Source organism: Gadus chalcogrammus, chromosome 19 (assembly GCF_026213295.1).
Source record: "Gadus chalcogrammus isolate NIFS_2021 chromosome 19, NIFS_Gcha_1.0, whole genome shotgun sequence".
Classification (NCBI taxonomy): domain Eukaryota; kingdom Metazoa; phylum Chordata; class Actinopteri; order Gadiformes; family Gadidae; genus Gadus; species Gadus chalcogrammus.
The window spans coordinates 4,168,002-4,292,804 of NC_079430.1; the positions used below are offsets into that span (position 1 = coordinate 4,168,002).

At 47.1% G+C, this 124,803-nt stretch overlaps 7 protein-coding genes and 1 long non-coding RNA gene across 11 annotated transcripts; 2 read left to right on the plus strand and 6 right to left on the minus strand.

The window, feature by feature from the left end:
- Positions 1–26,564: 26,564 nt before the first annotated feature.
- On the minus strand, positions 26,565–32,321 carry LOC130372647 (uncharacterized). Of its 2 annotated transcripts, XM_056578772.1 has the most exons (3): positions 30,814–32,321; positions 27,443–27,634; positions 26,565–27,193 (listed from the first exon to the last, which is right to left on the minus strand). In XM_056578772.1, exons 1-3 carry the CDS (start codon positions 31,067–31,069, stop codon positions 26,751–26,753), a joined length of 891 nt encoding a protein of 296 aa, XP_056434747.1. In that variant the 5' UTR covers positions 31,070–32,321; the 3' UTR covers positions 26,565–26,750. The 2 variants fall into 2 exon arrangements, with proteins under 2 accessions (XP_056434747.1, XP_056434746.1); XM_056578771.1 differs by lacking the exon at positions 30,814–32,321 and having other exon boundaries at positions 27,443–29,737.
- A 12,683-nt stretch (positions 32,322–45,004) lies between these two features.
- Positions 45,005–46,096, plus strand: LOC130372895 (uncharacterized). The gene is made up of 3 exons (XR_008893412.1): positions 45,005–45,164; positions 45,747–45,804; positions 45,939–46,096. It is a non-coding gene; the product is annotated as an uncharacterized LOC130372895 (long non-coding RNA).
- A 2,591-nt stretch (positions 46,097–48,687) lies between these two features.
- apc (APC regulator of WNT signaling pathway) lies at positions 48,688–75,279 on the minus strand. The gene is made up of 19 exons (XM_056578956.1): positions 75,182–75,279; positions 67,371–67,631; positions 64,448–64,532; positions 63,054–63,276; positions 62,814–62,922; positions 62,285–62,398; positions 61,981–62,058; positions 60,818–60,871; positions 60,608–60,694; positions 59,887–60,064; positions 58,886–59,086; positions 58,109–58,204; positions 57,433–57,572; positions 57,261–57,338; positions 56,666–56,782; positions 55,796–56,013; positions 55,156–55,662; positions 54,929–55,028; positions 48,688–54,877 (listed from the first exon to the last, which is right to left on the minus strand). Exons 2-19 carry the CDS (start codon positions 67,590–67,592, stop codon positions 49,877–49,879), a joined length of 7,608 nt encoding a protein of 2,535 aa, XP_056434931.1. The 5' UTR covers positions 67,593–67,631; positions 75,182–75,279; the 3' UTR covers positions 48,688–49,876.
- An 888-nt stretch (positions 75,280–76,167) lies between these two features.
- On the minus strand, positions 76,168–90,584 carry fktn (fukutin). The gene is made up of 11 exons (XM_056578077.1): positions 89,060–90,584; positions 88,800–88,978; positions 88,417–88,455; positions 88,031–88,219; positions 87,379–87,534; positions 86,202–86,332; positions 84,748–84,880; positions 79,438–79,567; positions 78,890–79,023; positions 77,246–77,388; positions 76,168–77,153 (listed from the first exon to the last, which is right to left on the minus strand). Exons 2-11 carry the CDS (start codon positions 88,893–88,895, stop codon positions 76,937–76,939), a joined length of 1,368 nt encoding a protein of 455 aa, XP_056434052.1. The 5' UTR covers positions 88,896–88,978; positions 89,060–90,584; the 3' UTR covers positions 76,168–76,936.
- Positions 89,703–91,101, plus strand: ccdc82 (coiled-coil domain containing 82). The gene is made up of 2 exons (XM_056578082.1): positions 89,703–90,585; positions 90,688–91,101. The coding sequence occupies exons 1-2, from the start codon at positions 90,013–90,015 to the stop codon at positions 90,772–90,774; spliced, it is 660 nt and encodes a 219-aa protein (XP_056434057.1). The 5' UTR covers positions 89,703–90,012; the 3' UTR covers positions 90,775–91,101.
- Positions 90,673–107,565, minus strand: wdr91 (WD repeat domain 91). Its single transcript, XM_056578076.1, has 18 exons — positions 107,496–107,565; positions 106,720–106,929; positions 105,624–105,803; positions 105,073–105,280; positions 104,641–104,723; positions 101,729–101,853; positions 101,076–101,292; positions 99,068–99,238; positions 97,691–97,881; positions 96,599–96,653; positions 96,028–96,123; positions 95,810–95,904; positions 95,473–95,629; positions 94,995–95,097; positions 93,223–93,335; positions 92,970–93,077; positions 92,568–92,657; positions 90,673–92,328 (listed from the first exon to the last, which is right to left on the minus strand). Exons 2-18 carry the CDS (start codon positions 106,840–106,842, stop codon positions 92,146–92,148), a joined length of 2,298 nt encoding a protein of 765 aa, XP_056434051.1. The 5' UTR covers positions 106,843–106,929; positions 107,496–107,565; the 3' UTR covers positions 90,673–92,145.
- Positions 107,566–108,098: 533 nt separating this feature from the next.
- On the minus strand, positions 108,099–111,502 carry LOC130372222 (uncharacterized). 3 transcript variants are annotated; one of them, XM_056578079.1, is made up of 8 exons: positions 111,344–111,502; positions 110,784–110,895; positions 110,014–110,191; positions 109,579–109,749; positions 109,204–109,327; positions 109,029–109,098; positions 108,648–108,936; positions 108,099–108,513 (listed from the first exon to the last, which is right to left on the minus strand). In XM_056578079.1, exons 2-8 carry the CDS (start codon positions 110,892–110,894, stop codon positions 108,137–108,139), a joined length of 1,320 nt encoding a protein of 439 aa, XP_056434054.1. In that variant the 5' UTR covers position 110,895; positions 111,344–111,502; the 3' UTR covers positions 108,099–108,136. The 3 variants fall into 3 exon arrangements, with proteins under 3 accessions (XP_056434054.1, XP_056434055.1, XP_056434056.1); XM_056578080.1 differs by having other exon boundaries at positions 108,105–108,513; positions 111,301–111,359; XM_056578081.1 differs by lacking the exon at positions 111,344–111,502 and having other exon boundaries at positions 108,105–108,513; positions 110,784–110,984.
- A 696-nt stretch (positions 111,503–112,198) lies between these two features.
- Positions 112,199–120,571, minus strand: LOC130372797 (calreticulin-like). Its single transcript, XM_056578957.1, has 6 exons — positions 120,377–120,571; positions 119,411–119,668; positions 118,138–118,352; positions 117,364–117,460; positions 116,440–116,841; positions 112,199–112,255 (listed from the first exon to the last, which is right to left on the minus strand). Exons 2-6 carry the CDS (start codon positions 119,519–119,521, stop codon positions 112,199–112,201), a joined length of 882 nt encoding a protein of 293 aa, XP_056434932.1. The 5' UTR covers positions 119,522–119,668; positions 120,377–120,571.
- Between the last annotated feature and the right edge of the window lie 4,232 nt (positions 120,572–124,803).

Sequence of the window (124,803 nt, forward strand, 5' to 3'; positions counted from 1 at the left end):
CGGGGGAGGAAGCCTCAAACGCTTTTGGGGAGGCCTCCCGCTCCTCTGCTCAGAGCTCTGGGCACAGCACAGAGGGTAACCCCATCGGGGCCGTCATCCGTACGGCCCTGGCTCGCCTGGGGCTCGATGCTCCTCAGGCAGACTTGGCCCAGCCTAGCGCCTTTTTCAGGCGCAGCCCTGCCACAGCCCCTTTCTCTGTCCCTCCTTCGGGGGAGTATTTAAAGGAGCTACACCTCTGCTGGAAGGACGCCAAGGCTCTCCCCCGTCCTTCTTCCAGTGCTCGGGCCTTGGCTGCCATGCGGGATCCAGCGCAGTATGGTTTGGGTTGCATGCCACCCGTTGAGCCCGCCATTGCCTCCCTCATTCTAACCCCTGATCAGGCCTTGCGGCCGGATGCCAGGTGTCCTCGGCCCCAGTGCAGGGTCACAGACGACCTGCTTTCGAAGGCCTATGACGCAGCAGCACGTATGGGGCGGATTGGCAACTCCCTCTCCCACCTAATGCTGGCGCTCTCGACCTCGCTGCAACAAGCTGCAGTTGAGCCGTCTACACAGGACCTGAGTGACGCGTCCCTACAGGCCTTTGCCCTCATGTCCAGGGAATTGGGGCGTGTTATGTCCACCCTGGTCCAGACTCGCCGCCAGGTTTGGTTGGCTCAGTCGCCCCTGACGGAGGCGTGCAGGAAGGCCCTTAGAGCCGTGCCAGTGGTACCGGGGGAGCTGTTTGGGTCAGCTGCCCTGGAGACGCTGGAGCGAGCTGCCCAAGCTAGGCAAACCAACCTGCAGCTGTCGGGTCTTCACAGGAGTGTCCCCGCTCCTGGCAGGCCTAGAGCCCCCCCGGCTGCCCCCCCGGGGCCGCTACCAGCCACCACGCTCTTACCCAGCAAGAGATGAGGGCCTACGCAGGTCTCGGCGGTCCGCCCAGCAGCCCGATGATAGCTTTCGCGCCCCCGCCCGCCCATCGCCCGGGCAGCCTCGGGCCGCGGAGCTTCACCGGTACCCCTCCAGAGCCGACAGAGGCCGGGGGGCCAGGCGCTAGGACCACGGGGCCGGTCGTCGGCTGTTTTTCCCAGCAGCAGATCAGCTATTGGGCTGCCTGTACTATAGACCCCTGGGTGGTTTCCACCTTAACCCGGGGGTACGAATTACAGTTCCGACGCCGGCCCCAGGCCTTCGGCCGGGTCAGGATGACAGTCGTCTGCGACCCGACGAAGGCCGCAGCTCTGGCCCAGGAGCTATCCGCCCTCCTGGCCAAGGGTGCGATCGAGCCAGTGGACCCTCAGTTACAACCCGGGGGGTTCTACTCGGCTTACTTTCTGGTCACCAAGAAAGACGGCGGATTCAGGCCCATTCTAGACCTAAGGGGCCTGAACACGTTTTTAAAATTTTACCATTTCACATGCTCACCTCTGCGGACACCCTGAGGGTAGTTGCCAGGGGGGAGTGGTTCACGACTATAGACCTAAAGGACGCCTATTTTCATGTGCCGGTTGCGGCACACCACAGGCGGTTCCTGAGGTTTGCCTATCGGGGCAGGCATTACCAATTCAGGGTACTTCCCTTCGGGCTTTCCCTCTCCCCGAGGGTTTTCACCAGAGTTGTGGCGGCAGCCCTCGCACCCCTGCAGACGCAGGGCATTAAGATCCTGCCGTATCTGGACGACTGGCTGGTCTGTGCGCCCTCCAGGTCCCAGGTGGCCCAGGACACGGCCCGCCTGCTGTCGCACGTCGCCCGGCTGGGCTTGACGGTGAATCAAACAAAGAGTTGCCTGGACCCTTCCCAACGGGTTACCTATCTGGGGTTGGTCCTGGACTCGGTCGCCATGAAGGCCTACCTTTCACCTCGACGGGTGAACGACATCCTCCGCCTCCTTCCCCTCTTCAGAGCCGGCAGGAGGCTGCTTTTTATTCATTTTCTTCAGCTTCTGGGCAAGCTGGCAGCTGCTTCAGCTGTGGTGCCTCTGGGCTTACTGTCCCTGCGGCCACTCCAAATGTGGCTGAACAGCCTGCACCTAGATGCCAAGTGGCACAGGCAGAGGAGGGTCAAGGTGACCCTGCAGTGTCTTGTCTCTCTGGCCCCATGGAGGAAGAGAGCGTATCTGGAGGCAGGCGTGCCCATGGGCGCTATCCCGGCACGCCGGGATTTGGTGACAACCGACGCCTGCCTCTCGGGATGGGGCGCAGTGTGGCAGGGCAGGACTGCGCAGGGACGGTGGTCTGGCCGGGACGTGGCACAACACATCAATGTGCTGGAACTCCGGGCTGTGCAGCTGGCTTTAGCCAGCTTTCTGCCCCATTTGACAGGCCGGCATGTCCTGGTCCGGTCGGACAACATGGCCACGGTTTCGCAGGTGAACCACCAGGGGGGCACCAGGTCAGCACGGCTACTCCGGGTATCCCAGAGCCTGTGGACTTGGGCTTCTCCCCGTCTGGCCAGCCTACGGGCAGTCTATTTGCCGGGGGCCCAGAATCGGGCGGCAGACTTCCTCTCCCGACGGAAGCCTCCACCGGGGGAATGGCGGCTTCACCCCGAGGTGGTGGAGTCAATGTGGGGCCTCTTCGGCAGGGCAGAGGTGGACCTCTTTGCCTCGGAGGAGTCGGTGCATTGCCCCCTCTGGTTCTCCTGGGCAGAAGCGCACGATTGGCTGGACAGGCCTCTTTATGCCTACCCACCATTGCCTCTGGTTCTGCCGACACTCCAGAGGGTCCTTTTGCAGGGCCACCGGCTCCTCCTGGTGGCCCCCTTTTGGCCGGGGAGGCTCTGGTATCCACTGCTGCTCAGGCTCTGCTGCAGCTCGCCATGGCGCCTCCCCGACAGGAGGGATCTCCTGTCCCAGCTGGGGGGTCAGATCTGGCATCCCGACCCCTCTCGCCTACAGCTCTGGGCTTGGCCACTGCAGGGCCCGACCCACTGCTGAGGGAGTGCACTGCGGCTGTCAGGGGTACGGTCATGGGTGCCAGGGCACCATCGACCAGGTTGCAGTACGGAAACAGGTGGAAGCTGTTCTCCAACTGGTGTGCGGCTAGGGCCGTGGATCCAGTACGGAACTCTGATGGCTCGGGTGTCACTCTATGGCCGAACGTTGCGTTCCTGCCAAAGACCCTGCCACGCAATCACCTTAACCAGCCCATCCAGTTAGCACGCTTTGACCCCCCTTCTGGGGAGGGTGGGTCTGAGCTGCTGTGCCCGGTGCGGGCCCTTAGGGCTTATATTTCTGCTACCGCCGGTATTCGCCAGTCGGAGCAGCTTTTTGTTTGCCTTGGTGGCCCTAACAGGGGTCATCCTTAAACAAAGCAGAGGCTGTCCCACTGGATTGTGGAGACCATAACACACGCCTACGGGGCCAGTGGCCGCCCCCCGCCATCCAGGGTGAGGTGTCACTCAACTAGGAGCGTCTCCACATCATGGGCTGCCCTGAGAGGGGTGCCCCTGGGGACCATCTGTGCCGCGGCGTCATGGGCGTCGCCTAGCACATTCTCCAGGGTCAACGTTGCCACTCCCCATCCAATGGACGTGGCCCTGTTGCCAAGCTCTGCTCTCTCTGATCAGTAGGTGAGCACCTTGACTCTTCGTGACGTTGTTGGTATTGGCCATCCAGTGCTTAATGCACCGCCTCTGGCGGTCAGTAAGGATGAAATAGAACGCAGAGTTACGTATGTAACTCCGGTTCTATGAATCCTGGATGACCGCCAGAGTTACAGGTCACTCAGAAGTCTCGTGGTTCGAGAGAAGATTCTGGGAACAGATCCTCTGTCGACACCGGGCTATATAGCCAATCCGGTGTCACGAGGGTCACATGTGACCTTGTTGGTATAGGTACTCGAACTGCGCATGCGCGAGACGGATAAATCCAGTGCTTAATGCACCGCCTCTGGCGGTCATCCAGGATTCATAGAACCGGAGTTACATACGTAACTCTGCGATTTATGATGATACTAAAACAAAGAAAAATGATAGATTTATGATGATACTAAAACATGATATATGATTCTATGATTTTTAACTGATACATGAATAAAACTGATACATAAGTAAAACTGACATAAGTAAATCCATGCCTCTTTAACATCCTTCAGCCCCTGCTGGTAAAACCCCCACATCTCCCTAGGCCTTGGTAATTCCCCAACAGCCCATGCCTCCCCAGCCCTTATCCGCCCACAGACATCTCTACCTCCGCCCTGTCTCCTGGACTCCAAGAAATGTACCTTACTTGACACTGCCCATACCATGTTAAAGGGTCCTGGAGATGAGGTCTGGCCACATAAGCTCTTCCTCTACGATGTCCAGAGCCTCCCCCTCACTCTGAAACACAACACTACTCAAGACCAGGAACTACAGTCAATACATTAGCTATGTCCTTTTTTACTACTAAAGCAGCATCATGCAATACTCAAAATAATACAACCAGGAGCAGGATACTCTCAACTAGACCAAGGAAGAATAGGCCCTAGTTAACCACTAGGTGGGGGGTGGATTAACCAATACTAGCCACACTTATCCACATGTACTTTGCTACCAAACACTGTGTGGATTTCTGACACCATAAGGTTTTCCCGCTCTATCAGAGTGCTTCCAGTGCAATCATGTTTAATAATCCTGATACCAACAAACTCCTTCATGAACAACATGCATAGATGTCAAGTCTGCTGTTCCAACTCATTAGGCACACTGATTATGATTTATGATTGAGTTGCACCTTGTATCAACCCAATCAGTGCCAGATCAGAATGGGATTAGATGTGAGTCCTTCTATAAAGCCTCAGCAGCGTTCCTCATTTCAGCAGTTGTAGTTGTAGTGGCAGGCTCACCGGCGTACTACAGTTGCTCGCCAGCTCAACCATGGCTTTAATAATGAGGTAAATTCTTAATTTTGGAGTACTTTATTTTGTTATCAGTGGCATGGACACGTTAAAATATGTTTTTATTCATATAACAGGGTACTTCAATTGTCTCTACTCCTTGATGTGGGCTGTCAAGTACATGGTGAGTTCAGGCTGAAGTATTAATTTAAATAGGCAGGTTTCCATGTGCTAACAAGTATGCATAACAGCTTACAGGATCGGATATGCTGAGCCGGAGATGCCTACGTATGGGCTGCAGCAGCCTGCTAGCTACAAGTCAGCGGCCCCAGCGGCCCCGGCGGCTCCGGCGGCCCCAGTAGCCCCGGTTTTTCCAGCGGCCCCGGCGGCTCCGGCGGCCCCAGTAGCCCCGGCGGCTCCAGCGGCTCCAGCAGCCCCGGCGGCTCCGGCGGCCCCAGTAGCCCCGGCGGCTCCGGCGGCCCCAGTAGCCCCGGCGGCTCCGGCGGCCCCGGCGGCCCCGGCGGCCCCGGCGGCCCCGGCGGCTCCGGCGGCCCCGGCGGCTCCGGCGGCCCCGGTTGCCCCTGCAGCCCCTGCAGCCCCAGCAGCCCCAGGAGTCCTTGACTTTTTATGGAAGACTCAATGAGTAGATTGGCGAACACAGAGCTTGCGTGTTGATGACGGATGTCACAATCTCTGTGTTCATCAATCTACCTATCGAGTCTTAAAAACAAATGGCGTCCACAGGTGATCTACTGATGGTATTGTGTGATTAAAATGTCCTTTTTAATAAACAATCTGTTTATTAAACTTACAAAGTTATCAATGCTTCCTTTTATGTTAAGACACTTATTATACTACCAAAGAAGTGTCGGGCTACTTCTAGCCTTTTAATTGGTTTAAAATAGCGATTTAGTTTTAACCGTAACACATGCCCCTATCGTTCCAACTCGTTATCATACCAAACATATCCCAAATCCACATTACACCGGACTTGTCCTTTAAGTTTTAACATCAATCCTGTGGCTAAGCCAAAGTGGTAATATTCTCCACCCTCTATTTTCTTTGTTTTTATTTAACTTTGTCTTGAGAATTGTCCGAGCATCTCTTGGCAATTCTGGGTGAAACACTCGCAAAATGCCAAAGAGTGCAGTCAATGCTGGTAGTGAGACAAAAGGAAGAGGCCCAAAATCTTAGACTCGTCACTAACTCTGATGTTGATGCTTCAGCATCAGAATCATCTGATTCTGAATCAACAGGCCGAGCTGATGGACAGCCAGGAACACTGTCCTGTGACACATGGGTCTCACTGAATGCTGACCTCTGCTCATGTTCCCCTATACCTGGTTGGTCAACTGAGTGGCTGGAGACTGAAACACCTGACTCCAATGATACACTTGGGCATTTAACATGTTCCAGTTCTGCGACAGAGTGGCCTTGCATGTTGGGTTCAGTAAAGGTTTTATCAAACTGCTGCAGGATTTCTGACACTGTGGCCCTAAGCATTGATTTAATTTTCTGCCTCTTTAACCAACATGGTGTCATTGTGCAAGTTGTTTGTAGAAATTAAATAAATATTGTTTCACTTACTTGCGTGTGATGGTGATCTGTAAGAGAACAGCAAAGACAAGTCAGGGTTAACAAACAGCCATTTAAATACAGATAGTGTGATTGTACTTTATGCATATGTACTCAGGTAACCAAAAAGTTTCCCCTAATATTCCCCCAATAGTTGCATCTGCTGTGTCATGTATCATTACTTGGTTAAGAAGTCTGGACACACATTTATATATTTTCTTTATTGTTATTATGTTTAGATTGTGGTACAAACCAATGGTCAAATCTAGGGGATCAACATGTAACCGCCGCGGTCACATCTGCGGGTAGCACAAGGTGCTGTGCTAGCCTTACTGCCTTTCAATTGTAGACTAGCCGGCAGGCTGCACTATGCTAGCGTTGGTGCCTTTGAGCATTTCCTATTATAGGCTACTGTGTAAAACGCTGTTTAGAATTAATGTTAGTATCAAGAAAATAAAGACCCACCGGTGGGGGTAGATCTTATGTTTTATTTAAGGTTTTTTTATAATGCAAACGTGCATGTTGCAGAAAATGTTCAACAGCGCCCCCTGTGGTCAAACTTGTCGGTGGGTCGCAGAATTCGGTGTAACACCGGTGTAATAGCGGTGCTGTAGATTTCACGACATACATCCATGTATCTGCCTACTTAGCAATTGGTATAATGGTACAGATATATATTTCGAGCTAGCTATCACAGAAATAGACGGTTCTCTGAGGTTTTGCTAACTTATTGTAACCTGTTGGAAGCTAACGACGATAGCCATCAGCACGAAGTTACAGATCGGCAGATTTTGAGATTGATTTAACAAAATCTATTTCAATGACATCAATGCTTATTCAATCATAAAGATAACAATAGATCATGTTGTTCCAATGTTGTTGCCATAAACATTAATAACCTCAGATTTCATCGATATTAATGGTGATTAAAAATGTATTTTGCATTGAAATTTCAATATCAACCATTATGATGATTCAGATGGAAAACCAATATTTATTCAATGTTGGCTTGCTGTCTAGGTAGGCATTAGACTAAATAGTTGGCTTAATATTAGCATGTGAAATTGTGTACCAAATTGCGTTTTTATTACAGTGATAAAATTGTACAGCCTAGTCAGGTAAGGTCCGGTTTGCCGATTTGCTTTTATTTAGGCCATTTATTTATTTTTGTCCCTGTGCATCGATCGAAAACAGACTTCACTAATCATATTCTGGAGATACACATGGCCAACAATAGGGCAGAGGCAACTAACAGCCGGTCCGGGTCCGGACCTAGAAGCCTTCCCACAGACGAGGATCCGGACCTACAGTGTTTTATGATATAAAACCAGAGCCCGTCTACAAAGAGCCTGGGCACTTCCTATACGCCCCATTGTACCGATCTTGGTTGTAGTTCCATTAGACATCCACTGGGGGTGATAGCGGGCGAGTCCAGATTGAATGGGAGTCTATGGTGCTAGACGGCTAAATATGTCCCTTTCACCTGCTTGTCGTTGAAATATCGCAAATTTTATTGTAGATTCCGCAAGTTCAATATAGATTATAGTTCAAAAGTTGAATGAATGAGTACTTATGTCCTTTCGATTTCTTACAGTTTGGGCCGTTGTTGGCCGTACACGCTAGCATTCTGCTAATGAATGCTGATTGGTCAGGGAAGGACTTGAGATTGATTACGACCATAGACCCCTCTTGACGGCATCTGAAGCTGGAGCACAATCAGAAACATTATCTTAAGTTGGACTTTCTGTGTACTGTATTTATATTTTCCTGCAGGCCCTTTTATTTTTTATATAGTTATGTATAAAAAATAGACATAACTATATGTATGTGTGTGTGTGTGTGTGTGTGTGTGCGTGTGTGTGTGCGTGCTATGTGTGAGAACCGTCACGATAAGGTGACGGTTCTCCTGGAACCGTCACCTTATCGTGGTGGAGAGGTTTGCGTGTCCCTGTGAACCTGAGAGCTGTGTTGTCTGGAGCCTTGTGCTCCTGGTAGGGTCTCTCATGGCAGAGTGGTCTCAGGTGAGGGGCCAGACTAAGAATGGTTCAAAAAACTCCAATGAAGAACGAAAAAAGAGGAGATGTGACCCGGCCCGGAGGAAGCCCGGGGCCCCCGTCTGGAGCCAGGCCCAGACGGAGGGCTCGATGGCGAGCGCCTGGTGGCCGGGTTTGCCACGGAGCCCGGTCGGGCACAGTCCGAACAAACTACGTGGCACCCCCCCTCTCTTCATCCCATGGGCCCACCACCTGTGGGAAGACCCGTTGGGGTCGGGTGCGCAGCCACATGGGTGGCAGCGAAGGTCAGGGGTCTCGACGGACCAGACCCGGGCGGCAGAAGCTGGCTCTGGGGACGTGGAACGTCACCTCGCTGTGGGGAAAGGAACCGGAGCTTGTGAGGGAGGTGGAGCGCTATCAGTTAGATCTGGTGGGGCTTACCTCCACGCACAGTCTCAGCTCTGGTACCGTACTCCTGGATAAGGGTTGGACTCTATTCTTCTCCGGAGTTGCCGAGGGCGTGAGGCGCCGGGCGGGTGTGGGGATACTCATAAATCCCCGGCTGAGCGCCGCGGTGTTGGAGTTTACCCCGGTAGACGAGAGGGTCGCCTCCCTGCGCCTAAGGGTTGTAGGGGGGAAAACTCTGACTGTTGTTTGTGCGTATGCACCAAACAGCAGCTCAGAGTACTCGGCCTTCTTGGAGACCCTGAATGGAGTCCTGTATGGGGCTCCAGTAGGGGACTCTGTAGTTCTGCTGGGAGACTTCAACGCCCACGTGGGCAACGATGGAGACACCTGGAGAGGCGTGGTGGGGAGGAACGGCCTCCCTGATCTAAACCCGAGCGGTCGTTTGTTATTGGACTTCTGTGCTAGTCATGGATTATCCATAACGAACACCATGTTCGAACATAAGGGTGCTCATAAGTGTACCTGGTACCAGAGTACCCTAGGCCGAAGATCGATGATCGATTTTGTGATCTGAGGCCGCATGTTTTGGACACTTGGGTTAAGAGAGGGGCGAAACTGTCAACCGACCACCATCTGGTGGTGAGTTGGATCAGGGAATGGGGGAAATTTCCGGATAGACCTGGTAAGCCCAAACGAGTAGTGCGGGTGAATTGGGAACGTCTGGAGGAGGCCCCCGTCCTAGGTATCTTCAACTCACACCTCCGGCTGAGTTTTTCTGGCATTCCTGTGGAGGTTGTGGGCATTGCTGAAGCTGCGGTGGCTAGCTGTGGCCTCAGGGTCTTAGGCTCCTCAAGGGGCGGTAACCCTCGGACACCGTGGTGGACACCGTTGGTCAGGGAAGCCGTCCGATTGAAGAAGGAGGCCTTCCGGGATATGATATCCTGGAGGACTCCTGACTCGGTTGCAGGGTACCGACAGGCTCGAAGGGCTGCAGCTGCTGCCGTGTCGGCGGCTAAGCAGCGGGTGTGGGAGAAGTTCGGAGAGGCCATGGAGAAGGACTTTCGGTCGGCACCAAAGTGTTTCTGGAAGACTATCCGGCACCTCAGGAGGGGGAAACGGGGAACCATCCAAGCTGTGTACAGTAAGGATGGGACTCTGTTGACCTCAACTGAGGAGGTTGACGGACGTTGGAAGGAACACTTTGAGGAACTCCTGAATCCGAATAACACGCCCTCTATGTTGGAGGCAGAGCTTGAGGTTGATGGTGTTTCGTCGTCAATTTCCCTGGTGGAGGTCACTGAGGTAGTCAAACATCTCCGCAGTGGCAAAGCCCCAGGGATTGATGAGATCCAGCCAGAAATGCTAAAGGCTCTGGGTGTTGAGGGGCTGTCATGGTTGACACGCCTATTCAACATCGCGTGGGAGTCGGGTACAGTGCCAAAAGGAGTGGCAAACCGGGGTGGTGGTTCCCCTGTTCAAAAAGGGGGACCAGAGAGTGTGTGCCAATTACCGGGGTATCACACTTCTCAGCCTCCCTGGTAAAGTCTACTCCAAGGTGCTGGAAAGGAGGGTTCGGCCGATCGTCGAACCTCAGATTGAAGGGGAACAATGCGGTTTTCGCCCCGGACATGGAACTACGGACCAGCTCTTCTCTTGCAAGGATCCTGGAGGGGGCCTGGGAGTATGCCCATCTGGTCTACATGTGTTTTGTGGATCTGAAGAAGGCGTATGACCGGGTCCCCCGGGAGAAACTGTGGGAGGTGCTGCGGGAGTATGGGGTAAGGGGGTCTCTCCTCAGGGCCATCCGATCTCTGTACTCCCAAAGCGAGAGCTGTGTTCGCGTCCTCGGCAGCCAGTCCGTTTCGTTCTCAGTGGGTGCTGCGCCTTGTCACCAATCCTGTTTGTGATATACATGGACAGGATATCGAGGCGTAGTCGTGGTGGGGAGGGGTTGCAGTTCGGTGGTCTGAGGATCTCGTCACTGCATTTTGCAGATGATGTGGTCCTCATTGGATCATCGGCCTGTGACCTTCAGCACTCACTGGATCGGCTGGCAGCCGAGTGTGAAGCGGCTGGGATAAGGATCAGCACCGCTAAATCTGAGGCCATGACTCTTAGCAGGAAACCGATGGATTGCTTACTCCGGGTAGGAAATGAGTCCTTAGCCCAAGTGAAGGAGTTCAAGTACCTCGGGGTCTTGTTCGCGAGTGAGGGTACTATGGAGCGTGAGATTGGCCGGAGAATCGGAGCAGCGGGGGCGGTATTGCGTTTGCTTTACCGCACCGTTGTTACGAAAAGGGAGCTGAGCCGCAAGGCAAAGCTCTCGATCTACCGGTCGATCTTCGTTCCTATCCTCACCTATGGTCATGAGGGTTGGGTGATGACCGAAAGGACGAGATTGCGGGTACAAGCGGCCGAGATGAGTTTTCTCAGAAGGGTGGCTGGCGTCTCCCTTAGGGATAGGGTGAGAAGCTCAGCCATCCGTGTGGAACTCGGATTAGAGCCGCTGCTTCTTTACTTAGAAAGGAGTCAGCTGAGGTGGTTCGGACATCTGGCAAGGATGCCCACTGGGCGCCTCCCTTGGGAGGTGTTTCAGGCACGTCCAGTGGGGAGGAGACCTCGGGGAAGACCCAGGACTAGGTGGAGAGATTATATCTCAACACTGGCCTGGGAACGCCTCGGGATCCCCCCGTCAGAGCTGGTCAATGTGGCCCGGGAAAGGGAAGTCTGGGGCCCCCTGCTTGAGCTGCTCCCCCCGCGACCCGACCCCGGATAAGCGGATGACGAGGAGGATTGAAATCGTTAGGGGACTTTTGTCCCAAATAGTCAGTTCATTAGAGGTCATTCAGTGTAATGAGATCAAGAAGCCAGGTCCGAAACTGATTTCATGTGACAATCTGTGACATCAACAAAAGGACCCCTGGAGACCAAGCCCCCAGGAACAGTGCATACTTCCGCAATCCACCAGTGCTCAGCGGCCAAGCCTGGTATTGCAGCTGTTTAAGCGGGCTGTGGACGGGTCCCTCGATCAAGGGACCCAGAAGTAGATATCTCCGTTCACTCCAATACAAGTGGGGTACAGGAATGTGTCTCCGCAAAAAATGTCTGGATATCAATCAAAGGCTCATAATTATCTTCATGCCATGTCCTAAAAAAAATTACGTTTTTTCTTTTTAAAACGCCACCTCAAGTGTTTTATTAGCCGTTCTCCAATTATTTTTTGCTGGAGAAGGAAGTGTGCAGCTGAAAGGAGTCGTAGTGAAACAAATGTTTCGACCTGGCATCCGAGAGTGCCTAGTTCAGTGCTCCGTTAACGTGTCAGATATTTGGACTGGTTCAGCTGCTGCTCAATAACTCTCACGGTCCTCTGCTTGCGATCATGTCATGGTCTGTCGGTTTCCATGTCTTGTTTTGGTGTGTAACCCGTTTTACTTTGGTATCGTTCTTGTTTCTCCACATGTCAGGTTTCCCTCCTGTGTGATTACTGCTCCCTCCCCTAATGTGTTTCAGCTGTTACTCGTTGCGTGCCCTGTGTGCGTTTTATATTTAAGCCCTCGTCTTTCCTTTGTTCCTTGTCGGATCATTTTAGTTTGTGGTGAGTTGTGTCCTGTGTGTTACCTGTGTTCCCTGTGTTACCCGCGTCACCCGTGTTCCTTGCCTTTTGAGTTAATAAATTATCCTTTTACCCGAACTGTCCTACCTGCCTGCCTGCCACCCGCTAACCGTGACAGATCATTGTGATTCACCATATATTGATCCATTTATTCAAAATATCCAAAAACAAAGAACAGGTGCATTACGGTATCATTTTATATTATTGTTATTAGTCTAACATTTCAGCGTTGGTATTTAATTTTTCATTAGCTTGTTTAGCTACCTATGTATGACAGTTAACAATGTTGGTGTATTACAATTATTTATGTGTGTAGGCCACTCCAACTTCGTTGCTGGTTGAAAGTTATTGATTGCATTTTTCGTAAATAGTTAGTTGGAAGGAATCTGTTTAAGCAGTGTGGCACTTGGAGCTAGCATGACGGAGCACAAGTTGGCACAAAGCAAACAAAGAAACCCAAACATATCTTATGGTCTCGTATTTATGTAAATGTTTCATGTATTTATACGTTTTTTACATGTTGTGACTGAGTTTGTGATGCGAGTCTTTGTTCCACGTTCCCACTATCGGCCTGCACCTTGACGTGGTGAGTGGGCTTTAAACTTAGACTTGGTTTTATTTTTTTGTTTGTTATTGATTGTCACACTCTTATTAATGATACAAGGCCTTAACTAAACCCCTTCTCTTGTTTAGTAAATAACTTATAAACGTTGAACGTCAAGGTCATTGTTTGATATGATATCTAACGGTAAATGTGGAATGTATATAAAAGAAAATAAAGTTTTTTGTTTCTTTTCCCACATATAATCTGGTGGCATGATAATTCAGCGATAAAAAAAAAAAGGTAATTAACTATCTAATAATATAAGATAATTAGGACAGATGTGAAGTAAGTCTAGCCGCGAGTCGTTGGAGAGTTGAGTCTTTTTGGTTCATCCTGCTCTGCTCCGCTCTGGATAGGCTTGTAGGCAAAGCACAATGTAAAATGCTAATTTATTAAGTTAATGAAAAATATTAACCTTATAGTATCTTTAATTTACATTTTTGTGAACAATGTATTGAAAGTTATTAATGCTAAAATGTTTTATTGATTTTCTAGATGCCTTCCAACAAATCAGTCGCAAAGCACAGAAAATTAACGCAGAACCAATAGCACGTGCACAGCTACTAGCAAGGAGAAGAGAAAGGTATTTAGGATTTCAATATTAACTTCAACTTGTGACTTAAGAATGTTGTTGTGTTCACATCAGTAATTGCATCAAATCTGCATTCCATTTATCAGAGAAGAAAGCAGGCCAACCTCGATGCAAATCCTGATCATCCTCCATTTAGGAGTTTACCAGCTGCTGAAGTGAAGAAGAAGAGAAAACAGTGGCGGGAAACTCAAAAACAGCACAGGGCTGCAGCAAAATGTCTGAGGGCAGTCCTGGATATTACACCGGAGTCCTCTGAGGAGCCTTCTGAAGAAATGCTTGCAAGACCCCATCCAGCAGTACCCATTCCATGGTCTCAGTCTCCACCAGCAGACATTCCACCGACTCAGTCTCCACCAGCAGTCATTCCAGTGCCTGGGTGTGCACGAGCCAGTGAGCCACTGGCCTCCTCCAACCCAAAACAAGAAAGGAACACTCAAAAACCAAAATGTTGCACTGAAGAGAACTTTTCCAACTTAAAAAACAATTGGCTCAAGCACAAAGAAGGAGTGAAAACCTAAGGAAGGGTTTGCAAAGGGAGAAGAAAAAGCTCCAACCAAAAAAGAAGAATGCAAAGAAAGTGAGTCTGAAAAAAAAGGCTGCTCGACGAGAAAAGATCTGCTTTTCCAAGCAGAGGAGAACAGCGGACAGCTCGCAGGTAAGAAGGATACCATCACGAGAAATAAGGTCAAACTTCAGAGACACATTCTCAGCAGAACACTGAAGGAACTCCATGGTGTCTACAACACGGAGGCGGCCAAAGAGGACTCCATATCCTACAGGCAGTTCTTACGCCTCAGACCGTTCCATATAACGGTCTGAGGCTGAAAGCAAGTGATCGGAACACATGCGCTGGCATACACCACGAGAACATGGGCCTCCTGGTGAAAAGACTCAACTTCTAGCAGCTATAGTGTGTGATCCCAAAGAAAAAAATGCATGGACCGCCTGTGCCCCAAGTGCTGCTACGAGGAGCTTGAAGTTCAGCTGCCAGAAGAACCTCAGGAAATTGTATGGGAACAAAGATTTCAACTAAATTTGCCAAAAAGAGGAAATCTGGGACTTGGAGTGATCTTGTCAAAGTCTTTAACAGCATGCTTGACAACCTAGCAAGACCCCAGTATAACTGGATCCATCAAACTGAAAAGTATAGACACCTAAAGGAGACTGTCTGAGGAGGAGGTTGTTGTCCACTTGGACTTTTCAGAAAATTACGCAGGCAAGTTGGCTAGGAAATCCAGGCATTTCATTTTGGGTCCAGCCGGAAGCAAGCCACGATTCACACCATCGTCGTGTATACTTCTGGCAGCCATCAATCGTATGCTACCATATCGGATTCCTTACGCCATGGTGAGCTCTCAGTCTGGGCTCATCTCAAGCCAGTTCTGGATGACCTGAAGAAGGAGAATCCCTTAATCACCACACTGCACTGCATGAGCGATGGTCCAGTGACTCAATACATTCCATTTATGCTCGGGTTCAAGAAAATGAGTGAAAATTAAGTGTAAACAGAATGGGAAATGTAATTTTATATTAACCTTACTGTCGTGTTCGGGTCAAATCTGACCGATTTCATTTTCGATCAATCATAAATATTGTGTTTTACATTTATTTGTCTCGCAGGCTTATAATATCCTCCACACTAGGCATTTGAACATACACAATTAATGATGACTTCTTTCATTGAATTTTGAGTTGTTTAGTCAACTTTGTAACACCTGTGGTGTTCCCGGTCAAAAATGACCGCCATAGGAAATTAATGGGTGACCCTAGATTGTGTACATCCATCACATAGTACACAACCACAAAACCACCACCACACGCCAGGGATTCAAATTAACAAAGTCCCATCGTCCCGGGGACGTAATTAATTGTCATCGGGAGGATTTTTATTCTCTCTCGGGTCGACTTCGGGACGAAGAGAATTTTGCGGGCACTGACTTCATTTTTCTGTTTAAGTTTAACACTTTCTGCGATGTTCGCGATCGGTGGAAAATACTTATTTAATGGAAAGGGCTTCGTTCAATTGGCTGGCGCGCTCACGTTTGTGTTGTTCAGTGAGACAGCAGGGGTAAAATCCCCCGTTCGTCAGGCTTTCTTGGTTCACTGGAGAAGGCGGGGCTGCGCACAGAGTCAAAAAAAGTTGGCCGGCCCACTTCCCGACCCCAGCCTATGCTGCAGAGCGAATTTAAATCGCCGGCAGAACGGCCTGGGGGTCTAATCAGAGTATTCATTATTTATATTTGCAAACGTTGAAAACACATTTTCCTTCCAAAAATAAATATGCGTCTCACAATTTAAATCACGTCGAACCAAGGCCTGTAACGGTTTAAAAAAAAAAAAAACGAAACAAGTAGCCTAACCATTGCAAATAATTTAAAGCTGCAAATAAAACGGCAGCAAATGGACTATGGAAATACTCAAGAGTTGTGATCTTCTCTACAAGCCCGGGATTACAGCTGCGTCTTGCGGCGGTGAAAATAGCCGACACACTTGGTTGTCTGCTTTCCCGAACTCACCGTTGTGTTTCAGGAGCATATGTTGCCGCATAGTACTTTCTGGTAGCTCGATTTCGCTTGGCATATTTTACGGTTGCTTAGTATAATCATGAGTATAATTGACCGCTGTCAAGGAAAACAACAGATTTTTTGCCTCTAATGAAGTCTCACTCCGCAAGTACCGGTAACTTGTCAACCCCAGCGTCTTCGGTTGCTAAGCGACGTCAACGTCTTTGGCGGACTATTTCTCTGCTGATCAACACTACGAATGCTGGTGGTATCAAATAAATTGTAAAAAGACACACCATGTGAAGTTAGGGCTGGGCGATATTGCAAAAAATATTATCACGATTATTTTTTTGATATTGATTGATATCGATATTAATCACGATATATGATTTGATACTGCTGCAGCCTGAAGAAACTAGAGTGTTCATTAGTTAAACCATACTTTTTTGTTTATAACCATATTTGTGATAAGGGAACATTTAAATATAAACATTTAACTTCACAAACGTGTTTTATCTGCTCCCAACAGAACAATATAAGGTAGCTTGCCTTGTAACCTATTGAAAATAATGTAAATAAATGTTTTTTTTTTATCGAGCATTTATGTCTAAAGCTTATCGTCGTAATCAACGGGAGTTTTATCGCGATCAATAATCGTAGTCGAATTATTGCCCAGCCCTATGTGAAGTTATTGTTTCGTTTTGGCAAGTAGCCGTGTAATAAGCGGGCTATGTAGAGAACATCGCCGGTCATGATCGAAAATAAGCCTCTAATAAGCTTATTTTCCCCGATAATTACCGGCGTTCTATACACTATCCCTTTTTACATTCCTGCTGCTTCGGGTTTGCCTTTGTAGGTGCATTGAGAGGATGAGCGGGTGAATCCGCTGTCAGTGTGGGCATGATACGCATGTTTATCCAATAAGTGGTAGTGTACCCGCGCACCATTGGCATTAGGGGTGCAACGGATCAAAAAACTCACGGTTCGGATCGTTCCTCGGATCAGAGTCACGGATCGGATCATTTTTCGGATCAGCAAAAAAAATAAAAAAATAGCGTTTGTGATTGCTTTAGCCCGGTCTGATTGTGGAAGAAGGGGCTGCTTAAATGCCGCGGTGATGAGCGGTTGTTGAGCCGCTTTCGGTTTCACTCCTGTCAGTGAAACACCGGGGTGATGTCGCTGTAAATGCGTGGCCATGCTCGATGTGTTTTTCTTTATGTTAGCAATCGCTATGTCAGCTACGTGTTACGTCTGTGTGGTAAGGTAACCTAGGCGACCGGTTTGTGTGGCAGCGCGAGTATATGGAAACAGACGTAGCACTGGAGGCAGCAGTTATCGTCACAGTAGTCACCGAAGTCTAGCCTACTTTCATTTTCCATGCCCACTGTTCTTCATGTTGTACGCTGAGGACAATAAATCACAACGAGCCATAGGACTGTTTGCTTATTGAAAAGGGAACTGTTGCAGACTTTTACCCTGAGCGTGTTAAGTAGCTCTTTCCCTGGAACTAGCAGGAATGGTTACGGCTGTGTGTGGACTGAACATGCGCAATTTTTTTTTTTTCATAAATCAATCCGCGGATCATGCGTGTGCCGAACCGAAATAGATGATCCGAACGGATCACGGATCAATGATGATCCGTTGCACCCCTAATTGGCATGTATGCGCGCTTGTCTCTGTGTGCGCTTGTCTCTGTGTGCGTCCGTGAACGAGAACGACAGGGAGAAAGATTGCTACGCGGAGATGCACGAACGGAACAATATTTATATTTCAAAATCGCTATAACGTTAAAAAAAAAAAAAAGAAGAATCAATTTGTGGCCCTCGGTGTTGATTCTGTGGCGCTGCGCGACACATTGTTCTATGTATGGGAGACTCTGCTCGCTCCCGAATGTTTTTATGAATGAAGGCACCCGCATGCAAGAATGAGTTCAAGTCTGAGTGTAGGCTACAAGCGCGATTAACTATTTACAAGTGCAAAAACGCAACATATTATTTATTTTGCTGACCACTTGCTTTTTATTCCCGAGAAAAGCCTCGTAAGGACAGTTCTGCCGTGCTAAGGCAAAAGACTGTAACTTCAAGTTTGGTCAAAAATGAGTTTTTGACGTATTTGGAACCACACGCCTTAGTTTTAACATGTACACAAATATCAAGCCCAAATTCGGTTGTTTTCGGGCAAAAAACAAGATGGTGTTTTGCCGTAAGTTCAAAAGTGCAAGGCGAAACTGAGGCAGAAGCCCGTAACTTCAGATACGCCTTTTTGCCTTCCTCTCACCCTTGTCCTGAGCATTCGAATGAAGTTACTGTGCGCCGCCCCGAAGTTACGGCTCTATGCCTTAGTATGACTGACCAACCGTAACGTCAGATACACCTTTCTGCCTTCTTATCACCCACTCCTGAACATTCCAATGGAGCCACAGTGCACTGCCCCGAAGTTACGGCACTCTGCCTTAGTATGACTGCCATCAAAATATTCCCGTGCTGGAGTTACGGTGCACTGTCACTGTTAAATCACCTCATACACACATAAATAATAAAGTTGTTCTGTACATGCAATACGTGGCTTGCTGTGTTTGGCTTTGTGAAGAGTTTTTACTAGTTCTAGGTTGTGAAGAATGGCATTCTCTCGAGGGAAAATGATGCTGGAGATGGCATTGAAACGTAAATACCAAGATGAAGGTAAGAACATTGGTGTATATAAAAAAAAAGTTAATCTTGTTAATCTAATCTTACTTTATGTAGCAGTGATGAACAGGTAGCGTTAGCGAAGAAGCAAATGTTATCATACTCGGCTAACCTAATTTACAAACTAGACATAATGTACACCACACACAATAAGTGTCATCTTCCCCGTTATCAAGCGATGTATTAGGGTATATTACGCGATGTTTCAATTCCTAGCCCATGAAACCAGTTTATGAAATACACTATATTTGTCGGTCAATGACAGTCCACTGACGGCAAGCTAAGGAATTGCTGTTGCAATGACACACACACACACACACACACACACACACACACACACACACACACACACACACACACACACACACACACACACACACACACACACACACACACACACACACACACACACCGGCAGCAGCATTAAATCCACCACAAGCTTTTAAAACTTTCTGCCGGATAGTTATGGGCTATGTGGGAAAGTCGAGGCTAGTCGAAGCCAGCAAAATGTCGATACTGATTTGCAGTGCATGGCGTTAAGGGTGCTTTGATCCACAGCCCGGTAATATGAGGATATAGCCTACCTGAAATGAAATGTGCATGGCCTGACAATGACAGAAGGGCTTATCTGACCGCAAAGCAAACTGCTAGTTGAAGCCATAAAATAACGACACACACATGCACACAACCAGCAGGGAATATAGTAAACCAATGCCTACCTTTGGACGCCGATTTAAATCCATGGTAAACAATCGACAAGAGGGGGAAATCCATTAAATCCACCACGAGTGATTCACTTGCACTGACCAGCAAATTAGTGTGCGGTCTGTACGTGGTATAAATAATGTTGACTGAGCGAATGCAACTTCCTTAACTGGGCCCTGTACCACGAAGCTCGCTTAGAGGGTTAGCGAGGTATGTTGAGCTCCAAGCCTGGGTTAGTTGTACCACGAAAGTCGATCTCTTTTAGCGTCGCTGTATCACCATGGTAACTTATGCTCGCAACCAAACCTGGTCGGGAGCAGTTTTTCGGCTTAGTCTAGCCGGAGATCGGCTACTTAAATCGGCGTGCGCAGCTTCCTAGCCCCTCCTCTGACAATGGCGTCACCATTTGTGGGTGTTCCCGTGGACCCCGGCGCACTTCTCCGGAGACAAGGGTTTTACGGGACAGAACCGATCCCTTGGCATTGTCTGACGATATTCAGATTTCAGACTTTATTGTCATTGTGCAAACAACGAAATTGGGGTTCTTCATGAGAGATACAGATTCTCATCAGAGGGTGTTCGTTATTTGATCGTCCTTTTGGACCTTATGTAGACAATGATTACTGTTGCGCATTGTGTCTCAGTGACAGAGTGCTAGAGTGGAGGTACCGCGTCAGTCTTGAATTTTTGCGCGGGGGGTTCGACTCCCAAATGACGCGAATTTATGTGAAGCTTAAAAAGTCCTAATTCTCATGCATATGGAATACTTATTCACTAAAGCTTATGGAATTATATTTTTGTGCTTATTTCGAACTTCAACCCATATTTTCAAGGCCGTGCTGGCACCACATCTATGGGGGTAAAATGCATGATGATAGACCGGCGAATTTGAACCCCGGTCGCTGGCGTTCAGGTCTTATACTAATCCACTACGCTACAGCCGCTACCCCTCAGCTGCCGAAAACATGCGATACATTTCTTAAATAGGGTGTATTTAAAGTGAATTCCCTAAATGATAGAATAAGGCAGGATGGACGTTGCTTATGCATTTTTAAATCATCATCATTCTATTTGGATTAATGGCGAACAATTCTGCATTTGGCATAGTTATTTTACAGACAATATGCAGAATCTTTTCACTTATACTCATATAGACTGCTTGATCTATCGTAAAGGTGAGAAAAATGACGCAAAAAACGCCCCTTTCACGCGAACGCGCACTGAACCTAAAGCGGAAAACCTGGTTCAACTAATTGAATCTAAAGTGAGCTTCGTGGTACCATTTAACTCTGATTGCGAGTTGCGGCTCTGTCGAGCCAGGTTTTCCCAAGAAAGCCTGGGTATGTTCAGCGAGCTTCGTGGTATAGGGCACTGGATGTCACCCACGTTTGAATTCGCAACAAAAGTAAACAAAATTGGTCATTGGATGGATCTGATCATGTGACTCACAGAAGCTGGGAATCAACTGCGTTTTTTTGCCTGATGCACTGTGATTGGATTAGGCCATTGACATGGGATTTAACCCTTTGCCGTCCCTAAATTATGCTTTCCACAGGCTACTATCTACTCAGTAATATCTACTCAGTTAATATAAGTATGACACACACACACACACACACACGTCTGATGTCAGGTGGTGCAGCGGCACCTAATGCCCATGATTTAATCAGTAATTGGTTGATATGCTACATTGAATATGCCTTGTTCACTAAAAACAAACAAGAAAATCCATAGCCTAGTGGCAATGTCTGCCGTTGCACCGCCCTGAAGCGTGCTACTGTCACACACACACACACACACACACACACACACACACACACACACACACACACACACACACACACACACACACACACACACACACACACACACACACACACACACAAAGTATCATCATTTTTGAATCCTTAGAATATGCTGAATACTTTCTGGGAGCACAGTGGTTCATACTACTTAGATGGAGAAGACTAACACAAAGCCATAATAAGTGCACACTGAATACTTCTTAGGATACCTTGTGGTTCAAGCTAGTCTATGTGCTGTATGGAGAAGACTAGAACAGCAAGCCTGTCTGCCAGTAGGCATAAATAAACACATTTCAGAAAGGATGTTCATGTTTTTTGTCCAGGTTTTTCTGTTTTAATAAGAATAACCTGCACCAGCTCATTCATGTTTATTTCTTCGTGATTTCAGTGTCTGTTCCACGAGCAGCTCCACCAGCTCCTTCGTCTGATTCTCAGCAGCAAGTCTGGACCGTGCTGAACAGTGCTTTAGATATCAGTGATATTTTAAGTGATGACCTGTGCTTCGGAGAAGATGGCAGGCTTGTGACCAGCACACCAAATGGAACCTTGCCAATTTTCGAAGACTCCCTCCAACTAGGGCCTTCTATTGATGCAATCGCCGACCTCATTTCTGTGCCTGAGCTCATGGATATGGACTTACAACCTCCATCTGCGACCGCCTCTGATCCTCAACCATCTGCGACCGCCTCTGATCCTCAACCATCTGCGACCGCCTCTGATCCTCAACCATCTGCGACCGCCTCTGATCCTCAACCATCTGTGACCGCCTCTGATCCTCAACCATCTGTGACCGCCTCTGATCCTCAACCATCAGCGCCCGCCTCTGATCCTCAACCATCTGCGCCTAGAATGAGACCACGGGCCCCCTGTGGAGTGAAGTGTCGGCGTCAGTGCTCTACACACTTTTCAGAGGAACGAAGGATGACCATTTGTAGGGAGTTTTGGGGCCTGAGCTACAAGGACAAGCGAGCCTTTGTTTTTCATTCTGTCAGTCAAATGGGGAGGGAGAAGGTCTGTGCCCGCCCCAGCAGGAGAGGCAGGACCTTTGTTTACCGGCTGAAGGATGCCAAAAAAAATCCCCACCAGGTGTGCAAGCTGTTCTACCTTTCCACTCTCGGCTACCACCCTGGGAATGACAGCATCGTGCTGTCTGTCAAGGGCAAAGAAATGTCTACAGCCCTAGCCCCACCGCGAGATGGAAGAGGTAGACATGCTCCAGCAAACAAGCTGGACATGGAGGAGCTCTATTTACACATAGAGTCCTTCAGGCCGACCATCAGCAACTACAGGAGGGAGTACGCACCCTGCCGCCGGTACCTCCCCAGTGACGTCACCATTAAACTTATGTTTGCTGATTTCCAAGACAAAGGCCACCAGTGTGGGTATGATACGTATCGCAAAGCAGTGAGAGCGAAAAATATCAGCTTCGCTAAGTTGGGAGAGGAGGAGTGTGAGGCCTGTTTGCGTCAGGAGCAGCACACCAAGGAGGCGCAGCACACAGAGGATGTGGACTGTCCACAGTGTCAGCAGTGGAAAAAGCACAAAGAGGAGGCCATTGAGACCCGGCAACACTACCGCAGTGATGCGGAAAGTGACTGGCCTGCCGGCACAAGTGTCAGGAGTGTAGATTTGCAGAAGGTCATCATGCTACCGAGGATGCCTGGTGTAAAATCGGCACTTTTCACCAGGCGTCACTCTGTGTACCACGAGACCTTTGCCACGGTGGGAGGAAAGACAGAGAAGAAGGACAACATCAGTGTGGTGTGGCATGAGGGCGTAGCGGGGCGCAGTGCCAAGGAAGTGACGTCTGCTTATCTGGAGGCGCTTGAGAAGGACCGTGACTGCGAGCATGTGATCTTCTGGGTTGACAACTGTAGCGCTCAAAATAAGAACTGGTGCCTCCTGTCCTCGCTGGTTGTGCTGATGAACTCTGACCTGGTGGCCATGGATGACCCTGAAGTACTTTGAGCCGGGTCACACATTCATGTTAGCAGACAGCGTGCACCATGGTGTGGAGCAGGAAATGAAAAGACGACCGGGAGGATTCATCCACGACTTTGAAGACTTCCTCTCGGTCGTGAAGTCATCCAATTCCAAGAAGATGGAGGTTGTGGAGATGACTAATGACAACATCATGGACTGGGCTAGTGGCCAATCCACAGCAAAGCTGAGGAAGGCTCCAAAACTTGCCGACCTGAAAGTCATCCAGCTGAGGCGTGGGTCAAGGTCCATGTGGGTGAAGACCACACATGGACAGGAGCAGTTTGTGGAGGTGGACTTCCTGAAGAAGAAGTTTGACACGAGCATGCCTTCCACTCTGAGGTTGCGGGATGTTGGTGTGGAGGAGGCGACATCATGCTGAAACTGGTCCCCCTGATGCCAGCCTCCAGAACCGATTTCTGGAGGTCACTGAAAGTGCATGTCCCCGATGGAGATGAAGAGTAGGGAGGGGGAAAATGGGCCTCACTCTCTCGTTCTCTCTCACACACACACACACACACACACACACACACACACACACACACACACACACACACACACACACACACACACACACACACACACACACACACACACACACACACACACACACACACACACCCCCCAAAGGATTGACATGGATGTTTTATGTGTTTAATGTGACAATTGACAAGTTCATTGTTGTACAGTATGTGCTTAATATGATAATTAAGTGGTGTGTGTGTGTTGTGTGATGTGTTTTGGATAATCTGTTTTTATAGGCTGTTTTTATAAGTATTGGACATTTTTTCTTGCTCCGTTACAAAGAAGAGTGTTCATACATTGTGCTCAAAAGCTTGTTTGATGGTGAACACTGTAAATAAACATGATTATTGAAATTGTTGTCAGAAACCTTTACTTTAAGTTACACATACAGACAAGTAATTTCAATTATTTCAGTCAGATACATAAATACAGTATATGACACTGAGGTCGGTCAGAGAGTTTGTGTCAGTAATGTGACTACCCGTGTTGAAATACAAAAAAAATATGATAAATGTGAAGTCACATTATGATAATCATGGTATTGGTAATTGTGATAAATGAAATAGTATTACTATTGATTAATTAATAGGGTCATTATTCCATTGTTATCATACCACTGAGCTTTAACATAGAAGTTACTGCCTTCTGCCTTAGTATGACAAATCAACATTCCGAAGGCAATGCTAAGGCAGAACAAAAAAGGTAAAAGGTCAAATTTGAGTTAATTTTTTTCTCAATTAATAGATTAAGGGCCCTTACATAGTCTACGCTTACGCGTCCAAAAGGCTACGCGACGCTACGCTTCGGCCGCCATTAAGCGTCGAAGCGTAGCAAAACGCGTCCTCCAAATTTTTGATACGCGACGCGCCGATCCATGCAATACCAAGCGTTGTCGGTGGGGGCGATACTGCAAATATTGTACGTTAATTTCAACTATAGGTTATATTAACGGAAGAAAATTCGAATGAAATGGCGGGCGAAGAGGAAAAATTGTGCGAGCAAATAAGATTATAGCAGCATATTTATGACACTTCACCCGTGTTACATTCAAACAAAAATGCTTTGGAGAATGCGTGGAGGGAGGTTGCAACTGCCATGGAAAAATCGGTTGCAAAAGTTAAATCAGACTGGAAAGCCGTCCGGGATAAATACACCAGAGCGCATAAAAAGTGGAAGATCGCCTGCAGAAGTGGGGCTGGCCAAATAACTTTCGGCTATCCTAAGATCCTGACCCAACTTAGCTGGTTGAGTGAGTTCATAAGGCACAGGTCCACCGAATCGAATTTTCCGGTATGTAGGCATAATCAACGTGTGTGTGTGCGTGCGTGTGTGCGTGTGTGTGTAGAGAGAGACTGTTCAATGTAGGTAATGGTAGGCTATTTACTTGGTCAGGATGTTTGAAAACAGGTGTCTTTCTGTAGGCAGGTGAGGAAGACGATGAGGAGGAGGAGGAAAGGCCTAATTTCCAGGCAGATCAGGCACCTCCATCAACCCCAAACCCCGCCTCATCCCTATCCCAATGTCCACTTCCATCTGACCCTCTAACCACTACCTCTTCCACATCTCACCCTCCCACCACTGTGATGGCTTCTACCTCTACCTCTTCCCTTATTCCACCCCACCCTTCCCCCGCGACACGAGTGGCTTCTGCTACTTCTTCCTCACTATCCGACCCTTCCACCACTCAGATGACTTCTGCCTCTACCTCTTCTCTTCTTCATCCCCACCCTCCCACCACCCTCCCAGTTACCCCATCATCTCATACCCCGACGTCATCAGCCTCCCGTGGGGGCAAAAGAAAGAGGAAAAGCGTCAGGCCGAATGCAGATCCATGCGAGGCTGCCCTCCTCGATAGGCTGCAGGAAATTCGTCAGGAAAGAGAGAAGGAGATGGAGAAGGCGAGAGAAAGGGAGAGAGAAAGGGTGGAAGAGAGGGAGAGAGAGAATGAGAGAGAGGGAGAGAGAGAGGATGAGGGAACGAGACATGAATGACATTCACTTCTCCTTCACCAATTACCTTTGCCAATTCTTGCGAACCCTTCCACAGGGGCAAAGTTCTTCTTTGATACGCGACATCAAACAGTCGATGCGGGATTATGAGATTTAATGATTTTCTTGTCACCCGATGTTCCGATGTTCTTTCTATTACTGGCCTTATTTGTTTTAGCCTATTTTAATTAATTACGTTCACGTTCTTCATGTTCTGTGTGTTCAATTCAGTTCAGTTCAGTGATCAGTTCAATTCAATTTTATTTGTATAACCCTTAATCACCATTACAGTCTCAAAGGGCTTAACAGGCCAAATATTTGTGACACCCCCCTTTACTCATGCCCCCACACGGGCAAGAAAAAACTCCCTTGAATCAGCAAGGAAGAAATTTTGAGAAGAAACACAGTGTAGGGGATCCATTCTACCAGGGATGGTCAGGAGTGCAATGGGTGCAATAGCCACCCTTCCTTTTCTGACCACCATTGTACACTGTATTGTATTGTAGTATTGTATTGTAGCACTTAACTGTGTAGCAACTGCAGCAGCTGCTATCATGTCTGTAATACGGGGAATTGATTAACCTAGCGATTGTGGTACTTGCACTTGGTTCTATGAACATCCTTTCTGTACCGACAGCGATATATTGATGCACTTCTTATGACAAATGTACTTATTGTAATTTGGATAAAAGCGTCTGCTAAATGCCCTAAATGTAAATGTGCCACAATTGACATCCAGGTAAATACATGCACATCATATTAAAATGGTGATAATTTCTGTGGACATTATGCGCTATAGCTTTGGCTATAGGCGTACACTTAAATAATTCATTCATCTGTCAAGGCAGTAGCTCGTTGTATAAACATTTTATATGGATATGAATTAATGAGTTTGACGTAAACCAAATTAGTTAACTTGTGTAATGTGATAACTAATAAATTAAAAGTCATGCTTCCAAGTGAACAATACGTTTATTGGTCAGTGCCCAATCGTAGCACATTGTACTGGTGGGGAAACACGCCAGCATCCGACAGAAAATAATCTGCCAGCTGCTCCCTGACAAGGGCCGCTCTTTGAGATGGTCTGGCTCTGCCGACCGAACACCGTGGTCCGTCGACCATATTCCGGTCCCCCTCGACATGCTGCCTCCACTCTCCAGGCTGGACCTCTCCGGTGTCAGCGGTCGTATCCACAAAGGAGGCGGGCATGTATCTGGCTCGTTCGGTGGATGCCAGGAAGTTGTGGAGAGCCACGCACGCCTTCACAATCTTCACCGCCTTTTCAGGTTGGCAGTCAATTGGACGGCCAAAGATTCTGAAGCGCGCAGCCAATATGCCAAAGGCATTCTCCACTACGCGTCTCGCCCTGGCCTGTCGGTAGTTGTAGATGCGCTTCCTATCCTGCAGGTTAGAACCTAATGAGAAGACATAAGTGTCATGCAGGAACACAGAACAGATGAGAGAACAGATGACTTGGCTGACTCCAACTTAACACGGCTTTTGAATAGTAATGGTCAAGTGTGCCATTGCGCGCACTGTGTGCCTGCCTGGGTAGGCTATGCATTTTTTTTCGTTAGACTAATTCATGTATAATTAATTCAATCATGTATAATTAATGAATGTAATTAAAACAATAAATAGATATTCAATATTTTTATTCTCACCTGGATAGGGACGCATCAGGTTCACCTGTAGGGGAAAGGCCTCATCCCCCAGAAAAAAATTAGGACTGGGCGTTGTGGTGCCTGGTAGGACAGCAGGGGCGGGTAGATTGAGGTTGCCCTCTGCCAGTCTGGATCCGAAGGCACTGCGACCCAAGACACCTCCATCGCTCTCACGCCCGTATGCGCCGACATCTACATAAATGAATCTGTAGTTGGCATCAGCAGCAGCCATAAGGGCAATTGAAAAAAAACCTTTGTAGTTGTAGTAGTCACTTCCCGATCGTGCTGGAGCTCTGAGTCTGACATGCTTCCCGTCAATCGCCCCGACACACAGGGGAAACTGCCACTGCCTCCAAAATTCCTCCGCCATGTCCTGCCACTGACCGCGGGAAGGAAAGGCCATGAACTCCCCCTGAAGGGCGTCCCAGATGGCAGAACACATCTCCTCCACGATGCCCGACACAGTGCTGGTGCCCATCTTGTAGCTCGCCGAAAGAGCTTGCAGGCCGATGCAGGTTGCCAGGTACCTCAAGGTAACCGCAAGCCTTTGGGAAGCCCCGATCGGGTTCCGGTGGTTTTGGTGCGAGTCGGGAAGGTAACGGATGACTCGCGAAAGGAGATCATCGAACTTTGGCGCTGACATACGGAAATATTGGAAATGCCTCTCCTCGTCCAGGCTTCGCATTGGAAGCACCAGAGAAACAAATTCCCCATCCCGATCTCGTGTGGTATTCAAAGGGCGCACATACCACCGCCTATCTCTGCGCTTCCTGCGTTGTTGTTGCCGGTGTAAAAGGAGCAATAAAATGCACTCTTCTTCCGTAGACATTTTGATCGGAATGGCACTCGGAATGTCACCCGCAATATAAGCCGCGAAAACACTGGCGATTCTGCTGCCGCCCGTGGCGTAAGTGGTGTATTGCATGTAATGCAATACACCACTACGCCCGCGACGTTCGCGTATGCTGTGAAGACTATGAAAGGAAGCGCGACGCTCGCATCACTCGCGTCGTTTACGCATGTCGCTCGCGTCGACTATGTAAGGGCCCTAAGACAGGCATACACTACAAACTGTGAAAATTACAACATTGTAGCTATAACCACATTGTGTGGACATTAGGATAACTTTAAAGCCATTTTTTTCAGTTTCACACTCTGGTGAGTTACTGCCTTTTGCCTTAGCAGGGCAGAGTTCCTCTGGTCTCTCTCGTAGATCGCACCATCTTTCTTTGTTTAATGCGACTGCATCACATTCTCTTACATGGTCAGCAGCTCGCAGATTCCTTTCTTTTCAGTTAGAACTGCTCATGATGATATGCTGCGTTGTCTCTTTGCAAACAGTGCAACACCACTACCAAAGCCCCCCCCCTTGAACCACGGAGCCGTCGCATTTACATCAGAATGAAACCCAATAAACCGCCAATGTGTGTAGGGTCCAGGAGGGTAAAATGGGGTTCTAGCTCAAGCAGGCAATTTACTTCGGGCAGTGTAAACGTGCGGACCGTTCCGCAAAAAAGGGTGCATAAGATGGCATATTAGGCAGTCTCGCGTTGCTCGAGAGGCAAGCAGTGCGAGAGCCTGCTGCTCTGCGATCACAGGCGCAAAACTGTGGTCACGTAGATTAGACCCCGAAGCCGCCGCCAGGCGCCACCATTTGCGCCATTTCGCATTTCAGCCGCCGCCAGCCAATAATTGTATATGCCAAAATAAGCCGCCATCTGATAAACTTTGGCTGAGCCATCTAGAATTATTTGCATCAAGTAATAATTTCATCACATAGTAGGGCTTTGACTCCGAATGAAGTATTGATTAGACAGTAGGGGCGTGAGATTAAACTCGACGATATTACCCGTTGCGTTAAAAATCTGTCTCGCGAGATTTCTGAGCTATCCAAACTTCTATTTGTGGCCTGTAGGGGCAGTAATGCACCTTTGATACGTCTAGCCTGCCAGAACCTTACGAAGGAGAAGGAAAAGAAGAAGAGGAGGAGAAGGAGGGGAAGCAGGGGAAGCAGCCATAGGCAGCCAGAATGACGTCGGAAAATACCCGTATTACCGTCGAAGATGCCCCCGCCACTTTTAAATGATTTGTTTGGCAGCATATTGGCTACCCGGCGGAAATTATGAATGGCAGTAGAGTGACTGATAAGACACGGACAATACCAAGTTGTCAGTGAGATACTTGGTCAGACTCTGTTTGCACTATTTGAACTCTGTATTGATGGAGTAGAACTTTGATTTGGTTTTGCACATAATATTGTTTGCACTTGAAAAAAAAGAGAATTATTTAATTTAATTTACTTTACTTCAACTTTTATACATTTTAGGTTTAGTTTCAATTTCATGAATGTTAAGATTTATAACAAAACATTTCAAAATGCATGTGCAACTCGGATAAATAAAAGTCTGTCGGTCCAGTCATATATTTTGTCATTGTAGTTTTCTTAAAATCTCGTCTCGATCTCGTGAACCGAATATCGTGTCTCGTCTCGTGAGCTGAGTGTATCGTCACACCCCTATTAGACAGCGATTTATTAGAAACCTAATAAACCGTTGTATCACGTAAGACCGGTAACCATAGCAACGCCGGTAAACAAACCCTGCAAAACCCAATCCAGTTCTTACTGAAGGCATTTAATGGTCAAAATATTATTAACCACTTAGTGTTCGGTTAAATTTTTGCCATTTGCCATTTTTTTGTTTTTGCACTGCGCCTACTCTAGAGAGCACTGCTCCTTCATAGTATGACCTCTAATCACATGCTTGGTCTCTTCGGAATGCTGAGAACCTGTAGAATTGTATGACATTATCAGAATAACTGTATCATGTACTCTCACAGTGCTGGGAAGACTATAATATTGTTTTTCCTCCCGGCCGGTTACACACAACTCCAAAACCAAGCTGATTGTAGTACCCTGGGTAACTCCATATCCCTTGGAAACACTACTGAGCCCTAGCCCTAAGTCTTGTGATGCTTTGTGTAAAAGCAGATCAACAAAGCATAAAAGATGAAGTCTCCAAGGGCCTCATGTACCAAGGTTGCGTACGCACAAAAACGTGGCGTACGTCCTTTTCCACGCTCACGTTCAGATGTACAAAACGTGAAATGACCGTAAAAATGTGCGGTCCCCACACCAGCTCCAGAGCTGTCGTACGCACGTTTCTACAGCTATTGTTCCTTTGAGAGTGATTTGCACATCAGAGACACACTAATGAACGATTAACACACCTTGCAATCATATGGGTGGCTATAAAAGCATGCGCAATGGATGAAGAAAATTGTTTTAAAAATGGCTGCGTTAGCGTTGTTAGAGGACATCGCAAATGGTCAAATCCGAAGGGAACGTATATTTAGGGAACGGGAGGACTTACTCGCAAATGATGATGATTGGCTCATGAGCCGATTTAGTTTCCCCAGGCCAGTATTACTGGAGCTGTGCGCAGAGCTGCGGCCGGCCCTAGAGCGCCACACAGCCAGGAGCCAGGGGTTGTCCGTGCCCACACAGGTGCTGACCACGCTGGGGTTCCTGGCAACAGGGGCCTTCCAGCGGGAGCTGGCCGATCGGTCAGGAGTGTGCCAGTCCACCCTGAGCCGAGCCATGCCAGCTGTGTGGGACGGAATCATCATATGAGATTAATATGAGTCCAGACCGGCCTCATATGCATTAATGCATTAATATGAGATAATTAATGCATTCAAAGCCGAGCCACGCCGCCTTGCCCTGTGAATTCAGTTGCAGCGCAAATATAGCAGCAAATACGTTACATTCTTAACCCAGCAGCGGTGTTGTTCAGATACTGATTAAATGGGTTTGTTAACCATGCGTAATATGGCTCCATGAGTATGCGCACACATTCTGTATGTGTTCTTCATCTCTGGGCACTGCGTCCCTTTATGTTTTGCAGCGGTTGCATTTGTTCTCTGTTAAAATACATGGTTAATGTATTATTTTGGAGTTAATAAATTTGAAAAAAAAAACAGGAACACCACTAGTTTCTGGCTACGCCACTGGTGTCACCGATCAAAGCGGCCACTCTCAAATCGAAGGGGGAGAATTCCCCCCTCCTGTTGCGGTCACGCTTCGGCGGTGGGCAGAAACCCTCCGCTTCACCTCCACCTTGAGGTCTGACCACTTTCTTTTAATTTCAGAGTGTGTGCGCCGCTGAGACCCCACTGCATTGACGGCCTCGCAAACACGCTCCCACTCACTTCTCTTTTGTTTTGCATTTATCCCCGTTGACAGGGTTCCAAATAGCATATGCTTGCGCATTTCTACCTCGTGGAGCAAAATCTCGAGCTCGGACTCCGTGAAGTTTCGTTTTTTGCCTCTGTTCATGGTGCCAGGTGATCGGATTAAGAGGTGAATCTCAGGTCCAGAGGCCTATTTAAATGAAATTGCATATTTAAATGAGGGCGTGGACAGGGAGGAGTTTGGCACCTCGGCATGTGCGCTCAATTCCACGTTGATCGAGATGTACAAAAGAAACGTGCTTGGATCCATGCGTTCGCACACTTTGATACATCTGAATTTATTTGTGCGTAAGACAGTTTCTGGGTTTTGGCGTACGCCAAGTTTCAGTATGAAATCCGCGCAAGTCTTAGTACATGAGGCCCCAGCTCCTTTAATGTAATGATACGTCTATTCGTTCTGGTCAGGGTCCTTTTGGAGACTCCAAAAAAGACCTTTGGCTACCCAAAATGCATACTGTAAACAAAAGTGAACCCAAACATGTAGAAGCATAATCTTGGTCTCAAATGAAAGGTTACCCTCTGGGCTTTCTTGTGAACTATTTAGATAGCATACCAGATGTTCTGATATGTAATGAGACAGGTATAACCACACATTTTTTTTTTCAAATTTTTAGCTATCCGACTCTGGGGAAGAGCCTGCTAGTTTACGCTAGGGGTGTGACCGGGTACACGTGTACACGTGTGCACGTGTACCCGGTTAGTAAATCATAACCGTTTAGGAAAAATCAGTAAACGACAACCGAAAAAAAAAAAAAATAATACTAATTTTATCAAAAATAACACATAGTAGGGCTGGGCGATATATCGATATTTAAAAATTTATATCGATATTTTTTCAAACGCGATATGACACGAGACCATATCGTCAATATCGATATAATTTAATTTGCGTTGAAATTACAGCACATTTGTTCCAAATAACACCAGTTTCGAACCGCGCCTGCCGCCTGCTATTTCGTAACTCTGCTTATGTCTTTCCCGCTCTGCCTCCGGCTCACACACACAGTCTCTGCATGCCCCCCCCCCTCCACTGACTCACGTCACTTTCTGAAACATGAGCCGTGTTCGAAATCGTTCACTATTCATTGGGTATTTTAAGGGCACTATATTGTGCATGAAATTAACCACTGAGAATTCGAACACCACTACAAAATGGCGAGCACAGCTATGGAGTCCGCCTGCGCATGCAGCTCCGAGGAGCTTGTTTGCAAGCGAAAGACCAACGGCTCCATAGTATGGAAATGGTTTGGATACAAGTTGTCTGACGAATTACAAAATCACGTAATTTGTGGAGAGTGCTTAAAAACTGTCGCAACCAAGGGGTTGCAATTCTGTCCATAATATTCCGGAGGTGCACACAGCTTTTGGCCGTGATATTATAGATTATAATGTTCTCAAATACGAGGCGGAGGCAGTGTCTAGTCCACGGTTTATTCAACCATCAAACTGTATTCAATTCTGAACGGTAGGAATAGTAATTGTAAATCGAAACGTAGGTATAGTAATAACGGTAACTCCACAGTAACTTCAAGGTTCCTCACTCCGCGAGCCCCAAACATAAAACATTAAGGGTCCCATGACATGAAAATCTCACTTTATGAGGTTTTCTGACATAAATGAGTTCCCCTAGCCTGCCTATGGTCCCCCAGTGGCTAAAACTTGCGTTCGGTGTAAAACGAGCACTAGCTGTTCTGCTCGCCTTTGAAAAAACGGAGGCTCAAGCGCGCTGATTTGGAATGTCTTGGTCTGTCACAAAGCATCTAAGCCCCTCCCCTTACTCTGCCTGGCCCGCCCAGAGACGTTGGCCCGCCAATGAGACTCGACCGTGCGAGCGCCACGTGTGTGTGTGAATACACACACTGTAACGCAAGTGTTTCTTGTCGGTTCTTTGACGTCTCTTGTATTTCCACAACGAGACTGTATTGGTGGTTATCTGAGCCATGGTTGAGAAGGAATTGGGGGAAAAAAACTTTGGCTTTGACTCGCTGAAGTATATGAACTGCGACATGCGGCTAAAGGCTATGTGTGCCTCGCCATTGCGATACATCCACTGTAAACAGAGCGCATGGTACCGTGGCTGCACGGCAGAATTTCGGGAACGTCTTTGAATACTGTGTTAGTTGCCCACTAATACCTATATTTAAGAATACATAAAATAGCATGTCATGTCCGCCCCCCCCCCACGCAGTCGTTACGGTTCATAATATTTCGGAGGCGCACAAAGCTTTTGGCCGTGATGTTATATATTATAATGTTCTCAAATACGAGGCGGAGGCAGTGTCTAGTCCACGGTATATTCAACCATCAAACTGTATTCAATTCCTAACGGTAGAAATAGTAATATCAAATCTGCGCACGGAGCGCGCCGCCCCCCCCCCCCTTCGACAAATATCGATATTTATCTTATATCGATATTCTGCTTGAAGATATCGAGATATGACTTTTGGTCCATATCGCCCAGCCCTAACACATAGGCTACTATTTATTTAGCGATCAATAAAGCTACAAATGTTCCACTTGGACAACATTAAGGAGCTAATAAATGCATGCGATAAATGTTGGGTAACTGAACACCGGGCATAGGCTACGTCATGTAACGTGGCCACTGAGACACATGTGTAACGTAACAGCCAATCAGCATTCAACCGTCAAACTCGGTGCAGTGCAGTCCGGGGTGAACTGCAGCTTGGAGGAGAAAGTGAATGTTGCCGTTTGCGACTCCCGGAGCTCTATATATAATATAATAGTATATAATATACTATTTGTATATATAATATCACGGCCTTAAGCTCTGTGCGCCTCCGGATGGCCGTAGCGCGGGGGGCTCTCATAGGGATTGGGCTTCTTGGGGTTTGTTTACCGGCGTTGGTATGTTTCCGGTCTTGTGTGTTCCAACGGTTTATTAGGTAGGCCTATCTAATAAATCTCTGTCTATTCAATACTTCATTCACTGCCTCTTCCGTGGTCATTACAATATTATGAATATACTACGTCGGGTCCTCCGACGTCTCTCGGGCCGGGTCGGGCTTGATTTTCTGGGCCCGATCTAAACTCTACCCTCCATTGGTCGTATAGCGCGACTGCGGTCCACTTAAAAAAAAAAAAAAAAAAACGGTTAACCGTGTACACGAAAAAAATGGGTCGTGTAACCGTTTACAATTTTTTGTAACCGTTCACACCCCTAGTTTACGCACACCCCTTGCGCTAACCCTATCTAAGGCCCGTCCCCGACCCTTGTTGTCTGCTGGTGAAGCTGTCAATCAAAGTATACACGCCCCGTTTGGATAGTGATCGCCTCATTGGCTTGTAAGGCTAGTAAACAAGGAAGTATTGGTCTTACAGACATGTGGGAGGGCTCTATGTCACCGTGAGACCCTGGCAAACACAGCGGATTCAATTAATCAGACGACAATAGCAGAATTCAAACCCTGAATCGCAGTTTTCTACAAAAAAAAAAAACATAGTAGCGTTTCGGTTTTCTATTTTTCGGCTGCTTTGTATAAGATGGCTTGTGCATATGAGGAGCTCTTTTCCAAAACACGATAAACGCCAAATTTAAAAAAAATGAGTTTGTCATGCCATTTTGTTGTGTACTGAACCTATTCACTGCTCCATCAACGTTGAATGCAAAATCGCTATATTTCTTGTTTAAAATGTATCACAAGATGCCGTTTTTTTCCAAACCACGACAAGCGCCAAACCTATTTTTTGCCTAAATGCGATATATCCTCTCGACCAATCTGAATTCGGTTAGCGTTCTAGGCAATCGAACACGGATCAGTCTTCAAAATGAGTTCAAACTATAATAACGTGTGTGTGTGTGTGTGTGTGTGTGTGTGTGTGTGTGTGTGTGTGTGTGTGTGTGTGTGTGTGTGTGTGTGTGTGTGTGTGTGTGTGTGTGTCGCTCTTTTCCCGGGAGTTAGATGCGCGTGTTGCTCCTTTCCCGGGAGTTAGATGCGCGTGTTGCTCCTTTCCCGGGGTAGAGTGTGTGTGTGTGTGTATCGTGAATGGACTTCAGTGGCGGTTTCATTCCGTCGAAGTCTTCAAAATGAGTTCAAACTATAATAACACGTTTGATGGCCAGGATGAGCCAGTGAGACCTACACCCGGGGGTAGAAAACGCAGACTGGACAAAGAAAACCACAAAAAACAACCAGAAAAGAAGGTTCGTCACTCAGGTTGCGGGTTAACACCTACTGTTGGATGTCAACACACGGCTACTGCGACCTGTCAGGCCGAGAAGCTGTCACCGGACGACCTGATGATGAACTTTAACAAGTTTTATAATAAACCAAACAAGGTTGACCAGGACCGGGCCATACTTGATCTCCTGGACATAATGAAAGTGAACAGGCGGCGTACGAAAATCAAGGACGTAAACAAGCGAAAAACCGGAAAATATCGGTTAAATACAGTCTCTTGTGCGGCAGTCACCCGGAGAAGGTGCCCATTTGCAAGGCAAGCTTCATTAAAGTGCTTGGTGAGTACAATTTCGTTTTTTAGAAATGTCTAGTTTAATACCGTTTTGTAGGTTTCTCCCTTAGACAAAATTATATTTTGCTGTAAATACGTGACATGGAAAGTAGGCCTACTGATAATAATACCACCCTACTGATGTCATTGCTATAGAGCAGGGTATGCTGTGTGTGTGTGTGTGTGTGTGTGTGTGTCGCTCCTCTCCCAGGCTAGAGTTAGGTGCGCATGTTGCTCCCCTGGGGGGGGGGGGTCATTCCGTCTGCGCACGGCACCTTCTCAACGAGCAGGTGTGCGCCTGCAGCCAGAGGGGGCACCAAAATACCTATTCCCAACACAATGTTATGTAGTACTTCATTGATAACCGCTACGCAGCGCAATTTATTTTTTACTGCTCGTGGCGCCCCCCATGTTACTTGGCGCCCCCCACAAATATGCCGCCCCGTGCGGCTGCCTGGATCGCCCGTACCTAAAACCGCCACTGGCTCCAATCATTGTATTAACAATTTAAATAATTACTTTCACAGGCATCAGCAAAGACCGTGTGTCCCGGGTGGCTCAATATTATGCCGAGACTGCTGAGGCTCGCCCAGAGAGAAGAGGTGGTGCACAGCACAGTGAGGAGCACAGCAGGAGAAGGCAACTCATTGTTGAGCACATCCAGTCTTTCACCTGCAGGGCCAGCCATTATGGGCGGAGAGGAGCACCAGGCCGCAAGTATCTCCCCAGTGACCAGAATGTGCACAAGATGCATAAGCTCTTTGAGGCTCAGAACCATGCTCAGACCAGCTACTCCCTCTATTATTCAGTGTTCTCAAAGGATTTCAATCTTGACTTCGGTCACCCAGCTACAGATGCATGCTCTGATTGTTCCAAGTTTAAGATCAGGATGAAAGATCCAAACCTAACCGAGACAGAGAAGAAGATGGAATCTGCATCATTCATCTTGCATCGTCGCAGAGCTCGTGTGTTTTATGACCTGTTAGGCAGGGTTGCTGAAGATCATGTGACCCTCTGTTTCGATATGATGCAAAACATGGTCCTTCCAAAAACCTCAATAGGACAGGCCTATTACTCACGGCAGATGTACCTGTATCTGTTTGGTGTGGTTGTGCACCACGGAGAGAAGAGTCACCAGACAAAAGATGATGTCCATCTCTACGTGCGGCAGGAAAATGAGGGTAGAAAGGACAGTAACATGATTGCATCCGCGCTGAGTGACTGCCTCAAGGTTCGACTTCGGCACAAAGTCAGCAGGTCAAGGGGACTTCGGCTGTTCAGTGACTCATGTTACGGCCAAAACAAAAACATGAACATGGTGTCCATGCTCATGGAACTTCGCCAGTCTTTTCCCAACCTTGGCATAGAGTACACTTTTCCAGTAAGGGGTCACAGCTATCTCCCAGCAGACCGAGTCTTTGGCAGAATTGAGCAGAAGATCAGGAAAATTGATACAATTCTGCTACCACAGGAATACCATGCCATCCTGCAGCAATTCGGCAACGTTCACGTTTATGGCACAGACTGGAAGGCGTTTGATTACAGGTCAGCCACAAAAGTGTGTGTTAAGTCAAATAGGAGCTTTAAAATCAGCGAAGCACGCATACTTGATTTGAGTACCAACAAGGTTGGTTTAAAGATGGCTTACAATGGGGAGCCTTGTTTCCATAGCGTATTAAAGCGGGGCAAGCGATGGGCTGACCTGAAACCTGCGTTACTTCCAAAGCAGACCTCTGTGAAAGGCGCAAAGAAGTGCGATGTGCTGGCACTATTAGGAGCAATGGGTGTGTCTGATGTGGTGAGGGCTTTTTATGACGATGCACTGTATCAGGTGACTGACAATGCAGGCCAGAGTGATGAAGATGCAGAGTGATTCATGCGCAAGTGATGAATCTCTCTGTCTCTCACTCTCTCTCTCTCTGTGTCCTCTCACACTCAAATTAATTTAATCAATTTATTATCAATACTATCATTACTTTTTACAGGTTCGGCACTGAATGACTATTAGCCTAAATGCGTTACTAAATGATATGACTTTATTTTTTACATTGTTGTATTTTTATTAATTAGTGGTATTTGTATGTGTGTTTTTATTATATGTGGTGGACAATAAACGTGAAATTGTATTTATTTTACTATTTAGTTTGTTACCATTTATTTTATTTGGCGGTTATTTATTTATTTATATTAATTTATAGTGTGAGATGATGATATCGTATGTTGTATTTTCTCTTGTTTTTAAAATAAAAATACATTAACCATCAATTGATTTACAGCTTCTTTTTTCAAATTGATGGATTTATAGCGTTTTGAAAAAATATATATATATTTGAATTTATAATCAACAATGTTGTGGTTTGATTTAAAAATCATTGTACAACATGTACAGACTGAGTCAACAAACCATTTTAACAGGTTAAATTGAATATTAACAAAATATGTGGGTCTAGGTAAAAAATGTAATTATCCTAAAAACTATACAAATGGATTTATAGCGTTTTGGAAAAGAGCTCCTCATATACACAATGTAATTACACTAAAATATTGATATTCGATTTCTGCGGACTCTTATGAACATTTCAAGAGCCAACATGAAGTATCAACTCATTGCTAAGGATATCCACAACGATGATAAAGTTAGAATGCACCAAGGGAGGAGGAGGGTGAGGGGGGCCATTTTGACCTAAGACACTAGGATATATTTGATCTATATTCGCCAAAAATATCTGTTCCACCATATGGTTGACATTGGATGACATTCCTGAGATTCTAAGCTTTCAAACGGTGTATGACATGACTAACACTCAACTGTATGATGCCGAAAATTGACCCAGCATGTTGGGGGGAAGGGCTGGTGTAACGAAAACTTGCCCGCCGGCGGGATTTGACCATTAAGTGGTTAATAAATATTCGAATATATTCAAATATTAATATTAATAAACAAACAAACTTCGAATATGATTTTTGGGCAAAAGCCCTATCACAGAGACACAAACGAAAAAAAGGTTCAGCCATTTGCAGCCATGAAAAATTTGGCGGCTGCAGCAGCCATTTAGGTTTTGGCTGAGCCGGCTAGCCAGCCAATAACTTCATCAGCCAGCCATTATTCTCAAAACAAATGGCTTCGGGGTCTAACGTAGATAGACCACAGTTCTGCGAGGGTGTTGCTTGTCATCTGGAAATAAATATATTATTTCATCAACATAATGTATTGTGTTTACATTATATTATCAGTAGGCCTAAGTAACGACTCAAAATGTAAAAAATATTGATGGGAAAAATTCGGGACGGTTCAAAATGTTTTAACCCCTGCCACACGCACACACAAACTTTCACGCACACACACCTACATGCACACGCACACACATACACGCACGCACACACACACACTCCACCCAACGTGAACCCCTTTCAGACTGAGGTGTCCTCTCTTTCCCGTGCTTTTGTGCCGATTCCCCTACGTGATCCACACCTTCCAGACTAAACGTCTAACCCCTGTTCCACATTTCAAAGTTACCAATTAGGTTTTTGATATGGGAACCCGGCTCTTTCCTGGGCTTATGTTCCCATCCCCCAACGTGAACGACACACTTTCGATACAAAATGTATGATATCTTCTCACAGATCCCCATATATATATATATATATATATATATTAATTTGAACACAATGAGTCAGCGCCCGATCAGACGATTTGAGGCTCTTGACCTTTTTTTTTTAGAACTGACGAAGAGGGGATTGAAGTTGAACCAGAAATAGAGGAGGATGTCTCAGAAATAGAAGACAATGATCCTGATTTTGATCCAGACCATCATGAGACCGAACAGTCAACAGATGTCGAGGAAGAGGCCCCGGAGGAAGAGGCCCCGGAGGAAGAGGCCCCGGAGGAAGAGGCCCCGGAGGAAGAGGCCCCTGTGGAAGAGGCACCTGTGGAAGAGGCACCTGGGGAGGAGGCACTTGGGGAAGACACACCTGAGGTGACATTCCAGTCCAAGGATAGCTACTTCCTCTGGTATTCATCCCCCCAGGACAGAGGAGGCAGAGCAAGAGGGGAAAATACCATTAGGATGACGCCAGGGCCAACACGGTATGCATCATCTCGTGTGGATGACATCAAGTCCAGCTTCCAACTTTTTTTTACCAGAGTACATTGTGGAAATTATACTGGCGATGACAAACCTGGAAGGGGGGCGTGTGTTTGCGGACACATGGAAGGCATTGGACCAGGTAGACCTCCAAGCCTACATGGGTCTGTTGATTCTAGCAGGAGTAAATCTTTCCAACCATAAGGCTACAAAAAGTTTTTGGGATGGAGAGTCAGGGAGGCCTATATTCCTGTCAACTATGTCCCTGCAGCAGTTTCACGTCCTCTAAGGAGTTTTCAGATTTGATGACAGAGCTACACAACCTTTCCGCTGGCAAGACGACAAACTGGTCGCCAACAGGAACGTTTGGGACAGGTGGGTGGAGCGCCTACCACTGATGTACAATCCAGGCTCTGAGGTGACAGTGGACGAGCGCCTGCATGTAATGTATATGTGGTGTGGACAGCGATTGACTCAGCCTGGAATCAGGGGAAATGTTTCAGGAGGAGACTCTTCCTGGCAGAGCTTGGGAAAGCTTTAGTGACACCTCTAATTCAACGGCGCCAGCACCTTCCCCGCACACCAGCCTCTGGCAGTCTGGTGGGGAGTCTGCAAGCCCCCGCCACTGCCCTGGCCGCTCTCCCCCCAAAACAGGGGCAGAAACGATGAGATGCGAGCTCTGTGCCCCTAGAGACATTAACCCATTCAGACCGGATCACGCATGTGTGCGTGTTTACCTTTAAGACCGGATCACGCATCAATGCGTATTTACCATTAATGCCGGCAAACGCGTCTGTGTCATTTGGAGCGGTGTCGTCTTAAAATGCTCTGAAATTGGTCGAAATTAGCATACACGTGGAGAATCTTTTGGTTCGAAATTGTAAACACTGTGCGAGCGATCCGTCATGGCTGACTCAAGTGAAGGAAGCGATATTGACGAAGTCATTAATTCAGATTTTAATGAAATTAGGCAGGATGATTTTAATGAATTAAATGACATCCCAGATGATGTAGATGTACCAGCCGATCGCGTAGTTAGAGAGCAGTGGATCCAAGCGATGTTTCCGAGAGGAAGAGGGGGAAATGCGCGATTTCGTTGGCTTCCAAGAAGAATGGAAAACAAACAACTTTCACTCACGTGAGAAGATCCCGTATAATCGCAAACCAGGTGCCAAGATAGAAATTCCAGATGTTGTTACACCAATACAGGTATTCTCCCATATTTTCACGGAGGAGTTGTGGATGCGACTTGTAACAGAAACAAATCTGTATGCGGATCAAACACGGAGCGCAACTCCATCAAACAGCAAGTGGGTACCCGTCACAGTTAAAGAAATTAAGACCTTCGTAGGACTGTGTCTTGCCATGGGCATCCTAAGACTGCCAGCACGGAGAGATTTCTGGCGTCAGAAAAAGTGGCTTTTTCGAACGACATCCCCCAAGCCATTTCAAGAGAGATTTGACATCATCTGGAGGTAGGCTCATAAATAAATATCAATGACAAAAATAATTTATTATACTGATTGTGGAGATGACTAGCCAACTAGCTTTTTGTAATGATGATGGGAATGTCACATGATATGATTGCAACGATGATTGCAACGGTAATAATGATTTGTTGCTGATACTAATGCCAACAAATAAATGTCTAAAGGTGGTGATTGATAATTGATGATTATGGATAGCAACAATAAAAATGTAAAATTATGCAATATGGTGAAATTCAAGGGGAGACTCGTTTTCCGACAATATCTTCCTCTGAAACCTTCCAAGTGGGGCATCAAGGTGTGGGTGATGGCTGAGAGCTCCACCGGGTACGTTTCAAACTTCCAAGTCTACACCGAACGTGAGGGAGGGAGTAGTGAAAAGGGACACCGCATAGTAATGGATCTGGCTGGACCATACTTCGGGTCCCAACTCTCCATTTTTATGGATAACTTATACTCTGGGGTGCCGCTTTTTGAAGAGTTGAAGGCTCATGGTCTGAATGCGTGTGGCACTGTCCGATCAAACAGAAAGGGAATCCCCCCAAAACCGCCTGCCATGGAGAAGCATCGGTACCAAGTGTATCAGAAGGATGACCTGACCTTCTGTGCTTGGCAGGATACAAAGGTTGTTTTGGTACTGTCAAACTACCATGAGCCCATGGCAGAAGGGTCTGTCAGGAGAAGACGGGGAGAAGACATCCAGAGAGAGGTCAGAGTGCCAGCGTGCGTCTCTGATTATCAGAAGCACATGAAGGGGGTCGATCTACTGGATCAGATGGTAAGCCATTATCAGTTCCAGCACCGGTCCAAGAAATGGTGGCGGAGGCTTTTTTTCTTTTTCCTGTCAGTCAGCTGCTACAATTCTTACATTGCTGCAAGGAGTGCTGGAGCCTACAAGGGTAACTACAAAGAGTGGCAGGAGGACCTTGCACAGGAACTTGTCACCCCTGTGACAGCGAAGAGTGCTCCTCAGTGCGCTGCAGCACCTGTAACAGCCTCAGCCGAGCATGACTATGAAAAGATCTTCGAGAAGAGAAAGATCTGCAGGGAATGTTCACAGTCGAAGAGTGGCACTGAGGCCCGTCCTGGTGCAACAGTGTATGGCTGCAGACAGTGCAATGTGCCACTGCCCATTGAGTGCTTTGGAAAGCATTACCGCAGCACTCTAAAGTAAATTTATGAGTTGTGTTTAGACTTGACTGTACCGTTCTGTTCATCTAGATTCTGTACACTCACGAAGTTCTGATTATATGGTTTCTGAAATGATCAGGTAAAGAAGAAGTAACCCTCTGTTTTGTTTCGTTCCATGTTTTGTGTTTCAGTGTCTATCACTTGTCACTTTGGTTCCTTAAAAGGATGAAATAAAATCAGATCTGTATTGATTTTCAAAATGTTTTTGATGTTTTTGATGTTTATAGATTTTTTAAAAATATGCAGTTGAAGTTTAGGGCCAAGCAAGTCATTCAAGCTGATAGCCAAAGAATTAATCTCTCAATTGCCTTTTACCTCATGTTTTTATCTGCTATAGAGCCTGAGAAATTAAGGTTTTAGTAGGCGTTGACAAATTTTGAATATTGTTCTGAAAACCCTCAGGTTTTGAGAGGGGGTTTACAGAAAAGTTCTTAGGCATAAAAAGGCCTTTTTTAGCAGGCGTTTTAGGCTTAAATGGGTTAAGACACGTCTTACATGTTTCAAAGGCGATACCTACGTTTGCAAGGCACACTGCGACCTGATTGTAAAATGACACACACACACACACACACACACACACACACACACACACACACACACACACACACACACACACACACACACACACACACACACACACACACACACACCATGTTCTGACCTTCTGTGAATTTGGTCTCCATTTTGATTTTTCTGTATTTTTTTTTAATATAAATGTTCATTTTGGAATAGAATTTTGAATTTCTGTGTCTATTCACTGCAGTAATTAATGTAAACCAGTAGTCTGAGACATTGTTTACAGGTTACAAGGGAGTTAAATAAAAGTTGGTGATGATCAACGGTTTTTGTGTTAATGTAAGGGCAGTTAAAACAGGCCGGTCAAATTTGACCGGGAACACCAAAGTAAGGGGGGAGAAACGAACACGACAAAGGTTAAACAATTATTTACATCCGGATTCGCTTTAATGCAAAATATCAAATAATGACCCGTAGTTAGTAAAAGCCCACCATTGGCAAGTATCAAACACAGAAAACAGAATGAGAAAAATATTGTTGTCGATTTTTGGTGAATATTTTCTTTTCTTGCACAGATATCGATAGCAACAACTCATGTCGGTGTGATTTTTTTTGTCAATACGGTGTCCTATAATGTCCTCAACAAACTAAACCCGTAATATAGTGCGATTGTGTTGATGAGCCGATTGCGGGATGGATCCGATTGCAAAACTGAATATCCGGCGAATATCCAACCTGCTGCTAACTTTTACCAGCTAGCAAGTTTCCCTGTTTTAGTATCAGGAAATCTGGTCACCCTTAGCCTATTATAACGACAACAGGACAGAGGTTAAGCAGCCTTTTGCATAAAATGCTGCATACAGGTTACATAGGCAAAAAATATGGTCGTTTTTTTGTGCAATATCGCGTTTTTTGTTGAGGTCTTTGGCTGGAAAAACTTGTCGCCATCTGACAACCCTGCTCAAAGTGCCTCATTGGCTATGTAGCCTAAATATGATCACGTAATAATGCTTAAACGACAAGTTGGCTCACGCAAAACCACACCCAGATCATACGCGTTTTTTTTTTTTCAGTAGCGGCGACATGTCTAGTTTACAAAATGCAGTTATGTTACTCATCTATTGGGGGAAGTGTCGTGGCCTGAGGTCTTCGTTCGGCTGCTGGGGCCTGGAGGCCTTGACGTCTGCCCGGACCGCCTGGAGACGACGCCGCGGGTCCACGGATTCCTCTTGTGTTCGTCGAATGTAGATGTTCGTCACGAATTCACGCCGTTGAAATTGGTGTTGGGTGTCATGAATTCAATTCACTTGGACCTGACAAGGAAAGGAGCTCCACTCGAAAACAGAAACCCGATGACCGTTTCAGAACGCACACTGATCGTTCATGAAAGCACGTGGATGCGTCGCGTGGAGAATAGGCCTCACGGGAAGGCTGGGAGGACGTGACAGGTGTGCCCAATAACCAATTAGGAGATCATTTGGGGGCGTTTTTGACCAATAGAAAAGGCTCAGCTCTGAAAACATTAATAAAATGTAAAGGGATGGCAAATCATTTTGAATTACGTCCCAGAGAGCGAGTAACCCCTGACTGACTCGAATAACCCCTGACAGCAGCTCGCAGATCGAGGAGGGGCTTACATTTTCCCTAAACGTGGGCTGGTCTGAACGTTTAAGCAGAAAGCGGGAGAACGTGTTTCCGTCTGAGTCCATAATAGAGCTCGTAAGTCGCCATTGCTCATGGGACCTATGAGACCGAAAAAAATGAATGGGAGTCAATGGAGAGAAAGTAATTATTATCTGATCCCAGTCTTTATATGCCCCGGATTACACATATGTTGTTTTTGGATTTAAATGATAATTTTTCATGCAAAGCAAACTATAATTGAGCGGGTAGGAGTTTGATACGGTTAGTTTCTGTGTGGGGCGCTTTGTGGACTACAACTCCCGCTGCTCTCGACGCGTATGATATACGTCACCACCACTCGCAAACAGTTTTTTTGGCCTGTCAGTGGTGGATTTTTTTGCCCTCTCAGTGTATCGATGGTACACATGGTGTGTTTGCAGTTGAAAAATCTTTTTGTGGTCCTGCAACACCCATACATGTAATCAAGAATATGTGGGGGCCAGCACAGAAGATCATCTGTGAGGTCGACCAGTGTCGTTTGAATGCTGAATTTGCTCAAAGGAGCGGCATGTTGCCTTTCGATTGCCACCACATCCAATCATTGTATTGCCCACTCACTGTCAACAGACCAACATGAATGTTTTCATAGTGAATGTATGTTGTCATTAAATCACTAAGGTCCGAAGAAGACCGATTGCAGGACAGAAAACGGCGACGAGTGCAAGGAGGGCTACAGGTGAGAGGTCATGTGATTAATTAGTCTTGTAGTCAACTATTGCTAATCGTAATCCCTCCACTTATTTCAATTATCTGTTTTACATCTTGCATTGTTATTGTGCCTATAAGAACCGCAATCTGTTTCCTTTCTAGACGCTGGGAAATTGACAGAACTGGAAACCGGGAACAGGGTTGCTTGTTATGGGCCAGAAAAATACCATGATACTTGCCATTGTTAAACATTTATGGAAGCTTAAGGAATGTATTTGGCTTCGCTAAAAGAGATTTCTTTGCAGATCAAACATTTTTTGCCTGGGGTGAAAATAAAAATCAATGATTCAAAGTCTTCTGTCTTTGGTTTATTCGACTTAGCTAATATAATTGAGTGTACAAAATAATATGCGTCTATACTCTTATGGAAATGCTATGGTTTATATATATAATCTTTTTTTTTTTCATGGTAAAAAAGTAATTTGACAAGTTAAAAGTAGGAATGTCTAAGTCTATCAAATGCATGAACCTTTTTCCATATTAAGTCATTGTGCTGTGCTATATTGACGTTTGAGAATGTGCTGCCGGATCTCTGCCACCAGATGGCGCCCGCGGGGGTGAAACCATGGGTTAAACGTTTAGACCAGCCCACATTTAGGGAAAATTTAAGCTCCTCCTCGATCTGCGAGCTGCAGACAGTCAGGGGCACTTGGAGTGAGCGGCCTAGCCTGGTCCTACCAGACCATCGTACTTAATTTCATCTGAAGTGCAATGAAAATTGAGCGGAAGTAGGTAGGTGGGCGATGCCAGGCTAAGAGCGGCCCATGCCTACCATCACATTAACCAAATAAAACAAATAATCCCTCATTCTCCTCCTCCTCGTGTGCGAATAAAAACGAGAGTTTAGTATTTCTGTAGCTATTAAACTAACAGCGCCTGCATATTATCAAACGAAATCACAAAACAAATGAACAAAAATCCATTACCATCAGGCCTACATAGCAATAATTCATCTTTAATAAATAAAGTAAACGTATTTTTCTTCGCAAGGTTGTAATGTAGGAACTCGCATCTTCTTGCTCAGCGCTGAATGGGAGCAATACTAGCCAATCAACACAAGAGGATGCTAAGGCACTAAGCATATAAAAAGTCTCATCAGCGTCAGGATTTACGTTGCTCAGATCCATCGTGCTGTGTCCATTTTCAAGTTTATTTTTAACGGGAGCTGCAGACATTTGGAATAGGTGGAACCATAGGCCTATATTATTGAGTTGTAGTATAAATGGTCCGATACAACATGAGCATGTTCTGTGTGTCAAAACTCACCAACAGAGGGAACTATGGTCAGTGGCGGTTCTAGGGGCGGGGCCACAGGGGCCCTGGCCCCAGCTGAAATTTGATTGGCCCCTGACGTGCCCCTGTTCCGTCAATGAATTGACGAGCTGAACTACCGGAGAATTCAACGATCACAGATGCAATTGCACACCAAAAACTATTGGCGACATTAATGTGTCAATTTAACTTAGGAGAGGCCTTGAGGGAGGGGCCCAGAAGGGAGGAGGTCCGAAGGGGGGAGAGCCGGAGGGAGGAGGTCCGAAGGGGGGAGGCCTGAAGAGAGGAGGGAGGAGGGAGGAGGCCTGAAGGGAGGAGGCCTGGAGGGAGGAGGCCTGAAGAGAGGAGGGAGGAGGCCTGAAGGGAGGAGGCCTGGAGGGGGGAGGCCTGAAGGGGGGAGGCCTAAAGAGAGGAGGGAGGAGGCCTGAAGGAAGGAGGCCTGAAGGGAGGAGGGAGGAGGGAGGGGGCCTTAAGGGAGGAGGGAGGAGACCTTAAAGGAGGAGGGAGGAGGCCTTAAGGGAGGAGGGAGGAGGCATTAATAATTAATAATTGCATTTTGGGGTACTACTAGCATAGGGTGACATGCCACCTAGAAATATCTTACTATTCTCACACTGGTCATTTCTGTAAAACCGATTTCAGCAGCTTTCAAAAAACTGATTTGTATCATGTTAAATTTGTGTCACGTTGTTGGGTGACGTCACTTCTGTTGGTATTTGAAGCGAGATCCCAAACAAACAGAGCCAGCTCCCCCCTCCCTTCCGTGTTTCGTGCATCCAGTAAAAACTATCATGAAGGCAGCGCAAAACCCCATAACACCCGCCCCTTGTCTGTGATTGGTTGGAATACTATTTATTTTGTTTTCAGTTGTTGGAAGTAGCAATTTATTTTAGTGTACGATCTCAGAGCATAGGCTGCCTACAGACATGCGTTTATTTGACGGCCAGATCATTTGATTCGGCCTACAATCGCTGATACAACCTTTAGGCCTCCCAAATTCATCCCCTCGAAAAGTTGTAATCATTGCAGGTAGCCAGGAGGCGCGAGTTCTGCACTCCAGCACCGCCCACACAGTCTGCACAGCACAGTCTGACGTCACACTGTTACGGAAGTAACGTTTGACTTCAAACAAGCTTTTTTCACACATTAATTGAGGGGCGTTCTCGGGGGCGCGAATACTCCCCGACTCACTTCGATTTTTCTAGATTAGCAGATGTAAAACCTGTATACATACGTCATATAACAATCTAAAGCAAAGGGAGTAGTTGAAAAAGCATGATGTCACCCCTTTAAGTTGGGAGCATCTGGAGGTTTTCGGACAGGCATGGATCACCAGCTAAGAATCTCCATCCCGGGATGGCTGAGCTTGAGCGCCCCTTAGTGGAAGGAAGCAGGGGCGAAGGGGACAGGCTTCGTAGGGTTGGCAGGGTTCTCTTCAACACAACATCTACTACACCTACGGCCACTCACAACGGCCTCCTCGAGTAAGAAGAGGTCAACATCATCCCCCCCCCCCCCCCCCGAGCTCCATCCCTTCCCCACCATGAGCTGTGGCATCATGAAGAAGAGGATGAACAGCTGATAGTTGACTTTATTTTCTATATCTTACACATTTTCCAACACAGGAAAATACAGAATTAATAATTTAAGTGATTAGTGACATCATTTCGCCAGTCAATTGTATTCTTTATTTTTAAGCAAGGGGTTATTAACTGGGTTCTTCTTACACTTGAAACAATCTCAAATAACGTGTGTGGGCTTTACATCTTAAACAGGAACATAAAAATATGAACAGCTCTCTCACGGTTAGAATCACTTCTTGACCTGTTGGGGGAAGCAGTCCATTCCCACGTGTTTATATATTAATACAAGTGCAGGGACCACCCTGCCCACACAGCCAACATTCAGAGCACAAGGCCAGAAAACATAGTAATGTACACTTTAAGGAACGCAAAGATATTAGTTGAATCTTTAATATAATTTCTCAGAAATAAATTAACAAAATATAAAAAAAGGGTCCAAAAGACAGTTTTAGAGGGAAAAGAAATAAAACGTAGGTTTTTGCACGATGGTAAATACAAGTTAAAGTATTACACTAGTATTTTACTGACGTTTTTCAGGGCAGACGAGGGATTATTAAACGTACTTGAATGTGCAACAAAAATAACATACCTCTCGGTTGCTATTTTCATTGTAGAATATTCAAATTCAACAGTGTTGCCACGGCAATGGTAGTGTGTGTGTGTGTGTGTGTGTGTGTTATAGCATGCTGATGCAGTAAGAGTTATTTCTACGCGTCTATCTAACGTATAAATATAAGCTTGATGGGGAGTGATGCCCTTATTCAACTTTCAAGTCATTTTCTTCTTGGAAAAGTTGAACATGTTTAGCGCATAAAAGTGTTGTGTTGTGTTTGGCCAGAACTTCCTGGTTTCAACCAAGAATGCAATCAGCAGCAAGACTCCGTCACCCCTCTAAATACCACCCCCCCCCCCACACACACACACACATTAGCACATAAGAAAAACACTCTCGGCCAATAGGTTCATGCTGTCTGTCTTTGAGTGTTTTCCCCCAGGTTGTCTTTAGTGTTGACATTTCACTTTGAAAGTTTTGTTGTAGAATAGTTTTGTTTTTGTAAATTCAGGTCTCAATTTGAACGGTACTAGAGGAAGGGGCGTGTCTTACAGGGAAAGGGGAGGTCCTATTGGGAGGGGCGTTTCTTACAGGGAAAGGACATAACTTAGACGGGAGGGGCTGTAAAGGGGTCAAACGGAGGTGACTATATAAGAACCTCTCTCGGAGCCGTCTCCCTTGGAGGGGGAGGGGGAGGGAGGGGTCTGCTGCGGTCTCTTCTTCCCCCCCCCGGCGGTGCTGACCGCCACGGGGGAAGGGATGAGTGAGGGTCTGGTGCTGGAGGGGGAGGGCGTGTGGCTGGAGGCGGGGGTGCTCGTGTCAGCGCTGCTCTTGCGGGGGCTGGGTACGTAGTTGAAGGGCGAGACCCGGGCGGCCACCGTCCCTCCCCCCCCGCCGCCGCCTCCCCCCGCCGGGCCGTTCAAGTACCCCTTCCCCGGCCCCGCCCTCTCAAAGGGCCCGGTGCGCCCGGGGGGGGCCGCAGGGGGCGTGGTCTCCAGACTTTCGCGGCTTCGGCTGCGGAGGTTGAGGTTGGCGTTGGGAGAGGGGCGGCCGGGGGTCGTCACGGTGGCGCCCGTCTTGGGTGGCGAGGGGGCGCTGATGACGGGCGGGGCGTTGGAGGAGGACGAGGATGAGGACGAGGGCCGGGGGCTGTTGATGGGACAGTCCTCCATGCGGACCCACACCTCCTCCTGCTGCTCCTTGGCCTTGCGCCAGGTGCCCCCCCCCCGCGGCTCCTCCTGGTCGCCCCGGGAGGAGGAGGAGGAGGCCGAGAGCAGGGAGGAAGAGCTGCCCGCACGCTTCCAGGTGCCGACGCGGGGGAGGGAGGAGCCGTGCTGGCCCCCCTCCCCCTCGCCCCTCCTCCCCCCCCCCTCCCTCTTCCAGGTGCCCGTGCGGCTGAGGCGGGGGGAGGGGGAGGGGCTCTCCGAGTGGGAGCGGTTGGGGTTCTGGTTGTTGTTCAGGGAGGAAGAGGAGGAGGAGGAGGAGACAGTGGAGCGGCTCGAGGGGGCGGGGCGTGTGGAGGAACTGGAGGAGCTCACGGGGTCTGCCGCCGGGGGCGGGGCTTCCTCTGACCTCTTCCTCCCGGGGGCGGAGCTCGGAGCCTCCTTGATGAAGGTGGACTGGCGGACGAGGGCGGGGCGCTCCACGGCCTCGCCGCCTGGCGCCGCGCCCCCGCCCACAGCGGCCCGCCCGCCGCTGTTGGACTTCCTGATGGGCGGGCCGGGGGGAGGGGCCTGCTTGGCCGGTCGCCCTGGTGACGGACAGGAGAGGCGGGACGTGGGGGGCGCGGCTCCGGGGGACTTTGTGGACGAGGTGGAGGACGACGAAGAGGACGTGAGGGGGACGGGACGTCTGGAGGGGGTGGAGTCTCGAGAGCCGGAGCGGGAGGACGACGCCCCCCGGCCCCGCCCCCCCTCCCCGGGCTCCGCCCTCCTGCCGGGAGGGGTCTTAGTGCTGAGGCGCGGCGGGGGGAGGCCGGCGCCGGGGGCTTTGAGGGCGCGCCCCCTCGGGGAGGGCGTGGCCATCGCCGAGGGTGGCGTGTCTGACGTGGGGCGTGGCCGAGCGGCCGCGTCTGTCTGGGGGCGGGGTCGAGGGGCAGGGGGAGGCGTGTCTGACTGGGGGCGAGGGCGGGGGGCCGGCGGGGTGGCGTCCGTCTGGGGGCGCGGCCGGCCCGTCAGCAGACTCCTGTACACCTTCTTCCCGCCCTTCAGAGCCGTGCTGCGCTCCTCCTCCTCCCGCCTCCTCTTCTCCTCCAGGGTACTGCGCTCCCCCGGCCGCAGCACGCGGGCCCCGCCCCTCGGGCACGCGCCCGCCGTTCCTGTCGGCTCCCGGGGGGCGGGGGGCTCCTCCGGACCCTCCTCATCCTCCGCCTCTTCCTCCCCCCCCTCCTCCTGCTGCTGCTGCTCCTCCTGCTCCTCCTCTTCCTCCTCCTCCTCCAGCTCCTCCTCGCCGGCCCCGCCTCCTCGGTCTTCCCCCAGCGGCCCCTCCTCCGGCAGCGGTGCCTTGGCGGCGGGGCGGGGCGCACGGTGGAAGGGCGATCCCAGGGAGAGGGAGAGGCCGGAGCGCAGCGACAGGACCGAGTCAGAGTCCTCGTCTGACGAGTCCGGGGGCGGCTCCGCCACCGCCGCCTGGTTCAGGCTGCTGACCACCGAGTTGGCCCCCTCCTGGATCGCCTTCCAGTCGAACGCCTCCTCCTCCTCCTTCACGCCGCCCTCCGCCTCCTCCTGCTCCTGGCGGGGGGGCGGCGTGGAGGCGAGCGGCACGGCGGGCTGCGGGGGGGCTGCCGGGTGCTTCCTCTTGGGCATGGCGGAGCTGATGCACTCCAGCAGCAGGTCGTCCTCTGAGTCGATGCTGAGGGAGCTGAGGGACGAGTTGCGGGAGAAGCACACGGGCGTGTCCTCCACGTTGAAGGCCCGGGGGGCGTAGCCCGCCCGGCCCGGCGGCACCGGCTGGCCGCTAGGGGGCGGGGCTTGTGCGTGCCCCTGAGTGGTAGCGGCGACGGGGGGGGCCTGCGGGGGGGCAGGCTTCGCCGGGGGCTCTTGCGGCGGTGGTGGCGAGGGGGGGCTGGCGACGTTGTTGTTCTCCTGGTCCATGATGTCACTCAGGGAGCTGAGGGAGGAGTTCCGCGAGAAGCAGACGGGCGTGTCCTCCACGGCGAACCGCAGCTGGCGGCCGTCGTCCGGCACCGCCCCCGACGGCGGCGGCGGGGGCTCCGCCCCTTCCTTGCTGCGGGGGAGCACGGCGGCCGCGGGCGGCACCGGCTTCTGCTGCGGGGGCTTGTGCTGCGGCGCCTCCGGGACGGACGGACGCTCGGCGGGCCGCCTCCGGTCCCCCTCAGGCCCCTCCTCCTCCTCGTCAAAGTCCAGCGAGCTAAGGGAGTCGTTGCGGGAGAAGCAGCAGGGTGTGCCCTCGATGGGCGTGTAGTGGTGCGGCGAGTCGTAGGCGAAGCGCCGCCGCTGGCCGCCGCCCCCTTGCAGGGGAGGGGGCGGGGCCGCCCGCTGCGCCACCATGGGCTTGACGGGGGAGGTGGGCTTGGGGCGGAGCTCCGACTCGCGCTGCGCCAGGCTGCAGATGGCCGTGTTGGCGGCGCTGGGAGCGTTGCCGTCGGTGGGCGGGGCGTGGCGTTGAAGCTGAGGGAGGTTGCGTTGGGGGCGGGGCTTGGGCATGGCGGCACTGATGCACTCGGCCAGGATGTCCTCGTTCTCCTCGTCGTCCGCCACCTCCCTCCCCTGCCTTTTCACTTCCTGCTCCTCCTCCCTGGTCATGGCGGCGACCGGGGCGTGGCGCCGCCCCTTGTGGTTTCCGGTGGCGACCTCGGTGGGCGGAGAGTCTATGGTGAGGTCGCTCAGCGAGGTGGCGGTGGAGAAGTTCAGGGGCGTGTCTTCCACGCAGTACACAAGGGGGGTCTCCTCCTCAAGGGGGCGGGGCCTGTGCTGCTGGGGGTGGAGCTTGTACACAGGCAGGAGGCTGGGCTTACGGCCCGCCGCGGCCATGGCAGACACGGGGCCGCCGGCCGTCTGCCCCTCGGTGTTGCGGGGGGCCGGGGGAGGGGCCGGTGCGCCGTCTGAAGCCGCGGCCTTCTTCGGTCGGCGTGACGACCGCGTGGGCATGGCCAAGTGGATGCACGCCTCCAGGATGGAGATGTCGTCGTCGTCGTCGTCCCCGACGACCGTGTCCATGTCGTCGCCGCCGCCGGACGCGCTCTGCGGGCCCCGGTCCGGGGCCGAGGTCGCCATGGCGACGGGGGCCGAGTGGCCCTGCCCGAGGCCCGGGACCTCCGGCTGGCGGGGGATAAAGGGCTCGTCCACGCTGAGCGCGCTCAGGCTGGAGGCGCGCGAGAAGCCGTGCGGCGTGCTCTCGGTGGCGAAGTGCAGCAGGAAGTCCTCCTCCTCCTCCTCCCGGTTGCCGCCGCTGGCCGGGCCGCGGGCGCTGCCGTGGCCTCGCTGGGCCCGCGCCAGGCAGGCGGCGGAGGCCTGCAGGTCGGAGGCGGGGGGCTTCAGGGAGGCGGGCTGCGGCGGGGGGGTCTTGTTGCGGGAGGGGGGCATGGTCTGGCCGGGGCTGTCGGGCAGGTCGCTGGGGCTCACCACGCCGCTGGCCCCGCCGCTGCCGGGCTCGCTGGGGTGCGAGGAGTTGATGGAGGGCGAGCCGAAGCTGTCCAGGGAGCTGAGGGAGGTGCAGCGGGAGAACATCAGGGGCGTCTCCAGCGCCGACGCCAGCGCCGACGACGGGGCCGACGACGGCGCCACCGGGGGAGGGGTCTTGGGCGCCGCCGGGGCCTGCGGCTGCTGGTGGTGATGGTGGTTGCCGTGGTGATGGTGCATCTGCTGGTTGCCGTGGTGATGCTGTTGGTACGCGGTGGGCGCGCGGCGGGACAGCTGGCGTTGCCCCGGGGCGTCGGGGGACAGGCCGTCCGAGGGGCCGGCGGCCATGCTCATGGCCTGGGGGTCGTCCCGCTCCTCCTTCTGTCCCGCGGGGAGCGTGGGGTAGTGGCCCTGGCCCCGCCCCCCCGCCCGGCGCCGCCCACTGCGCCCGTCGTCCTCGTCGCCCGACGACAGCGAGGACAGAGAGCTGCCCCGCGAGAAGCAGATGGGCGTGTCCTCCACGCAGTAGGTCAGGGGCATGTCCTGGTTGACTCCGCCCCCAGCGGCCTTGGCGGGGAGGGGCTTCTGGCCGCCGGCGTTGCTCTTACAGGAAGAGGCGGCGGGAGAGGAGGCGGCGCAGCCAGGGGAGGCGTGGCCGCCGTACTTGATGCTGTAGTCGATGGGCTCCTGCTCGTGGCGGTGGGGGGGGCGGTCGCCCTCGCCAAAGTCGTCCCCGTCGCTGCGGTGCGGTGGGCGGGGGTGCTGGCCGTCGGCGCGGCTCCCGGCCCGGTAGGCCGCCGGGTACGGCCGCCGGCGGTCCTCCCGCCGCCCCGCCCCCTCCTCCGCCTCCTCCTCCTCGTCCTTCTCCCGCTCCCGGCCGCGCGATTGGCCGGGGGCGGGGGCGGGGCTCTGGCGGCCGGAGTGCAGCTGCTCGTCGGAGTACTTGAGGCTGTAGTTGATGGGCGTGTCCAGCTCGGCGTCGGCGGCGTCCGCCATGCTGTTGGCGCTGTGGATCTTGTGGGCCAGGTCGGCCGGGTAACGCCGGTACGCCGCCCCCTCCTCCTCCTCCTCCTCCTCCTCCTCCTCCTCTTCCTCCTCCTCCACCTCCTCCTGGCGGCCGGCCAGCAGACGCTCCTCCTCCAGGAGCCGCTCCTCCTCCGTGGCGCCGTAGCCGTCGGCGCTGCCCACGCTGTGCAGGCTGTCGCTGGAGGCCGCCGGCCACGCCAGGGCGGGGGGGCGGGGCGGAGCGCGGGGCGACGACAGGACGGGCGTGTTGGCGTAGGGCGAGCGCGCCCCGCCGCCGCCCTCCTCCTCGCCCTTGTGGCGCCGGCCCCCCGGCCCCCCGCGGCCCGGCGCCTGCGGCTGCAGGTGGAGGTGCTGCGCGGCCGACGGCGAGGGCTGGCGGGTGGCGGCGGTGGTGGTGGGCGGGGCCCAGGTTCTCCAGCCCGTCGAAGGTCTCCGAGAGCTGCTGCCGCTGCGCGTCCAGCTCCTCGATCAGCGCCTTGTGCTTGCGGGCGTGCAGCGAGGGCGTGGCCGTGAGGTCGCCGCCGGGCCCCGTCCCGCCCACGGCGGCGGCGGCCGAGGCGTACTTGGCGGGCCGGTTGGCCAGCAGGTTGCGCAGGGCGGCGGCGCTGCCCATGGCGATCATCTTGTGGCGGGAGTGCACCAGGTTGCGCAGCATGGCCACGGCGCCCATCTCCCACAAGGCCTCCTGGTCGCGGGGGTCGCGGGCCGACAGGTTCCAGAGGGTCCCGCAGGCGTTGGACACCACCGTCAGGCTGGGGGAGCGCAGGTGCTGCAGCAGGGTCGCCAGGCAACCGTTGTCACGGAGCACTTGTCTACAGGAGATGGGGCAGGATTGTGTTATTAGTAGGGCTGTTCAAATCGGCGCGGTGATAATGCGTTAACGCTATCCTATTTTAATTTAATTAAAACGACAGCCCTCATTCTGATGCAGTTCTCAGTGCTAACCTGTAGGCCTGGTTGGTGGCCACCAGACTGGAGACGTTGCGCAGGATGCCGCCGGCGCTCTCCACCACGGCTAGCGCGGCGCTCGCCGGTCCCCGCTGAGCTAGCGCCCGGGCTAAGAAGCCCAGCGCGCCGCCAACAGCACAGAGCTCGGCCTTGTTGTCGCTGCAGTGAGCCGAGAGGTTCCAGAGCGCGCTCAGCACAGACTTCAGGGTGGACTCCTGGAGGGACACGGGGCCATGACATCCATTGGTATTATTTGCTTCATCTATCCCTTATTGCTTGCACTAAACATTTCTAATCAACTCCTATATACTTTATTCTAGAACAATAATTCAAACTTGATATAATGTTGCCCCTGTCAACTATCGCTGACTTTATGCACACAAAGTTGTCTGTATAAAACGAGATAAGGAGTAAGCCTACTCTTCTAGATGAAGACTGTGTTTCGGCTGTTCTGGTTTAGTGAACTCTCATTGATTCTATTCAGGAGACGTTGTTGTGGGAAAAGCCCGCCAAATGTTTTGATGCAGAGTGTGCAGAGAGAAGAGGGCGGGCTCGTCTGCCTGTCTATCAGTCTGTGTGTGTGTGGTTTATAGGAGCATTCAGTAGTTGTATATAGTGTACTATAGTACGTGGTATATGTGGTATTCAGTAGATGAATATTGATTGTAGTACACGTTATATAGTATTAATCAGCATTGTATATAGATTAAATATGTGTTATATAGTAGCAAACAGCAGTTATCTATAGATTATAGTATGTTGTATATAGTAGTATTCACTATTGTACATTGATTAGTGTGTGTTATGCAGTAGTATTCAGTAGTAGTATATAGATGACTACAGTATGTATACAGTAGCATTCAGTACCTTCTGTACATGCAGTCCGCAGGACATGAGTGCGGCCACGCTGCCAACCTCACGTAGCGTCTTCTTGCTGCTAGCGTCCGCGCGCCACGACAGGTTGCGCAGTACGCTAGCCACCACCTAGCACCAGGAGGCAATACGCTTCTATGAGCATGTGTACATAATCGCCATACTGCACATGTTGCATTAACTCATCTAAAGATTGGGTTCAAAGAGGAACACAACCACGTCATTTAAGTAATTCCAGGCTTATCGCTTAACATCAAGCTAAGCTACACATTAAGCTAAGCTAAGCATCTAGCTAGGCTAATCATCAAGTTAGGCTAAGCATCAATCGAGGCTTACATTGAGGTAGTCCAAGCGTTAAGTTCAGCTAGACGTCAGTGAAATGCTAAGCATTAGAAAAAGAACACAGCCTAAAACACTTTGATATCATCATAAAAAGTATTTTTGGGACGTATAATGTACCCCATGTTACATTTTGCGTTTCATAGCAATGTCAAAGAGTTTTATTCCTTCAAGCTTGGCTCAGCATCAAGCGAGGCAAAATGCTCAGACGAACCGCACATTGAGCTAGGTTAAACAGCTCGGCCCATACCTGCTGCAGGTCTTCGCTGTCAGACTTGAGCTGGGCCACCATCGCTCTCATGCAGCCTTTCATGGAGCACAGCGTGGCCTTACGGGTAAAAAACACATCAGAATTATTTGACAAACGTCATACACAAACACAACAACAGCATACAAAAAAAAACTGCCACAAACGGCTCCACCTTGTTGCCGACGTCCCCGAAGGTGAGGTTGGTGAGCGCCATGCCGGCGTAGCGCCGCAGCGTGATGCTCTGGTGGTCGGCGGTCAGCCCGTACAGCTCACAGTCAGCCTGCAGCAGCTCCGCTATGGCCTGCAGACCGCCTGGGGAGACAGGGAGGAACACAGACAGGACGGTGAGCTCACAGTCCACCCGCTGCGGCTCTACCACCGCCTGTAGACAACCTGCTGGGGTTTATACACTGACATTTCGTTCAACTTTTATAGGACCCACAACAATAGTTTACTTTTACAGGCAGAGGTCCAAAATGGGCCCAAACGAGCAATGAACGAGTTCAAGCCATCTACGTCGTCTAAAGGCCCTGCCCAGTGACTAGACCCCTATCTGCTAGCAGGAAACACTGCGATAACTAGTCTTCAGTCTCAGTCGGGGTGAGGGGGGGCAATACGGTTGAAACTGAAACCTTTGCAGTGACGGCTGCAGTGATAAACTAGATTGGGATGTTTATTTAATTTTCTTTGCATTGACTGTCAATCAACGCCGCTCATGTGATTATTAAGCCTCAGCAAAAGAACAAACACACCCATGAGGTTAGACGGACAGTAAATCACACAGACAGTCAGCGAGAAAGAGAATAAGACAAATTCAGACAGGAAGTCAGACAGGAAGTCTGTCTCACCCAGTTCGTTCATGGCGTGTCGGTGCTCCTCGTCGAACGAGAGCTTCATGAGAACGCACACTGCCGGGCAGATCTGGTGTTCCCCTGGCGACGGGACTGGTACCACCGGAAGAGAAATCATCAATTTATTACCATGAAACCGGAAGATACATCCTATTTATATACATGCATTAAGACAAATCCTATCTATCACCACAAGATGTGACATCAACTAGATCCACATTTTACAATTCAAATTCATTTTACAATTTTAACATAACTATGATGATGAGAATTATTGTTTCTGTTATTATAACGATTCCTTATTATGTTGAGCAGAGCACCAAGCTATCGGAGAACAGCTAGCAGTTCAAACTCAGGAATAATCAGATTGCAGTATGCCTTGAAAAGCTATAAAACCGCTCGCTAGCAACTCAATTGGGGAGAATCTACAGATTCTGTCTGAGCGAGTATAGGTGCTAACCTTTCAGGGAAAAGCTACAAATGCTATCGATAAGCTACCCTACAAGGGGTAAGCTACAGATGCTATCTGAGCTATCGATAAGCTACCCTACACGTGATACACTACAGATGCTATCTGAGCTATCGATAAGCTACCCTACACGTGATACACTACAGATGCTATCTGAGCTATCGATAAGCTATCCTACACGGGGTAAGCTACAGATGCTATCTGAGCTATCGATAAGCTACCCTACACGTGATACACTACAGATGCTATCTGAGCTATCGATAAGCTATCCTACACGGGGTAAGCTACACATGCCATCTACGCACCGGGGTTCTTGTCGGGCTGGGTCCCGGCCTGGTGCTCCTCCTGCCAGGCCCAGCAGGCCTCGCAGTAGACCCTGACCTGCTCCAGGAGGTGCAGCACGCGGGCCTCTCGGCGGGCCCGCTTGTCGTCCGGCCGGCTGTGGACGATGTTGTGGAGCGCGGCGCTGGCCCGGGCCCTGGCCTCCTTACTGCCCCGGGAGTTCCCTGCTCACAGGACACACGTCGTACCGTTAGGACCACTATATGCAGCGGATTTACAGCCAGCGGCAACTTAAGACGACAGAGAGTTATTAGAGAAGCAAGAAATTTAATTAGAAATCTCCAATGACCAGGGGCTGATGGAGAGGGTTGGATGCAGTAGCAGGGTCCTATTTTAACTTGTTGTAGGGCTGTACAGTTACAGTCTGTGTCCGACCACGCTGCCGCGCTGCACCTGGTAATTGCATGTTTGATGCAAAAGTGCATTTCCAGTCCACCAGTCCACCGCCTGTCGGGCCATTCTTAACTCTTCTTGTTTGCAATGACGTTGGACTGTTAGCATGGTCTTGTGCTGGTTGTACAGCTCTATTGATTTTCGGATCACAATGTCGATCCATTTGCCTTATCTCTTCCTCTGATCCTCCATTATGTCGCCGCAAATGAATAACGCTTGGCTACAAATTATCAAGAGAGCGGGAGATTGTTAACAGTGCATATTAGCAACACACAGCTAGGACAAAGCCATGGTGCGCGGGCATTCACATGAACGTGCATCGCAAAGACTTGGTGTTATTAAGTTAATTCAAAAGGCTGTTCTTAACAAAAAACGATTTAGCCGTTATGACTAGGCTTAGTAAAGACCAGTTTAGGCAACCCACTCCAGGACCTCATGAGAACGTAACAGAACTTAACTAAGACCTCCAACAGAACTTCCCAGAGTCCTGGTGAGACCCAAACAGAACGGTGCTTCCCCTTTGGATGAACATAAGGAGGCGGCTACAGCCCATGACCCCCAGCGCCCTCACCTAGCAGCAGAGAGTCCTTGTCGCTGCCGTGCAGTAGCTGGATGAGTAGGGGCAGGCAGCCCGACTGGCGCATGGCGATGCACGAGTCCTGCGAGCTGGACATGGCCAGCAGGGTGCGGGACATGTCGTCCTTGTCATGCGTTCCTAGCATGGACAGCAGGCTGTACACCATCTCCACCTGTCAGACAGCTAGCAGTTAGCCCTGAGCACTACCAGACAACAGCTAGAAGTTAGCATTGGCAAAGCTGTCGGACAACAGCTAGCAGTTCAAACTGAGAGGCTATCAGACAACCGCTAAAAGTAAGCAGTGGAAAGCTATCAGACAACAGCTGGCTAGCAGGCTAACAGTTAGAGAGAGGCCACAGATTCTGTCTGAGCTAGTGAAGGTACTAACCTTTCAGGGTTAAGCTACAGATGCTATCTGAGCTATCGATAAGCTTCCCAACACGGGATAAGCTATAGATGTTATCTGACCTAGTAGAGAAGCTAGCCTACGCAGGGATAAGTTACAGATCCTGTCTGGGTTAGTGGGTGGGCTGACCCTAAAGAGGATAAGCTAGAGGTGATATCTGAGCAATTAGAGAAGCTTAGTTTACAGAACCTACTGATACTATAGTACAGGAGCTAACCCTAAAGTAATAAGCTACAGTTCTAATATACAGATGCTATCTGAGCTGTAGTAGAAGCTAACCCTAGGGGGATAAGCTATAGAGGAGCTCACCTTGGTCCCCAGGTGGCTGGTGAGCCTGCGAGGGATGGAGTACCCCCCAGTGGAGGACGCCTCGCTGGTGGAGTCCTGCTCACACACCTGGCACACACACAGATAGGATGAGGAGAGTGAGTGAGTGAGTGAGTGAGTGAGTGAGTGAGTGAGTGAGTGAGTGAGTGAGTGAGTGAACGTCTAAGCAAGCGAGTGAGGGTGTGTCTGTACCTGTGTATTATTGGCAGCGTTGCTGCTGTCTGCACACACCTGGACGCCCTCAGCCTGGTGAAGGGACAGAGTGAGAGAGTTAATGAATCTGGTCATTATAAATAGAAAAAATACCTCCCTCCAGCGAGGAGATATATAGAACTGTCTCCACAAGCAGAGGCACCAACGGGGCAGACAGGAATGAGTGGCCGGAGAAAATCAAGAAGGTCGATCTAAGATATGGATGGGTATGAGTATGCGATAATTTGATGTGACGAGCATTAAATGGCTGTGGTATTGCGGTGATGCCGTTATCTCCATCTTGATTGTGCCTGCTACACTTTAACTTCGCCATATCACGTCGTCGCACCGTTCTAGAACATTTTCATCAAGCACTGTTTCACACATGGCAAAGCAATGTCAGAATGATGATGGCGTGGATGCAACACTTATGGTCACCAGTCGCCATGAAACCCGCAGACCGGGAAGATCTTGCTTACTTTGGAATCTGTCCAGTTTCCAGCCATCCATGAAAGAAGCTTGATTCCAAACAACATAATAAGCTGTATTGATAGTGTCATCCAATCAACCGGACAGTGTTGACGCGTTACCACAAAGTGTCATGGATTAAAATACGTCTTCCGCAGACTTGTGATTGGTTTTCTCGCTCCACGCTTTAGCGTCTTACATCACAAGGACCTAACCGTTTACGTTCCTCTCCCAGCAATGTTGCTGCGCTCATTCACAACAGGCAACACCGGCTGTGACCCGGGGATGCTCCAGAGCGGGTAAATTGTCAGAACATTGATCTCTGTTACCATTCCGTATGACTCCATGCAGGAATTGTTCCAGAATAACGCAGGTGAGGACAGCATGAGTGAAACGGCCAAGCACAAGCAGTGTGTGTGTGTGCGTGCGTGAGCGTGTATAAATCATGTGGATAATTCACACCTTGCCTTCAGAGTGGGAATATTCTATGGTGATTAGAAATAAAAATAAAGTGTATATATGCATCTATAAATCAGAGGTACGTATGCGTGTTGATTTTCTCAGATTCATCTGATGGGTTGCTGAGGACCGAAGGAGGAGCCACGGGGAGTATGAAGCCCTTTGATGACCCAGCAGCGGTACGGCCCGTTTTGAACCAGCAGGCCACCAGTGTATATAAGAGAGGTCACGGGTACCTTGTCTTCAGTATGCAGCAACCTCTGTCCTCCTCTCAGCAGGTCCTTCTCTATGCCCTGGATACGAGACAGCCGGGCCTACACACACGCACACACACACACACACGCGCGTGTTACCAGTGCTCGGCGCCCCGTGCCTTGGCAGGAGGCCAGCTGCTACACCATGCTCCATGTGTATATAATAGTGTATATAATATAAATAACAGTGTGTTTATATAGTATACCAGTGCTCGTCGCTCCATGTGTACATAATAACTATAATAATGTATATAATGGTGCATATAATAGTGTATATATAGTATACCAGTGCTCGTCGCTCCATGTCCTGGCAGGAGCCTAGCTGTTCCTCCATGGCTCCTCTCAGCTGTCGGGCCTCAAACTCCAGCTGACGTCTCGTCATGTCTGTCTGCAGAGAGAACTACACACAAAGGTAGAGAGACAGGCAGGGAGGTGAGAGGCAGACAGGTAGAGACAGGCAGGAAGGTGAGAGACACAGATGGTTAGAGACGAAAAGGGAGGGACAGACAGGTAAAGATTGACAGACATGCAGGTTAGAAATAAACAGGTAGTTAAGACACAGACAGGACAGCTGCTAGAACAGGTTAAGAGTGACGGACGGTATTCTCTCAGAGACCTCACGCTCCAAAAGTAATGTTGTCGGAGAGGGACAGACTGTTGATGAGTTAATCATATTTACGTTGTCAGAGAGAGGGACAGACTGTTGATGAGTTAATCATATTTACGTTGTCAGAGAGAGGGACAGACTGTTGATGAGTTAATCATATTAACGTTGTCAGAGAGAGACAGACTGTTGATGAGCTAATCATATTTACGTTGTCTGAGAGAGGGAGGCTGTCGATGCGCTTGGTCAGGTTCTGGAGCTGGCCATAGTACCACTCCTTCTCCTTCTCCTCCTTGTCTAGTTCAGCCAATAGGAGGGACCTAGGGGGGAGACCAGGAGATGCAGAGTGGGCAATGCTTGGTTAATGGTAAGGTTACAACTAAACAAACCGACCTCATGGTCTTTAAAGTCAAAGGTTCCATGTCCATATGTCCCCTGTCTGAGTCTTTACCTCTCATGCTTCAGCTGCTCCAGGTAGCCGGCAGGGGTCTGGTTAGCATCGCCGGGAGGGGAGAGCGTGGCGGGGGCCGGGGGCGCAGGGGCCCCTCTCTTGGGGTAGGAGGAGCCGTGGGGCCCCTGGCTGAGTGGGGACTGGGTGGCGGCAGCCGGGGACGCTGCGGGCTTGTTAGCACGTAGCTTCACAGGCGCTAGGCTAGCGGGCTCGATGCTCATCTCTAGGGAGGGGCAGAACAACAGAGTTATGAACACATGACTAGAGGTGGTGGATACATGAACACTAGGGGTGTAACGGTACACGTATTTGTACCGAACCGTCACGGTACAGGCACTTTGGAGCGGTTACAGAGGTATACCGCGGTACGCAAATGTGGCGTACATAGCGGGCAACGATCGTCGAATAGTCTGAGTCACGTAGAATATCGAATAATGAATGCGACTATCGTTATTTATTACACATTGGCCTTCACAACTTCCGGAGGTGAATAGCGTCCTCAGTTGCTAAGCGACGTCAACGACTTTGGCAGACTATTTCTCTGCTGATCAACACTACGAATGCTGGTAACAAATAAATTGTAAAAAAGACACACCGTGTGAAGACATATTTTTGACGTGTCTAGTTCACCGTCTTGCAGGCTGTGTTCAGTAAAATAAATAAATAAGTAAATAACTGAAGAGCGATCCGTTTGACGCATGTAGGTCTATCTGCCTAAGTACATCAAAATAATTTTGATGTTGAATGTTGATGGCGTAGTTGTTGAAATAAACAGATTGATTTCATACAAATCATAAAAGCCTCTCCCTGTATCATTGTGTGTGCGTGTATCCGAGGTGCGTGCGTGCGTGGGGGGTTCTTGATTTGGCGATTTTTGAATACTTATCAGCGAATATCGAATAGTATTTTTGCCAGAGAATGCACATCCCTAGCACACACATTTGAAAAGGCACCATGCAGGTGTTACTATCACTATCACATAAAAAAAAACGAGCTGTGCAATCCCAGCTCATGACACTATTTCAACAACCCCTGTCTGGGAATTCAGAAATGCAAATGCCATAACCACGTTTATTGGTGTTTTCATTGCTGCTGATCTACGGCCATTCTTCGTTGTTGACAAACAAGCAGTTTTTAAAAAAATGTCCCTTAACTATGAACCGTACCGTACCATGACTTAAAAACCGAGGTACGTACCGAACCGTGACTTTTGTGTACCGTTACACCGCTAATGAACACATGACTAGAGGTGGTGGAGACATGAACACATGACTCGAGGTGGGGAAAATATGAACACATGAGTAGAGGTGAGGTGTGTGATTATGTTATTTTCATGAATACCCCAATATGATTATGATGCGCGTGTCATGCATGCGTGTGTCAGCTTGGGTCACCTTTCATTCGTTCCATAAAGTCCAGCTGGGCGGGGATGTCACTGGTCTCTTCTTCTATGGTGCCCTGGAGCTGTTTGAGGACCTCCTATGAGACACACACATTAGAGTTCAATAGGGCCCCAAGACTATCATCCTGTACCTCGGATTTAGCTGACTGATCGGGAACAACAACATGATCCCTGCTGTGGTCCCAGTCATGGGGTCGAGGGATCTCCCCTGTGTTTTTAACATTGTGTCCCAGCGATCCCACCCACTAGTGCAATGCAGTCCCACCCACCTCGCCAGGGGCAAATATAGCAATAAGCAACTAATAATAACAAGCAAATAGATAAGACTCCAGGAACATGGTTGATCTGTTTCCATATTCTGGAGAGACGTCATCCAGAATAGTGCAAGGGTTGTGCTCGGAGCTGGACACAGCCTCACCATACAGCCTCACTAGCCCACCACACAGCCTCACTAGCCTCACCACACAGCCTCACTAGCCCCACCACACAGCCTCACTAGCCCCACCACACAGCCTCACTAGCCCCACCACACAGCCTCACTAGCCCCACCACACAGCCTCACTAGCCTCACCACACAGCCTCACTAGCCTCACCACACAGCCTCACTAGCCCCACCATACAGCCTCACTAGCCCACCACACAGCCTCACTAGCCCACCATACAGCCTCACTAGCCCAACATACAGCCTCACTAGCCCACCATACAGCCTCACTAGCCTACCATACAGCCTCAATAGCCCCACCATACAGCCTCACTAGCCCACCATACAGCCTCACTAGCCCCACCATACAGCCTCACTAGCCCCACCATACAGCCTCACTAGCCCACCACACAGCCACATTAGCACCGCCACATATCCAGTGAATATGAATGAATGAGGTGGCGTGTTAAGACCCACTGCAAGGTTGCAATATGTTTTTATTACCAGTGTTATAATGCGTTATAATGGGCGATGGTATATGTATGAAACGGCCACACACTGTGGCGTTATACCATGTGTCCGGTAAGCCTAAACCTCATTGAAGGTACAAACCCTTAATGAAGATAGTGTGATTCAAGATTTGGCTGAGAAAACTACTTCAGATGCGTGTACGAGCCACAGAGCTTTAAATGATAGGACACTGGAAGGACTGATGACAATGGATCCAATCCAAAAGCCAAACAGCAGTCCTTTGTGATTTGTGATTTTGCAGCAGTGGTCTCGGCTCTGATAAGACAGAAATATACGCAGGGAACCTTTTTAGTTTTTCCCAAAATATTTGCTCGGTAGACCAACTCATATTCGAAGCTAGAGATAATGGATAAGAGCAAGCTCTAATATGTATGATATTTCTTAATATATATATTTTTAAAATCTATATATAATTATGTATTAAAAAAAACCACAAATGGTACACTTGTTTTGATGTATTCAAAGTATCCTTAGCAGGGCAACACACACACACACACACACACACACACACACACACACACACACACACACACACACACACACACACACACACACACACACACACACACACACACACACACACACACACACACACTACATTATGAATAATTAATATAAGTTGAAGAATTATATTATATCTACATAAAGCCAACAAACCAAGGTAACTCACCACGATGAAGAAACATCGCCGATACAGCGACATGTCTGACACCATTCTCCACACACACCAACGCTCAACTCAAACTAGCACAACAACGCTCAACTCACACCGTTGTCGTCACTACAGGAAGAGAGGGACGGCCACTTCCTGTTTTTGTCCATTGGTCCATTTCCTCTACTCTAGAGTTTCAAGAATGTTGTGACTCCATTTCCCCTACTATGTTTTATTTAAATTAATGAATAAATGTATACATGTTATGCATACATGTAAAAAGGGCTTACCTCAAACATTTGAATGATCGAGGTAACATTCATTAGTTTTGTATTTGATCATAAAAACACTACTCTAACCATTTGGGTTATAGTTCAGTACAACGACATGGCCTTTTAGATTGGGGTTAGCTTTAATCAGCGAGGTTCTCAGTGATGACTTCCTCTTCAGGTTCCGTGGTTATTACTTCCATGCTTTGAGAAAGTAACAGCTTGGTAACTGGTTCAAACCACTTTGAGAACAGGAAAAACCAACAGAGCTGTCAAGATGGGTTATCAATGGGGTTAATTTAAACTAACCGATGACTGGTTGGATCTATCAGATTACGTTACATGTAATAAAAGCCTTCGTAATAATATATTTTATTTAATAATGCTGGGGACACATGCTCACATAGGCTCTGAAATGGCTATGTGATGACTTTAGGTCTTGTTCTGTTTAAAATAATGAGTAGTAATGTGACGACTTTAGGTCTTGTTCTGTTTAATATAATGAGCAGTAATGGCTCTGTGATGACTTTAGGTCTTGTTCTGTGTTAAATATAAGGAGTGGCAATCGCTCTGCGATGCACGCCAGGACTTTGAGAAGTTATGGCGCAGCTGTAATGGAGGTGCCGGTGTTGGAGCTCGCATTGGAAACACGACCCACGCAGGCTCCAATGAAGACACAATGATTGGTACATTGTTCAAAGTGTCAATTAAATCGCACCACAGAACCAGCGCTATTCAAGAGCATCTGAGGAAATGCAGTATTGTAGCGAGTGAACGGCCAGATAAGAAGAATAAACGGTAACTGGAGTATATCATCTTAGTTATACCGACCTGTGCCTACCAGTCTGTTTGTGCGTCTAGCTGTGATTGTGTCCGCCTAACCTTCATGTGTGTGCGTCTAGCTGTGATTGTGTCCGCCTAACCTTCATGTGTGTGCGTCTACCTGTGTATGTGTCTGTCTCACCTTCATGATTTTGCGTCTACCTGTGTATCCGTCTGTCTCACCTTCATGTTCGTGCGTCAACCTTTGTGTCTGTCTCACCTTCATGTTGGAGGCTTCGCTCTCCAGCTTGCAGAGGTGGGAGGAGTTGTGCTGTAGCTCCTGCCTTAGGGTGGAGTTCTCCATCTTCAGCAGCTCCACCTGCCACAGCAGCTGATCGTAGGAGGCGCCTGGGACTGTTGCCGTGGGAACACCGCTACCGCCGGCACTATGGCTGCTGCCGGTTGCCCGGGACGACGAAGAGGAGGAAGAGGATGAAGACATGGAGACGTCTGGCGGCAGCGGCGGGCTGGCAGGGCACACCTGGAGAGTGAGAGGGAGAGAGAGAGAGAGACATAAGCCCCTTTCATAGTTCCCGGTACATTATGGTAAATGGACTGCATTTCGCTTTTCTAACCAGTGGCCACTCAAAGCTTTACAATATTGCCTAACATTCACCCATTCATGCAAACATTCAAACGCCGAAGGCGGAGACAACCAAGCAAGGCAAGGGGCAGCTCTGCGGGAGCAGTTAGGGTGAGGCGTCTTGCTCAAGGACACCTCGACACTCAACCCTCCGGTCGTACTAGCAACCTTCCGGTTACCAGCCGACCCGCTCTACCTCCTGAGCCACACGCCGCCCCGAATAACAAGCTTAACCGTTCAGGCGGCGCTGTTGGTTTGACCTATTCAAACATGCCCAGTTTTTACGATTTCCTTCTTATTCCGTTCTATTCCAACACGGAATAGCCATCCTGGAATAGAGGGCCACGGCACAGTCCAGCAGAATGCGCTAATGCAACACAAGTTGTGTACTGAGAGGAGCCTGCTCATTACATCTACATTTATGGCCATTTTCAGACACTTTTATCCAAAGCGACTTACAATATTAAGTACATGCTCATTTTGGAACCTTTCCAGAAATGAGTGAAAAAAGGAGCTTCTTTGCAGACAAAAGTAGCCGCATTGATAATGTTATCAGATCAGCCCAAAGCACAGATTCATTAAGATGATCCGTTGCGGATTCAAATACATCCCAGCGGAGTCTTGTGATGGGTATAATCACTAGAGACAAAAGCTTGTCCTACGTCAGACCTTGGGAGATGTTGCTCATTCAAAAAACAGCCATGCAGGCCACAATCCAGAAATGTTGCCATGTCTGGAGCAGGCAAATTACCCCATGCAGCAAATCTCAGAACATTACAGGGAAAGACGGCATTTGTGAAAGGGGAAATAGAGAGAGTGAGGTAGAGAGACAGGAAGAGACGAGAATGAGAGGTAGTGACAGACTTAGGGTTATAGAGAGAAGAGGCATGGAGAGTGAGGTAGAGAGAGAGATATGGAAAGAGAGAGACAGAGAGAGGTCGAGGTCATTTCATTATGCAATACTGAATATTCAGCGTTACGTTACGTATCCAACTAACTGCAGGTTAGTTTGCTGGTTTATCCGTTAGCTAGTTTAGCAGGATAACTGATTGGTTGTTCAATTAGCTAGTTACCTACCTCTGTTTGATAGGCTAACTGCCTGACTGACTGGTTAACGGTTTTAACAGGCTAACTGATTAACTGGTTTATCAGTTAGCTGTTTAACAGGCTGACTAACTGACTGTTGATCTATGAGCTAGTTCAGCTGGTTTATCAGGCTAACTGACTGACTAGTTTACTGTTAGCTAGTTGAGCAGGATAACTAACTGCTTGGTTTATCAATTAGCTAGTTTAGCTGGTTTAGACAGCCTAACTGATTAACTGGTTCATCAGTTAGCTATTTAACAGGCTGACTGACTGCCTAGTTAATCCGTACACTAGTAGTTCAGCTGGTTCATCAGGCTAACTGACTAGAATGTTTATCCGTTAGCTAGTTAAGCAGGTTTAAAGGCTAAATGACTGTTTTTGTTAAACAGGCTGTAGTTGAATGCAATTGGATGACAGCTGTAAGGCAGACAACCACCATCTATCAGCATGCATCCATCTTAGCAACCACCCATCCATCGACCTATCTATTCATCCATCCAACATCTTCCATCTCTAGCCCAACAACCCAACCTCTGATACAATACTGATAATCCCTCTTCCCTCCCTCCATTTCTGAAGGACATAATTCCAGGGACACTCCCTCCCTCCCCATAGCCCTTTCTCCATCCATTTGCCCTTAGGATTTATTTTTCTAAATTCAAGCCACCATTTCAAAAAATTGTAACAAAATGGAGACATAATAACAGACCAAAGCCTACGCCCTTATCCACCTCCTCCTCCTCCCCTCTCCTCCGTCCCCATCCCCCCTCCTCCCCCGGCCCTATCTCTCTCACACACACACACACACACACACACACACACACACACAGCCCTTTTGTCTGCACATCAGCCATCCTGTTATCGTCTCTCCCTCTTTCTCTCATCATCTGATGGAGGTAGGAAGTCAACGACGAGATGGATGGAACGAAAAGGAATATATAGAAATATAGATGTAAAAAAAGATAAGACAGAAAACCGTCAGACTCACCCCATCGTTGAAGTGGCCGCCATTATCACCTCTCTCCCTCTGTCTGTCTCTCTATCTAGCTCTCTCTCTCTCTCCCACCGTCTCACCAAGTAGCTCTCTCTCTATGCATCTCTCTTGTTCTCCATCTCTCCGTCTCTTTCTCTCCCTGTCTCTCCGTAGGCCACAGTCAGGTGGTTGAGCCACAACCAATCAGATTACTGCTCCTCATCTCTGATGCTCACCCCTCCCTCGCTGATCCTCTCCCATCCCCCACAATGCATCACAGGGGACTGATGCTCTCTCTCTCTCTCTGGTAGAGTCAGTATTGGTTTTAAAAAAAACTGCCTCTCTCTTCCTCTGGTTGTCAGTATAGGTTTGACTAACAGCCTTTCTCTGGTAGTCAGTATGGGTTTGACTAACAGCCTCTCTCTGGTAGAGTCAGTATAGTTTTGACTAACAGCCTCTCTCTGGTAGAGTCAGTATAGGTTTGAATAACAGCCTCTCTCTGGTAGAGTCAGTATAGGTTTGAATAACAGCCTCTCTCTGGTGGAGTCAGAATGGGTTTGACTAACAGCCTCTCTCTGGTAGAGTCAGTATAGGTTTGAATAACAGCCTCTCTCTGGTGGAGTCAGAATGGGTTTGACTAACAGCCTCTCTCTGGTAGAGTCAGTATAGGTTTGAATAACAGCCTCTCTCTGGCAGAGTCAGTATAGGTTTCTTTGCATAACAGCCTCATTCTCTACCGTAGTATATTACTGTGTGTTGTTGGGTCACAAGATGAGCTATTATCGTAGCATATTATTGACTGCTGGGTCATATGATGAGAAGAATTAGTCGAAAATATTATTATTTCAAATGATTTGAATCAAAGTTTGATAATTGATTAATCATTTTACTTCAAATCAAGTGTAAATAAACATTGCTTCTTAATGCTGCCGTCCTCTATGTAGCTCTCTCGTTCTCTCTCTCTCTCTCCCCCCGTCTCTCACAGTCAGAAGGGTACCATCAACCCATCAGATCACTGAGCCTCGTCTCTGTGCTAACCCTCCCATCTCTCAACCCCACAATGCAACACGGGGCTGATTCTCTCTCTCTGGTAGAGTAAGTATAGCTTTTAGCATAGGTTATTAAGGGCCTACCCATAGATATCTGAACTCAAGTATTAGGCAATTTTTTTCCATTTACATTTAGGTGATTTGGCTGACGCTTTTATCCAAAGCGACTTCCATTCATTCAGATTCACACACAGACAGCGGAATAAACCCCGCAGGGGGACAGCCAGATGCAGTGACATTTGACATAACAGAACACATGGTCCCTCTTTAAACAGTAGAAATAGTTAAGATGCTGCCAACGAGGGACCATACATGTTGGTCTTTTTAGTTTATATGAGAGAGAAAAGAAAAAATTGGAGGTTAAAATAAAATAAAAATGCCCATTCGTTTGAAAGAATAAACAAGTATATGGTGGCATTTGGTCATTTTCTATCAGAGGCCTTTCTACAAAGCAACGGTGAATCCAGAAACAGTTCGGCATGGAGAAGGTAGAGGCTATGGGTCATCTGGCTGCAGGATGCCTGGTGTTAGACTGTGGACCTCGGGAATCTAACCCAGAACCTTTCGTCTGGGAGTGGAACGCCCATAACCACTAGAATGTCGAGCTTCTAGCTAAAGAGCTCCTTTAGCAGCGAGCAGCAGGCTGACCACATGACCCTGGCCGGCCCAAGGCTCCAGGCCCCTGTAGCAGCAGCACTCAGAGTAATGCGCTGCTGTGGATGAACATGTTGTTGGCGCCATGGTCCACCTGATAGATGAACTGGGGCATCCGTCCCCCAGCTGTCATGCTTGGCATCTTGGTTTCCCATTGATGTATTCGACTGTGGGGGACCAGCAGTCTAATTTCTACCACACCAACTAAAGACTAAGGACCAAACTCAATTAAAGACAGCCTCACGCACAAAGCGCATCCATTCTTCTTTATAAAAAAATAGGTTCAAATGCTAACAGAAAAATGCCAATTAGTAATAAGACAAGTAATAAAAATGCAACCAAATAAAAGTAGGTAGGCTGTCACATATCCTAATTATTTATCTCAACAAAATATAAAAAAAAAAAAACTATATACTGCAGCAAAAACAATGAAATAACCCTTTTGGAAACACACGTTATTGAAGTCCACGGTGGCTTGGGATGCGATACTTTGTGAACGAACTGTAATCGAGACCGCAATAGCTCAATCGATATTCACCAACCCAACAGGAAGCCCGTAAAGACAACCCTTCTTATTAATAACCTGCGACAACCCCGGCATTTGGGCAACTTGTACTGAAATATATATTTATCACATTTATTTTTAGAACTCCTTTAAGTAGATATCAGATGAAAAATTGAGAAATCTAGTTGCTTAAATAATTAGTTTTTTCCTGGGGGGGGGGGTTTAGGGTCGAACCAACACAGTCCCTCAATATTCAGTGAGAAAAACTGCTTTTACCTTTAGGGGCCGTAAATCCAACATAGTAATGTTAATGGCACTGTATCAGCGTTACACATGTAGCGTTCTTTGTGTAACATAGAAGTGCATGTTAATAAACTCTTCGAGTATGCTTTGCATAGCGTAGCACGAGCACCCCCAGAGTAGCCTCTAGACTGGCAACCCCTCCCCGTCACTTCGTGTGGGGGTGAGGGATGTGGCAAGTTGAAAGGTCAGGACAAAAGTTTAACTCCAGACAGTTCACTTTATACACATGAGCGCCTAGTGCGGCGTGCATCTAGCTGTGTGATTGGACAATTGAAATTCCCTTGGTACCAGCAGAACCGACGGAGTTGTGTTGAATCTAATATCTTGGTTTTAAGCTCGTCCATCGACAACATGCTAAAGGCCCACCAGCAGCGACTACAGAGAATGCGGGTCGATGCCAGTGGGTGACCCCGGCCGTCGGAGAGCAGGGTGCTAAGGGTTTGGGGATATGACATCATATTCAATATAATATATTGATATTAATGTACGAGACAACTCGATTGAAAATCACAGGCACAAAAGGTCAGTTTACACTGAATGTGATCGGCCTTTGAAATGTATTCTCTCGTCAATAAAACACAAAACCTTGGAGTTGAATGAGACTGGTCACATACGATGTTATATCCAATTTTGCAGAGAGCTTCATTCATTAAATCGCACAACAGTCGACGTCTCTAGTCTACGAATAACTCAGTTTAACCAATGACAATCGTGTATCTTTGTCATAGTCATTAGTCACTCTGGTTGTTGTGTACATGTTGTAGGACATGGTGGATGTATTATCCTATTTACGTTTCATCCAAATTTCTCCAAAAAAGTGGTAGCCTGCTTCTAGTTGCAGAACAGAAAACCATGATATATAAACCAACCTATACCATCGAACAGACACAAGGGTAGGCTCTGTCCCTGGGTAGCCTTATTGTAGCTTTATTTGGCTAACTTTACAGGGAGTCCCTCCTTCTTTATCTTTCCCACATCCGTACACACACAAAAACACTGATTGATAAAGAACGTCAATGGGCGCCAGATGATGCTGCTGACACAAAGATACCTTCGACTGGCGTGGAGAAGAGAGCCTCTGAATCAAGAGTGGCAGATACACTTCCCAGACATGACTCAACATTGCTGTTCACTCATACCAGCTTTTTGCTACTAGAAATTGGTTCTTCTTCATGAGTTGACATGTAGTTGACATGAGTATTTTCTGTCTGCACCAATACTTTGTATGTCAGAAGTAACCCCAACCCTAAGAAGAAAATTGTCAAATGTTGTCAACACAACAGAACATATTGGGGTATAATATTTGGTAAACATGCTAACCCCTAGGGGGTTATGCTTCCCAGACACTTTGTATTGATAGTAGTAATTGTGAAACGCCCCGGTGTGTGAAGCAGTTCATTTACATCACTATGCTGAAATGCAACGCATCAGCAAGTTTCCATGGGTCATATCCATCACACCTTCCTATAACTCCAAGCCCAAAATACATGAATTCATGAAATGAGGAATTAAAGACGACCATTTAGTACAGAAGCAATATTAACAAACTCATTAACTTTCTGCCAAACAATTGATCCATGTCATCTATTGAAATAAGTGTCCAAACTATTGTAGGCTATAGCTATATGGATGAATGATGTAAAAGATACAATAATATAGCTATTACAATTAAATAAGGATATTACAGGTCTTCTGACCAATGTTGCATCTCTTTGAAATTATGCGTCACAAATTCAATACCTACTAAATAACATTCAATCCTATTCCTGTGGCCATAAAAGAACATTTAAGAAAATGTCATTAATCTTAAACCTGTACGTAATATTTGTTGTCATAACAATCATTTCAGATGATAGGCTATATTTATTAGGCATGAAAACATGTAAACTGCATTTCCACTAGCTCAGCATCATTATATTACTATTATGGGAATGTTAATGTTTGGGTATAACGGGATGTACACACACCACGAGTTACCTTACACCACACACACACACACACACACACACACACACACACACACACACACACACACACACACACACACACACACACACACACACACACACACACACACACACACACACACACACCACGCCATAATGACACATGATCCAATGCAGAAGACACACTTCGAAACACTTGGCTGTCGGTATTTATTAGTATGAATATATTTATATTACAACTATTACCTCTGGATGGAAAGAGTCTAAAGCTAGCCACCACTAAAGCCTTTATGTTTCCAGGGTTGATTAATATTTGGAGTTTATAAACAACATACCTGTCAAGTGTATTCTGAGTAACACAGGCAGGTTGTATCATGAATGCTGTGATCATTCTTAGCAAAACTCAGAGCTGACCTGTTTAAAAGCTAGTGGAGCAAACCTGATGGCTAGCTGGTGTCGCTAACCTGTTAGCATAGCTGGTGGGGCTAACCTGATGGCTAGCTGGTTGAACAAACCTGTTAACTAACTGGTGTTGCTAAGATGTTAGCCTAGCTGGTGTCGCCAACCTGTTAGCCTAGCTGGTGGTGCAAACCGGTTAGCTTGTTGGTGGCGCTAACCTGATGGCTAGCTGGTGGATCTAACTTGTTAGCCTAGCTGGTGGTGCTACTTAGTACAGGCCAAGTGCAACTCGGCTAGGAGGGCACAGGCTATCCTTTGCTAACACGCACACACAACACGAACACATTGTCACACACGTTACACACACATGCACGCGCACACACACAAACACTCGTTCAGGATTAGCCGTAGCTCCGAGCTACGCTAGTTTCTGTGGCCTTGCTAATGCTAACAACAGATCAAATGAAAAAGAGGGAAAACAACAATGCGATAACATGCGGAATAAAACGTTTCGGGTATTTTATCGGTCTTACCGTGGCCTTTGTTCCGCTATCTCGCTCTCTTTTCACCCTTCCTTCTTTCTCCCCACTCCCAACTTTCACTCGCTCCTTCTCCCCTCCCCCTGGCCAATCAGAACGCTCATTCCCCCCTCGTTTTGGCCAATCAAAACGCTCCTTCGGTTTCGCATACACGTTAATGAATAATCGGTCATTAATATCAAGATCTATTCACTTTAAAGTGTAGGACGAGTTTGGTGTTGGGTTGAGAGGGAGCCAGGAGGAGGACGAAGTTGGAGGAAGAGGTGGTAGGTGTAGGAGGATGTGGGTGGAGGCAGTGGTAGTGGTTGGTTGAGGTGGAAGGAAGAGACGCTGGAGGAGGAAGTTGGTGTCGTGGGAAGAGTGGGTTTGGGGGGGGGGGGGAGGCGGCAGGAATAGGTGGTTGAGGAGGAAGTGGTGGTCGGAAGAAGAGGAGATGGTGGAGGAAGTGGTGGGTGGAGGAAGAGGAGATGGTGGAGGAGGAGGAAGTGGTAGGTTAAGGAAGAGGAGGAGGCGGAGGAGGAAGTGGTGGGTGCAGAAAGAGGAGGTGATGGAGGAGGAGGTGGTGCGGGATAAAGGAAGAGGTGATAGACGAGGAGGAAGTGGTGGGTGGAGGAATAGGAGGAGGAGGGAGAAGTTGTAGGTGGGGAAGAGGAGGATGTAATGGAGGAGGAAGTGGTGGGTGAAGGAAGAGGAGCTGATGGAGGAGGAGGAGGTATTGGGTGTAGTAGGAGGAGGTATTGGGTGAAGGAGGAAGAGGGGGAGGTGCTGGTGGATATGTTTTACAGAATGTGGGCACAGTTATAATGCAGTTGATTATTCCCCAGCTCAGAGATCAGGATGTTCTCACGAGGCTGGAGCAGAGCTGCTGGGACAAACACTTTCCTCAGGATTAACTCTATAAATACTCGAACCTTTATCTGAATATCTATAAACAAGAATCTATAAACACGCCCTTTGAACAATCAAACCCTTCCTGTTTGAACAATGTTTTGTCTGAACTTTATTATTCAATGAAAACTAAAACAGTCGGTTTTGTAAGAACATTTATGCTTGAAGTGATAGTAATCGTTAGCATGGGGCAAAACAAATGATTGTTGCTAATGGCATTAATAAGATGAAACAAAACACGTCAGAACAGCTCACATTGCCAGCAGCATAAAGGCAAAAACAAAAAATTAAATACATGAAAAGTATTTTTCAATGATACTTTACAGCAACGTTTTTAACAAAGTAGTAAACAGTTCTCGGACAACGGCTGTGCCCACACCAGTAGCATTGATGGAGGAAATTATCTGTAATATAGTCCGGCTGACACGGCCAATACTGTAAAAATGTTTTAGCAAGGTCCTGTCGGCTTTGATGGAACATGTCAGCATTTCTGGCATAGTTGGTTATAATACTGCGTTAGTATGAGTCAGTGTGAGCTGGTATGTCTGAGTCAGTATGTCTGAGTCAGTAAGATTCAGTATGTCTGAGTCAGTGTGAGTCAGTTTATCTGAGTCAGTAAGACTCAGTATATCTGAGTCAGTGAGTCAATATACTGTACCTGAGTCAGTGTGAGTCAGTATATCTGAGTCAGAGAGTCAATATACCTGAGTCAGTGTGAGTCAGTATGTCTGAGTCAGTATGAGTCAGTGTGTCTGAGTCAGTGTGTCTGAGCCACTGAGTCAGTATATCCGAGTCATTACGAGGCAGTATGTCGCCGTGTAACCGATGCAGTGTGATGAAGTGTATCTGACGCCGTGTATCTCAGTAGGACTGGATGACCTGGCCCCAGTCCCCCCGGGGCCAGACTCCGTTCTCCATCACGTTGGCGGGCGAGGTCTTCCAGTCCCAGGCGGTCTCCGGGGACGACCACGCCTCGTGCCCGTAGTTGGCGCGCACATAGTCCAGGGTCGTGCACGGAACACGCACACGCACGCCCGCCAGCTCCGCCCAGCAGAGTTTAAAACTAGGAAACACATACCTTGAGACAGAAAGACAGGTAGATAAGTCAGGCAGGTAGGCAGGCAGGTCCGCCAGACAGTTAGGTAAGACCGACAGACAGGTGTGTCTAACTTGAACTTCCTGCCGCTCTTGGCCTGCGTGCCGCCGTTCCAGACGATGCTCACTCCCTCGCTCTCCTCCTGGTAGAAGAAGAAGACGTCCAGCTTCACACCGCCCCCCGGAGACTGGAAGGACAGCTCCAGACTGTCCTCTACCTGGAGAGACAGTCACACATCAGCCCCTCCTCCTGAGACTGTCCTCTACCTGGAGAGACAGTCACACATCAGCCCCTCCTCCTGGGACTGTCCTCTACCTGGAGAGACAGTCACACATCAGCCCCTCCTCTACCTGGAGAGACAGTCACACATCAGCCCCTCCTCCTGAGACTGTCCTCTACCTGGAGAGACAGTCACACATCAGCCCCTCCTCCTGGGACTGTCCTCTACCTGGAGAGACAGTCACACATCAGCCCCTCCTCCTGAGACTGTCCTCTACCTGGAGAGACAGTCATACATCAGCCCCTCCTCCTGAGACTGTCCTCTACCTGGAGAGACAGTCATACATCAGCCCCTCCTCCTGAGACTGTCCTCTACCTGGAGAGACAGTCACACATCAGCCCCTCCTCCTGGGACTGTCCTCTACCTGGAGAGACAGTCACACATCAGCCCCTCCTCCTGAGACTGTCCTCTACCTGGAGAGACAGTCATACATCAGCCCCTCCTCCTGGGACTGTCCTCTACCTGGAGAGACAGTCACACATCAGCCCCTCCTCCTGAGACTGTCCTCTACCTGGAGAGACAGTCACACATCAGCCCCTCCTCTACCTGGAGAGACAGTCACACATCAGCCCCTCCTCCTGGGACTGTCCTCTACCTGGAGAGACAGTCACACATCAGCCCCTCCTCCTGAGACTGTCCTCTACCTGGAGAGACAGTCACACATCAGCCCCTCCTCCTGAGACTGTCCTCTACCTGGAGAGACAGTCACACATCAGCCCCTCCTCCTGAGACTGTCCTCTACCTGGAGAGACAGTCACACATCAGCCCCTCCTCTACCTGGAGAGACAGTCACACATCAGCCCCTCCTCCTGGGACTGTCCTCTACCTGGAGAGACAGTCACACATCAGCCCCTCCTCCTGGGACTGTCCTCTACCTGGAGAGACAGTCACACATCAGCCCCTCCTATTGCTGGAGAGAGGCTGGGTCCCATTCTATTACCAGGGTCTGTTTATCATTATGTGGAACACAGAGGGGATCAGAGAAGGGCCAGGATCAGCGCTGATACCAAGAGAGAGTGGAAGAGCTGTGTTGAGGCTGATGAGGCCGACCATAAGGATCACAGTACAGTAGCGGGAATAAGGTGAAATAACACAAGAGCAAAAATAGGGGGGACAAGTTGTTGAGCGTTGCCAGCATGTGGTGGACTGCTACGGTTCTACCATACAGTATGTTGTATCTGACAGAATACATGTTATACTGTTTTTAGCAGTAGAACAGCCCCAACTGAAGCTACCGGGTTTGCCAGGCGATTCAAATACCCTACCATAAAGTAGTAATTCAGTAGTATACTTAATGACTTGTCACACATTTTGCCTACAGTCTGTGGTGACCTAGCTACAGCCTATTAGCATAGCAGGTTCACAAACCATAGCACAATGACCCTGAGCACCGAGCTCTGTCTCATAAGCATGCTAATCTATTGGCTAGCAGGCTCACCCTGCCAAAGCTGTGTTTGAGGGGCAGGCCGGCGCTAGCAAAGGCGGTGGCTAGGTCGGGGCGGTAGTGACGGATGGACACGCCCACGTCAACATCACGACTGTATGAGATGAACCCACACTGACGGTACCATCCTGGGGAGAGAGGGGATCGGTTAAAACACACACACACACACACACACAAACACACGCACTCACGCACACGATCGGTTAATACAGAGAGAGGATGAGAGAGGTGTAGTTAACAGTGGAGATAAGTAAAGAGAAGTGAAGTCAACAGTAGTGACAGAGGTAGAGAGAGGTGGAGATAACAGAAGAGAGGTGTAGTTTACAGTAGAAAGGTGTCGTGAACAGTATAAAGAGGTGGAGCTAACAGAAGAGAGAGGTGTAGTTAACAGAGAGAGAGGTGGAGCTAACAGAGATAGGTTTAGTAAACAGAGAGAGGTGTAGTTAACAGAGAGAGGTGTAGTAAACAGAGAGAGGTGTCGTTAACAGAGAGAGGTGAGGCGAACAGAAGAAAGAGGTGTAGTTCACAGCAGAGGGACGGACCGAGGCAGGTCCCGCTGCTGATCCAGAAGGGGACGTTAAGGGAGTCCAGGGTCCGGGCGGCGACCGACAGCACGGAGCGAGCCGCCCGCCGGAACTCTGCCGCCTCCACAGAGCCGTCTTCAGGGTAGAGCTAGAGGAGAGAGAGAGAGAGAGAGAGAGAGAGAGAGAGAGAGAGAGAGAGAGAGAGAGAGAGAGAGAGAGAGAGAGAGAGAGAGAGAGAGAGAGAGAGAGAGAGAGAGAGAGAGAGAGAGAGAGAGAGAGAAAGAGAAAGATAAAGAGAGAGAGAGAGAGAGACACACACAGACACGTTTTAAAGGGGTGATATCATTATTTTTCGACTTTTCCCTTTGCTTTTAGAGTATACATGTTTTACGTCTGCTAAGCTAGAAAGAAATCTAAGTCCGAGCCAGGTGGAGTAGTCGCACAGAGCACGGCACGCCCCTCAATAAGTGCGTGAAACATCTTGTTTGCCCTCAAACCTTACTTGCGTAACAGTGTGACGTCAGACTGTGCCAGTGGGCGGTGCTGAAGGGCAGAAGTATGGAGTCAGAACAGTCTCATTATTAATGAATGCACAGAGAAGGATTCACAAATGTATTTTGTGATTTATACATAAATTACTCTCCTCTCACAAATACATTTCAATGCACACACAAATGGATATCGGCATGTATAAATGTAAAATAAATCCATAAACAAAAATAAGTTTCACAAACATATTTCTGATCCACACACAAATATGTCTTGTTTTAAATAAAGGTAATATAAATCCATAAATATATTAATTTAAAAAAGATTTGCAATTTTCATCAAAAATGTATTTGGATGTTGTTACATTCATGTACAAACTGTTAAACTTGAATTTACAAGACGCTTTTCATTTGTGAGCTTGTTTGCATTTGTGTGTGAAACTGTCTGCATTTATGTGTGGATTTTTGAGACTCTCCTGACGTCGCTAGATTCACAAATGCATTCTTTTCAACAAGGAACTCTCTGTAGCCAATCAGATGCCTCCCTCGTTTTCAGCCAATCACATGGCTGCAGTTCCGACCTCTGAGTCCAGCCTCCGAGCCTCCCGGTTCTCTGTCAAATGTCTACTCTATCAGAAAGAACATGGTTTTTTGAATGATCGTACATAACAATCTCTAGGTGGTGAAGAAGTAAATGCTGCGTCACGACACTTTTTCCATCTAATTTCGACTGGGTTTTGGGATTATCGGTGCCGTTAAAGTAGTAAACGGCACCGACGTAAAAACCCAGTCACAGCAGTCATGTGGTTGACTGAAAACGAGGGAGGCATCTGATTGGCTACAGAGACTTCCTTGTTGAAAAAAATGCATTTGTGAATCTAGCGACGTCAGGAGAGTCTCAAAAATCCACACATAAATACAGACCAGTTCCCACACAAATGCAAGTAAGTTCACAAATGAAAAACGTCTTGTAAATACAAGTTTAACAGTTTGTATATAAATGTTACAACATCCAAATACATTGTGATGAAAATTGCAAATATTTTTTTAATTAATATATTTATGGATTTATATTACATTTATTTAAAACAAGGTACATTTGTGTGTGGATTAGAAATGTGTTTGTGAAACTTATTTTTGTTTATGGATTTATTTTACATTTATACATACCGATATCCATTTATGTGTGAATTGAAATGTATTTGTGGGAAGAGAGTAATTTATATATAAATCACAAAATACATTTGTGAATCCTTCTCTGTGCATTCATTATTAATGAGACTGTTCTGACCCCATACAGAAGTCCCGCCTCCCCGGCTACCCATAATGTTTACAACTTCTCGTGGGTATGAATTTGTCTTCACGCAAGCAAAGTGTTCGACCAATCACAGCAGACTGGGATATTCTGGAGGCGGGCCTTAAAGCAACATCATACAAAACAGAGCGTTTTTGCAAAGACGCTGAAACAGGTTTTGCAGAAATTAACAGTGTGAGAATAATAAGGGGGATTATAACATACAGGTATTTAACCCCATTCTAGTAGTACCCCCAAATGCAATTACGAACCCTAAAAAAGCATGAAATGGGATCTTTGAAGAAGTCGTTCCAGCCATCCCAGCAGGCCAGTACAGGTCCCAAAGATAACCAGGACATGTCCGGCCCCGGCAGAGTGCTCGCCCCCATGCTGTTGCTCACTAGCCCCATCAGGGGCCTCCAGCAACACACACCCACAGAGCCTGAAGGAGACTGTGTAGCAGACTGCTAATGAGCCAACTCATCCACCACAGACGGGGTTGTACAAATACATATCCCGACATAACAAAGAGATTCTACATCACGGGAATGAACAGAAACACAAACTCAATTATTTATATGTACTCTGGATGTGGTGGATGTCTTCAGATTAAGCAAGCAATGGTTGATCTGAAGACATCTGCAAACATCTTCCTTTAACTGTCTGTGTCATTTGCTATATTTACTCATTTATTTGTTTTCTTGTCTCACTTGGCTTCATGTTCTTGTACAAAAATGTGTTAAATAAAATTGTATTCTTGTAATATCCTGGCTCTCTACTCCTCAGCATTTGGTCTGAACAGTTTTAAACTAATCATAAACATGGTGTAGAGCTGATCAGCAACTGGCCACCAGCGAACAGAGAAACGATTGTTCTTGGTAAATCTGATCAGGATACATGCTCATGTGCTGTCTACATCCCCCCCATGTGAATCTCCTTACGTCTGGGACGACATATTCCTTGTCTTGAGTCAGAGATATGTGAACACCAAGGAAAGGATAACATAAAGGTCATCATAAATGGTGGCTTCAATGCCCAGACTGGAACATAACCTGATGTGTCAGGTACTAAAGAAGAAACATGAGCCTATGGCTCATTTAGGCCCCGTCCACACGTAAACGTTTTTTTTTTACGCACAAAACGCACAAAACGCACAAAACGCATACGTCTTGTGCGTTTCGGCCAACCGTCCAGATGGATCCGGCGTTTTCAGTGGCCGAAAAAACACTTTTTTGAAACCAGGTCCCAGGGTGGATAAGATAAAAATGGCGCAATGCGTTTTCGTGTTCGGATTCGTGTGGACGCCAGATGCAAACGATGACGTCATCAGTGGGGGAATGTTAGAGTTCCGCCTAATTGGTTTTGTTTGATATGTATTATTTTTGTAGCTTTAACCAGAGCCCCTTGGTAAATTAAATGTCCAACTGTACATTAAAAAGTATTTTTGTGCTCAATCTTAAAGGTTAAAAAAAGCTTTCCCCGCCTTCTTCTTTTATTGGTGGTTTCTACAGGTAGATGCGTTTTCGCATGAGTCCGTCTTTACGGAGATATTCCTGAAACGCTTCAAAGGAACGCCCTTCATTGTGAATGGTCATGTTATAGGGGACTTTATAGCATGAAGTTAGTGTTCATCCCTTAGCCACAGCTCTGTTCATGGCATGTTCACAGACATGGTCCCATACTTTTCAACGAGTTCACAGTCAAGCCCTAATCCCCTTATCAGACCCCAGCCAAATCACTCCCTCGCTCAACAAACCTCTCCCTCACTAAACCCACTATGGTGTTCAGAACACAGAGACCCTACAGATGGACCCAAGAAAGCACTGAACAATACCAAGACGCTATGAATGGCTGAGAGACTAAATAAGGGTCAGAGGTGTTTCCTGAATATCAATACCCACACAATACCCACACCCGCAATGCTCAGGCTGTCCAAAACATTCAAAGGGACAGGCCGAGATATTTTTTAATTGTTTCCCTGTATTACCCAGATTCAGTTGTTTAATTCCAAATTCATCATCGTATAGCCAGAAGGGGAGTTATCTGGCATTGACTAGCAGAGTAACCCTTGCCTAACTCCTGTTCATGGGAGGGGAAAACATTGTTTTTAATTACTGTCCAATGTGCTCAGAATAGTCCCTTACCCACCCTGCCTGGATGCAACAACATGAATATGAATCTGGTTAAGACAGGCAAACGCCTAGTTAAAGATATATTGGCGAATCCCTTTAATTACAAAGTAAAGCAAAAAGGAACATCAGTAGCAATGACAACATGCCCAAAGGAAAGAAAGTGGTCCATTCTTGGTCCACTGGAACATTCTCTGTAAGAGAGCGTAGAGAACTAGTTATAAAGACAGAGAGATTGAACACGATCGGATTCGGATCAGACTAACACCAGTAAATAATTACCTAGAAACAATAAAAACAAATACTAGAGAAAGCAGAGAATATTGAATTGATCGTTAAAGATATACAAAAAAAAACATGAGCAGGGCTCCAGACTAACTCTTTCACTAGGAGCACCGTGACCCCTAACTGCAGTGTTTTTTTCATTTTTGTGTTTTTTTCGGGACGGACGTGGGTTTTGTGATTGCAATTGAGACTTCTCCGGTGCTGGATATGTTATTCAGGAGCGGAGGAGCCAACTAAAAGCGTCAACAGTGGATGATGTGCCTTATTTGCACAGCAATCTAAAGCACTAGGCCCAACACAACGTAGTGTAATACCCCGGCGTTACATCTAATGTGGCTAATTTTCCTTTGGGTGCGGGTCGTTGATATCACTTTATAGCGGGTCAGGTCGGGTGCGGAATGTTATTTGCGCTACTGTCGCAACACGGGTCGGATGCGGTTTTAAGTATTGCTGCTACGGGCGGGTGCGGGTTTGCAAAATAAGACCTGTGCAGGACTCTGGCACTGGCACACTAGCAGCAGGTCGGAAGAACGAGTCAATAGTTTACTCACAGAGACATTTACGCACGCTCGATATTTAATCTCTATCACTCTGTGACCTCAGAATGAGTCCTCCCAACACACCACAGAGTTCTACTATTGGTGTCCTTGGGGCCAGAACCCCTCATGGACACAGTCCTCAAATTCAACCGTGGCCCAGCGGGCAGACACACACCCTGGTGAAATATAAGATTCTCAGAAACCCAACCCTTCATAGTTTATTCAATAAAAGTAGTACATCTATGAATGTCATTCACCACTATGAATGAATAAGAGGGCTGTGTCTGGAAAAAAGGTTAAAGGCTGTTACCTCCACCATGTCCACGTACATTGACCATGGTCACTGTGACAAAGATTACCCCATGTGACTGGTTAAAGTGATTTATTTACAGGCTTGAGCCGTCAAAAATAATCCTTGGTGCCATATAATTTAATACAACTTTTTTCGCCAATGATAATACCTACCTTCACATTAAACAATACAGGCCAGGACAGGCCATGGTAGTTGCTTGAGAGGGAGTTGTGATGGGGGGGGGAACATAGGAAAAACATAGCCTCAAACGACATATTCTCACACAGACACACACACACACCTGGTAGAAGGCTCGGGCCTCTTTGTGGCGGCACTCTATGAAGTCCGCTTCGCTTCGCAGGGTCAGGAAGTGGGAGGAGTTTCGTGGAACCTGTACATCCAGTCCATCCAGCATCGTTAGCACCAGATCTGGCCTACACACACACACACACACACACACACACACACACACACGTCGTTTTCTACTTTCCATATTCCATACTACAACTCACAACTCGAACATCTTGATTGATTGTAACTAAAGTAGTTAGTAGATCTGTTAAAAGTAATGGAGCTAATCATAGAATAACGCATGTCTAGACGGACAAGGAACAATTTAGGAAAATGAGCACGATAAAAGAGATGACAGACACCATTGCCAGTTTATGCATAGTAATTGCAATCTTCAGATCCATGGTATTTGATCAGAGCTATGAAATCTCAGAGGGAGACGAACACATGATGCTGTCGTGTGTTATGGAGGTTTTTCCACGACCACAACATAGGAGAATACCGCGATAACAAGTTCAAACCCATCCTGGCTACCCGGTAGAGAGGCCGTCTAGCAGAGTGGAAATCATAACAGCTGTCGTCACATGGCATCTGTGCAATTTCCTATCCATGAAATAACACCAGATATGAATGGGGTTTGTTCAGTATAGCTTTGTAAACATTTCTGCTGTCGCCTGAGGCTTAATGAAGACCGGGGAACCAGATCATCAAAGTCAAATGATGTAAGTGAGTTCAGTGGGTGTACAAGTTTCTTGATAGTCTAGAACACTTAAGAATGCAGCCTGAACAAGTGTTTTCCTCACTGCTAAATTTAAAAGAGATTTCGTCCAACTAAATACCCAAGGATTCATGGGATGACTCTTACAACTGAGGTATGAAAGCTGACAATAACTATGCTCTGGGAGCAGGCTCTGGAAAATAACATACATTTGGTTTTCCAACTATAAGTTATACAATTAGGGCTGCAAATGTTTAAAGGCAGTCCGGAGCTCATCAACAGCCTGTCTCTGGGAACAGGCAAAGTAACTATTGTATCATCTGCATAAAGATGCACCTTAGCTGTACGCATGTTCTTCCCGATGTTTTACATACCATTTCAAAATATGGCATTGTGCTAACCGAAATGTGGGAATTGCATTTAACATTCAGAGTGTTCTTATTCTTGAGTGCTGAGTATTCAGTAATCGGTGTGATTTTTTTCGTCTGCATCCATTAATCTAACAAATATAAGCGCATCGAATCAATCTGAGTCATTCTGGACTAACCCTGACCCTTATTCCATTTAGCTGTATTGTTCTTCTATGATTTTATTGTGCTGCGTGAATATCGTTAATTAATGTTGCTTGAGGGAAACGTTTGAAAGTATATCTTGCCCCAGATTTGGGAACAAGAAAAGCACCACATTACAGGATGTGTTATATCGATGCACATCATAGCGAAGGTGTAGGAAACAATGTGTGTCACCTGCGATAGGCCCCGGCGTGGCGTCCGTAGGGCAGGGCGTTGGGTGGGGCCAGGCGGCGGTCTGCGCTGGGTGCTAACCGCAGGGGGGCGTGCCAAAGATAGCCCCCACTCCTCTGGTAGAGCAACACCACCTGGAAGGAGGGGGGAGAGAGAGAGAGAGAGAGAGAGAGAGAGAGAGAGAGAGAGAGAGAGAGAGAGAGAGAGAGAGAGAGAGAGAGAGAGAGAGAGAGAGAGAGAGAGAGAGAGAGAGAGAGAGAGAGAGAGAGAGAGAGAGAGAGAGAGAGAGAGAGAGAGAGAGACACTATAGATAAAGGCTTTCTCACAGGGCACAGCAAATATAAACTATTTTAGAAAATTGGAACTGCCATCCTCTCTGTTTTGGCAATATATGTATTTCTTAAATGCACAGATTTTCAGCGCTCCACTGTTGTTTTCCTTAGGCCTTCATTAGTATTTTTTCTATATTATTCTTTCCAAACGTGCAATGCTACTCCTCCTAAAAATATTAAGTTATTATCTTACTAATAATACTTCTATCATACCAATACTACTATGTATCCTACTAATACTGTAATATACCAATGCTACTTACCATATCACTACTTATCCTACCTTTTCAACATTTCTTAAAAATATGTAGCTATATTAACATATGTTTAATCGTACTTTACACTACAGCACTTACTGCATTTTCTGCAGGAAACCCATATTCTAGTTTATCTTCTAGATGTCTGTCTGCTAAAATGAACCCACCTTAACATATAATTGGTAATATATCTTCATAGAAGGTCTTTATTATATTCTGCTTTGGACTTGCCCTCAAATGTATGCAGAATACAAACTCAACTCAGAGTGTTCATAACAACAAGGGATTTCTGCCTCCCTTTATGTCCTGACCTCTCCCCTAAAGGTGTAGAAAATAAATGGCTGCAAGCCCAACTTACCTACCACTGCCATAAAGTAAGGGACAACATTTCTTTATTCATTGTTGTTACCAATTTTTGGTTGTTTTGGGTTTCTTTCTCCATGTATTTATTTTTGTGTTTTTTCATGTACATTTCGTATGCAATTGATTATTTTATACATATAACTTTCATGCCAGTAAACCAAAAAATTTGAAAAACTCACTTTTCATAGAGACAAAGAGAATGAGCGAGGTGGGAAAGAGAAAGAATACCTGGACGATGTGGCCATGGGTTGAGCGGAACAGGAAGTGCAGAGGGATCTGGGCTGCCGACAGCTCTGCCCCTTCCTCCAGCAGCCGGGGGTCACGGCCGCGCACCTGCTCCACCTCCAGGCCCTTCTGACTGGCTACCGTGGCAACAGCCTGCCGCTGGACCACCAATCATTATGGAAGGGTTACGATACGTTACCATAAAGTTATGACAAAATTACAATAAAAGTTACCATAAAGTTAACGTAGAGTTACTGTTAATTTATGGTAATTTATTCTACAGTTACAGTAGAGTTATGGTTTAGTTATTCTGAAATAATGATAAAGTTATCGTAAAGTTACGGTTCAGTGCATCTTTTGCAAAATCCTTGCAAGTATTAGCTTTAAGTTCTCTACACATGTTCTGCTGAATTAACAATATATTACCAATATATTACCGTGTCTGCAGAGTGAGCTCACATAACTATTTAACACCGCAGGCGTTTGAGGACCGCCAGTGGTTGAAATATTAAAGTCTGGTAGTGGCTAATGCTAACAGCTAATATCAAGCATTTACTTGGCATTAAGATACCATTGCACAACAGTATAATAATAATTAAAAATAATAATAATACTGGGTATGATTGTTAACTAAGTTTAAACTGAGCCCACTCACATCGTACTTCCAGTGGTCGGCGATGGCGGCGAAGGCAGTGACCGGCCTCCCGGTGCACAGGAAGCTACAGCCACGCCCGAGGCCCGCCGATCCGCCCGTCTGGCCAATCAGAGACAGCGCTGTTGGGTCGGCCAGGAAGATGGGCAGGGCCAGCTTGCGGGCCACAGCCATCACACGCCTCAGCGCTTCCTGTTGGGAGAGGGGGGGTACGTCACATTGCAACACATTTAATGCAAGACCCACAGACAGACAGGCAAACAGATATCTAAACAGACAGATAGAAAGACAGGTAGATGGACAACAAGACAGAACTGTAGATAAAGACAGACAGAGAGTCATACAAAGCAAACAGAGGGACAAGACACACAGGAAGATAGATGACTCACCCATTGATTGTCTTTCTGCCGTGAAGTGTTTCCTCCATTCTATTTTAAATACATTAGAATAGAAAATAGCATAACTTGGTACATACACATTACACATACATGACATCATATCACCAACCATGACACTATAACGTCCACCATGACATCATAGCGTCCACCATGACATCATGACGTCCACCACCATGACACTATAACGTCCACCATTACTCTATAACGTTCAACGTGACATCATATCATCCACCATGACATCATAACGTGCATCATGAAATCATAACGTCCACCATGACCCTATAAAGTCCACCATGACATCATCTCGTCCACTTTGACACTATAAAGTCCACCATGACATCATAACCACGGGGGTTCTCGTGCTCAGCACTCACCGATGACTGGCGGTAGTAGTAGAGTTGGAAGAGCAGGAAGGCGGAGCTCGCCGCTAACAGGACCGCGAGGAGGCCGGTCTTGTTCAGCCGTGGCATCCCCGTTAACCGGGAGACTCGGTTCTCCCGCTACCCCTATTGAATCCAGTAACCGTGGCGACACAACAGGACCACACGAGTGGCTGTGATCGATACGGTGTTAAGGCTTCGTCTGCTGTTTTTTTAATTATTTGATTGTTCATTTGTTTACTTGTTTCACCTACCAAGAACGCAAGAGCGCGTCGCTGGTATTCAAGGCATGTTGTGTGGAGATCTGATTACGCTCTTTAACAGCTTATAATACATCCATGTTTGACGGCGATATCAAAATATTAGAACTGCGCATGCGCATGACGGGTATGTTGATGATCGTCCGCGCGCATCCGTGTCCTGCGCGTCGTATTGAAACCGCTTTCAAGATAAAAGTCCAAGTGTATCGTGTGTGATTTCTCATCGATACCAATGTGTTGCAATGATGACTAGTTCAAATAATTTTATACTATAAATAACTTGCATGTAATATATTCATTTGTATAAATAGTTCTAATTGTACCCTGTTGAACTAATCAACTAACTAAAGAATACTTTTGTATAGTTGTCAGAAGCTCTCAGAAGCTGTCAAAATACTTTTCTTACATAGAAGAAAGTATTCTGACAGCTTCTGACAGCGTGACAGCTATGAGTAATGTCAGGTATCGGTTTCGGAACAAACTACAGGGTTCTGTAACGTTGTTCTTGCTGTCTGATTTATTCCTATTTGTTGTTGTCTACGATCCGGGAGATGTCAACGGTCAAGTGGGCAGAGGGGACTTTTATTCTTTTAATCAGGGTGCACCGGAAGAGATTCTTCCCAATGGCAGCGGAAGTGACACCAGAAGTGAAAGGCAGCACCTTCTCGCGAGCCAGAAGATCAACACACAACAACAACAACACCGACCGACCCCAACCCGCCGCTAACCCACCGCCCTGCGGCGGAATGCACGACCGCAGCGCTTCGCCCCAGGTCACAAAAAGAACTCAATACGATATAAATACGCGTCCTCATTCTCCTTTCCGCCCCTTCTCGTTCCACCGCGTGCGTATTTAATCTCCGCGTCTATGATCACCGTCTGCGCCCCCCGTTCGCGCTCTTGAATGAAGGATTAAGGCCTTGTCTGTAAGAGCAACACAAACAAAGATGGAGAGTTTGTACAAGCGCAAGGTCTTCGCTTCGATGCGTAAGACCAAGGCGGCGGAGTCCAAACGGAAACGGCAGATCGGTCTTCCCGCCTCCATCCTGGACGACAGCGACGAGGGCTCGTTCGGCAGCACGAGCAGCAGCAGCGGCAGCGGCGACAGCGGCAGCGGCGACAGCGGCAGCAGCGGCTCTGAGTATCGCGGCAGCAGCGCGGCGGCAGAGAGCGGCGAGACGGGGGGGTCTTCGAGTGACGATAGTCGCGCAGTCTCGCGTAAACGTAAGCGCTCCTTTATCGCCGATAAAGACGACAGCTCTTCCAGCAGCGACACGGACGACCCAAAGGCCGATGGCGAATGCGACGTCAAGCGCAAAGTGCAGCCCAAGAAGCGCATCCGCCTGCGCAGGCCCGAGTCCGACTCGGACGTGGACGCGGTAGCGGAGCGGGAACAGAGGCGGAAGCGTGCGGCGGAGAAGAAGGAGACGGCAGCCAAGCGCAAAGAGCGGCACGGAAAACTGCTCGCGCTCTCCAGACGCATGAAGTCACGCACGCGGGACGCCCGTCGCCGCGGCAAGGTGGGAGAAATAGGCAGATAATAGTCTAAAATTATCATTGATGATCGGTGTTTTTTATGTATATATTACATATGTTATATATTGTATATTTTACAAATCCAGGAGGGGGAGGATGGATCAAGTGACGAAGATGAGGATGAGGATGAGGAGACAACAAAGGTGGTCGCTACCGGCAACGGCAGTGCATAGTTACACCGACCCCAGCAGAGGAAGATGAAGAGGCTTTTACTTTTGTTTTCAGGGTTTCTGACTTCCTGTTGGATGGACATTAGATAAGATCTAACCAGATCAGACAGGACTTTATGACAGACAATTTCAGAGAGAACAGGAAAAGAAAGCAAAAAAAAAAAGATAGGACTTGTTTTCATTACTGTTACAACCAGATGACGTGATTTTGTGACATAATACAATGACGTCAAAGCTTGGTTATATTTCTCAATGTTTATTTGATCATCAGTCCATCCATCGCTTTGCTTTCTAACTTGTCATGAAAACATACATTTAAAAAAAAATAAACTAAAATAATGAAGAATCTTTTAATTGGAGGTGAAAAGCATGGTTGAGTGATGCAGGGCTGTTGGTGTCCGTGGTTGCAGTGAGGTATTTTTTGAGGCCATGCGTTTTCCTATTGGTTATTGACCCTTGTACGTCTGGAACAAGCTCACACCTGGACAATGACATCAGTGTTTTGACTCCTCCTGACCCTGCGCCCTTTTTAACACCATTTTGACAGTTTGTTTCCTGAAGGGAATCTTGTACATGTGGCCATTTTGGACAGCTGTAAATAAATGAGAACAATCAATATATATTGTATTGCATACGTCTTTTGGTTTTGCTATTGTTAATCTGCTTTAACCTTTGTTTATATACATCACCTTGTCACAAGACAAACTTGTACAGGTGGCAGAGTTTCAGCAACTGTTTTTGGCGCTTTCTTTGTTCATTTTAACGCTAGTCATTTTGTGCTGCATTATAACTGAATACAAGCGACCACCCCTTTGGACAATTGTACAACAATAAAACTAAATTTAAACATTTGCATTACTTTTGGCCTTGTTAGTGGTGATAAAATACATCTGTACTTACCATAGTTCAGTTAAGTATATCTGTAGAAACTAAAGGTAGTGGTCAGGCTAAAAAACACCTTAAAGAGAAGAAAGCAGCTAAACTTTGTTTTTCTAAATCTTTATGACCATATAGGGAGGTAGGGGCGGAGCTCGTTTTTAGTTTGACTCCTGTTGGTTGGATTCAAACTAAAAATGACCTTATATGGACAACCAAAAAGAAACACTTCCACTGCTGTCTTCAGATTTATTTATTCATATTTTTCAGACTTTAGGGCAACAATGATGCCACTGCCCATGACACCAGGGGCTGTCTAGGGTACATATTCTTGCTGATGCTAGTTAAGACAGGCAGAAAGAGCTTGGCAGGGCTTGCAGAATGCTAACTAGGCTAATGCTTAGCATTCTAATGCCGAGTCAGCCAATCTTGAGGGCTAAGGAGTGTGCTGCGCATGATAAGGCATACCATGCTAATGCTAATGCTAACCATGCCAAGTCAGTCAGACTTGTGGGCCAGGAGTGTGCTCACTCGGATGCGGCCGTCCATGGAGGCTGTGAGGCAGGTGCCACAGTCCAGCGCTGAGCTCCAGTCCAGCGTCACCACGGGCGACCGGTGTCCGCCTAGCGACAGGGATGCCTGCTCCTCCAGGGCCCCTCCCCCAGCCTCGCCATTGGTCAGCTTCACGGGAGAAAAACAGAAGGGAGAGTTTAACAGAGAGTTTAGCAGCTGGGCTGTCTGTTTTCTGTCCAAGACAGGATTGAGTTTCTCGGAAAAAGTTGTAGCATAACTCAGTATATGGCTCATTTCCTACACAACATTGCTTGTTATAGTGCTTATAAACAAGGACATTATTCCAAAAATGACCACAAAGCTGGCATGGGTCGGAACAACCCTTTCTAGAGGGTAAGTCAGTCTACCTTGTAGATCAGCCCCCCATGAGCCGAACACGTCAACACGTGGCGCCCCTCCGAGTCGAAGGCGAAGAGACGACCCCTCGGGACCTGGACCTGTCCAACATGGAGGACAAGGTTATAACAACTGGACCTGCCCAACATGGAGGACACGGTTATAACACCTGGACCTGCCCAACATGGAGGACACGGTTATAACAACTGGACCTGCCCAACATGGAGGACACGGTTATAACACCTGGACCTGCCCAACATGGAGGAAACGGTTATAACAACTGGACCTGCCCAACATGGAGGAAACGTTATAACACACAACTGGACCTGCCCAACATGATGGACATGTGGGGCACCGTATAGTACATTTGAATATATATATGTGACATATATATATCTATATCTATAACGTACCTGCTTGTATCCACTATAGCCCGACAGAACAAAGGGCCCTGTTGCATCCTGGGAAAGCTGCTGCTCCGACTGCTTCACGCCACAGCGGTGGATGTTCCACTGGACAAACTACACGGACACACACATGCACATGCACACAAACACAAACTGTTGCTTGAATATACACGCACTTGTGGGAGTGTGTCTTATTGAATGGGTGTGAGTGTGTGTGAGACAGAGAGAGTGTGTGTGAGTGGCTGAGTGTGGGGCCCACCTTGCGGTCCTCTCCTACACTGTAGACGGTGTTCTCGTCGTAGCTGAACTCCACGCTATACACCTCTCCATCGTGAGCTTTCCAGCTCATAGCACTCTCACACCGCTGCATGTCTGATACACAGCATGTTGGAGCATGTTAGCCACATATAGCATGTTGTAGCATGTTAGGCTGATGTATTGTGTTATAGCACATTAGACAGGGTATTAGACACATATGGCAAGTCTCTAGCATCTCTACCAACACTGCATGGTGGGTAGAGTAGTCTCTACCAACACTGCATGGTGGGTAGTGTAGTCTCTACAAACACTGCATGGTGGGTAGTGTAGTCTCTACAAACACTGCATGGTGGGTAGAGTAGTCTCTACCAACACTGCATGGTGGGTAGTGTAGTCTCTACAAACACTGCATGGTGGGTAGTGTAGTCTCTACAAACACTGCATGGTGGGTAGTGTAGTCTCTACCAACACTGCATGGTGGGTAGTGTAGTCTCTACCTACAGTGCATGGTGGGTAGTGTAGTCTCTACCAACACTGCATGGTGGGTAGTGTAGTCTCTACCAACACTGCATGGTGGGTAGAGTAGTCTCTACCAACACTGCATGGTGGGTAGTGTAGTCTCTACAAACACTGCATGGTGGGTAGTGTAGTCTCTACCAACACTGCATGGTTGGTAGTGTAGTCTCTACCTACAGTGCATGGTGGGTAGTGTAGTCTCTACCTACAGTGCATGGTGGGTAGTGTAGTCTCTACCTACAGTGCATGGTGGGTAGTGTAGTCTCTACCAACACTGCATGGTTGGTAGTGTAGTCTCTACCTACAGTGCATGGTGGGTAGTGTAGTCTCTACCTACAGTGCATGGTGGGTAGTGTATGTTCTACCAACACTGCATGGTGGGTAGTGTAGTCTCTACCTACAGTGCATGGTGGGTAGTGTAGTCTCTACCAACACTGCATGGGGGGTAGTGTAGTCTCTACCTACAGTGCATGGTGGGTAGTGTAGTCTCTACCTATGGTGGGTAGTGTAGTCTCTACCTATGGTGGGTAGTGTTGCCTCTGCCTGCAGTGAATGGTGGGTAGTGTAGTCTACCTACACTGCATGGTGGGTACTAGTGATGCGCGAGAGGGCGTTTTTTTAACACCCGCCCCAACCCGCCCCAAGACATTTTCCAAACCGCCCCGCCCGACCCGTGGGGAATTCTGAAGCGGCCCGCCCGACCCTCCCAATTTGACCCGCAAAAAAATAAAAATAATAATAACAAATAAAATAAAAAGCCTGGGGCTGAGGCTTATGCCTAATTTAACACGTAACTAAATGAGAAGGATTTGCGCTAAATTCGCATTATTGTGAAACTTCAACGGCAGGTCTACATCAAACAACAACAACAACTTTACGCAATTATTTATTGAAGAACTGTTAACAAATGCGTGGTTGCGGGTTTTGACTTTTTTGACCCGCCCCACCCGAACCAGCGATACTTAGAGAAAACTGCTACCCAACCCACCCGGCCCGCGGGTGCCCGCGGGTAATTGGGTAACCCGCGCATCACTAGTGGGTACTGTAGTTTATAGATGCAGTGAAGGGTGTGTTGTGTAGACACTAGCTACAGTGCAAGGTGATCTCTACCTACAGTGTAGTGTAGTAATATGCCTGATGATAGCCAGATGTAGAATTTTAACCAGTTACAGTGTGTTGGCCAGATGCAGCATGTGTCCCAGACACAGCATGTTAGCGAGAAGTGGCATGTGAATCACTCTCCTCCTCCTGTCTTACCAAACAGTCGTATGACGCCGTCAGCTCCTCCACTCACAAGCAGGTTTCCGTTGTGGTTGAACGATGAGCAGTTGATGGCTGCAGTCTCGGAATCTAATGACAACTAAACATAATAGTAAGCTCTATTATGGATACGTAGTAAGCTCTATTAGTGTTGGCTAGCTATAGTGTAATGTATACATTAGTGTTTAATAGTTTGTTCTATTAGGGATAGTAAATTAACTTTACTAGGGATGAAGGTTGTCTTTATTAATTCATCAATCCAAGATAAATTGCCAGACTAGAAGCTAGCCGTTTGCTGACAGTTATTTGATTATTCTTTATACAAAAGTCTTGGTAAACATTCTAATTAAATGTGACAATTAAGTAGTGGAGTATAGTTTGTCTCTAATCCCCAGTGTGGGGTATTAGTTTATTCATAAGTATTATTAATATTTGGACTGCTTGCTGTGTGTGAAAACTTCCTGTGACTGTGTACCTGCTGTTTGACAGTCTTGGTATCCCAGAGCAACAGGCGGCCGGTCGCCGTGGATACAGAGGGACGGGGCCCAGTGGCGGGAACACCAGCGGATGCTGCTGTCGCAGCGGAGCAGACGAACGACGAGCCACTCGGGCTGCAGGCGAGTGACAGGATACTACAGAGGAAGAGACACTGGATTAAAATATACAGACATATAAATCTAGAGAGAGATAGAGCGATAGAGAGAGAGACTAGGGCCACCAACAATATGAGAGCGAGGGAGTGACTAGAGCAATCGTCAGTATGAGAGTAGAGAGAAACAGAGATATTGAGAGAGACAGACAGACAGACATACCGAGGGTGTGTGTCGTCAATGGTCATCTCATAAAGATTCTTCTTTGCTTCCGTGTCGTAAAGTCTAACGGTTCCAACAGCGCTGCCTAATAACAGCTACACAAACACACACACACACACACACGATTGTTTCCATGTTGGGATAGAAGGCTAATACAACCAAATGTAATGATAAGGCTAATCATATTACGGTAATAACATATAGAGAGAGACACTTACTAGTCGGTCAGGCTTGCTCGCCCATTCTAGAGACAGCAAAGGAAACTTGGACATTATGGTCGCTTTGGTCTGCATGATGGGGTTAAATGACCACACCTAAAAAGACATGGTTAACTTTACAATTTGATAAGTTTTAACACTTAAAAAGGTACTATTAGTATGAGTCAGAATATCCTTCTCATTACTGGCCCCTCTGGCGGGTAAGTGAACTGCAGCCGGCTCAAGCTTACGCATTGAGAGCACCTGAGAGTGAGCTCCGTGGGTTGAGAAAATAACAATCATCAACTAATGATAGTTATAATAGTTAATATATGTGAACGTCCAAACAGATATTTCTTAGATGTAACTAAAATAGAATAAATAACCAGAGGCTGTGGAGAGAATCGGGGAAGGGCATAAAGTTAAATTACAAACTGTTCATATATTGCCCTGTTTAAAGCGACATATGCATGAAAAAAAATCATACACAGTACCTTTAATGAAAATTATGTTTTAATGATATTGAAAATAATTATTGTGATTATAAAAAAAGGGTTAGCCCTTATCATATTTATTATGAATATGGTGTTACCTTGACAACACCGTCCACGTCCAAGCTAGCCACCCGACGACCTGAAACATCAACCCTGGAGAAAGAGAGCGAGATTTAAGAACTGTGTAGTCTCTACCTGCAGTGCACGATGGGCAGTGTAGTCTCTACCTTGTGCATAATTGGTTGTGTAGTCTCTACCTGCAGTGCATGATGGGCAGTGTAGTCTCTACCTAGTGCATGATGGGTAGTGTAGTCTCTTCATATGGTGCCTGATGTGCAGTGCAGTCTCTACCTAGTGCATTATGGGCAGTGTGGTCTCTGCTTATGGTGCATGATGAGCAGTGTAGACTCTACCTAGTGTATTATGGGTAGTGTAGTCTCTACTTATGGTGCATGATGGGCACTGTTATCTCTACCTAGTGCATTATGGGCAGTGTAGTCTCTACATATAGTGTAGGGTGACCAGATTTGAGTTTGTGAAAAAGAGGACACTTCGTCGCGGGGGGGGGGGCGAGGCGAAAACATGGGTATTTTTTCTTTAGTTCGTCCGTGAACTTACATTTACGTTTAGGCATGGCTGCAGATGTAATGTGCTGTTGTAAACAGAGTGGAAGCGACAAGGTGCTCAACGTTGCCAGATTGGAAATGGCAAAGTAACGTACCAAAGGCTCAAAATGGTCGTATTTGGAGGATAATTATCGTGGCTCTGGCAACCCTGAGATCGGTCGCCCAATGACAGACTCTCTCTACAGTCAGCTCGCGCAAGAAGGTGGAACGTAAGGGAGATACCATTTCCAGAACTTGGAAGGCCGTAATAACCATAGACATATACAATGGTAATAACTAGTAGGTTATGTGAAAGACCCAGAAACACCAATATGCGACGAGGCAAAAACAAATATGCGACGAGATAATGTCCGAAAACCGGACATTATCATCAATTAATAAAAAAAACCCGGACGGGACGTAAAAAGTGGACATGTCCGGGGAAAAGAGGACGTTTGGTCAGCCTAATCTAGTGCATTATGGGCAGTGTAGTCTACCTAGTGCATGATGGGCAGTGTAGTCTCTATCTAGTGCATGATGGGTAATGTAGTCTACCTAGTGCATGATAGGTAGTGTAGTTTCTACCTGCAGTGCATGATGGAGGAGTGGTGTTCGCTGTACTCTTCTTGGCTCAACTTGATGAAGGGAGGCTCAGAGGAAGCCCCGCCCCCTTCCGTCTCAAGCCCCGCCCCTCTGGTGGTTGAGGAAGAGGAGGAGTCAGGAGGCGTGTCATCGCAGGGGGCGGAGTCCACAGCATCGGCCTCGCCTGCGTCGGCCTACTTGTCATAATTCCAGAAAAAAGAAACGATGTGTCCTTGAAGCTTAACTCTTTCCTGGTTGCTGCACAAACGCTGCTCCACACATCCCCACCGGTGCGGTTAGGAGGCTGAATACAGGGCTGTGGTGGACAACTTTGTCACATGGTGTGAGCAGAACCCTCTGCAGCTCAACACAACTTAAACCAAAGAGCTGGTGGTGGATCTGAGGAGATCCAAGAAGACACCAATGACCCCAGTTTCCATCCTGGGTCATAACGTGGACATCGTTGAACACTACAAATATCTGGGGGTGTTCATCGATAACAAACTGGACTGGACTAAGAACACTGAAGTCCTTTACAAGAAGGGACAGAGCCGCCTCTATTTTCTGAGGAGGCTCCGCTCTTTTAACATCTGCCGGACTATGCTGAGGATGTCGTATGAGTCTGTGGTGGCCAGTGCTATTCTGTTTGCTGTTGTGTGCTGGGGCAGCAGACTGAGAGTAGCAGATGCCAACAGACTCAACAAGCTGATCAGGAAGGCCAGTGACGTTGTGGGGGTGGAGCTGGTCACTTTGACAGCAGTGTCAAACAGGAGGATGCTGTCGAAGTTGCGGGCGATCCTGCAGTATGGCTCTCACCCTCTCCACAACGCTGTGGTCAAACAGAGGAGCTCCTTCAGCGAGAAACTCATTGCTCCTAAATGCACCACTGAGCGCCACAGGAAGTCATTCCTGCCTGTGGCCATTAAACTCTACAACTCCTCCCTCTGATAATCGAACAAATAAAATAAACAAACTATAATTTATTCATTCACTCTTCATTTTCATTGCTATTTGCACATAAAACAGAATGTAAATATTGTATTGTAAATTTGTGAATATAACCCACTAAGAGATGTCCACATTCACTAAGTGATGTCCACTTCTTACTTTATTACACTTCTTACTTCATTCTTACTTTTATTTTTTTGTATTTTATTTATAATTTTCTATTTATAATCTTATCTTCCATGCTTGTAATTTCTATTTGTACGGAGCACCTGGAACGAAACAATTTCCCCCCGGGGATCAATAAAGTTTTCTGATTCTGATTCTGGGTGTCCCTTCATCGTGAAGTCACATTTAGCCATTTATTTAAGAAGCATTTGTGGTCCTATTAGCTGAATCCTAGTAAGTAAGCTTGACGGAGACAGGAAGTGGTACCGTCAGTGGGGGTGGTTTGGAGAACAGCTCCTTGCGTTCCTTCTCGTGGTCCTGATGGCGTCTCTGTCTGGGGTAGGACTGGCCCGCCTGGTCGCTGGGCGCTGGTTGTTGATTGGCCGACGAGGTGGACTTGGAGTCCTTGACTGATGCTGGATCCTTGGACTTTGTTCCCTAAAACAATCCCACAAACTTAATATTTAGAATGCATCCTAATATGTTCTAGCATATCTTTTATATCCCGATACATTGCATATATTATTTATGATGATATATACTGTATATTCTATAATATCTAAAATACATCATAATATATGCTTTCATGATCGATAATATATACTAATAGATTATCTATAGTATATAGCGTGTCCATAAAAAATATTCTCTCCTGATAAAATATATTGTAACTATATATAATACATACTAGACTGATATATCCTCAATTATACAACGGGTGGCTTAAATCCAGCAATCTGATTGGTTCCTAACTGTTGTATAATGAGCGTATTCATAACTGCTATGACGCCCAATCATTTTGTGAAAGTTTGCATATCACTCCGCGCCTGGAAGTAGAAAACAGTTACAAAGTAAAAAAGATATATTGAACGATGGAGAGGGTGTAAATGTTGTTACTCCGGGAGTGAGCAAGGCGATGGAGAGACTAACGAAAGCTTAGGCACACGGCGAGTGAACTGCTCCATAGGATAAATTGCCGGCGAACCGCTCTAGCCGAGCCTTCTCTCGGAGGGACGCTAAAGTGTGTTGCATAGCGACCGTCGTTCATTTTGAAGGCAGCAAGGAGGGACTACTTTTTTGTATTCTTTAATAAAACGGCTACTTTGACTTTCTTGGTTTCTTTTCAAATGTAGTGTGTCTATGACTTTCGTTTTGCCATAATAGTAACCGTTGTATAAAAGCAATAGATCACGACAGGCTGTGGTATGTGCTCATTATACCACTGTGAAGGGGGTCGCCGGCCCTCCGCTGCGTGTCGGGGCCGGACAACGCCCCTTAACAGTGGTATAATGAGCACATACCACAGCCTGTCGTGATCTATTGCTTAAATATACTCTCATGATACATATTATTTTATATCTTAATATATCATCTCATAATAGGTAATATATCTGAACATAAAAATCTACAATAGATCTCAACTATAATATATCATTATATATCCTTTCATATCTATATTATAGTCAATCATATAATCTTTAACATGGCCTAATATATTCTATATATCTCTACAGATATGAACTTATTTTTATTTAGATGTGAAAAGTTGGAGTCGGCTAGCTTGTCGCTAAAGGTCAAAGAATGCACGCCCACTTAGTGCTTTTTGCATTGTTTAATCGCCACGGAATTGATATAAAAGGACCTTAAAGAGCCAGTGTACCCAAAATATTTCGGGTAATTTGTCTCATAGTATTGTCAACACAGTAATCTATGCCATTTTATCACTGCTACTTAAATAATTCCCCAATTCAGAGGAAATAGGGGTAGAATCCTATCCTACCCTCCCCAAAGCACTACGTGAGCGTTCCACTATTCTGCGAAAGCAGGTGGCATTCTTTTCATGACATCAGACTAACTTTTCAGAGGTATTCTGATGCCACGACCAACTGTATGTTTGTGTGAGCTCTGCCTGGGCAGCAGTGGACTGCGATGTCCACGAGAAAGGCTTTTTCGGCAACTTATTGTGTAACGCAACAATGTGTGTGTGGTTGGTGAGGCTCCGTCTGAGCAGTGATTGGTTCAATGTCTGCATCAGAGTGTAAGGCTTCCTGGACACCTACAGTATACATTACGGTGTGTGGCAGATTTCCTATACAACAAGGCTTATTATAACACTCTTAACAGTAACACAACGATGGAACTAAAAAGTATCATGAAGTCTGTGTGGGTCGTAACCATGGGGATTATGGTCCCCATCTTTTCTAAAACTCTCAGACCAAAACACATTTTTTAAATCACATAGTGTTCGAATCCCAGCTGGCTCTTTAAGTTTCACCTGATTGGCTGTGCAGGGCTCCTTCCGGCCCAGGCTGCTCTGATTGGGTGAGGAGGAAGAGGAGGCGGGGCCATGCTGGGAGTTCCTGGCCGGGATGCTGCTGCGCTTAGCCTGCGGTAGGAACGTAGAGAAGAAGTTCCGGGAGGAGGGGCTAGCTGCCGCTACAGAGCTAACGCCGCTAGCTAGCGATGCAGCTCGCTGGCTCGAAATTAAGTCTCTGAGAGAGAGAGAGAGAGAGAGAGAGAGAGAGAGAGAGAGAGAGAGAGAGAGAGAGAGAGAGAGAGAGAGAGAGAGAGAGAGAGAGAGAGAGAGAGAGAGAGAGAGAGAGAGAGAGAGAGAGAGAGATTAGCGACAGGTAATATTAACAAATTATGTATATATATATATATTGACTATGGCAACATTAACTATTCAACAACACTAACTCATATATATTTAGTTCATACTATTATATGAATATGTATTCAGTATTGACCATATTAGGTAATACTAACAAATTATTATAAATGTACTATTGACTATAGGTAATATTAACAGATACTGTTAATAGTAAGAAATGAATATGTATGGAGTATTCTCCATGGGTCATATTAATAAATGAATAGTATTGACTACAGCTTGTATTAACATGTGAACATGGGCACTAGTCTCACAGCTCGCTGTCTCCGAGGCGGTCCATGTGCTGGACGTAGGGCGGCAGCTTGTGTTGGACCCGGCTCTCCATCGCCCCCTGGGGATCCTGGACGGCCGCACGGCCCGAGCTCTGCTGCGCAAACAACTGAGCCCAACATTAAGGTTAAAGACACACTGGAAATTAAGGTTAATAATGAACCCCGGCATTATGGTTAAAAATTAACCTCGGCATTAAGGTAAAAAACTAACCCCGACATTAAGGTTAAAAACTAACCCCAACATTAAAGGTTGGGTACGCGATTTGCGAAACGCCAGCAGATTTTGAAAATACATAACTCAAATGGTCCTACCCCCTCTCCTTCAACGCTGACTCTGACTCCACCCATTCCAAGTACCTGGACGCGCAATCATGCACGAGCGCGAACAGAGATGCGCGAGAGCGAGCCAGGCTAGCGTAGGTTTTCGTTTAACAACATGGCACTACATTCAGCTGTAAGTTGCACCCAGTACCGCGGGAAGTAGGGGTGCTGGGGTTGCTGCAACACCCCCTGTCCGAGGCCCTGTCTTATCACAGAAAACGATCATTTCTAAAAACTCCGGCCAAAGTGGAGATTTCTGAAAACGCCGGTTATGTGTTGTCGTGTCAACGGGGAGAAACGGGATTTTAGGTTCTGAAGCGTCACATTATGCACCAGGAAATGCTTAACGTCATGTGAGCGCCCGCTGTACCGTATTGGTCCGAATATAAACACAAACCCCATTGTAAGACGACCTATGTTTGGAAAAAAGATTTGAAGACCAGATCTTGTTTTTATGAATAAATAAATTGTATTCATTGAAATAATATACGAAAATAAAAAGACATAGAATAAAACACTGCATTGCCACTAAACAGTAGTGAAAATAGGCCGTACTGATGTGTACACCAAAGACTATTCCTGACACTCCTCTGCCCCGCTGTGTTCGCTCTGGCTGTGGTCGCTCCGAACTGTTTCGGCCCGTGGCAAAGCGAGTCATCCTCGATGCTGTCCAAGGCATTTTGAGACGCAGCATTTATTTAATGCTCATATGACCTAGTGCTGAAAAAAGGTTATATGAAAAAGTGTGAGGGTAGCGGTGGTGCGCTAAACTTGTTCTGTGAGCAGCTGGATGTGAACCATGGTGTGAAGGAAGTGAACACAACGATCGATTTTCAACTGTGCGCGCATGCACTGGTGTAATTGAGCTGCGCTGCTATATATCTTTTTTATCAATGTGACGAGTTGCGAGTCTAGTGCAGGCTGAGTTGTTTTTTTCCAGCACCCCCTGCTGAGAATACGTTCTCGCGGCTATGGTTGCACCAGATATTATAAACATTAAACGGTCACATAAATCATTACTATTTTTAGAAAATGTATGTTTGTTTCATATAATTGTATTGGAAGTCCTGGTTTTCACTAGGGTTGCTGCGGTGTGGACATTTTCACAACGAGTAATACACTCGTCTCAACACCGGTATTACCGAGTATAAACGGTATAAACTTTGAAACTAGGTCAACCGCCACACAAGCATCGGTTTTTAGACCCTTCTCGTCCTTCAGTGGCCGCCAACGTTCGAAAGCAGCGCCTAGGATTATTCTTGATTTCAGTTTTTCTCTTTCAGCGTTTTTATTATCAATTACTCTCTGAAAAAGAGTTTTCCTTCTCTTTGCTGGTGGAGGTGGTGGTGGTGGGGATGGTGGCGTCTTGTCTGCCATGGAAATTGTCTTCTACTGCTAGGTCCAAATGTGGATTAACTAGTTCCAGTAGCTACCGCAGGATAACAACAAACAGGAGCTTGCTCTGGGTCACGAGCTCTGGGTCACGAGTACTGCACGAAGGGGTCGCGCGCGGGGCGCGGGGGAGGGGGAGTGCAGTACGACCGTTGATTGACGTACTTACTGTCCAATGCAACGAGGTGGCAATCCAAATGATTGGCTGGAGTTTTTCGAGCCCTGCCCGTTCCACAGATGATTGACTTGTTTAATTTTCATGTCAGTACTTCTAACTCAGTGGCTGTAAGCGGGTTATGATAAGGATTTCAAGTAATTTTGCAAAAATGGCCAAAAAAGCAAATTCCGTACCCAACCTTTAAGGTTAAAAATGATCCCCAACATTAAAGGACAACTCCGGTGTAAAATGGATCTTGGATATGTTTAATATGATACCGAGTTGGAATATTCCTTTGGGAGCAAAAAAGCACGTAGGCATTTATAACTTTGTAAGTGTACAGATTGTTTATTAAAACAATCTGTACACTTACAAAGTTGTCAATGCCTTGTTTTATATGTTAAGACCATTATTATACTACCAAAGAAGTGTCGGCCTACTTTTATCCTTTTAAGTGGTTTAAAATAGCGATTTAGTTTTTAACCATAACACATGCCCCTATCGTTCCAAGTTTATAGCATTTTTATAGAATCGGCTAAAAACAGCCAACTGAAGAATGCGTCTATATTAGTTTTTGTGCTCCAAAACAAATGTTCCAATTCGTTATCATACAAAACATATCCCAAATCCATTTTACACCGGAATTGTCCTTTAAGGTTAAAAATGAACCCCAACATTAAAGGTGCAATACACATTTTAAACATTCAGTGTCTATGTTACATATTGTACTTTTAATAGTGATCTGGGAACATTTGAAACAATCAAACAATGTAATGCAATGAATAAACACTCATGTTTGGTGCAGCCTATTCTAGGTATCTTAGGCTTTTAGTGCTGCTTATGCTGCATTTGTGTCATGAAGAAGTTAGACTAATAATTAACACCTTCCGAGATGCGGTTCATGCAAGTTGAAAAACTTTCGACTGCCATCTTCCATATCCCACATGACATAAACACCATTACTTTAAATAGCTAGCAGTTGAAGCTAGTGGTTAAGTGTTGCTGAGCTTCATGATAGTCTCACCATCTGTCGTAGCTGCTGATTTTCCTCTGCTAGCATGGTGGTGTGCTGTAGCTCGGCGTCGAAGCTCAGCAGCGCTGGCTGGGGTGAGGGAGGAGTCAGGGAGAAGAACTGGGAATGCTGGGAATCTGAATATTGGTGGCTACAAGAGATGGCGAATAGAGATGAGGAAGATAGGAAGAGATCAAGAAAGAGAAAGAGAGAACCAACACCAGTAGTATTTTATATTTATAGTTTACTAGGCCAACCTTATTATCTATGTTTTATTTTAACTGCTTGTGCAATGTACATTTTCTATGGCAGAACCCTTTTTTGAATTGTGACAGACGGTTATTTCTAAATATATGCTAACTTAGCACCAAGGATTTGCAAACTAATATGCTTGATAGCAACTAGGATATGGTAACTATGCAAAATTGTTAGCACCAAGGATATGCATGCACTGGAATAGTGCGGACAGGAAGTTGTGCAGGGACACCAGGAAGGTGTCAGTCCACTGGCGGGAAAAGTACAGCGCGAAGGTGGGGTTCTGCTCAGGCGCAAAGATGAAGGGGAGAGCGAACCAATCACGCCACTCCGCGGCCCCCTGAAGCTCCGCCCCCATTCGCTGAAAAAACTCCTGGGTCCTTTCCTGGTTCCCTTTCTGGAAAATACACAACATTTATCATGTTAACAATATTAACGTTAATATAATATTGACTATATTAATATCCTTCTGGAGAATTGGAAACATTAATAGAGGTGAGATGTTTTGCATTCTCCATTTTCTTTATAACTGCATGTTTTCACGCTGCCTACATTTTCATCAATGAACACTCGCGGTCGTTTATGTCGTTTGAAAAATATTTTTTCTAAGTTGGATACAAATTGGATTTTGAAAAGACATTTTCAATCTGTATCACAGTGACGTGACACAGGAACTAAAGACCGCCTTGATAGGCCTACATATATGTGACCCAGTATATTTGGTTGTATATCAGGTTGACCTGTATGGCGTTGACAACATAGTAGCGGTACAGGCTAGTGGTTAGCTTAGCGACGGCAGGCGCGTAGCCCTCCTGCAGGCGGGAGAACAGGCGGCGCTCCAGGTGACCCCAGTAGTCACGCAGAGCTGACAGGTCAAAGGTCAAGACCAGCTGGAGCAGTTGCTCCACGATACGATCCACCTGGAGCCGGAGAGAATAGGAAGGATGGGGGGTTAGAGGGGAGCTGTCCCAAAAAGAACTACCGCAAAACTGGACAACTGAAGTCCTTGGTCCAAACGTTTTGCAATTTTTTCACATCACAGGTATAAGGCAGTCACCTCTTGTGTGTGATAATACACAACACTCATAAGACAGTCCCCTCTTGTGTGTGATAATACACAACACTCATAAGACAGTCCCCTCTTGTGTGTGATAATACACAACACTCATAAGACAGTCCCCTCTTGTGTGTGATAATACACAACACTCATAAGACAGTCTCCTCTTGTGTGTGATAATACACAACACTCATAAGACAGTCCCCTCTTGTGTGTGATAATACACAACACTCATAAGACAGTCCCCTCTTGTGTGTGAAATACACAACACTCATAAGACAGTCCCCTCTTGTGTGTGAAATACACAACACTCATAAGACAGTCTCCTCTTGTGTGTGATAATACACAACACTCATAAGACAGTCCCCTCTTGTGTGTGAAATACACAACACTCATAAGACAGTCCCCTCTTGTGTGTGATAATACACAACACTCATAAGACAGTCCCCTCTTGTGTGTGATAATACACAACACTCATAAGACAGTCCCCTCTTGTGTGTGATAATACACAACACTCATAAGACAGTCCCCTCTTGTGTGTGATAATACAAAACACTCATAAGACAGTCCCCTCTTGTGTGAGATAATACAAGGCAGTACTCTGTCATCAGAAAGTACGCAACACACAACACGTACGAAGCAAAACAACACACGTACGAGCAACACAACAGTCACGTAGGAAGCAGTTCTTGTGTCAGAAGACAGCAGAGTGTCACGGTTCCCCTTTTGCCGCTTCAGAGTGAGAGAGGGGAGAGAGTCAGACAGGAAGTGCCTCCTACCCTGAGGCCTCGCTCGCGGTCCGCTTTGATCTCCGTGTCCAGGTGTCTTAGGGCGGAGCTGAAGCCGCGGTACGTCAGGTACTCCCTGACCAGCTCGTCCGTCCTCTCGACGGCAGACGACATGACCTCTGACCTCTGAGCCTAACACACTGCCTGTAACAAGGCCGCGTTGACCTCGTTACTCGATGGACGGATGAGGTTTAAAACGACCTTTTTAGATAACACACACAAATAACGCACGCACACACACACACACACACACACACACACACACACACACACACACACACACACACACACACACACACACACACACACACACACCCGCTGATTCAATTACATGTGAGGAATGAATGTGAAATCATTTCACAGGGCGCACACACAGAAAAAGCAACCAGAGGCCAGGAACAACACCTTTGTTGTTGTGGTCCGTTTGATGTTATAAACAAGCCATCAGATTACTACCAGCAATTACAATAATAATATCTTATAACAATACGCTTGTTTAGAATCTACATTAACACACGTCATTTAACACATTTAGCTTTGCAGTTATGTTATAGCTGATGTATTGTGCTTGTTCGTTTGTGTTACATATCACACATGTATTTCAAAGGTTTGCACATGAAGTATCGTCTCTCGGGTGAATAACAGACTTGGGTGAATAACGGTCTAGGTTCGACTCTAGGTCCACCCGGGAAACGTTCACAGACACGACTGTTAGAAAGCCTGGATGAGTGAGATTTAAGGGGCTATAAAGTGAACATTTCACCTACCGACTTGTGTTCCGTGTTTTGTTGGGTCTCGCCTCTCTTCTTTGTCACATGATCTGACACGTGACGACACTGTGGCGCTATCAGATGGTTTGGTCACATGACCTATACATTGAACCCCGAGGTTTGTTATATACACAACGTATACATTTTTAACCTGTTTTGCATTTTAAAATACCATTCTACGATTTTATATGTTTATATATATATATATATATATATATATATATATATATATATATATATAATCATATGGTTTAGACATGCGTGAATATGTCTGAATGAGTGAATGCATGATTCAACAGCCGTGAAATATGTAAAAAAGTTATTTCCCGTTAACATTTAAAGTAAATTATCTGGGAATTATTTGACGATAGAAAAACGAATAATCTGCACAACCTCTCTGTTTAGTTTAACGGGGAAAATGTTCACACTAAGGATATTGGATAAATTGTTGCGTCACAAATCGTTTCCCAAATCATAGTAAACATTCAATAAATAATTCCTACTAGCATTACATATTCTGCAGACATGAAATATATAAACATATATTTATTTATATTAACAACATGTATATTATATAAACAATATATACAAGTTACAGTGTAACAAAATATCAGATCAACGAGAAAATGCCTTTTACTTTAGTCCAAGGGACACGATAAATCACCAATTGACATCCTAGGGGCGTGTCCTGTGTGGGTGTATCCTGTGGGGGCGTGTTCTGTGTGAGCGGGTCCTGTATGGGGGTGTCCTGTGTGGGTGAATCCCATGGGGGCGTGTCCCGTGTTGGTGCATCCTATGGGGGCGTGTCCTTTGGGGTCGTGTCCTGTGCCGGCCAATAGGAGGCGGCGCTCATCGACTGCCCCTGGACAGACACCTGGCGTATCGTCTGTTAGGAGAGACACAGAGAGCAGCTCCTCCTCCTCCTCCTGCTGCTGCTCCTCCTCCTCCTCCTGCTCCTGCCCGTCCTCCCCGGGGAGTTGGTCCAACCAGGCGGGGACACGGTGGGGTATGGAACCTAAAGACCGTTCACAAGCACTTCAATAATCAGTCAGCCTATATACATACACTCTAAACTCTACGATCATTTCATTTCCATGATGAACTTGTCATTACTAGATTTTATTGTTAGTTTTGAAAAAGATCTTTAACCTGCTTTTTCCCAGAATCCCGATGGGCTCGCAGCCAGCTGGCCATCCATTGGCTGTTGCGGGTTGGCGTGACCATACAGGGCGTGGCAACACTGAGCGTGGCCAATCCTGTTTAGGGGGTGGTGTGATCTCAAAATGGGAGATGGGCTTTGGAGGTGGGAACAATGTACAGAGTGGGCATGTCCAGGGGGCTGGTAACTGCGACGATAGTAGGCGGTGCCTAGGTCTCGGAAAGAGGCTGATAAGTGGGAGGAGCTAAGGCAGTCTGCCCCAATCACTGGTCCGGCAGACTGGAGAGGAAAAGGTGATTGGTCAATTCATAACAACACTGTCTAATAGTGGAGATTGAAATCATATACAACATGTTTTGCATTGTTTTCACCTGTGAGTTCTGGAGTTGGGTCACTTCCTGTCTGCTCAGACACTTCCTGTCCATGTCTTCGTCCCTCCACCTGAAGGACAGAGACACATGTTACAGGGAATAGGACCCCTAACCCTGCAGGTTAGTGCCTAGCTCTACCCACTGAGCTACACAGGGAATACAATCCCAACCCTACTTGTTGGGTGAGGGGGCGTGGCTTCGGTCCCTGGCCCCGCCCAGTGGTCCACTTGAGTGGCAGGAGCCCCCCGGCTGAGGGCTGAAGCAGTTGCCCGGGCGACAGAGGGAGCGGTGGCGGAGGTCTGTAGAGGGCATGAGAGTATTTTCTTCTTCTTTTTTTTTATTATATTACATTTATATTGATTGCATTACAGATTATATTCAGATTTAAAGGGATCGACTTTTTGTTATATTCCTTCCTAAATCCCTCTATTACACATTATGGTTATTCAACGTTTTGAGATCCCTTTAAATAATACATATATGATATTGCATCATATTTTGTAACGAAATAAGGGTATGAGGTAAGATGTGAGGAGAGTTAAAGCCCCACCAGTGAGGTAGGCGGTCGTCTTGGTAACTGGCAGTGAGCCATCACTAGGGATGGCCAGAAGTTCCTCCGTTGTCAAATCCACCTCGTCTTCGTCGGCACGGCAACGCAGGGAGGTGGTTGCCGGGAGCGACAGGGAATACAGCTCTGACTCTGTCAGCAGCTCGGTGAGGACTACGGGAGAGAGAAAGTGTGATGGTACATCATCGAACACCATGATAAGACCCATTTAATCTTCATTTAGAGTAGACCACTTATTAGCAAATGATTTTAGTTTGGTCATGATTGAGCAACGATTTCTTGATAGAAAATAAGAGAAAATCAGAAGCTCTGCATTCACCAGAATCTTTATATCAATAATATATGGACATTTAATTCTCCTCCTTCATGACACCATATGTTACATTACAATCACACCCAGCATGACGCCGGTCTCACCGTCTCTGTTGCGCAGAGTCCCAGGTGGTCGGGGACACCCAGGCTGGGGGGAGGGGGTAACGTTCGGCAGCAGGTCTAACCGGGGCCCCGTGGAGCGCGACAGGGCCCCGGGGGACAGGTGCCACCGCTCAAAATCAGCGATGTAGGCATCCAGCGCCGCAGACGCTGAGGCAAACTCCTGCAGACAAGTTAAGCCGGACAGGCGGTGAACCAGTCGACTTATTTACCAGGCTGTCAAACAACCAGTCTGGGCGAGGTTAGGGCATGTGTACTGCATGGTCAGGGTAAGGTAAAGCGAAGGGTTACTGTTCAGTTTGTTTTGGGGTAGGGTTTGGTAGGATGCACACAAAGGTGTGCATCCTGCATGTATGCAGAGATTCATGTCTAAGTCATTTAACGTATTTTCAATGGAGCAGACTTTTTGCGTTTCAGAAACCCGGATTTGCTCACGGATTCGTGTACATTTGTGGTTGTAAACGCCCTTGTGTTCACGTTAAATGATGCGAGGTATAATGCAGGCAGCTCAGCAAAGATCCACGTTGTGTGTCCAAGTCCTGACGTCGTGGATCTTGAATCACGAACTCGGGCTACACTAAAGTGTAAACCTGCCTATGTAGGTCAGGGCTCCACGCCGGTCATCACAACAAAAGGTTTGGGGTTAATGAGGGTCAGGGTAAGGTTACCTAACTTAACCCAAAACCTAACCCTCCCCTGACCCTGAGTCAGGGGTGGTAACACGTGGGTGGGCAGGGTACGGTAAGGCTGTTCACCTGGTCTCCACAGCGTATGGTCTGGTGGGCGGGAGGCAGGTGTCCGCTGCAGGACATCAGCGTGGTGACGGTGGACCCAGGGGACACTGGACGCTCTTCGTCCCAATCCATCCTGGACGTCACAGAGCTCAAAGTTCAGCTGCTGCGCTCACACTCTCGTTACCTGTATTTTCCACCTTTCTCAACTAAGAAATACTTCCATTTTGGCTCGTACATATTCGATGTGTTTTCTTTTTGAAACAATGTTTAATAGTCGCTGTGTTTGGGATTGATATAACAGTATGTAGTTACAATGTACGTCCCCAACCACTACGTCACTTCAAAACTACATGACAGGATACATGGGTAAATATACATTCTTTAGATTGATACCATGTAAGATAGTGCAGTGATAAAAAAAAAAGGCTTCCCCACGCTACCGGCAAACGGTTTAGACAGAATTAAACATCTAAACAAGAACAAGAAGCGGATTTGATGTGATAATTTATAGGAAGGCAGTCAAAAACATTATATTCACCCTGGCTGTGGTCGTAAGAAAGTAAACAAACTTATAAACAAACCTCAACAGCAGAGAGGGTGCCTAGAAACATGGAGCCAATTCAAGCCCGCCACACTGGTGACGCAGCTGGGTAAACGGCGCCCCTATTGGTGCGCTGCCGTCGTGATGCGTTCAGAACAACTGGGAAGGCTGAAGAAACAATCAGCTGTTCCCAAAATTGTCTCTTCCATGTCCGTTGTTTAACGCCCGCAAGCTTTTATCCAAAGGCAATCCAACGTGTTCACATCTAACGTTTTTTGTGATTTACTTTGTGTTTTTTGTGATTTATTTTCAACATTATCATTACTTTATCAATAAGTAACGAGAAAACATTTTTTAACTGGGAAACATCAATATAACCCCATATCATAAAATAAATAATATAAATAATACAAATGTCATGCAGAAACATACTGCTGTATACGGGAACAAAAAAAGTTACATTCCTCTTTTTGTTTAAATATAGAGGCGATGTAAACACCACCACTGCTATGCTGCTATACATATGTTTGGAGGTCAGTACGAATAAATAAATCACAAATCTAAATATATAGGGGAAAATAATAAAGGAAAATAAATCACACCTCTGATACATCAGCTGGACCGGACAGCCTTCTTATACCTCTTATATTTACTACTGCAGTGCAGTAGGCTACATGTGGAACATGTACATACCATTCAACACTCCATTGTGATGCTTACCTACCAGCCAAAGCCCTGCTCTGCAACCAGAAGGCCCAACATCCGATCCCTGTCTATCATCCCCTCTTGGCGGCATGACCCTCCGCCTAACAGATGTCGAATTGCCTACGAATGCCTTCCCGTAACCCCAGACTCCCAGACCCCTGGCCAGGCACGCTACCTCCCCTCCCCAGACCTACTCTTCATCTCTGTCGAGCAGAAGGAACCTAGACCCCGACCTCTGCCGCCCAATCTGAACCTCATTGCCAGCAGCCCCCCACACCCGCACAAGAAACCCACCGGACGTCATGCTCTTCATAGTTGATATTGTTCAGATAAATTACGTATGTTTATACTCATATCAATATACTTATGTTATTCTACATGAACAGAGAAATATGGAAGAATCTCAAACAATGATTTCAATAAAAAGTTTTAATTAAGACAGTTTTTATCGACTGAAAGTAATTTCTTAACACTCTATACTTGAAGAATTAACCCTTGAATAATTCTTTCTAGTTTTCAAAGTTTTTGTCCGAAGGGAATCCAACAATAATAATACTTTGCATTATTCAACATTATCATTAATATATCAATAAGTAACTTAAAAAAAACAATTTGACTGGGAAATATCATTGTAACACATATCCTAAAATAATTAATATAAATAATACAAATCTCATACAGGAACATACTACTGTATACGGGAACACAAAAATACAATATACTTTCATGTTATATAAATGTGAATGATACAATTAAATAGGAATTTATTATACATATGAGGACAATCACATTAAGAGTTTTCCCACTGTTTTGTCTCCTCTACTTCCTCGTCTTTCTCAGCATCTATGCCATGCCCTTCTTTCGCATCCTCAAACTCTTCCATCGCATCCTCAAACACTTCTTCCTCCTCTACCTCCACCTCCTGCATCCCTCCTGAGTTTCTCGATCTCCTCGTCCCGTCCTTTATCTCATCTACCTCCCCTTCCTCTGCTTTATCTCCCTCCTTCAACTCCTCCGACCCATTCATCTTCTCTAACTTCTCCTTCTCCTCTTCCTCCTCATCTGTCTCCTCCTCTTCATCCTCCTCCTCCTCCTTCTCCTTCACCTCCTCTACCTTTGGTGTGCATCTCCATCTCCTCCACCACTGCATCACCAACTCATATTTATCCTTCTCCTTCACCTCCTCCTCCTCTACCTCCTCCTTCACCTCTTCCTCCTCATCTGTCTCCTCCTCTTCATCCTCCTCCTCCTGCTCAACCTTCACCTCTTCCTCCTCATCTGTCTCCTCCTCTTCATCCTCCTCCTCCTGCTCAACCTTCATCTCTTCCTCCTCATCTGTCTCGGCCTCTTCATTATACTCCTGCTCCACCTTCACCTCACCTCCCTCCTCCTCCTCTACCTTCTCCTTCACCTCTCCCTCCTTATCTGTCTCCTCCTCTTCATCGTCCTCCTCCTTCATTTTCTCCTCATCCTGATCCACCTTGACCTCATCTACCTTCTCCTTCACCTCTTCCTCCTCATCTGTCTCGGCCTCTTCATTATACTCCTGCTCCACCTTCACCTCACCTCCCTCTTCCTCCTCTACCTTCTCCTTCACCTCTTCCTCCTCATCACCCTCCTCCTCTTCATCACCCTCCTCCTCTACCTCCTCCTGCTCATCCTTCACCTCTTCCACCTCTTTATAGTCCTCCTCCTCCTGCTCAACCTTCACCTCTTCCCTCACCTCTTCCTCCTCATCTTCAATATTCTCCTCATCTTCATTATTCTTCTCCTTCACCTCCTCCTCCTCTACCTTCACCTTTTCCACCTCTTTATAGTCCTCCTCCTCCTGCTCCACATTAACCTCATCTACCTCCTCTACCTCAACCTTCACCTCCTCCTCCTTCACCTCTTCCTCCTCATCAGTCTCCTCCTCTTCATCATTATCCTTCTCCTGCTCCACCCTAACCTCATCTACCTCCTCTACCGTAACCTTCACCTCCTCCTCCTTTACCTCTTCCTCCTCATCTGAGTCCTCCTCCTCTTCATCTTCCTCTTCCTTCACCATCTCCTCCCCCTTCACCTGCTCCTTCACCTCTCCCTCATCTTGCTTTTCCTTCACCTCTTCCTCATCTGTCTCCTCATCAGCATCCTCTACCCTCCCCTCCTCCTGCTCAACCTTCTCCTCTTCTAGCTTCTCCTTCACCTCTCCCTCCTCCTCCTCCTCCTCCTCCTCCTCTTCCTCCTCCTCCTCTACAGTGTTTCTCCAGCTCTTTCTCCACTCATTCACCTCCTCTGCGTTCTCCTTTTCAACCTTCACCTCCTTCACCATTGCTGCGAATCTCCAGCTCCTCCACCACTGCTTCATCTCACCCTCCGTCACCTCCTCATTCGCCTCATCCCCATCTGTCTCATCCTCCTCCTTCACCTCCTCCAGCTCAACCTTCACCTCCTCTTCCTGCACCTGTACCTTATCTATTTTATTTTCCTCCTCCTCCACCTCTTCCTCCTCCTTCACCTCTTCCTCTTCCTCCTCAACCTGCTCTGTCTCTTCATCCTCCTCCTCCTCCTCCTCCTCCTCCTCCTCCTCCTCCTCCTCCTCCTCCTCCTCCTTCTCTCTCACCTCTCCCTCCTCCTCTGCTGGGGATATCCAGCTCCTCCTCCAATCCTTCATCTTCTCCTCTAATTGATCCTCCCCCTTTCCCACCTCCTCTGTTGCTCCCTCTTCATCATTTTGCTCCTCCTTCTTCCCCTCCTCTTCAATCTCTTCCTCCTCCACCTCTTTCTCTTCCTCCTCATCCTGCTCTTCCTCCTCCTCCTCGTGCTCCTCCTCCACCTTCTCTCCTGCCTGTCTCCAGTCCTTCCTCCACTCTTTCATCTCCTCCTCTTCTTTCTCCACCTCCTTTTCCTTCACCTCCTCCTTCTCTCCTGCGTACCTCGAGCTCCACCACGACGGCACCACTTCTTCTAGTTTATTTTCCTCCTCCTCCACCTCTCTCTCTTCCTCCCCATCCTTCTCTGTCTCCTCCTCAGCCTCCTCCTCCTTCTCCTCCTCTTCAATCTTTGCCTCCTCTAACTCTTTCTCTTCCTCTTCCTCATCCTGCTCTGTCTCCTCTTCATCTTTCACCTCCTCCACCTTCCCCGCTTCCCCATCCTCCTCCCCATCTTTCTCATCCTCCTCTTCTTTCTCCTTCTCCTTTTCCTTCACCTCCTCCTTCTCTCTTGCATATCTCGAGCTCCTCCACCACGGCACCACCTCTTCTTCTTTATTTTCCTCCTCCTCCACCTCTTCCTCGTCCTCCTCATCCTGCTCTGTCTCCTCCTCCTTCTCCTCCTCCTCTGTCTCCTCCTCTTCCTCCTTCTCCTCCTCCTCTGTCTCCTCCTCCTCCTCCTCCTCTTCCTCCTCCTCTTCCTCCTCCTTCTCCTCTCCCTCCTCCTCTCCAGGGATCTCCAGCTCCTCCTCCAATCATTCATCTTCTCCTCTAATTGATCCTCCCCCTTCCCCTTCTCCTCTGTTGCTCCCTCTTCATCATTTTCCTCCCTCTCCTTCACCTCCTCTTCCCCATCCTCCCTTTCTTTCTCATCCTCCAGTTCCTCCTCCTCCTCTTCTTTCTCCTCCTCCTTTTCCTTCACCTCCTCCTTCTCTCTTTGGTATCTCGAGCTCCTCCACCACGGCACCACTTCTTCTAGTTTATCTTCCTCCCCCACCTCTTTATCTTCCTCCTCCTCCTGCCCCTGCTCCTCAATCTCCTTATCCTTCTCTCCTGCCTTTCTCCAATTCCTCCTACAATCTTTCACCTCCTCCACCTTCTCCTCTTCCCCATCCTCCTCCTCCTCTTCCTCCTCATCCTGCTCTGTCTCTTCCTCCTCCTTCTCCTCTTTCTCTGTCTCCTCTTCCTCTTTTTCTCCTGCGTATCTCGAGCTCCTCCACCATGGCTTCACTTCTTCTATTTTATTTGCCTCCTCCTCCTCATCCACCTCTTCCTCCTCCTCCTGGTCCGTCTCCTCATCCTTCTCCTCTTCCTCCTTCTCTGTCTCCTCCTCCTTCTCCTCCTCCTCAGTTTCCTCATCCTTCTCTCTTGCCTGTCTCCAGTCCCTCCTCCACTCTTTCACTTCCTCCACCTTCTCCTCTTCCACCTCCTCGTCCTCTTCTTCTTTCTCCTCCTCCTTTTCCTTCAACTGCTCCTTCTCTCCTGCATACCTCGAGCTCCTCCACCACGGCTTCACTTCTTCTATTTTATTTTCCTCCTCCTCCACCTTCTCGTCTTCCTCCTCCTCCTGCTCTGTTTCTTCCTCCTCCTCCTCTTCCTCCTCCTGTACCTGCTTTTCTTCTGCGTATCTCGAGCTCCTCCACAATGGCTTCACTTCTTCTATTTTATTTTCCTCCTCCACCTTCTCGTCTTCCTCCTCCTCCTCCTCCTCCTCCTCCTCCTCCTCCTCCTCCTCCTTTGCTGCGTATCTCCAGCTCTTCTTCCACTCCTTGAGGTCTGGAAGGCCATCATCGGCCCAGAGGCCTCGCCCCCTGAGGAGCAGCACTTCCTCCTGCACGCTGTTAGCCTGCACCTCCCTGTGGAGCCTCCAGGCGCTCCTCCAGCCGGAGTCCACCTCCTCCTTCTCCTCCGGGCGGTGGAACGCCCGCCAGGAACTGCTCCTCCACGCCGCACCAAACTCACGGAACCGCAGACGAAGAACCTTCATGGAGCCCTCCTGCCTCTCCTCCTCCTCTTCAGTCTCCTCCTCCTCCTCCTCTTCTGTCTCCTCCTCCTCTTCAGTCTCCTCCTCTTCAGTCTCCTCCTCTTCTATCTCCTCTTCCATCTCCTCTTCCTCGCCCTCTTCCTCGTCCTCCCCCTCTGTCTGTTCACAAAATAGAAATGTTTATGATATTAAAACAACATGAATATCTGTTGGAATATTAGTAGCATATATTCGTGGTATATATTTGTGGTATTTATACGTACTATAAACAAGTAGTATATATTAGTGGTACATATTAGTACTGTGTATAAGTACTTTATAACATTGTGACGTTGTTTCGGGGAAATTGCTATACAAATATTTGTGGTCCTCTGTCTGCAGTTAGCTGTTTTCTGTTTTGTATTTTTTTAATGTGTTTTTGCTCTCATTAAATGTCCTCATTGTTTGTTGGATAACCCCTTTGTCTAACGGCAGTGGCTCCGTCCAATCTTTTTTGGACGGACATACATTTTTGACCATGAGTATAGAAGGATACACACTGCTTTTCCACAATATTCAATTTATTGACATGCACCTCTGTATTAGTACTGTGTATGACTACTGACACATAGCATATATTAGTAGTATTTATCAGTACTGTATATGAGTAGTATATATTAGTTGTATATATAAATACTGTACCTTGAGGGACTGAGTCAGAAGGAAGCTGGCAGCCAATCGGCTCTTCTCTAAAGCGCTGGCATGGTGATGCTGGGAAGTTAGTGATGGCATACACCATCTAGAAATACAGACCAACAAATAGACAGACAGACAGGCAGGCAGACAGACAGACAGACAGACAGACAGACAGAGGGACTGATAGATAGGGTGATCGATGGATAGTGTGATCGATAGATAGATAGATAGATAGATAGATAGATAGATAGATAGATAGATAGATAGATAGATAGATAGATAGATAGATAGATAGATAGATAGATAGATAGATAGATAGATAGATAGATAGATAGATAGATAGATAGATAGATAGATAGATGGATGGATGGATGGATGGATGGATGGATGGATGGATGGATGGATGGATGGATGGATGGATGGATGGATGGATGGATGGATGGATGGATGGATGGATGGATGGATGGATGGATGGATGGATGGATGGATGGATGGATGGATGGATGGATGGATGGATGGATGGATGGATGGATAGATAGATAGATAGATAGATAGATAGATAGATAGATAGATAGATAGATAGATAGATAGATAGATAGATAGATAGATAGATAGATAGATAGATAGATAGATAGATAGATAGATAGATAGATAGATAGATAGATAGATAGATAGATAGATAGATAGATAGATAGATAGATAGATAGATAGATAGATAGATAGATAGATAGATAGATAGATAGATAGATAGATAGATAGATAGATAGATAGAGGTAATACCTGCTCTGTGGGCGGAGCTTCCAGGACAGGTCGTTCCAGTTCCTTGGCTCTGCACCCTCGTCTGAAGTAGGGTGAGCTCCTGCCAGTCGCCAGGCAGAGTTCCAACCTGGGAGAAAGACGTCGGCCATCTTGGTTGTCCCAGCGGGGGGTTCTGTGTCGGCCGGCGGAGCAGTTACAGACATTCTCCAGGCCTGCTGCCAGTCGGGACGCTCACACTAAAGAACCAGAATATGATTGATATTTATATTAGTCTATAGCGATTCAAATAAGGTTCCTTATTGATATGAAATTACAATTATTAAAATAATGACGTTAATCTCACATAAAATAAAAATCGTATTATTTATATTATTCATAATACTCATAATAATAAAAAATCCATAGCTCTTCACTCTGCTGGCCTCTGGAGAACAGAGTAAACTGATAAATGAATACATCACCACCCCTGCTTTAACATGAGGCTGCTGTTATTCTGTCAGCCCTGAAGACAACGCCGCTCTCCAGATCCACCATACTGTCTAAAGCAGTCTTTCTAAAAAAATGAATAATATTGTTATTTATTTTTTTAAGGTTTTATCCTTTTTAATGCAGAGTAAGATAGGAAGGGAAGGGAATTTCTCCCACTGGGGATTAATAAAGTTGATCTTATCTGATGTGGTTGATTGACATAACCATATGATGTGGTTGATTGATAACCATAGCTGCACTTAAATATAAGCCTACCTGTTTGGCATGATAATTTAAAAAAACGATCAACTAGAAGCATGTTTTTGATAGTACTAATGTTCGTCTTGTTCTGATAATTTTATTGATAATTTTGAATCTGGTATGAAAGGCTAGCGTACATGTGTTTGTTTTACTGATGAGAGGAAATTTAAAAAATTAGATAGCCTGCTAAATGCATTTATTTGGTCGCATTTATGAAGTATTTAACAAGCATTGTGATTCTCTTCAAAATGGCTGGTTTAAGATCATATATTCGTTCTTCTCATTATTTATAGATAAGGCGAATTGGGTCTTGGTTGGTAATTTGAAAAGGTTGGTCCCTAGAAAAAAAAGTTTGGGAAACCCTCTTCTAAAGCATTGGATCTCAAACGGTGGTACTGTAGGATGCACTATTTCGTGGTATGCAGAGAAATTTTCCGTGATATTTTATCATTGTCATAATGTTGGTACTTGGGGAGACAAATATTTCCTCAGGTGGTACGCGGTATAAGAACTCTGAGAACCACTGGTCTAAAGTAATGAAAGTGCTGTATAGAGTGGAGTCGACCTGTGTCTCCAAGGCCAGCAGCTGGGGGGTCTTGTCCTGTGGTTCAGGGGGGGGCCGGCTGGGCCATTCCCTGTCCCACCATGGCTTCTGCTGCCTGAACACAAAGATCATGGTCTTCCAGGTCGTGGCCCACACGGGGAGGCAGTAGCCCCCCACCCGCGGCTGATACCTGCCCAGGGACCGGCTCTCCGTCACCACCTCCCACGCCTGGCCCTCCCCCACGCCGGTGGGGCCGGGAGGCGCTGGGCTGGGCTTCACCTTAGAAGAGATAGGACAAGATAAAGTAATGGGTATTTTATTAATCATAGATGGAGAACGTATGTGTAACCGGAAAATAGGACTTCAGTGTAGAAAATAACCATAGCCTTTCCATGCTAGTACATTGCTGCAGATGCTAAAGGCCAAGTGTACCATGTAAAGACTTAATAGAGATTAAACCCCCAATTAAGCATGAAAAACGCCACGAGCAGGTGACCAGCTAAATGTCATATATATACCATCCCTGAATGAAGCTAATGACAATAAAAGTCACGTTTCTAACTACTACTTTTACCAAAACGCGGGCCCCTTGAAAAGATTAGTCACATTTTTAGAGCCACTGTTGTTAAACTAGTATGTTTTACGCGGTGGACCACGTAGTTATACTACATTCTGGTGTGAGACTGGGTTTAAGTGAAGTTTTTTCAGTTTTTGTGGAGGTCTGCTGCAAAAATCTGAAAGATAAGATCGCTGTTATGACGTATCAATAACTAGGAGGCACCTCCCATCCACATGGAAGTGCATAGGTTTAAATGCCGTTCTGCCTAGCACGAAAAAGTCGGAGTAAACTTTTTCCCAATCATGGGTTTACATTTCATTGTCGGATCATTCGCGCTCTGGGACACGATGCAGTAGATACATTTGCGTGCAGCAAGAGCACGAAAGCGCTTGATGCCGGGTTAGCTAGATCACTGGCTGTATGCTAACCAGTTTCCAGGAGTCTGTCCATCCCGGGCTGGCCTCCTCCTCCCCGCCCCTGGCGGCTCCTGCCCGGGACCTCCTGCCCGGGCTGATGGTGCTCCTCAGCGAGGAGGTTTGGTGACAGCGCCCCCTCTTGGTCGGCTTGAGGGTCTTCCACGACTCCCCCCAGCAGAGCTTCAGCAGGTCCACCTCCACCTTCCTCTTCACCAGCCGGGGCGGGGGCGGGACTGCCTTGCGACGAGGCGCAGCAGGGGGGGGGGGGGGAGGTCTGTCGGGCCGTTTCAGGAACTTCCTGAAGTCTATGACCCTGCCCGTGTTCCCCTTCCCCTGGGACACACGGTCCTGCATTTCCTTAAAGAGGCTACATATGACACACACCACACACACACACACACACACACACACAACACACACACACACAACACACACACACACACACACACACACACACACACACACACACACACACACACACACACACACACACTGGTGAACACACACTGGTAATACTACTGATAGTTCAACTAGACTCTGCATATCCCCCCTTCCCACCCCTCCTATTTATTGTATGTATGCCTGGTACTTAATGTATGCGCTGATTGTATGTGGTACCATAGTTATAGTATTTAGTTATAGTACTTAGTTATTTAGCATCTTATCCTAGCGAGCTTTGTTGTGTACGGGGAATGGGTTAACCTAGCGATTGTTAGTGCTTTGCTTGGTTCTATGGACATTCCTTACTGTACCGACAGCTATATATTGTTTCAACTTCTTCTGATAAATGTGCCTGACTGTAAATCGCTTTGGATTAAAGTTTTGGAGTAAAGCTAAATTCCCTAAATGTAAAAGTAAATGTACACAAAATTGAAAAAACGTTAAGTTGAATTTCTTAAAATGGATGTTTATTGAACCTTTTTCCTTATATTTCATATGAGCAATCAGCTCCTCATTCTGAATATTTGTATGTATAATATGTGTATGAACGATAAATATTGCATTAGTAGATGCAATTTATCCATTTTTCTCACACACACATAAGCAATTAACTTTCAATTGAATTATCTAAAAAAAATCGATGTTCACTAATTGCTTATTAAAGTCATAATACTAGTCCAAATACTACCTATCCTATATATTTTTTCATGGTAAGGTTTTTTTTAGCAGATAATTAGCAAAGTGACGAAACTGCCAGATAAGAGGGTTAAATAGGAAATGCAACAGGTATTTCTCTCATCATCATCATCATCCTCATTATTTCCCGCTCGGCGCATTTCATGGCCTTGGGGCGCTTCTGCTGGAGGGTTGGAAGTCTCTGTTCCAGCATCAGCAGGATGTCTGGATTCGACATCACATCGCGACATCAGTCAGGGTTAGGTGCTTTGTCAAAGACACCTCGACACTCTACTTGGTGAAGCCGGGATCGAACCAACAACCTTCAGGTTACCAGCCAACCCGCTCTACCACCTGAGCTACTGCCGCCCCAAACCATCTCCGCCCAATGTAATTAGAAATATTTGAATATTCTTAGAATAGTGAGCTCACTCATTGATGGCCGACTTGGTGTTCTTGATGCTCTGTGGTTGGTTGTCAATGCTCAGAGTTTTCTTTTCCGATTGGTCCCTTGGCTGGACTCTTTTCTCCGGTTGGCTCTTGGTGATGCCTGTGGCTCTCTCCTCCCCAGCCCTCATGACCTCAACTACACAAAACAAAACACATCAGAACTCATAGGCCTACTTAAAATACTATAGGGTTGTTCAGACACGGGTTGGCAGGGAGTGGCAAACACATAGGATTGTACTCCTGTTTCCTCTAAATTTCTTATTTTAGCAACAGGGACAAAATGGCATGGCATAATGGCAGATGTTCTCAACATTGTTGTATATGCAGACACAAAAAATAATTCAAAAATTCCAAAAAATAATATAAAATAAAGCATGTGAGTTCAAAGAAAACTTGAAAATGTGAAATCTTATTTTTAAACTATCAAATGTTTTTGATCGGAATCATCATGCGTCTTTTAATGATGTTTTTGAACCGTTCGTTTTTGACGAATTAAGTAAAAGAATACATAGCAGGAAAAACGAATCCCACAAAGAGGAAGTCTTATATCCAAACATAAAACCGAGTGATTATCAGTGAGGATCTTATTATATTAAGGTATTGATCCCTAAGAGAGCTCAAAGGTCCTTAAGGGTCATCGTTTAGCGTGTGGATGTTTGAAATGACTGCTTGGAGGTGGCCCACATGGGACGTCCACTAAAGAACTTTCTTTCAACCCAGGCGTGTCTTAACTTTGGCAGCCTAACTCAGAGTAGTGTGGGCTCGCTGGCTCAGGCTCTGAAAGGACAGCATCTTTCTTAAAGTAGTCAAATACAATGAGAGTTTGTGGCAACATGAATAGATTGCTGTCACCTGACTGACGCATGGTGCTAACCTGGATATCTTCTCCCACAACCGTAAGAGGCTGGCCCATGAGTGGAAGCTCATGATAAGAGACCACCACAAACTTCCCATGCAGATCTAGACCAGCTTGCGCTCTTAAAGGCGCTGGAGTGCTTGAGAGATTCTCAGTGTTGTACCTGGAGTCTCTCTGTCTACTTTAACTGGCTTTTAACAAAGGCATGTCTTTCTTCTGGATCTTACAAAATGGTTGTGAAGACATAAGCTGGCGAATCTTAAGGGGGTCATATTATGCTTTTTTCCTTTGCCTTAGTTAGGAATATATCGTACCCTAACCCTCACCAAAAAACACCCCTCATCATTGGCCGGAAACACCATCATTTGCAGTCAGCATTTACTGCAATCTGACTTCAGACTTTTAAGTGGGAGTGTGGAAGTGTGGAAGGTGCAGAAGCCACATACAGGAAGTTGTCAACAAACTGTTTTGATTTTTATTACCAACAGAAAAACTTAATATAATATAATTGATACAATTACTACCACAAGTTATGTATGTAAATTGGAAGGACTCCATGTACATGTGGAAGAAAGTGACACGAAGTGACTAATAGAATGCAATTTATACAGACTATGTGGATGCCTGGTCTTTGATGTGGTGTTTTAGGACCCATCACCCTTTATTGAAGACGATCCCCCATCCCCGCCGACTTAGTCATCCAAGTATGAGGAACCCCAAAGGAGGAGGTTGTTGCAGCCATGTCCCTTGATTCAGTCAAGGGGCCAACATTACAGCTGGATCAGGAAACTCCTGGCAGGTCCAGGAGCACAACACATTCTGCTACTTGGGACATTCTGTCCCAAGTAGCACCAGGTGACAAAGCTGTGTATAGGAGGGATCCCTGTAAGGCCTGTTTTGAAGGATCTATTAACAATCCTGTCATAAACCGTCTTTGCTGTGTATATACAAGGATGCTTATGTAAAGTCTTTGTACATTTGCAAAAAATCGCCTTAGAGGAAAACTAATAATGGTATAATGAAACCTCACTGTTACGATTTGTTGTGTCTCATTATACATAAAAAAAATGTACTTTTCTTCTATCCTACACCTCAAAGGTTCATAGTTTCCTCTAATGAAGTCGTTTATGTTCTGCAGGGCTCATGAATGATGAGCCAAAGGTGTTCCTGCTGGATTGATTTGGATGGCCCTTCGGATTCATCTCCTCATTCAGAGGTCTGGGGTCTATCCGTCTTCTTTACCTGCAGTTTTTAGTTGCTTTTGCTCGATCTACCATGACTGAGGAATGTCTTCCATAGTTGGTGGTCCTCCCACTGGTTCATGATTTAAGTTTTTTTTTTGGTTTAAGTTTGTTTCACTTTACAGACTCTTGCTGTATGCTTCAGTCTTTTCCCATTCCGCTTCCTGCCTCCTCTCTCTTTATGCACAACATCGCCCTGCATTTGGGGGTACTACTGGAATAGGGTTACATGCCTGTATGTTAGAAATACTACTTATTATTCACACCGAGAAGTTGTAAACATTGCGGATAGCCGTTTTTTTTCTAGCTTAGCAGATGTAAAACATGTATACATACGTCATATAACGTATATATATATTTATATAAAGCAATGGGGAAAGTCGAAAAAGCATGATATCACCCCTTTAATGGTACATTGGACATTTGTAATACTACCCCCCCTTTGTATGGTGGCTAACAAATTAAACAATCCTCCAGCGCACAAACAATACACATCATCATAAAGAAGCTTAAAGCGAAATGCCCATTGTAAAAAATGAATTGCCTCGTGACTCGTTATTCCACGTTACCCTCAAACTGTGTTACCCCCACAGAAATGGACATCCCATTCTTAGGGCTCGATTAGGGTTTGCCGGCATTTTGCACTAGTCTACCGAGAAATCACAGCCTGCTGGAAAACACTTCAGACAGACTCCATATTCAAACTTCATCGGAGGCTTCGTCTTCAAAACACAACCTGCCAGGTGGTGAGTATCAGACCACTACACTATCACCAC

What these genes read in the sequence shown, in the direction of transcription:
- LOC130372797 (XM_056578957.1), bottom strand. Translation starts at nt 119,521, where the DNA reads ATGATCTTTGTGTTCAGGCAGCAGAAGCCATGGTGGGACAGGGAATGG. An exon ending in TGCTGGCCTTGGAGACACAG is followed by an intron (nt 118,353 to 119,410) that starts GTCGACTCCACT and finishes CTGGTTCTTTAG; the next exon opens with TGTGAGCGTCCCGACTGGCA. An exon ending in AAGCTCCGCCCACAGAGCAG is followed by an intron (nt 117,461 to 118,137) that starts GTATTACCTCTA and finishes CTGTATTTCTAG; the next exon opens with ATGGTGTATGCCATCACTAA.
- fktn (XM_056578077.1), bottom strand. Translation starts at nt 88,895, where the DNA reads ATGCCACGGCTGAACAAGACCGGCCTCCTCGCGGTCCTGTTAGCGGCG. An exon ending in CACGCCGGGGCCTATCGCAG is followed by an intron (nt 84,881 to 86,201) that starts GTGACACACATT and finishes GTGTGTGTGTAG; the next exon opens with GCCAGATCTGGTGCTAACGA. An exon ending in AAGAGCGGCAGGAAGTTCAA is followed by an intron (nt 77,154 to 77,245) that starts GTTAGACACACC and finishes TTCTGTCTCAAG; the next exon opens with GTATGTGTTTCCTAGTTTTA.
- wdr91 (XM_056578076.1), bottom strand. Translation starts at nt 106,842, where the DNA reads ATGTCGTCTGCCGTCGAGAGGACGGACGAGCTGGTCAGGGAGTACCTG. An exon ending in CGCACTATTCCAGTGCATGC is followed by an intron (nt 104,724 to 105,072) that starts ATATCCTTGGTG and finishes CTCCTCCCTCAC; the next exon opens with CCCAGCCAGCGCTGCTGAGC. An exon ending in CCAAACCACCCCCACTGACG is followed by an intron (nt 97,882 to 99,067) that starts GTACCACTTCCT and finishes TATGACAAGTAG; the next exon opens with GCCGACGCAGGCGAGGCCGA.
- LOC130372647 (XM_056578771.1), bottom strand. Translation starts at nt 28,367, where the DNA reads ATGCAATACACCACTTACGCCACGGGCGGCAGCAGAATCGCCAGTGTT. An exon ending in CCTGATGCGTCCCTATCCAG is followed by an intron (nt 27,194 to 27,442) that starts GTGAGAATAAAA and finishes TCTTCTCATTAG; the next exon opens with GTTCTAACCTGCAGGATAGG.
- LOC130372222 (XM_056578079.1), bottom strand. Translation starts at nt 110,894, where the DNA reads ATGGATTGGGACGAAGAGCGTCCAGTGTCCCCTGGGTCCACCGTCACC. An exon ending in GACGACCGCCTACCTCACTG is followed by an intron (nt 109,328 to 109,578) that starts GTGGGGCTTTAA and finishes TGCCCTCTACAG; the next exon opens with ACCTCCGCCACCGCTCCCTC. An exon ending in GGGATTCTGGGAAAAAGCAG is followed by an intron (nt 108,514 to 108,647) that starts GTTAAAGATCTT and finishes AACGGTCTTTAG; the next exon opens with GTTCCATACCCCACCGTGTC.
- ccdc82 (XM_056578082.1), top strand. Translation starts at nt 90,013, where the DNA reads ATGGAGAGTTTGTACAAGCGCAAGGTCTTCGCTTCGATGCGTAAGACC. An exon ending in ACGCCCGTCGCCGCGGCAAG is followed by an intron (nt 90,586 to 90,687) that starts GTGGGAGAAATA and finishes TTACAAATCCAG; the next exon opens with GAGGGGGAGGATGGATCAAG.
- apc (XM_056578956.1), bottom strand. Translation starts at nt 67,592, where the DNA reads ATGTCTTCATCCTCTTCCTCCTCTTCGTCGTCCCGGGCAACCGGCAGC. An exon ending in TCGGGGACGTCGGCAACAAG is followed by an intron (nt 57,339 to 57,432) that starts GTGGAGCCGTTT and finishes TTTACCCGTAAG; the next exon opens with GCCACGCTGTGCTCCATGAA. An exon ending in GCCACCAACCAGGCCTACAG is followed by an intron (nt 55,663 to 55,795) that starts GTTAGCACTGAG and finishes CATCTCCTGTAG; the next exon opens with ACAAGTGCTCCGTGACAACG.